We start from the raw sequence: 144,179 nt of genomic DNA on the forward strand, positions 1-144,179 counted from the left end.
AGGGAGGGTCAGAGAGAGAGGGAGTCACAGACTGAAACAGGCTCCAGGCTCTGAGCTGGCAGTCAGCACAGAGCCCGACGCGGGGCTCGAACCCGCGAACCGCGAGATCATGACCTAAGCGAAAGTCGGACGCCCAACCAACTAAGCCACCCAGGCGCCCCAGAACTTCTAATTCAATAGATTGTAGTGGGGCCTGGGGATCTGACTTTTTGGCAAATGTCACAGACGATGAAGCATATAGGAGACACAATTTTTAAAACACAACATGAAGCGTCTGGTACTCCTATAGGGTGTTATCAGGGTACTGGAAACAGAACTTTGCTGTGAGTCAAATTTCAGTTTCCCTCATTTAGGACTTTTTTTAACCTCTCCTTCAATGTCTATGTTAAAAGGTAATAATAGTATCTGTCTCTTAAATTTATTGAAAGTCTTAAATATGAAGTTTCCAGGCTCTTGCTCAGGCTCCAGGCTCTTTGGTCTGGGGATCAGCAGCTAGCAGTCACTAAGAACTCCTTAAAAATGCAGAATGTCAGGCCCTGCCCTAGACCTGCTGAATCTAAATATGCCTGTTAAGAGGATGTCTTGGATGATTGACATGCACATGAAGGTTGGTGAAGCTCTGACCTAGTCACTCAGTGAGTGTTCAGGAAATGCTAGATTCTTTCCCTCTCATTACAGTCCTTGAACGAAGAATTCAGTTGAGCTGGAGCTCTGCGACCGTCACCATTTCTTATTGTTGGTTAAAGCACAGCAGGGACACGTCCATCTCTCGCATGGTGGAAAAGCATCCATAAATAAACAAAGCAGGCTACTGCAAAAGGTTACTCTGAGGGTTTCGGCCTTTGCTCTCTCACACTGCCCCCGGCATGAAGCTGACAACAGCCATTTTACAGCCTTTCCTAAGGATTATATCAGAGTTACTTGTATGTGCCTCGCTGATAATTTCCTGCACAGCTTTTGCCTCCATTTAGCAATTGTTGGTAGCAGGGCAGGCCTACATATAATGATTAAATTCGTCACTGTTTGAATACAAATTTGGGGAAGGTTTCATAAAAAGGTTTTGGGGCTTCTTCTTCTTCTTCCTTTTTTTTTTTTTTTTTTTTTGACTTTCAGATTTTCATTGAACCCGGCAGAGTCAGAAGATGAGAATTAGGTAGAACCTGTCTTGCTCCATCAAAGACATTCTCAGTAATTGCCAGCATTAGATGTGCAGCAGCACATGTCAGTACATGACAAATGTAAATGAAGACTATATTTTAAACGTTGGGGGTGCATTCAGTGAACAATGGAAAAGGCCAGCTGCTACAGTTAACAGTTTAGCTGGAATGCTTTCATTAAAACTGCAGATAAAGTTAGTTTAATGTTTAAAAATAAATAGGCTAATTTTCAGATTTATAGATATTCTAGCCACAGAAAGAGTCTTCCTGGGGAGCCTGGGTGGCTTAGTCGGTTAAGCTTCTGACTTTGGCTCAGGTCACGATCTCACGGTTCGTGAGTTTGAGCCACACGTCGGGCTCTGTGCTGACAGCTCAGAGCCTGGAGCCTGCTTCAGATTCTGTGTCTCCCTCTCTCTCTGCCCCTTCCTCACTCATGCTCTGTCTCTCTCTCCTTCAAAAATAAATAAACATTTAAAAAAATTTTAAGGAAAAAAAGAGAGTCTTCTTTAATGCCTTCTGTTTCTTAACCAGTTTGCTCTCTAACAGAACACGTTGAAATCTGGGATTTGTTAATGTCCTATCACATATATATTTCTTATAAAAATAGTCTTTTTGATTTTCCCTTTGATACGGGTGAGCACCCATCCACGGAGGCTTCTGCTTACACTATACTGTACCTAAGCCAGCAGACTGACTCCAACCACAACCACACCTCTCATTTTTTCTATGCTGTGCAGAAGGTGGTAGATTTCATTCTCAACTATTGTTCCTAAGTTCTTGGGGAAAGATCAATATATTGAAAGGCTGAACACCAAGTTGGGTATGCCTGAATTCCACACGTAGGTCTTTGAGTTCACTACCATCCTTTGCAAATGTTGTGGAGGGCAAGCTTATCGACTCTTTGCCATTTTGGTTAGATAGATCCAGCAGTAAAAATGAGACATGCCTTGGGGCGCCTGGGTGGCTCAGTCAGTTAAACGTCCGACTTCAGCTCAGGTCACAATCTTGCGGTTTGTGAGTTCGAGCCCCGCATCGGGCTCTGTGCTGATAGCTCAGAGCCTGGAGCCTGCTTCAGATTCTGTGTCTCCCCTTCTCTCTGCTTCTCCCCTGCTCATGCTCTGTCTCTCTCTGTCAATAATAAATAAACGTCAAAAACTTTTTAAAAATGAGACATGCCTTGAAACTGAGAAAGTAATTGAGAACACCTTTCACTAAAATCAAAGAATTAGGTCTTCATAAAAAGGATTTTGTACCTAAATTCACAAAATAAACCATCCTTCATATTGTGGGTTGAATTGTGTCATCCCCGAATTTGTATGTTGAAGCGCTAACCTTCAGGACCTCAGAATGTGACCTTGCTTGGATATGCGGTTTTTACAGAGACAATCAAGTGAAAATGAGGTTGCTAGGGCGAATCCTAATCCAATATGACTGAAGTCTTTATAAGACGAGGGAATTTAGGCAGACACTCACAGAGGGAAGACTGAAGAGACATGGGAAAATGGCGATCTGTCAAGCCAAGGAGAGAGGCCTGAACACATTCTTCCCTCACAGAAAAAAAGTAACCCTGCTAACACTTATAATTTGGGGCTTCTAGCCTCAAGAACTATGAGACAATAAACTTCTGTTGTTGTTTTTTAAAAATGTTTAATGTTTTATTTATTTTTGAGAGACAGAGATAGAGACAGCATGAGCAGGGGAGGGTCAGAGAGAAGGAGACACAGAATCTGAAACAGGCTCCAGGCTCCGAGCTGGCTGTCAGCACAGAGCCCGACTTACCCTCAAACCCACGAACCGTGAGATCATGACCTGAGCTGAAGTGGGGCGCCTAACTGACTGAGCCACCCAGGTGCGCCTAAACTTCTGTTGTTTAAGCCACCTGGTTGGTGATACTTTGTTGCGACAGCCCTAGCAAATGAATTCATTTCATGACTCACTGGAAAGAGAAAATAGCAAGGGCTGTTGTATTTATCAGGGCTAAGGCGGCTAAACTGTCTATAATGTGCTTAATAGTGTTAAAAACAGCAACAACAACAACAAGACTACTGGTTTGATGATTTTTTTTTTTCAATCTAACCTTGGCTTGCTTTTAGCTGAATAATAATTATGTCTAGGATAACTGTAGTAACTATTATAGTCATATTCCTGCCACAAGAATATGTGGCATTCCTGCCACAGCTCAGGAATGCTTTCACTTGTATTATTTCATTATCATTACAAAGTGCTTTCTTATTGGGGCGCCTGGGTGGCTTAGTCGGTTAAGGGTCCGACTTTCGCTTAGGTCACGATCTCGCGGTTTGTGGGTTTGAGCCCCGCGTCGGGCTCTGTGCTGACTGCCAGCTCAGAGCCTGGAGCCTGTTTCAGTCTGTGACTCCCTCTCTCTCTGACCCTCCCCTGCTCTCACTGTTTCTCTCTCTCTCTCCTAGAAATAAATAAAACATTAAAAAAATTTTTTTAAATAAAAAAAAGTACTTTCTTATTTATTAATTATTTGATTTTCACAGAAACCTTGAGACACACAGGAGCTTAGCACATCACCTTCACGAATGGGGCCAAGTACCAGGAACATGGCTAATACTTTCAATGGGTAAGCTCTGCTGATCTCCTATATCCTTATGGACCCGGGTAGGAGTTTTCCCCCTGTCAGGAACAATTGTGTCAGATAGCAATAGAAAGCAAAACGTATCTATTCTGCTCTGTGCATAAATTGCTGTCTGGAGAATCAGGGGAGAGGTGGCGCTAAGGCTGACTTTATACAGAAAAGGTGAGATCTGAGGAGAACCACCTAAGGATATGACACTCTCTCAAGTCTCCACAGACTACCAACGTGCCTGAAATTCCCACCCTGGTAAAGAGTTCTGGTAGAACCCTTTCTACAGTGCAAATGTCCCTTGGGGGGACTTAGAGAGTTGACATTAGAAGTTCCTTTGGGTGCATGTAGGGGAAAAAGATTTGTGGGAAGGTGCAAAAATTAACTCTCCAATTACAACCAACTTCAAAAATTACACCTATGATGCAGGAATGAGTCAACATGGCTTATTGTCACCCCCTGATTGAATTAAAGGGCTTGCCCTGATTAGTGCAGCTGTCCTAAAAGGCCACATTCCTTTTCTTTCTTTTTTTGTTTGTTTATTTTTGAGAGTGAGAGTGAGAAAGAACATGAGAGGGGGAGGAGCAGATGGAGGGGGAGAGGCAGAATTCGAAGCAGGCTCCAGGCCCAGAGCTGTCAGCACAGAGTCCTGTGTAGGGCTCGAACCCATGAACACTAGATCACGACCTGAGCCAAAGTCGGCCACTCGACTGACTGAGCCTCCCAGGCACCCTCCACTTTCCTTTTCAAATGAATATCTACACAGAGTTTTCTGAAATTTATAATCTACACCAGTTTTTTATATAACACAGGAGTTGGCAAACTTTTCCTGTAAGAGCCAGATAGCAAATATCTAAGCTTTTCGGCATAAGCTATCACAACCTGTCAGCTCTGCCTGTGTGAGTGAAAGCAGCCACAGACAATATATAAACAAATGTGCATGGCTATATTCCAGACTTTATCTATGGACACCAAAATTTGAATTTCATAATATTTTGGTGAATCATAAAGTATTCTTTTTTCTCCCCAACCATTTTAAAATGTAAACACCCTTCTTTGTTCTGAATCCTACAAAATCCATCTGTAGGCTGGATTTGGCCCATGGGTCCTACTGTGTGAACCTCTGATGTAACACAGCTTCCCGTAAATAATTGAAGCCCATTAATTCATATTCGAAACCATTCCTTTTTTTTTTTTTTAATGGAGAGAGAGATAGAGCATGCATGTGAGCACTAGCTACGGAGGGAGAGGGAATCTTAAGCAGACTCCATATTCAGCACAGTCGACTAGGGATTACATGACCTTGAGCTGAAATCAAGAGTCAGCCACTTAACGGACTGATCAGAGTGGAAATCATTTTTAAAGATCATCTAGTTTGGTAGCTTTGGAAGAAAAAACATTGTGTTGAAGAAGGGTGAACCATACATCATGCCCTTAACCTCTTAATATTCCAGTGTGCGTTCCCTAAATCCTACCATTCATTTTAGCATATAATTTTATATTCATAAATCCTTTTTTTTTATTGCAATCTAGCCATTGAGCTCATATCCTTTCCAAATCTTAATTCTTTCCAACATGGTACACATTTTATGTTTTTCATATGCTTTTGCTTTTCAAATACTTTTAGTCTATGACTTTTCCCATTTTACTTAGCTACCCAGTGAAGGTTTTCCGATTCCTTGTCTTTGCTCATGGCTTTGTTCCCCCATTGCCCCTTGTACCTTATCTCTAGATTCCTGGTTAAGAGTGGCCATCACTGAATCATAACTTTGCTCCACAGTGCCACATCAGATTTACCCAACCAGAGCACACCTGTAATCTCTCAATCTTTTGTAATTACCCCGATAATCATATCACAGCAGGGCACTAGTGATTTTTTTTAGTTTAATTTCTGTTATTTACTTTTACTCTGAGTTTAGTATGGTTTTAGTAACTAAAGGCAGTATCAATAGTAGAAGTATTTCAGGCATATAATCAGTGATTCCAAATAGTTATGCCCTCTCTTATGCCTTTTTCTGGCCTACACAGAACCTTGAGGGGATAAGAAGACCTGAGTTCGTATTCCAGTCCTGCTATTTATCACATAGATAATCTCTTTTATTCACTTGAATAAAATCACCGAACTTCCCACAACCTTGGTTACCACATCTAAAATCATACCCACATCTCTCTCTATCCTCTAAAGACCTGCCTTGTCTACTTTAGGGATTCTTATGAGGATAAAACACTTTATCGTTTTATAAAGTGTATGTGAAAGGCTCTATAAGAAATGCCCAAATATTTAAAAAGAACTCTGTAGTTTATCCATTCAGAGTTGGGAGAGATCGTTGAAATTATCCAATTCAACTGGGTCATTTTATAGATACGGAAACTAAAAACCAGAAAGATAAAATAACTTGTTCACAGGCATTGAGCCGTTTAACAGAGCCAGGTTCCCTGGGTCCTAAACCACTGCTTTTTTTTTTTTTATTAAAAAAATTTTTTTAATGTTTTGTTTATTTCTGAGAGAGAGAGAAAGAGACAGTGCGAGCAGGGGAGGGTCAGAGAGAGAGGGAGACACAGAATCCGAAGCAGGCTCCAGGCTCTAAGCTAGCTGTCAGCACAGAGCCTGACGCAGGGCTTGAACCCATGAACGAGAGATCATGACCTGACCTGAAGTCCGGACGCTCAACCAGCTGAGCCTCCCAGGGGCCCTAAACCACTGCCTTTTTAATCTCAGCAACTCTTCCTAGACAGAGTGTTCTCAGGTTGCTCAAGTGTATGCTTTGATGTTGTGAAAAGCACAATCCCAAGAGCCAAATACTTTTAAGTCACCAATTCTGCAGAGAGTAAGGAAATATACAAGTGTACAAAGAGCAAGACCATTTAAAAATAAATGCACAAGGACTATCGGTGACTTAGAATTTTATTTCACATCATTTGAAATATCTGTCTGGAAATGATTCTCGTCCACTGAGACACAGGTTTTGTAAAAGCATCAACATCTAGGATCTATGTTAAGCTTAAGCAGCTTAGCCCTGGCTTCAGGGTTCATAAATGGACAACATAAGCTGTCAATGATCATTTTGAAATGATTGCATTACAAAAAAGCCCACATAGAATAACAAGCTAATAGTGGAGCAGTCCTGCCTGAAGTTTAATTCAAATTGATCTAAAAATTTAGACTTTGAATTATTGAAGAGGATACTGACATAATTTTTAGATGAAATAGGCAACAGATTAATTTGTTTACAGTGTTGAATTGAGTAAGAATACCCTCTTGAACATTGAGTTGAATCCATTCTTTGTCCATTCAAACAGAATTTCACTGGTAGAATTTAAGAAAGATAAAGGTGGCAAGGCTCAAAGTTCATATATTTAGGATCTTTGAACTGTTCGGATCACAGGTCTTCATTCTGTACCCTATTTAATGCAAACCTTTTATTTAAGTGAATAAGTAAGTATTACGAGCTGTCAAATCAGAGAAGACTGCAGAGTACAAAGTTCAAGACAATTGTCCTGGGATTTTAGAGCTCAGAAGGCCTCCAAAACTTTTGTCAGAATTGGGGTTTTGTCATCTCATGTACCAGAGTTATTCCATCGTCCTCACTTAAGTTTTAATGGCTAGATCTGGGATTTTATACATATTTTTATAGATAATACATTCATAGTAAAAATGAAAACTATTGAGTTCTCAAATGGCCTCATCCGAGTCTGTGCCTCTAGCTGGCTCACTAGTTTAAACTGAGAAAGATAAAGTCAGTTTTAAGTTGCTACTGATCTGTTCTTCTATATCTGAGGCAAATCTCAAGAAATAGGAGAATTTGAAAGCCCATGATTTTTGACCAGGGCAAAGTACTGCTACAATGTTCATTGCCAAAAATATACAGTGTGAGGAGAAAATGCATGTCATAAAAATATTACATATGTGCTCAACTCAATAAAGTAGAATACTTTAGCAACAAACCAGATTTGCTGGCATGAAATACCTGCTCTAGTAGGTCACCTTGCCCTGAGTCACGTTTAACCACTGTTCGGGAAAATTGCTAAGGTAGGTTCTCACATTAACATCAGGTCATCTCTATTTAAAGCTTTTGAATCAGCCCCTTCTTTCTACCTTGAAATTTACTGTTGCTTTTCCTTATACTTAATGTTTCTCTTACTCATGCTTTCCTTTGTTTTTTTGCAAGTCTTAGCAAAAGACTTGCTGTATAACACCCAGTCTTTTTACAAAGTATCTCAATACCGAGCAGCGTTGGTGGTATAGTGGTGAGCATAGCTGCCTTACAAAGTATCTCAATACTTTCCTATTAGCCCCCAAGAAGAGAGCCTAGTCTTGAAAGTATGCACATACAGATATTTTGGGACAAAAAACAACTCACTGTGAACCCCACATTATGTATGTGTCCTCTGAATCGGGCAATGCTTCCTTGAAGGGAACAGAATAGAGCCACATATTTTACATGTCATTTCAAGCTTTTTTTTTTTTTTTTTTTGAAGCTCACAGCCCATAGCTCAAATCCCCTCCAAATCTACTAATTCAGAAATAGAACCAAGGAGACAGAGGAGGTTTTCATTCTCAACTGTATTAGTGGTGAAACTAGGTTGAAGCAAGAAGCTTTCTCTGAAGGTCTCCCCTCTACCTCTTGCATCGCTGTACCCACAGTGAATTGAAGATAAATAGCCCCATGTGAACAGCCAACCTGATTTTTCCACCTAGTAGCAAGGTAAGAAGGTAGTTTGAGACGTAGGAGGCCTGTCGGGGCATGCGGGAGGCCCAGCGAACCTGCCAGTAGACTGATTAGCGTGTGGATGTGCAGGGAGCCAGCAATGCCTCAGGGGAGGTGATCCAGGAGGGATTCGAAAGGCTGAGCCACAGCACGTTAACCCACCTGGCCCTACAACTATCAGGCACTCCTCCTCACTAATGAAATAAATGCCTGTTCTGGCCTTAGGGAAGAGCAAAGAGAGGATGAATAAAGAAAAAGAGAGAAAGTAAATACATTGCCGCTGGGGCAGTAGAGCAGAGGTCTTTTTCATTACTAAAATATTGAGTAAATGTTAAAAAAAATTTTTTTTAATGTTTTATTTATTTCTGAGAGAGAGAGAGAGAGAGAGAGAGAGACAGCGTGAGCTGGGGAGGGTCAGAGAGAGAGGGAGACACAGAATCTGAAACAGACTCCAGGCCCTGAGCTAGCTGTCAGCACAGAGCCCGAAGCAGGGCTTGAACCCACGAACCGTGAGATCATGACCTGAGCCGAAGTCAGACGCTTAGCCAACTGAGCCACCCAGGCACCCCTTAAGAGTAAATGTTTAACACCACCCCCCAACCTGCAATACTTGGAAAAATAGATAATCATTATTATTTTGGGTGTGACTCCATTCTTTTATCTGTATTTTGTTTTATTAGGCAATATTGATTTCAAAGTCCAATTATGCACACAACTTAGCTTGGAAAGAGCTGTTCAAGCTTTAGAGGAAAGTGTTATCAGTCACTGTCTATAAAGTCCAAAATAACTACGCTGAGGATAGTATGAGCAAAGAGAGCTTAATTGTTTTTTAATCAACCTCTCTTGTTTTTAATAAATAATGCTAAGTCTAAGGGTAGATATGAGGCTGCCCTTAGATTTCTATTGGCAATATCTCATTTACTTATTTTTTGATACATTTAGAGAAAAGTTTTCAGCTTAAGTTGACATGCTCTCCCTGGAAGGATAATCCTAAAACAAGATAGAAAAACCCTTCTTCCATTAATTGTAAGGAGGTTTTCAATTGCTTCTGTACCAATTCTAGTGCTCATGTCTCCAATAATAATACTGACTACATGGTATGAAAGATATAAACATAGAAGTAAAGGATATCTAATGTACTACGCGATCAATTCAAGCAGGGCAGAACAGATTCTTATTATAAAGAGGAAAGTAGCAGTTGCCTCAAAGTTGATGGATGTCAAAATGGTTGACTTATCATTTCTGGAGCCAAAATGCTCAGCATATAGAAAAGGGTTATTTGAAGGCCAAGTCTTTTCCAGAGATATTTATTAAAAATACAGGGCCACATGGGTGGCTCAGTCAGTTAAGTGTCTGACTCTTGGTTTTGGCTCAGGTCATGATCTCACAGTTTGTGAGTTCCAGCCCCACATCAGGCTCCATGCTGACAGTGTGGAGCCTGCTTGAGATTCTCTCTCTCTCTCTCTCTCTCTTTCTCTCTCTCTCTTTTTCTCTGCTCCTCCCCTGCTCACTCTCTGTCTCTCTCTCTCTCATTCTCAAGAATTAATAAATAAACTTAAAATTTTTAAAAATACATAGGACAACCTAGCAAGAAAACGGGCAAAAGATTTGAACAAACACTTCACAAAGAAAGATGCTTAACATCATTAGTCACTGGGGAAATGTAACTTAAAACCATTGTATACCCATTGGAAAAACTCACGTTCTAAAAACTGACTCTGTCAAGTGCAGATGAGGATGTAGAGCAACTGAAACTCTCATACATCATTCATGGGAATGTAAAATAATGCAATGACTTTGGAAAGCATATGACAGTTTCTTAAAGAGTTAAACATAACACTGCCATATGTCATTCTGTTGCTAGCTATTTGCCTTAAATAAAGGAAAACATATGCCCACATAAAGACTTGTATGTGAAAGTTCTTATCAGGTTCATTTTAAATAGTTGAAAACTGGAAACAACCCAAGCCCATCTGTAATGAACAGATAAACAAACCGTGGATACATCCATACAGTGGAAAACTACTTATCAGTAAAAAGGAATGGATAATTGATATTTAGCACAACATGGATGAACCTTAAAATGAATGGTCGAGCAATTCAATGATAACACATATGTAAAAGTCCAGAAAATGTTAATCTATATTGACAGAAAGCAGATCAGTGGTTCTCTGTAGAAGGGTGTAAAGGCAAGGATGGATTACTAGGGTGCAAAGGAAACCTTTCAGGCCAATGGAAATGTTCATTATCTTGATTGTGGTATGTGCACACGTTAAGATGGATCAAATTGTACTCTCCAAATGTGTGTGGTTTGGTACACTTCAATTACACTTGAATAAGATTAGGGGGGAAAACACCTTGTGAAACCTAACACTTTAGGACATTTAGATTTAGGTCATTTCCTGGCCCTATTCCAGGAGAGGAAATCTTAGTCACTTAGGAGGCATATACCAAGGAATCTACTGGGTTTGGAGAATTGTTTCGTGGACTTTACACAGCCTACAGTTACTTAAAACTAAAGAGGACAGTTGAAAGAACAGGCCTTGTCTGATAAAATGCATATATAGTCAGATATTACTTATTCATCCAGATATAAGGCTTACTCACAGGCGCAAGTTGAGTGATTATACATCTCCATAGGAGAGCGTGAAGGGGGTCTTGCTCAGGTACAAGCCTTTGCTGGAGAAGGTGATGCCAGTAGTTCTGTTACCCTGGGTGGATGAACAAATGATCAAAATATATAGGAGCTCCATAAATCCCATTAAAGGAATAGTTGAATTAAACAATTACTTGATTAAGCTCTGAATTTCCTAGATTCATTAACTAGCTGTAGATCCAGCTTTCCCATTACTATTTTGTTCAAACACTTTTGTGGCTTTCGAACTTTCTTTTAAAGCAATACACTCTTTAATCAAGTAAAATCTCACCCCAAGCCCCCACCTCAATCACCACTCCTACCATAGATAAAAAGAGAAACTTATGACCCTATGTTTATTTTATAAGGTTACATTTTTTATTCTTATCAATAAGTACATTGTAACTAGAGAATAATAACAATAGATTTGCGATGTAGGTTTGTGGATGACTGCTGGTCATATATCAACCTCAGCATCTATTTCTTTATCTTGTTTGGATTACAGAGTTTTCAGAAATTCTAGAATCATACAGATAAGCAATTTCAAATGGCACATTTTAAAAAAACTCAGTGCCCATTGGAAACTGAGTATACTCTTCAGTTAAACTGATACAGAAGCTGGAAAGGATGTTAATAAATGTTTGCCTCTAAGTGGAATTGCTAAAAATATCTACAGACTAATTTCATTCCTTACCCCAAAAAGCAGTCGAGAAGCACCCAGAATTTACAGTAAGTGTTAACATGATTTAATATGAAAATATCACAACTCAATGTGCTATGCACTTACTTGTTACTGTACAACTTCTTTCCTGTGCTAAGCACACACAAAGCAGATGTATCCATGCCTCGTCTGATATTTCACAATGGTGCATACGTGTTGTAATAGTGTTTTCACTGGTATAGTTTTACATGTTCAGACATGTGAAACTCTAAATTAAAACTGAAAAAAAGAAAAGGCTGAGTCAGACCTGAGTGACAGACTCAATGGCCAGTGAAACAATACAAGAAATTCAAGTATCTAATCCAGTTGGCAAAGGTGAAGGGATTTTGTGGATGTAATGATTCGTTTCCTGATTAGTTTCCTCTGAGTTAATCAAGAGGGAGGTAATTGATAGGCCTGTAAGTGAACCCTTTAAAAGAGGGTCTAGCGATTCAGAAGAAGAAGCCAGAGACTTTCCCATCCGTCTTGAAGAAATAGGGCATTATGAGTTCAATAGCTACAAGGAATGAATACTGCTGACAATCATGTAAGTTTGGACGAAAACCTAAGCCTCAAATTGAGACCCTGGCCCCAGTAAACACCTTGATCCCTCCCAAGAGTTGGGGGGGGGGGGCGGACACCCAGCTAAATTGTATCCAGACCCCTGATCCATGGAAACTGTGTGATAATAAACAGTGTGTTGTTTTCAGATGCTAAATTTGTGGTAATTAGCTATCCCACAATAGATAACAAATGCAGATGCTTTATTCCCAGGCAGATAAATCCTGTGAACATTTCAGGGCTATCATTCAGTGCTAAAAATTCTTTAAGCTCAGAAGTATAACTGAGATTAATCTCAGGTCAGCTCAGAAAACTCAGACCAGCTAAAGAAAAAACAACATGAAGAGTCTTTCAAAATTATATAGTAAGAACCCGAGAGAGATCTTAAGCTCTATGTAAACATAAGTTAAGCCACAAATTTGAAATGGCCTCCAATGAATTAAAAGCTGATTTGTAATATAGTCAAATGTGTTTTTTAGTTTATATACTTAAATATGTACAAATTACTAAGGTTAAAAAGTATAACTTTACAGGGAAGGAGCTTTCCAGCTGCCACCGTAGTCAAGTGGTCAAAGTTAACATCAACCTGGGGCGCCTGGGTGGCTCAGTCAGTTGGGCGTCCAACTTCGGCTCAGGTCATGTTCTCACAGTTCGTGGTTTTGAGCTCCACGTTGGGCTCTGTGCTGACAGCTCAGAGCCTGGAGCTTGCTTTGGATTCTGTGTCCCCCTCTCTCTCTGACCCCCCATGGCTCACACTCTGTTTCTCTCTCAAAAATAAATAAACATTAAAAAAATCAAAGTGAATATCACCAGTAATGGGACAAAAAGAAATCCTGGGTCAGCTGATAGGATATAATGAGAAGAACACGGTGTTACTTCTGTGATGTTCCTGCCAAAGATGCATATTACCTAAATTTAATCATGAAGAAACAGTACACAAATTGAAGGACATTCTACAAAATAACCAACCTGGAATCTCCAAAAACTTCAAGGTCATGAAAGTCAGTGAAAGACTAAGAAAATGCTATACAATTAAAGAAGCAAAAAGACACGACAACAAAATGGGTTTTTATGATTCAGGACTAGATCCTTCTGCTATAAGACCTTGTTGAGCAACTGGTAGAACCCGAATCAAGTCTGAGGATCATGGTTGTATATTAATGTTAATTTCTCGATTTGATGGCTTCGTTGTGGCTGTTATAAAGGAGAATGTCTTTGTTTGTAAGAATTACGTGTTAAATTATTTGGAGTTTTAGAACATTATGTTAGCAGTTTACTTTCAAAGAGTGAGGGAAAAAATGTTCTTAACGTTTTCTGGAAGTTTGAGATTGTTTTATAGTAAAAGGTAGCTAGGAAACTATATACTTGGACTTTTAAGAAATTATGCATTTGAGGAATCCCTAAAGTGCTTCTCATGGAGTTCTGACTTTAAATATATTTTTTTAGGGCCCCAGTCAGTTAAGCATCCAACTTTGGCTCGGGTCTTGATCTCATGGTTCATGGGTTTAGCCCCACGTCAGTCTCTGTGCTCACAGCTCAGAGTCTGCAGCCTGCTTTGGATTCTGTGTGTGTCTCTCTCTCTGCCCCTCCCCCACTCAGCCTTTGTCTCTCTCTCTCTCTCTCTCTCAAAAAAATAAACTTAAAAAAACGGTTAAGTTTATCAAATTTCCTTTCTGTTGTTTCACCAGTTGCTTATTTTTTTTCCTTTTTAATAGATTATTATTTGCATAATAATAAGCTTTGAAATAATCTGAAAATTTTGCAGGAGATATTTGCTAAAATAAGAACAAATTTCTCTTATCATACTTTCATGCGTCCATTCATTTTCTACTTCTCTCTAAAATGTAGGTTAGTTTGGGATGTCTTCCTTATGCATCCTCCACTGCTATTTACTATTCAGGACCAGTTACTTAGTTATTTACAGTATTCTACAGGTTGTAGTGGCTTATATCAAACTATAAGATATTTGAGTATTATCTTAACGTAAACCACAAAAAATATATAGCTGGAAAATAATTTCTTTCTGACTTAAGTTTAGATGCTAAAAAAATCAACATATAAATTCTATCTTGTTTTTATTATATTTTTAAAGTTTATGTGTTTATTTTTGAGAGAGACAGAGACAGTGTGAACAGGGGAGTGGGGGAGAGAGGGAGAGAGAGAGAATCCCAAGCAGGCTCTTCAGTGTCAGTGCAGAGCCTGATGTGGGACTCAAACTCATAAGACTGTGAGATCATGACCTGAGCTGAAACCAAGAGTTGGATGCTTAACCAACTGAGCCACCCAGGTGCCCCTCTTCTCTTTATTATTAATAGATTCTAAGCAGTATCTTCTTCATATATAATTACCATAGACAAGTTACATGTTTAGAGAATTTTGAAAACATTTCTGTGTTTATATGTCCTTTAAGGAAAAATATTTCCCAACAAATTTTAAAACATTCCTTTAATATTTCCTTTATAAAAAAATTTTTAATGTTTACTTATTTAGAGAATGAGAGAGACACAGCATGAGTGAGGGAGTGGCAGAGGGAAAGGGGAGAGAGAATTCCAGGCAGTCTCTATACTGTCACCACAGAGCCCTATGTGGGGCTTAAACTCACAAAACTATGAGATCCTGACTTGAGCTGAGATCAAGAGTCAGGCACTTAACTCACTGAGCCACCCAGGAGCCCCTCTTTTTAAAAATATTTTTTAAATATTTATTTATTTTGAGAAAGAAAGAGACACAGCATGAGTGGAGAAGGTGCAGAAAGAGTAAACATTTTCTTAATATTTTCATAAATTCTTACTGTCATAATACCTCTATACTGGAATAATTACTCCCTGATTAATAGAGATGAGTAAGGGAAAGGAATGAGAGGTGCATACTTCTCATCAAGAGAGCAAGCCTCATGCTTTCTTTCTCCTGAGGCTGTCACTATAATATTTGATCCTTTAGACAGGGAGTCTACAGGAACTCCGATTTTTTTTAATGTTTATTTATTTATTTTGAGAGAGAGAGAGAGAGGGAGCATGTGCAAGCAGGGGAGGGTCAGAGAGAGAGGGAGGGAGAGAATCCCAAGCAGCCTCTGGGTGCACTGTCAGGGCGGAGCCCCATGTGTGGCTCAATCTCAAACCATGAGATCACGACCTGACCTGAAATCAAGAGTCCGTCACTGGTCGCTTAACTGACTGAACCACCGGCACCCCAGGAGCTCTGAATTTCTAGACACACCTCATGTTCTTCAACTAATACTCTTCCCCCTACACCTAACATCAGACTTATTTATGAACCAATACTGTGAACAGTTCGGGACTATCATTCTGTGCTAAAAATTTCCTTAAGCTCAGAGTTAGAGCTGAGAATGATCTCTGAAACTCCGATCAACTAACGAAGAAACAAGATGAAGAGTTATTCAAAATTATACACTAGGAACCCAAGGAAGATAAGAAAGCTTCATGCTGAGCATGTCAACTTAAGGAGTGACAGTATAATGGACAACACTGACCTACACACATGCATAAAGCCCTTACTGGGAATCATTAATCACCATGTGCAAAACTTAAAATTATATGTTAACAGAGGTAAAGCTGTAGTTTACCACAATGTGTAACTAAAAGAGCCAAGGTTTTAATGTATTATTTACCAGTTAGGTAAACTCTGATGCACAATTTATCCTTTTACTGCCTTAGTTTCCTCATTTATAAACTGTGGAGGAAAAAATGGTAAATTATCCAGGAAAAGAGTAGTAATTATCCTTACTATGAATGGAGTTGTGAGTGAAGTACCAAAAAGAAGCCATGTCATAATTTTTTACATGGTTGTATTCTTTTAAAAAAATGGCCATATTCTTACCAAAATCATACACGCCCGTCGTTCAAACAATTAAATACTAAGAAGTATAAAAAGAAAATATGCAGTACCACCCCCATCTCTTTCTGTCAGTCCCATTCCTCAGAGGCAACAATTTTCTGCTTTGTTAGCTCCTTCCTCTGGTGTAGAGTGACCTCCCCAATTTTGGTTAAATCAACAAAAAAGTTACTACGTATTACATAATATCACAATATTATGACCATGATGCTATTTCCTTTTTTTCTCTCCTGAAGTTAATGATTATCTCTTTGAAAATTCAGTGTTCTCTGTAATTGTCACTGTTCTTCTCCCCCCACCCCCCCCCCCCCCCCCCCCCCCCCCCCCCCCCCCCCCCCCCCCCCCCCCCCCCCCCCCCCCCCGCCCCGCCATCATCCTGGGCATCCTCTGACCTCTCTCCTGGGTTACAGAAATCCTTCCCTGGATCCATCAGCTTTCTCAGTCTTGTTTTTCTCCCTTGTTTGGGTAGAGCACATCCTTCAGTGGCTTTCTGGGAAAGACCCCTTGCGAAAGTGATGTTTAGAGACCTGTCTTGCAGTCCTGAAAAATAGTTTTTGACTATTCTAGTTTAAAAATGAATTTTTAAAAATTTAAAGGCATTTTTTTCCTTGTTGCTTTCAGTGTTGTTGAGAAGTTCAGTGGTATTCTTTTTTTTTTTTTTAATGTTTATTTTCGAGACAGATCCTGAGTGGGAAAGAGGCAGAGAGAGGAGGAGACCAGAATCAGAAGCAGGCTCCAAGCTCTGAGCTGTCAGCACAGAGCCCAACACAGGTCTTGAACCCATGAACTGTGAGATCATGACCTGAGTCAAAGTACGGTGCTTAACCGACTGATCCATTCAGGGGTCTCAAAGAAGTTCAGTGCTATTTTCCTTTAATTTTTTTAACGTTTATTTTTGAAAAAGACGGAGAGAGAGAGAGAGAGAGAAGGGGAAAGGCAGAGAGAGAGGGAGACACAGAGCCTGAAGCAGGCTCCAGGCTCTGAGCTGGCTGAAGTCAGACACTTAACCGACTGAGCCACCCAGGCGCCCCTTCTCCCCCTTTTTTTCTATGTTAAGGGCTTTCTCCAAATGCTTAAAGATTCTAGGCTGCCCACATTGAAGAATAAAACATGAGAAAGCTGTTTGGAAGCTCTGTGCTCATGGACAGGAAAGATTTTAAGACTGTCTTGAAAGAATAAATAAATAGTATGATGCACAGAAAGCAGGGCATTTACGTACCTAGAAGAAAACTTGAGGATAAATGCTGAATAGTTTAATAATATCTTTCTATTAAGAAGAAATAGGATAGGATCAACCTGATGAAACATTTGAAATGTAATCAGTTGAAATATTTTATCTGATTAAGATGCAGTGAGAAGAGACCATAATGACTTAAGAATGGGGGGGGGGGAAGGGTCTGGTCAAAATGATAGTGAGAGAAAACATTTGCAAATGAGTCAAGGACAGGCTGCTGTGCTGAGGAATCCAGGGATAATAGTCTAATGTTAGTGCAAGAAAGAAAATCAGTGGTTGGGGCCCTGGGCAGCTTCTAGGGGGTGGAAATGACATATGGCACTGTCTGCCTCTGGCTATGCAGGCAAGGCTAACACCAAAGTAGGAACATTTGGTATTCTAATTATCTCTCAGGGCTCCTGGGTGGCTCAGGGTTGGACTTCAGCTCAGGTCATGATCTCAGGGCTTGTTGAGTTTGAGCCCACATCAGGTTCTGTGCTGACAGCTTGGAGCCTGGAGCCTGCTTTGGATTCTGTGTCTCCCTCTCTCTCTCTGCCTCTCCCCTGCTTATGCTCTCTCTCTCTCTCCCTCTCTCTCTCTCTCTCTCTCTCAAAAATAAATAAACATTAACAAAATTTAATTATCTCTCTATATTCTATAATCCAATTATCTCAGCAAGGGACATGCAGAAAGTTCTATCTGCAACAGCCGCCTATTCCCCACCCCCATTCATGTACATCTTGAATGATTAAATCGCATATATTCTAAAGTGATATTTCTCTGGCAGAGAAAATCCACATTCTCAAGCTGGTCACAAACGGCTTCCATTTCAAAGTATGTTCAGAGATTATTCCCTTATCTCATCTGTTCCATGATAAAGCAAGATTAGGCAAAAACGAGACCTGACTACAATGACATTTCTTTCCTTGCATTCCCTCCCCTTCCTCCCCACTCCATGCCCCTTCCCTCTACGACATATACCCCAGAGAAATCTCAAAACTTGCTTCCCTTTACAGAAATATTATGGCAGTATTCTGTCCTCTCTTATCAGACCATTCAGATTCTGTCATCTAGTTATGATTCTTAAGTTTAGGGTTAACTCATTTGAATATTTTCCAAACTTCTCAGGAAAAAAAAAACACACAACACATATAAAATTTTGAAACATAACATTTAAAGGAACAATTTTCAGCACTTCAAAATGATACTGTTAGAAGGAAATGTCTCTTCTACTCTTGTTTTTAAACAGATAGATGTTTTTGTTTTGTTTTGTTTTTCCTAGACACTTTTGGTCTCTTGCTTCAATTCCCTGCAGAAACAGAATAAATGGAGAATTTGGTAAAGAACAGGATCTTTGCAGTTCAGTCCCTTCTTCTCTGTCTTCTGCTTGGCATTTTGCTGCCTGCCCTGCCCGTTTGTTCTCTATTGTTCTTAGACATGTTATAAAGAGGAAGAGAAAGACCGGCCCCTGAAGAGTGGAGGGAGACACTTTATATAGTCTGGTCCTCAGCTAGCAGGTTAATCTATTAAATTTGGGGTTCAGTAACAAGCCCATTCAGCTCTCACACTAAGATAAGTCCCTCTGGCCTAGACTTTCTCCATGAGAAAGGAGCTATTTTGGACATCATCTTTCTTATTCGGTTTCTTATTTATTGATTAGATTCTCTTTTCAGGAACGACCTGAGTTGAAGACAGCTGGGGTGCCAAGCTTTGGGCCCCTTAGCACCTCAAAAGTAGCCAAGAAGTGTGATTCTCTTTTTCATTTGGAGAACTGCTATAAGGTATTTATAGGAGGATGATCTTGCCAATGCTGCTGAAGTCATGCTAGCATCACGGGGCAAGGGCAATTCTTGTGGCTAAATCTGGTGAGCAGAGGCCATTGCCAAGGAAGAGTATATTGAATGAGAAGGCAAGAAAAATTAGAGCTGAATGAGAAGTGATCCCTTGGAGCACGTTTCCTTCCCTCAGAGTACAAAAGGGAGATTGTTCTCGATCTGCTACTGCTACTGGCACAGCCTACCAACTACTCTGCTTTGCTCTTTTGCTCTTTCCCATTCTCTCTGACTCTCTACCATTTGCCATTTCTTGCCCAGGGGTTTTAAAGTTGGGAGCTGCCTGGTTTTCAGTAAGATATACGCAACTCATTGAGGGGAGGAATTGTTTTATTTTAGCAAAGAATGCTTCCTGCTGTAGTAGTCTAAAAACCAACAGGGTCCTAATCCAAAAAAGGTCTAGTTGCCCATACAACACAGCAGCCTGGAGATAGTTGCATGACTTTGTTCAGTGGCTCGGGAGGGAAGTTCATTAAAGGTCTCCATCCTCTGGCTCTGCTATTCTTATGAGACTTGACTTTTATTTATTTATTCAGTTAGTTAGTTTTTTAAATATTTTATTTATTTTTGAGAGAGAGATAGAGACAGCATGAGCAGGGGAGGGTCAGAGAGAGAGGGGGACACAGAATCTGAAACAGGCTCCAGGCTCTTAGCTAGCCGTCAGCACAGAGCCCAATGCGGGTCACGAACTCACAAACTGTGAGATCATGACCAGAGCCAAAGTCGGGCGCTTAACTGACTGAGCCACCCAGGCAATCCTAAGCCTCACTTTTAATGAGTCAAATTTATTGTTAAGTATCTCTTGGGATATGGAAACCTAATCATATTTTCTGACTAGAACAGTTGTTAATACTCTGTACTGGGAATTTCGTAGTGAACATGAAGATCAGCTTTCTCGGCTGATGGGGAAAAACAACTCAAAAACTAGTTACAATGAATGGACGAGGGGAAACAACTGATAGTAGTGTGGCACACAGCATACAACCCAGGGGATGCAGGAATGACGGAGTTGGGGGAGGTCAGGAAAGGCTTTTTGGAGGAAAGTGATGTCTAAGTTAAGAGCTCAGAGATAAGCAGGAGTCAGTCAAAGAAAGGCACTGGGGTGGGGGTGGTGGAAACAAAAGGACAAATTCAAGAGTGAAGAAGCCAGATACAATAGAGCAGTTTGAAAGGAGCTAAGCAGACAAAACTCTGAACTTGGAGTCAGGAGACTTGGGCTCAAATCCTAGCTCTGGTACTTCTAGAAACATACGTGAAAGCCACTTAGGGTATAAAATCCGTGGCAAGGTGCGTTTTTCCATTTACTTCGTTGATGCTCCTCCACCACTCCTGAACATCAGACGTATTCAGCCCTTATTTCTCATGGATCATGTGCTTTGCACCAGAATTAAGGTTAAAAACCACTCTTTACCATGTCAAGTCATACCTCGGGGCTCTAAAACCTAAAGATCCTTTTCTTTCCAGTGGTAGTACTGGGTTTTCTATTTTTAGGAAGTTAAGTCATATAAGCATCTCTCCATCCCTTAATCCTGAACACTTAACACTGGCCTCTTACCTATGGCTAATGTAACAAGAAGAAGAAAACTTTTAAAGCACCAGATACTGTCTTATATAAATTTCTTTGGGTTCAAAAGCTACCTCTCCTTGTTTTCTCTTGCCTTTCAAGTAATTAACTCTTCTCTTTTTAGTTTGAACTATGCAGTGTAAGAGTCCTCTGTAGTCATTCCAAGTGGAAAGCAATTAAAAAAATCTTTATTTATACTGCATGTACTTGAAAGTGTCAATCTGCCCCCTGACACACCATGCCAGCAGCATTTCATTTTAGCTGGGAATTAGGTGAACAGTAGTCGGGCCAACTCAGTGAATCATAAAACCTGCTAATTGGTGCTCAAAAATTTTTTCTGGCTATGCCCTCACCCCTGTTTAATGTCTTGATAAATTCTGACCATGCCTCTTAGACTCTGTAAAAGAAGAAAGGGATGCCCCTGTCATCCCTTGATCCAAATACGCTTACTGGAAAAGTAAAGGTTTTCAATGTTTAAATCCTTTTTTTTTTTTTTTACTGAGTATATTATTAAACTCATGAATTCAAATGTAGGTTATATATTTGGCAATAAAATATACAGATCTTAAAATAGGCATTAACCTCCACTTCCCCCGCCCCTAAGCAGGTCTTTTTTGTTTCATTCACTGAGTTTGTTCTATTTTTCTTACTAAAAACGCAAAGTAATACCTATGGTGGTTTTTCTTGGGATCTACTTTTTTTTTTTTTTTAAAGGTTAACTTCAGTTTTTCCAGGTAAACAATAAAGGAGAAAACACCTTAAAGAATGGATAGATTTTCAGGGGTGACAGTTGGTGTTTGGGCACCTGCTTTTACACCTGGGAAACAGAGATCTCCAAGGTGGTTAAATTTCTATTGTTTGCTTAATGGACCAGATTTCACACATAATTCTCCCTTGGTTTTTTTCACTTTTGCCATAAAGTGAAGCTAGCAAGACCTATTCCACAGTAAGAGAGATGAAACTGAAAATTTGGTCACAGCTCTACTGCTTGAGAGAAACAGTGTTGCTGTTCATCAAGGAGTGATATAAAATGCATTTTCCCATAAGTATACATGCTGTATTATTTGCCCAATATTTTAAGGGAACAATATGATTTATCCCTTAGGTATTTAGCATCTAATCTCAATACTTTTAAGGTCTCAATCCAGACCTGGGAAGGATTTATTGCTTCCTTAATTAGATTTATTTCTTCTTTTAGTGGGAGAATAAAAAAATTTTGTATACTTTGCTTTATGGTATTACAGCAGAAAAATTCCAGTGCGACAAAAAATAGCTTTTGAAATACCTAAATGATATTTTTCTTAACAGAGGAAACATTAAACTATGATTTATTAAAGGGCATCTGGTAGTAGAAGTCAAAGCAATAACCTTGAATTCATAGTGATATATTCCTTTAAACATGCTTTTGGGGGTGCCTGGGTGGGTCAGTCAGTTGAGTGGTTGAGCGTCTGACTTCGGCTCTTGTCATGATCTCATGGTTTGTCAGTTTGAGTCCCTCATCTGGCTTGCTACTATCAGCCTGGGAGTGCACTTCAGATCCTCTATCTCCCCCTCTCTCCTTGCCCCTCCACCCTCTCTCTTTCTCTCAAAAATAAATAAACATTTAAAACAAACAAACATGCCTTTATACCCATTTTATTATTTGATCTCTATAGCCTTGTTTGACACAGCATGGAAAAATTAAAACTTCCAAAAGTATATATTTTCCCATTTCTTGTCTTAACCACCATTTTTACTCAGATTTTCTCATGTTTATCCTTTAGTTTTAATTAAAGGGTTAGTTTTAATAAAAGGAAAATCAAGGGGCAGTGGGTGATGGGCATTGAGGAGGGCAACTTGTTGGGAGGAGCGCTGCGTGTTGTACGGAAACCAATCTGACAACAAATTATATTAAAAAAACAAAAAACAAAGAAGCAAAAAAAAATAATAGCATATCAATATTGGTTAATTAATTGTGACAAATTGATTCATTAATTATAAGATGTTAAAAACAGGGAAAGTGAGTCCAGAATATTTGGGAAGTCTCTGTACTATCTTTGCGATTTTCAATAAATCTAAACTGTTCTAAAATAAAAATTTCATTAAAAGAAGAAAACCACTGCCTCTAAAAAAAATAAAGGAAAATCAGAGTCCTTTCTCTACAGTCTGTTATCCAAACTTTGATTGCATTGTTTTCTCTGACTTTAACTTCTTTACGTGAGCCTACATGTAGGTGTTCCTTAAGATTTAATTCTTGGTTCACTTTTTATTTATTTATTTACTTATTTATTTTTACCATGTATGTTCTTCCTTGGAGATCTTATTTGCTTGCAGAGTTTCCTTCAATGATCACTTTTACAAGATGACTTCTAAAAAGACAACCCGAAAACTGACCACTCTCCTGAGAATTTGACTTGAATTTCCAAGTCTTTGCCAGACACATTTCTATAATGTTTTCCTAGAGGAATCGGTAACTTAGTGTATCTCAATTCAAACACATCAAAAGAGATCTAAAGTTAAGCTCAGAGACAGACAAGTTTGTGTGTACAAGTTAGTGCTTCTTTGCATACATTGCAAAGGTTAAGTCAAATACATTTTGATTTACTATTATTTTACATTGACCTTTTTTTTTTCTATAAACTTGGCCTTCAACTTTTAGGTCCTCTGTGTACAAAATCTGAAATTGGTCATCAATCTGATAAAATGCGCATTACATGTTTCAGTCTTCCAAACAATTCATCACCTATCTTGAATTTTGATACTACATTTCTATAAATATTAAGCAACACATCGAAAATGTGCTTCGTTGGAATTTAAATCCGTTTTCTTAATCAATTTAGCACTATTCTTTTAAACCCAATCCTGAATGATGAGTTGGCAGATCCAAATGAATTCCACCCAGATTCCTGAAGGGTTGTCACAGTGGGTTAAGTTAGTCTTTCAACATAAGGGAGTATTTACCAAGCCAAAGGCCACTGATAATTGTCAAAGGCTATTACACAAGGAAGTTTAAATTATGAAAAAAATCCTCAGGAATATGGTAAATTCTAGATGGGTTCATGGATTCTGGTCATTTTAAGGAGACTTTAGAGGTAAATCCTGTAGAAGTAGAGGGATTATGTTCCAAGTTGTCATTTTTCTTCCTATAACTTTATAAAGTTGCAGGAGAATAATCACTCCGGGGACCTAAACTCAGATGCCAGCCTCTGGAGGGTAGTAATATCCATCTAATGGGGCACTTTGACTCACTTCTTCAATCTGAGCTTCCGGGCAAGTTTCGGTAGAGAGAGGGAAAGGGGGTATCGGGTATCTATTACCTCCTTAAATGAATTGTCGAGTAAGTGAATATAAAATGAGCTATTTTGTTATTCATTAATTGGGGAGCCAACGTAGGTAAAATCATACAGAGAGGGAGGTTAACCCTACAGGAAATGAAGTAACCGCAGTCCTTCTGACATTCCTCCACAAATGACTCCGGGCCCTACCCGCCTTCCGGGCTCTGCGCACCCAGGGCTGGCGGGGGCCGGAAGGGCGCGGCTGGGGGCGGAGCGGGTGGGGCCGGGGGCGTGTCCTCGAGAAGGCGGAGACAATATGGCCGCCCAGAGAGCTTGGAGGACCTAAGAGGCGGCGGCCGGGGCCACGCCCCGAGCGGGAGGGCCGCTCTGTGCGCGTCCGCTCTATGATGCTTGCGCGCGTCCCCCGCGCGCCGCGCTGCGGGCGGGGCGGGTCTCCGGGATTCCAAGGGCTCGGTTACGGAAGAAGCGCAGCGCCGGCTGGGGAGGGGGCTGGATGCGCGCGCACCCGGGGGGAGGCCGCTGCTGCCCGGAGCAGGAGGAGGGGGAGAGCGCGGCGGGCGGCAGCGGCGCTGGCGGCGACTCCGCCATAGAGCAGGGGGGCCAGGGCAGCGCGCTCGCCCCGTCCCCGGTGAGCGGCGTGCGCAGGGAAGGCGCTCGGGGCGGCGGCCGTGGCCGGGGGCGGTGGAAGCAGGCGGGCCGGGGCGGCGGCGTCTGTGGCCGTGGCCGGGGCCGGGGCCGTGGCCGGGGACGGGGCCGGGGCCGGGGCCGGGGCCGCGGCCGTCCCCCGAGTGGCGGCGGCGGCCTTGGCGGCGACGGCGGCGGCTGCGGCGGCGGCAGCGGTGGCGGCGGCGCCCCCCGGCGGGAGCCGGTCCCTTTCCCGTCGGGGAGCGCGGGGCCGGGGCCCAGGGGACCCCGGGCCACGGAGAGCGGGAAGAGGATGGACTGCCCGGCCCTCCCCCCCGGATGGAAGAAGGAGGAAGTGATCCGAAAATCTGGGCTCAGTGCCGGCAAGAGCGATGTCTACTACTTCAGGTACCGCCCTGGGGGCGGGGAGGGGGCAGCGGGGTCAAGCCGGGGTCAGGGGTCAACAGCTGACCTGGGCAGGGGATGTCAAGATGAGCGTAGGGCCCGAGGGAAGTGGCAGAGACAGGCTGGCCTGGTAGTGGAAGGTCCCTGAGCCCTTGGGTGAGAGTTGACCCCAGTACAGTGACAGGTCAGGCACAGTGTCTGAATGGTGAGAGGCCAGAGGAGGGCGCCTTAGGTTGACAGTGTTGGGGCAAATGGGGCGGGGGTGGGGTGGGGTGGTGAAGGTACTCTCGCAAGGACGGTCAGTCCATAGAAGGGTTAAAAGAAGGTGTAATTCATCGAAACTATAAAACCCAGTCACTGTTGGCTCCTGTCCCAGCCTTTCCCAGATTCATCATCACAAGAGTGTTTAATCATGCACATGTGGAAGAATTAGCTATCTACAGTAATAAGTCTTCAGTTACTTTGTGAGATCCAGGAAAGTTTGGTATAAAGTAGCCACTCGGAATGCCTGAAGTTTCTTGGAACTCTCATGGTGTTGCAGAGCTTACTCACTTTTGAAAACTGAAACACTGTGTATGTTGTTAGACTCCTAGACCAAAATTTGTCCTCCAGAGGATGTTTGGCAATGTCTGGGGACATTTTTGGTTGTGGTACCCTGGAAGGGTGTGCTCCTGGCATGTATGTAGTGGGTAAAGACCAGGGATGCTGCAAGATAATCTGTAATACGCAGAATGGCTCCCACAACAAAGAATTATCTGACCCAAAATGTCACCAGTTTGAGAAATCAGGTTGAGAAATCTTGGTCTAAATGATTCAGGTTTTCGCCCTCATGTGATCTTGCAATTCTGTGGTCCTGCTGTCCATGTCATTTCTTTGGATGATCCAGTGAGCTCAGGAAAGTGCCTGTGGCTATTGATGTCAGTGGAATTTTCTTATCAACAAATTTGCTTTTAAAAATAAATCATCCCATTTATAGAAGAGAATATAAACATACTGTATTCATTGGTGTGGAGGGCTGTTTTTGTGGGCTGCTTTTGACTCATTTTCCAGGGAATATATTTGGGTGTTGGAGCCAGTTATTGTCAGCCATTTAGCCATTGGAATAATGTCATGAAGAGTTTACTTTCATCATCAAGTAGGTTAATACATTGCCCCTGGTTGGGGAGGGAGGAATATACACCCGCGTGCGCAGTCTCTGTCTCTCTTTCTCTCTCACTCTGTTACTCTTTCTCTCCAATGTTTATGAATTGACAGTACTCTTAAATAGACTTGAAAGGTTAAAAAATATACAAACATTTGTGCGTATGTGTACATACACACAGGAATGTGATCACCAATGGTATAACATGTAAATAATGAACTTATTCCTGATGGCTGCTCAAATATATGGAACAATAGTTTATTTCACCCGTTCAAGTAAAAAAAAAAAAAAATGAAAGTGGTGTTGCATTAGAACTTGTCACTTGTGGGGCACCTGCGTGGTTCAGTTGGTTGAGCGTCCGACTTCGGCTCAGGTCATGATCTCACGGTTCGTGGGTTCGAGCCCCGCGTCGGGCTCTGTGCTGACAACTAGCTCAGAGCCTGGAGCCTGCTTCAGATTCTGTGTCTCCCTCTCTCTCTGACCCTCCACTGCTCACGCCGCCTTTCTCTCTCTCTCTCAGAAATAAGTAAGATATTAAAAAATTTAAAAAAAAACTTGTCATTTTATCTGAGACCATTTATTTTGGAATCTTAAATGATAAAATGGCAAGCTGATTTTTTAAACACTCAAAAGTGATAATCTTGTATTTCCCCATCGTTAAATTTACTTCAGTAATATTAAAAAGTTACTGTGGATCAATAATTCCTCTCAAGTTCACTTGTTTCATTTAGTGCTATTCACGGTTGTTCACTCTTGCATATTCTTTCATTAACGACTTCTGTTTTCTTTTTAAGCACGTAGTACGCTACCTTCTTGAGGTGAACTATGTATTGATGTTTTGTAGCCAGTTATATTTTACAAGTATGTTCTGTGTCTGGAATTGAACTCCTTGAGGGATAGGTGACGAGTCTATTCTCAGTAGAGCATCTTAAACTTTGAATTTCACTCTCTATGGCATTTCTCCTGGGATACGGTTTGTTTGCTTTTGGGATGACGTATTTGTTCAAACTAACTTTGGGTTATTGCAAGGAGTTTTTTTTATTGTTTTCCTTGCAGTAGCTGGAAAAGTTATTTCAAAAAGCCAGATTGCTGTAGTGCTTATTTTGATTTGCGGTCACTTAGTATTTTTTTTAAGTGTGCTGTAAAATTTTAAATGTTAACTTTTAAAAAAGATTTTTAATGTTTATTTATTTTTGAGAGAGAAAGAGAGACAGAGCATGAGCAGAGAAGGAGCAGAGAGAGAGGGAGACGCAGAATCCGAATCAGGATCTAGGCTCTAAGCTGTCAGCAATTCCCCCAGCTGCGAGGTCTTGACCTGAGCTGAAGTCGGATGCTTAACCAACTGAATCACCCAGGCGCCCCTAAATAATTAACTTTTTTATACAAACTCAATATTTTATGGTAGAAAAGCTGATATTAACAATTTAAAAGGAATTTTCCAAACAAGTTCATTTTTATTTTTTATTTTTTTAAGTTTATTTATTCTGAGAGAGAACTTGAGCGAGTGAGCCAGTTGGGGAGGGGGAGAGAGAGAGAGAAGGGGAGGGAGGGAGGACCTGAACCAGACATGGGGCTCGAACTCCCGAACCGTGAGATCATGACCTGAGACGAAGTCGGACATTCAACTGACTGAGCCACCCAGGTGCCCCCCAAACAAATCTTACAGCAAAGCATAAAAAACCAGTATAGTGACAACTACTTTCTAAAATTGAAGTCTTTATTTGACAGTGCAACATGATTTGGTTTTTTCTTGTTTATACAAAATAAAAAGACACATTGAACAGATTTGTGCCACAAATGTTTAGTTCAGGTTGGAAGGAATGTTGTCTAATTGTTTATTGACTACCTACAAAATGTTAGTTATTTTACGGGATTGTAACAGTCAGTCTTGATTCCCTGCCGAGAGGTTACATTCTGAGGCAGTAGGAAACAGGTAGCATGATGTGGTTTTTGTAACAGAGCAGTTTTTCTGTGACTTCCGCTTTCAGTCATGAATGGTGGAGGGCACCTGCTCATAGTGAAGGTGAACACATTCTTTTTCAATCAAAGTGTCACAGCTTTGCATATTAGCATCCCCATATATACCCCACCTGTTAAAAACCAGTAGCTCACAAAACACCAGCCATCTGGGTTAATAGGTGGGTTAAGAGTTAACTCTCCCATTGGTAATGTGAACACCTGCACCCATTTGTTCACGTAGATTCTAATAATGCTAACTCCCGAATTAGCTTGCCTCTGGGGAGATTAATTTAAACAAATCTGTGCCTGTTAACGTAGGGTGTGGCTTATACTTATTAATTGGGCTGAAATTAAGCTCATTGAGAAAGCCTCAAATTTTGGTAGAATGGTGTTTTGGCCGGTTCCTGAGACTGCCAAGTTCTAAGAGGAAGGCGTGCCTTGAGTTGCCAGTTAAGCAATATAATTATGCTTTCTGTCAGGATTACTGATAGTGTGTGGCAGTTCATATATTATCATACAAAGCATGTTTTTAAAAAAGGCGTGGTGAGATAAAGAGCTGGATCTATTGGTAATAGTTGCTGAAAAGTTTGTTGCCATCATATGAACCCATTATGTGAATGATAATTTTCTCACTGGTCTACTTGGCGCCTGTCATTTCTAGTTTTTGGCTCCTTGCACTTGCTGACTGATATTTTTAAAATATTATTTTCCTTATATAGGACCCTTTAGTAGCCAACTCATGCCATTTTTATCTAGCCTAAACTTGTTAGTTTCTAGAATTTTGGTTATGATTAGGGTTAAAGACTTGGGAGTGGAGGTAAACTGTTACAGCTGCTGCCATAAATATCATGTGGTTGGATATTGGAAACAAAATAGTAAATATTTTTTGATTCTTGTATCAAAGTGATGTTGCATTCGTACCTGATCACTTCTCTGAAAAAAGGATACAGTGGAGCCAGAGAACAATTAAAATAATAATAGGGAGCAGGTGCATGAAGAGAGACTGAATTTATTTCACTTTGATCTGGAAAGAAGAGGACTCAGGCAATATAATTGAGGTCTATAAAATCATGAGTGATAGGATAAAAGTAGAAGTCTCTAGGGAAGTCAGCAGAGCACAAGGGTAAAGAGGTCTGGAGTTGGTATTCTAAGTCTGCACTTTTAACCATTTGGTGCAACCTTGAGCCTGTCACTTACACTTCCTGGTCCTGTGGTTTGTCTGTTTGTAAAGTGCATATATGATTTTACTTGTACTCCTAGCGATACAAGGATTTAATTTCAGTACACTAAAAATAAATAGATATGTTTAAGAACTAATTAAGAAAAAAATAGTTCATTAACTCCAGTTATATGGACTGAAGATAAAAATAGATTTTAAAAAATGTATCGGCATATCTGATTTGTTACCAAAGGCTGGTATGATGCTTTGAGGGCATGATTTCTGAATCATTGAGCATGTCAGAGTTCAATCAGGTCTTTCCTTCTCCCTCCCTCCCTCTCTCTCTCTCTCTCTCTCTCTCTCTCTCTCNCTCTCTCTCTCTCTCTCTCTCTCTCTCTCTCTCTCTCGTCTTAAAAAAAAAAAAAAGCAAACAAAAAACAACTCTGCCATGTAGTGTGTTGGAAAAAACTTGCTGAATGGACCAGGGGAGAGATCCATTGTTTTATAGTTCTTAAATATTTAAGTCTCTTTGGCTTTCAGTAAATTGTCTTTTCCCATAATAACTTCTTTCTGGCCCCTCCCCATGTAGTTAAACCTGGTGTCCCCTGTGTTACTCTCATGTTCATTTCCATAGAACCTGTGGCTTTCTCACATAACTGACTTCTTTTCCCTAGGTACACTTAGATGCTGAATAGGTGTTTACCAGTTGGTGTGATGCTTAAAGTTTTGTGAAACAAGTCTTAAATGACCTCCTTGCCATTGCCACAGCTGGTGGTGTGCTGGGATGAAATTGGTTGGGATATTTTATTAAGTCCAAACAGTTTCCAGTTTCTTATTTTCATCATTAATGTTGAGTATATTATAGAAGGGTAGAAAGTAGTTTAGAGATATAGAGATATAGATTTAGAGATATAGAGTAAAATGCTCATAGTGCAGAGACACAAGTGAGAAATCAACATTTGAATTTCATGGAGTCCGTAGGGTTTTTTGCTTTTTTTTTTTTGTTTTTTAGTAGAGGGTCTTGTGTGTCTTAATTCTGTGTGTGTTCTAGGTCACAGCTTTCAAAGCTTTGTCCACTATTATTATTAATTTGCTAAATGCATTTCATGTATTATCTTATTGGCTCCTTATAACCCTGTTTGCTATAGGTACAATTATCTGCACTTTACAGATGGGGACTTGGGCCAGGCAAGTTAAGTAATATGCTCAAGGTTGTACTGCTGGTAAGGACAGAGTTAGAATCCTGATGCAGGGGATTTAACCCCAGAACTTTTAACCACCCTGCTCTGGGGCCTCCCATAGAAAATCCCTACTTGTAATTCTCAAATATTGCAACATCTCATACCTAATTTGCTTTATGGAGCATGGTGGCTGCTAAAGCGATGTAATTAGTTGCTATTATATTTGCACCTTTAAGTCGACAAAGGGTAAATTTTATTTTTTTGACAAAGGGTAAATTTTAAATCCTATTTGGTAGTGAAATCATTGTATCAAAAGATGATCTTCCAGCTGTATGTAATATTGGAGAGAAAAAAATTGAAAAATTGTGGTAAGTTAACATAATTAAAGCGGTTTTATACTGGATAATAGAAGTGATCATTTTGTTCAGAAACGTTTCCCCTTTCTTGCTCATTCTCTTGGTATATGTTTAATTTAGGATTGACCCTGTTGTTTCTCAGATCTTCAGATAGGCAGCATGTTTCCTACGGAGCAAGCTATAGGTCATCTTCATTTTTAAAACTTTCACTTAAATTAGAAGAAATCAGGGGCACCTGGGTGGCTCAGTAAGTTAAGCCACCCAGGTCATGATTTTTTTCTTGGGTCTGGTCATGATCTCATGGTTCATGGGATTGGTGCCACATCAGGGCTCTGTTCTGACAGCACGGAGCCTTCCTGGTAGTCTCTGTCTGTCTCTCAAAATAAATAAATAAACACTGAAAAAAACTAGAAGAAATCAAATTGTAACTAGCAGTCTAAATGTAGCTTATGAGATAGTTTTATGTGTTTCCTGCAAAAAGCTCGTGTGCTTCTTTGAGTTGAGGTACAATTGAAATGTGTCCTACAGACTAATTAGGAAAAAATGAAAAAAACCCTTTAGGGGCGCCTGGGTGGCTTAGTTGGTTAAGCATCCGACTTTCGCTTGGGTCATGATCTTGCGGTTCGTGGGTTCGAGCCCCGCGTCGGGCTCTGTGCTGACTGCCAGCTCAGAGCCTGGAGCCTGTTTCAGAGTCTGTATCTCCCTCTCTCTCTGACCCTCCCCTGCTCATGCTGTCTCTCTCTCTCCTAAAAATAAATAAAACATTAAAAAAAATAAACCCTTTAGTTGGAGAAAGGAATGAAATTCAAGGTTTGTTACTAAGTGCTTATTGCATAATTGCAAGTTTGACTTGCTTTTAGTCTTTTCTCTTGAAAGAGCCAGATTGAAGCCTGGATCTGGAAATAAAAGACACATAGCTGTGGTGGAAAATGTGCTCCAATAATTCTCTCTCACTTGTACCATCCCAGCTTTGTGATGTGCTAGGGGAATTTTTGTCAGGGTGCAATATTGCCATCTGTCCTACATCTGATTTTTTAAATCTGACGTGCAGACTCTCACCTGCCAGAGCACCCACAAGACCTGTAGCAGAGGAGACACAGAGCTCGAAAGGGACCAGTGCACATGCCTTCTAAAAATACTCTCCAACAGAGGTTGAGAAATTTTTTCAAATTGCGTTTAGAATTTCATTTGTGAGGTGTAGAGTCATAATTTTCATAGTGCAGTTTTAGTTAAGCAGAAGCTGGTGATTTGCAAAAGAAGCGATACTTGTGTGGGGGGGTGTGTGTGCGCGTGTGTGTTTTGTTAGATTTCATAGTGGGACTAATAGAAATTCGTAACTTTTTAACCTGTGTTTGAGATCTTTTCAGACCTGCATAATGAATTAGAAATAAATCACCAGCTCTTATTTCATGATTGGCTTTAGGGCTTGGAGTATGAATACCCTTTGCAGTCCTGGTTTAGTGGTCCTTTACGGCTATTTGCTACCCACTAAAGAATGACTAGGCAAATTGTAAAATGAAGTTTTGCCTAACTTTATCAGCTTCTAGAAACTAAAACTTCGCGAAGAAGAATAAAAGTATGGAGTAGAATGAAGTTTGAGTAATATCTGTGGATCTTATGATTTTGCCTTGTCTTATAAATTCAAACTCATTTGTTTGGGAACTTGATTACATAAGCTGTATGAGAATGTAAATAATGGTAAATCTACCTTAAATTTAAAATTTTGAAATTGAACACTATGTGTCAGGAGCAATAATGAGTCATTTACAAATATGTGGAAGAAGAACATTCTCCTTTTCTCAAGATTTTTGAAATCTCTCCTGGTGTTCTTATACTGGAAGAATTCATAGATTAAAACAAGTATGAATGTTATAAAATTATTTTTAACACGACGCAGTGATGTATGCATCTCTTTAAAAAAAAAGCCTTCCCTGGAGGCCTGTAGCAGAAATGGGCAAATCCTATGGCAGTTTGAGCCTAATTCTGCTAACCTTGACCACATCTGCTGTAATAGTTGGCAGTCTTGTTGAACACCAGATTCTGAACCTCCTCAAGGTGAGTGGCTGAGTCTGATTCATTTCTGAATCTCCAGTATCCACCACAGTCCCTGGCTGTACAGAAAGCTCTTAAGAATTGCTTGTTGAATGAAGCAAATAGTTAATACATTTCTATTAAATGATTCAAAAAACTAGTTAATGCTGGCCGTAAAGAGGCTTGCACTATAGAGGCGGTCTTGTGTCTCCTGCTGTAGCCAGCATCCCGTCTTGTACGATACCAGCTATGCAAATATCAAATAGCTGAAGTAAATGTTCTTATTTTTCTTTAGAATTGTGTGTGTTTAGTGTTTGTATATGTATTGTATACAGATTTTTAGACCTGAAGAAGTCTGTAGTAGGACTTCTGATTTGCCTTTTCATATTAAAAAATGCTTTTATCCTTTGCTTTTTAAACATCTACCATCAAAAGTTGCTTTTGATAATACATTTCGACCTACTTTTAACTAATATATTACTTCTTTGTGCCATAACTGCAAAGTTGTTTGTTTTAGTATCTGGTAGGAAGTAGTTTATGATAAAAAAAATAAACATAATGTAAAAGTGGATACACAAAATACATGTTGCAACTTTTACTCTTAGGTCCCACAGTCATAAACTTGTCAGATTACTATAGCAGTTCCCAAATGCTTTCTCTCCCCTTCTTTACTTATTTGAAGACCAGTAAGTCTGTCAGTGGACCACACTTGTGTTACACTGGGTTAGAATAAGAATGGAGACTTTTGAGTCAGAAAATTGAGACTTGAGTCTTGAGTCTTGCTTTACTGTTTTAACTTGGACAGATTTATAAGCTTCCATAATATAAACCTCTGATTCCTCAACTGTAAATCAAAGATAAGAAGTTTACCTCATGGAATTTTTTGAGGTTAAATGAAAGTACACATAAGGCATTTGGCATGTAGTAGATGGTCAGCAGATCAATAAAATGGTAGTTTGTTTCCCTTCACTTAATTAGCAAATATAAAGTTATTGTTAATTATTTGGAGATTCACAATATTTTAATTCTAAAATGTGATTAGTGCAGATCTTAGGTGTACGTGTTCTTCAAGGTTTTTAGAAATATTTTTCCCCTGATTAGAAAAGTAACCCATGCTCAGCGTGGAAAATTGGGAAAATATAGAAGAGTGTAGAGAGTGCAGTGATGATCAGCATTATAGTCCTAAAGAGCATCAGTGTTAATATTTTGACATATTGCCGTCCATTCTGTGTGTGTGTATGTGTGTGTGTTCTTTTTTAAATTTTTTTAATGTTTACTTATTTTTGTGTGTGAGAGAGAGAGAGAGAGAGAGAAAGGCAGCGCATGAGCAGGGAAGGGGCAGAGAGAGAGGGAGACACAGGATCTGAAGCAGGCTTCAGGCTCCAAGCTGTCAGCACAATGCTCGACTCAGGACTCAAATCTATGAACCATGAGATCATGACCTGAGCTGAAGTCAGTTGCTCAAACGACTGAGCCATCCAAGTGCCCGTGTGTATGTTCTTTTATTGTTCTTTTTATACTGGAAGAATCCATAGATTAAAGCAAGGGTGAATGTCTTAAAATTATTTTTAACATGAATGCAGTGATGTATGCATCTCTCTAAAAAGACCTATTCTAAGGGCCCCTATCTCTTTTCAAAATATAGTCTGTTTTTGGGGTATACTTACCTAATTTTTTTTATTATGGGAAAATTCAAACATGCAAGAGCAAAAATCGTTAGGAAAGTGTAACGAATCTCCTATGTGCTCATCAACCAGTTTAAATAATTATCAACTCCTGGTCAGGCTTGTTTCATCAATATTCAGCTCCCTTTTCCCATTATATTTTGAAATAATTCCCAGATATATTTAATTTCTTACATTTCTGTAACAGTGTCCAGCCCCCATTCAACCAAAATAACCAGTGTTTTCCTTTTTTCTTTCTCAAAAAGTGAGTGCCTTTAGGCAGTGGGATGAGATAGATAGAATTCTACATTCATTCATTTTTTATTTTTTTAGTGGATCACCCTGGCTTTTATTTATCTTAACTTTGATATAGAGATAATAGAATTTGTTATCAGTAACATACTGTTTGCATGTTGTTTGTTATATAAATGCTAGTTTATGGAATGAGAATGATTGGTACAGAAATTGAATTATATATAAGGTCTTATATACCATTTAAAATTATGTTGGTGATTCCTGAAATATTTATGCCAAGGGGAAAGGTGCAGTGTTGGCACATTTTACCGACAGCCAAACTGTTAAAAAAAAAAAAAATTTTTTTTTCCCTAATGGTACTCTAAAAATAGTTCTCTACCTCTCCCCTAACTACTAAGGAAGTTCTTTAATGCTCACATTTACTTACCCAAACTTCATATTTTTAAAAACTTAGTTTGTAATTTTCAGGGGATATATTCAGCTTGTATACTTTAATGTTTCTTTTAAGCATTTTATTATAAAAACTTTCTAATATATGTAAAAGTAGAGATAATTTTATAAAAAAATTACCAAGTACCCAATTCAGCAGTTGTAATCTTTTTTTTTTTTTAATGTTTTATTTATTTCTAGGAGAGAGAGAGAGACAGCGTGAGCAGGGAAGGGTCAGAGAGAGGGAGTGACAGACTCTGAAACAGGCTTCAGGCTCTGAGCTGGCAGTCAGCACAGAGCCCGACGCGGGGCTCGAACCCACGAACCGTGAGATCATGACCTAAGTGAAAGTCGGATGCTTAACCGACTAAGCCACCCAGGCGCCCCTCAGCAGTTGTAATCTTATTTCTTCCATACCTCAATCCACTACCCCTGACTCAACTTTCATTATTTGGAAGCAAATCTGACATCGTATCATTTCATTCATAAATAACTACTTGAGTATGATGCTTGTGAAGATAAGATTTAAACTTGTAGAAGTTTTATAACCATGTAGAACTCAGTATTTCAAAGTTAGAATACAAGAGATGCCAACAGGCAGTTCATGATTATTTACCTGATACTGGAAGTAACGGCTATATGGCTCAGAGGAAGGAAACCTTCTATTGCTTCATTCTGGAAAGGCTTTTTATGGAAGAAATATAATGTGGATTGGTATTTCTGGGTCATGGGGGATTGGGGTTGGAATCCTACATTATGGATTGAGTAACAGGTATGATTTGCAAAAGGCCTAAGAGGGAAACCATTCAGCCTGTTCAGAATAGTGAATAAACTAATATGGTTGGAGCAGACGTCATTGATTAAGAGGAGTGGAAAGTAGGGTTGAAAGGTTCAGAGCAGGTTAGATGAGAAAGGATCTTAAATACAGAGCTAAGATATTTGGGTCCCTTTTGCTTCAGTGGTTTAAAGTCATTGAAGTCTTTTCAGCTGGAACTGTGGTCAGAGAGGTGTTTAGGAAGAGTAATTTGGATAGTTTAGAATGCAAAGACCAGCAAGTAGAAAGTCAGTTACTCTGTCCTGGTGATTTAGACTTCATTTGGGCGTCTGGGTGGGTCAGTTGGTTAAGCATCCGACTTCGGTTCAGGTCATGATCTCAGGGCTTGTGAGTTCGAGTCGCGTGTCAGGCTCCGTGCTGACAGCTTGGAGCCTGGAGTCTGCCTCAGATTGTGTTTCCCTCTCTCTCTGTCCCTCCCTTGCTCATGCTGTCTCTATCTCTCATGAATAAATAAACATTAAAAAAAAAAAAAAAAGATTTGGGCAGTGCCAATGGAAAGGAAGGAACTGGATTTAGTAGTACCTGATGGGAGATATAAGTAAGACAAGAGAAGGTAAAATCTCCTGGGGACAAACTGCAGACAAGGGCTGAAGATGGTTCACTCTAGGAAAGGCCCACATGTAAAGGTGGGAGGAAAGGAATTAAAGAAGGGGGATTGGGAGCTGACTTCTAGGTAGATTTCTCCATGTGTATGTCATATAGCTTTGAAGCAATCGTATTTACTATTTGATTAATTGATTTGGCAGTTTTCTGATTATATATTTTGTGCCAAAGTACAACAAGATAATTTTAATTTCAGATCTTAGCCTCAGCTGAAACTTGACTTGTGGAGACAATTGTTAAAGTCAGAGGAGTCTTTCTCTTTCAGTACTTACTCTGTAACTAACAAATAGCTTTAACATTTAAAGAGGTAGAAAACGATAGAAAGTTGATGTTTCTTTGATCTCAGGCTTTTCCAGGGCCATAGCTTAGAGATTTTTTAGTGTGGAGCTTTTTATTAGGCCTCACACAGTACTGTTGGAGAGTGATGCCCCCATGAACGTGCTCTTCAGCCTTGTAGTTGACCATCTGTCGACGGTGCTCCTTGTCACTCATAGGCCAGCTCCCCTTATTGCGCTCTGATTACTGCCCCCTCCTTCATCCTGTTAGAAACTGGTTTGAGGGTATACTGATGTTTGCTCAGACTCTGGTCTTCTCATACTGTTCGACTAACCATCATGATGATCCATGTTACCGAAGTAACGTGAATGAAAAAAAAATGTTCTGCTCTATAAAAAGGAGTGTTTCTACGGTGCAGTTGCGCAGGCGAGCAGCAGGTCTTCAGAAGAGGCCATCTTTATATGGAGACGGGCAGGGTGTGTTACAGCTCAGGGAATGATGCTCCCAGGGGGGTGTATGAGTGATAAACAAAATGTGAATACCACTAAACTAAGGTGACCAGAATTAAAGTAGTTTCTAGTATCTCAGTGAAACTTGTTTAGAGTGGAAAGTCATACACCAAATAAAATTTCTCTCTTTTTGATAATCTGTAGTGAGAAACGTCTAAGGCAGAGTTATGCTTAAGTGCTTTAATCAGTTTAATTAAAATGAAAGCTAGCAAAGACATAGATGAAATGTTCTATGAAATTAAAACTCATATCTTTGATTTTTATTTAACCATTACTTTAGGGCATTTGGAGGGTAGGAGAAGTTAAAGGTGAGACCACAAGTTGGTTCCGGGTTGGCATATGTAGGGGGCAGTTGGTAGGGAATTTTTTTGTGTGGTTGAAAGTGAAATACTAGTATTTCATTACTGGGATTAGAAGTAATCACTTTGGTTAGAGAAAGCTGAAAATGAGTAATATCCTTCGCTTAGTGTACTAGAATTTTCCTCGGTTATAGTTTGCTGTTTTTAGAATAAAAGCTTAGTCATGCTAATCCCTGGTGTGTGTGAGATTGCGACCTACTGCAGCCATCTTAGAGGGCAGACTGGTGATGACTTAGTCATTCGGGGTAGTCTTTTTGTTCATCCAGCATTATTTCTTCCACCACTTTCAGGGGCATGTCGGTGCTATCCACATATTCTGTATCAGATGGGCAGAATTCCTACTTAACCATTCCCTTGGGTTTTGCCTTTCTTTATGCTTGCCTTCATCTTGTGCAGAGGAAGGTGTCTGGTTCAGAATCTCCTGGGGCAGTCAGGTTGACTTCCTTAAAGCACTAAGCACAAGCGACAGCAGTTACAAAGAAGAGAACGGCTCGTACCACTGTTCTGAAGGCAGCCGTGATGACCAGTACTTGTAGCTATCCCGATAAATCCTGCATAGAATTCCATCGTTGTGACCAGGGACAGTAATTTATATGAATAACTGACTGGGTACCAGTTGATAGTCCACCTTTTTTGGGATATGTGAATAGTTAAAACTTGACTTTCCTTTCTGCGTTGCTAATTTAGTTTGTCGGAAGAATATGTCAGGCCTTTCTCACAGTTCCCATTTGATTTTTAAAATCCATAGACGTAGGAACCTATTTAAACCATGTTAAATTGCTAATCTAGATTATAAACTATGCAGTCACATTAATTGAGTTCTTAAGTAGTTAAATTTCCTTAATTTGGGGAGGAATGTCTAAAACTAATCTCTAGGGGCGCCTGGGTGGTTCAGTCGGTTAAGCGTCCTACTTCGGCTCAGGTCATGATCTCCTGGCTCGTGGGTTTGAGACCCACGTCGGGCTCTGTGCTGACAGCTAGCTCAGAGCCTGGAGCCTACTTCAGATTCTGTATCTCCCTCTCTCTCTGACCCTCCCCTGCTCACACTGTCTCTCTCTCTCTCAGAAATCAATAAAGCATTAAAAAAAAATTTTTTTTAAATAAAACTAATATCTAATGAGTGTTGTTCTATAGAGTGATGTTATAGTGAGGTTCTAGTATACGTTCACCTGCAGTAGGTAGCTGGCATTTCAACTTCCATAAGAAACTACTCATTGCAGGGCTAATTTGTGAACTTAGTCAATTGATTTCTTAAAAAATGACTTTCTAGTTGTCTGTAAGCTGTATCCTTAAAAATAATAGTGCTTCTTTCTGGTAGAAGTTGTTACCTTAGTATTTTCATCTTCTGGAACATTAGTCTGTTGAAACTAAATCCACTCTTAAGATCGGCTTTTATTGTACTAATGAGATGTCTTATCAGAGGGATATCTGAGAATTGTCATTTTATTTTGTGGAGAGGTTTTTATTCATATTCACAGTATGTCACATAGGTTATCAGAATCTTGTTGACCAGTAACTGGAATATCTGATTATAAGGACTACATGGCTATTACAGCTTACTAAAAATTAATTGTAATTATATAAGTGCCATAATGGAATAATCTTTACCAATTTTTCAGATTAATTTGGGTCTTTAAGTCATTCTTTATTTTCTTATGGAATGTAATAGATTAATCATGAAAAGATTTTCTGGTTCAATTTTAAAAGTCTCTGCTATATAACTTAAATAAACATAGAACTTACCATTTTATTGTGTCTACAAATGAAACTTTTATTCTTTACTGTTAAACTAATAAAGTATTTTGTTCTGAGAAAGTTACTTTGTTCAGTATTTGTATATGTTAATTCATGTTTGAGGGTTTTATTTTTTTTTACAATATATTTTTATTTGTTTATTTTTTAAATGTTTTATTTATTTCTAGGAGAGAGAGAGAGAGAGACAGCGTGAGCAGGGGAGGGTCAGAGAGAGAGGGAGTCACAGACTGAAACAGGCTCCAGGCTCTGAGCTGGCAGTCAGCACAGAGCNGAGCAGGGGAGGGTCAGAGAGAGAGGGAGACACAGAATCTGAAGCAGGCTCCAGGCTCTGAGCTGGCAGTCAGCACAGAGCCCGACGCGGGGCTCGAACCCACGAACCGCGAGGTCATGACCTAAGCGAAAGTCGGACGCTTAACCGACTAAGCCACCCAGGCGCCCCATCATGTTTGAGGGTTTTAAAAAGTGGCATTGCAATTTCAGGTTGTTCGAATCATCGAGGAGATACATAGAAATTTTTGTAATGAATTAGAATTGCAAATATAGTAGATTTATTTCTAACTGGGTTTGGAGAATCACAGCTTCACAGAAGAGGTGACATTTTACTTGGGCTTGGAGTATTTAATAATCTTATGACAGGCAGGATATTGCATATGGTCTTCCTTCCATCTGGAAAGATATGGCTAAAAGTCAAAGGTACATGGCATATTTTTGGTGACATTGAGTTTGGAACATGGGGTACCAAGACTGGTGGAGAAACAGGTTTGAAAAAAAATGATAAACAAATTGAAGATTTTTGATTGTTACTGGGGAGGTGAAGCTATTTTCGTCAGCATTGAGGAATCTGAACATTTAGCACTTGGTGTCGGATGTGTGGCTCAGGGGTGGGGCGCTGAAGCATTGTGAAGTGGCTTTCTAGTTTGGTGGATTAGGTGCTAGGTGGACAGCAGTGGTGCCACAACAGAGGGCAATATGTGATCGGGTTTGAGGGTGGAAGTTGTGGTGGGCAGAGATGGTTCAAGTTTTGAACGATGTTGAGGGTTATGTACGATTTTTTTTGTGATACTGAGCATATTTGGTAATCTCGTTAGAATGGGAGTTGAGGTTTACTTCTGCCTAATCCTGTATCCCTTCCTCTCACATGTTCTAGCAGTTGTCTGCTTTGTTCTATTCTGTTATGTCCTGGTTGTTACTGGGTGTTACTTTCATCTGTAGACTGAATTTTATAACTTGAACTGTGTTTCAAGAATACTTACATTCTATGATTGTCAAAAAAAAAAAAAATGCTGATATGATCTTCATTTGTCTTGAAGTCAGTGATGGCTGAATACCACAGAGTTTGTGACAAAGTGTGGTGTGTTGCTTTGGATTTGACCCAGAGAGAAGTTTTGCTCTTCCAGGGCAGTTTTTTATCGCTTGGTTTCCCATGCAAAATTCTCTTTTGTCTTCCTTTTCAATTATTTTTCTTTAGTTGTAGTCAGTTGGTGCGAGGTTTAGTTCTAAATAGGCCATATTGGCTTTTTTTTTTTTTTTTTTTGAGAAATATTTTAGAATTCTTAACAGTTCTCTTCTGGTAACCTATCTATGCTGACTTTAATAGTTGATTTTAGCACATTTGGTTCAGAAAATTTATTAGGTAAGACTGGGGCATTCTTCCTATAAAAATTTTCTTGTAGACCATTGCCACATAGCAAAAAACTTTTTTAGGGAAGATTAGCTTAGCTTTTTATATAATTCTGGCACTTTTATAATTTTCCAGCTTTGACAGTATTTCTTATGAGAAATTATCCTTTTTTTTTTAAAGTTTATTTATTTTGAGAGAGAGAAAGAATGAGAGGGAGAGAGGTAGGGATAGAGGGAGAAGAAGAGAGAGAATCCTGATATGGGACTTGAACTCCCCAACTGTGAGATCATGGCCTGAGCTAAAATCAAGAGTTGGATGCTTAACCAACTAAGCCACCCAGGAACTCTGAGAAGCTATTCTTGATAAGCTTCCCCAAGGTAGGAGTTTGGCTAAAAAAAGCTCATGTCAGCAATGTTCAAACACATTTGCAAATGTTTGCCTCAGTTTCCTCCTTTTAGGGAGAATTTAAATATTGTCAGAATTTAATAATTTTTTTTTCTATTGTGATGTTGTGAGTTCAGATTGATAGCTCAAAGAGTATAAGGATTCCGTGTGGGTTTTTTTTTTGTTTTTGGGGTTTTTTTGGTATGTGTTTTTAACAAGGATGTTGACTTCAGAAGAATGTGTTCTCAAGTTCTGATTACTGCTGACATCGTGTATATGTAATACTTACAAGAGAAAGCATTTCAAAAGTCATTTTTGAAGTCAGCTTGTAACCTGGAAGATGTTTGCAACATGTGTACAGTGCTCTGCATGCATTTTGTACCCAGATTCTGTCAGTGGCTGCTGAGTGACTAGTGGGATAATCTGCAGTAACATCTGTTACGTACTCCAGTGGTGTACCCAGCGGAGCATAATACTAGGTGAAACATTATCTTTTCTTACAGGGAAGTTACGAAGTTCCTTTAGAACCTTACCATTTATTTGAAAAAAATAAACATATGTAAAATTGTTATGGAGTAACAATTGGGAAAGAAAAGACGTGTAGAGATCTAAATATTGTTATCTTTTGTACAATTGATGTTATGTTTCTTCTAGTCCAAGTGGTAAGAAGTTCAGAAGCAAACCTCAGTTGGCAAGGTACCTGGGAAATACTGTTGACCTCAGCAGTTTTGACTTCAGAACTGGAAAGATGATGCCTAGTAAATTACAGAAGAACAAACAGAGACTGCGGAATGATCCTCTCAATCAAAATAAGGTTGGTTCATTTACTTAGAGCATAGGTATACTATCTCAAAAGCTCTCCACAAAATATCTTACATTGTAATTATGTCACTAGAATTTTGGCTGTGTCTGAATGTCCTAGTCTACCCCGCCCCAGCAAAGCATTTTGACTTATAAATCTGATTAATTTATGGTAGTTGGCAGTACTTTGCATAAGTAATATGTGCACCGTTGAAAGCAGTATTTTAATATCTCTCAAAATCACATTTTTGGCCCATTGGGACTTTTTACAAAAGATTTCTGTGTTGGTTAGTGGTCTCATTTTTTTCCCCATAAAATTGTTACTGTTGCCCAAAAAGAGGCAAAATATTAATGTGGCAAGTATTCTTACCACATAGTTGATGCTTACCTACCAATTTTCAGGATTAGGATTTGAGAAAGGGCAGTTTTTATTTTGACTTTTGATGATGTTGAGGATAATGACTTTTAGCAATAATATTCTCATCCTAATTCTGTGATTGGGGGTTTTTCCATTAACTCTTATTTTTATTGAGCTGCCTTGTTCATGGCTTATTGTGTAGGAATTTAAACATGTAGCATTTGAATTATTATGCTAATTTAATTGTGTTAGAGCACCCAATATCTTTACTAAGAACGCTTCCCTCCCCGCCCCCACCCCAGGGGCAACTAATCTCATGTAACCATTTTGTCTCAGTTTTTCTTCCTCTAAATCTCAGAGATATATGCGTATTGCCACCACTATCGTCTTGCACTGACTGTGTGGAAATAGTGGAGGGGAAAATGAGGGCTTTTCTTCCCGGGTATATATAACCTTGACACAAGCTCGCTTGGGAGTCTGGCGTTCACTGTACGAACCCTGGGGCCCTTTGTAGAATGGGACGGGCCTTGGAAGCAGGCAGGCTCTGCCACTTACTAGCTCAGGCCGTCACCAGTAACTCTTTTAACCTCGCACGGCCTCAGATTTCTCATTTGTAAAACTAAGCATTCCTGGGAGGAGTAAGTAGGAATTAATATGAAAACATCTACTAAAGTGTTTGACCTATGTGAGTTCCTTTCTTTTTCCCACTGCACCTTCCTGAGCTCCAAGCTTCCTTGGCGAGCAGTGTTGCTTGGTGGCCAGTGTGGGAAACTGACCGAAGATCTCGTCCTCTGTATCTCTTTACTTTTCCTGAAGGCTATGGGTCTCTGCTTCATAGCTCTCTTTATTCAGAATTCGGCCTAATAATTTGTTTACAATAGTTTAATTTCCAAAAATTGGTATGGGGGTCAGAGTGCATTGTTTCCTCATCTGTTGCATTGCTCGCCATGCATTGATTTCCATAGGGGCACTGTCAGGTACCTTGTTTAGATAGACGGGATGGGAAGGGAAAGCTGACATTGCTCTCCCTGTTGCTTAATTGTGGGGTTACTTTGGGTTGATAGTTATGAAAGTGTTAAGGGTACAAAAGATAGTGGTAGTACAGGGAGCTCAAATGACCAGAAGTGAGGACCTGTAATGTGTATAGGTGACACTCTGTGATTCAGTTTAAGAAAACCTTTATTCTGCATTTATTTTGCTTCTTAAATGTACAGAGGAATATTAAGATTTATTTTTCTAGAACAGCTTAAGAAAAACTCTCTAGCCACATTGCTGGATTGCTGGGTACCTATCAAAAGGGTTCAAATATTTATGAAATGAATGGAATGTTTTCAGACTGCCCTCTTGTTATCAGAATCACAGTTAAGCTACACTAAGTATGATCTGAAGATTTATTCCTGATAGTTATGACTCACTAAAAACCAAAAACTAATTCATCTCTTTAGTTTGTGTGTACCTTTATGCTCTAGCTGCGCTGGACTGCTCATCCTCCTGCACCACGCACGGCAGGTGCTTTCGAGACTGTGCTTGCGCATGTGCTGTCTCCTCTGCTTGGAATGTGCTTCCCCCCTACCCCTCCATCTGGTGAACTCCTGCTCATCCAAGGCCCAGCTCCATTGTCTCCACCTCTGTGAAGCCCACCCTGCATTCATCAGGCAGAACCGGTCCCTTCTTCCATAGTGCCTCCCCGGTGCCTTGCCATTGTATTTGTGACGGTTTGTCTGCTTCCGCTAGACTGTGAGCTCCATGAGGGCAGGGACTGTCTCTCTCTTTTTCTTCCTTCTCTCTCTCTCTCTTTCTTTCTTTCTTTCCTTCTTTCTTTCTTTCTTTTTCTCTCCTTCCTTCTTTTTCTTTCTTTTTTCTCTTTCTTTCTTCTTCTTTTTTTTTGTGTGTGTGTGTGTGTGTGTGTAGGTGGTCCAAAGCCTAGCACATGGTAAGTACTTAATAAATGTTTGCTTCATGTTTATTTAATATCCACCTCATTCCAGAAGTTTATAGTGGTCATAAATATTGAATAAATTAATATACCATACATTATTTTGGAAGTGCCTTTCATTGTCATTGTTTTCTGAAGTTTCTGTTTGAATGGGGGCGGGGCATAGTCTTAGTTTTGCACCTGATTTTCTCTTAATTAAGCAGACAGAAAATGGGACTTTTGCACTTTTAAAATAAGCTTTATTTTGGAGTCATGCCAACACTGAATGTCTCTATAAAGCAGAAAACATATTTGTGGCTAATTATGTATTATGTCTTTTTAAAAAATAATATAGTATAGAGAATGCTGGGAAACTTAAATGAGCAAACAGGAATGTATATAGTTTTGCTATCTAGTTGTAAACTTGGCTGAAGTACATTATTCATTGTTTTGTTTTGAGGCTTTTAAAAACCCTTGAAAGAATTTAAAATGTTATTAACAAAATTTTGAAACAGGTTAAATTGTAGTTCATAGTGACTAATTATATACTGAGATCTTACCATATTTTCCATATCAAAAGTGTGTTTACTGGGTGCATAATACTTCAGGTATGGTTGAGAAGATATCTTTTGAAGATCTTTGCAAAGCGGTGATCATTTTGGGATGAGTGGGTACATTGGAGTGGGCATTGTCTTTTGATTCATATTTACTGCTGTTTTTACAGTACCTATTCTTACTTTTCTATGTCACAATCTTAACTTTACCCTGAAAATCTTTCCCATTCTTGATTACATTGTATGTTCCTTACTGATTTGCTACTACCATAATTATTTCCAGTCACTACCTCTATCTTTCTAGCTGATAGAGTAGAGCTACCATTAAGTTAATAGAAAAAGACTAGATGAAGATTTGGAAGTCCTCAATGTAGACTTTGAAGTGATGAACAGCTTTCTCAACACTTACTCAAAGGAGAAGTTACAGTTAGGTAATGATGAAAATGTTGTAGCCACCAGCCACATGTGGGTGGCTAGTGTGTAGATGGAATATGGCTAGTGAGACTGAATAACTGATTTTTGTCTAATTTAAGATTAAATAGCCACGTTTTTCTGGTGGCTACCATATTGGACAGCATAGCATGTGTAATACGTGAATAAGACAACAAAACCTTTGCTTTGAAAGCTAAATATTTAGGCATTCAGGTAGGCTTTGGTCTTTTAAAGAGGGGAGACATTTTAAAGTTTCAGAGAGATGACCCATAACATTTTAAAATGGAAGCTAGTTTCTTGAAAAGGTAAGTTTCTTTAAAAAAGTAATTGGAAAAACTAGGATTGAATAAAAAAAGTATAGTGATTCTGGGTGCAATATATGTTATGGGAACTCCAATAATTTGGTTTCGTTGATAGAAATTCCTTTTATTTCAGTGTTTCAGTTGTGTAAACATTCAACTGAATTCCTTGTGTTTCTAGTGACAAAACTAATAAAATCCGAGTTCCCCAACATTAATGCAACATGATATATTTTGTAAAATGTTCACAATGTGAATGTGGTATGGAACAAGTTACTTTTTAGGTTGGCCAGTCAGTGCTACGAATACCTCGGAAAAATTCCGTTCTTTCATCACATTACTCTAAGTCACACAAATTTGATAATTTGGAAATAAACAACATTATATTGTCTTGGGTGGAATCAATCGTGTGTAAGCCTGCCATTGTTCATTTTTCATGACTTATGTTGGTTTATGGTAGTGTGCTAGTGTGATTTTATCAACATGTCTTGGATTCTGTATGACTGTGTCCTAGGTACATCACCAGATGATCTAGAATGTGCTTGTTTTACTTATCCTCAACAAAATAATAAAAATTTTTGTAGAGAGCTAATACATCTTGGGGGGTGCAATTTGAGAAACACTAGTGAACAGGTGGTGATGGCAGGAATCAGATTGGGTACTGGATAGAAAGGGTGCAGTGGGAGAATGGATTTGGGAAAAGGTGAAGCTGGAAGTAGGGATAGTGGTTTTGGGCTGTTGTAGGCTAGAAAAGTAATGATGGCTGGAAACGCTGTAGCAGGAGGTATGGAAAGGCTTAGAGTCAATCAAGAGAAATAAGTACATGTAAGTACTGATGACAATAGAGAGAACTGTTGGTGCATCCTGCAGTCCTGGCTTGGAGGTCGATAAAGAATAGGGGAAGAAGAGCAAGTCTGGGGATGGGATGAGGAAGACTGAGTTGCAATAGTTTTGTTCTTTGGACTTCTGGAAGGATCTGGTGCGCCCCAGGAACTCCCGGGTCATGCATGTGAATGCAAAATGTATCCTGCTATTTTAAAAGTTTAAAATTTTTGATTTATTATTATTTGATGGGCAATTTGTATACAGGGTGACAGGATAGTCAGTAAAAAAGCCTCCTTCTCCTCCACCTCTCGTGTGCAGTCCTCTTCCTGAGAGGACACTACTGGTTTTGTGTGTGTGTCCTTCCAGAGCTTCTGTGCATTTACAAACGTGTATGTACAGTATATGTGTGTTTTTACCCCTCTCCCCATAAAAACGATTAGACTACTTTTCTGGAGATTGAATGAGAGGTAGAGGAGAGAGAAAAATATTCAGAAGAGAATGCATGACCAAAGAACATTATCATCATTGTTCTTTTTCCTTTGGTGGATAGAAGAGGCCAAGAGAGAACCAACGGAGTCAGGCAGGTGTCCAGTCTGAGAGTCCATGCTTCAGGCCTCCAGGAACCTTTGAACTAAGTGCAGTATATTCTGTTATGCATTTTTGCGAGGAGAGAGTCTATCAAGTTCTAAAGGAAAATGTAGCCAATAAAGCTAATAACCACTGTTTTAGAAGCAGGAGAGGAAGCAGGGCCTTGGCAAAAGATATGAGGGACCAGCTCACTTGCTGTATCTCAAGTTAGACCTTTGTTGAACAGATTGGGGATTTTCAGTTATTGAAATTGGTACCTTTGTGGACTGAATTATGTCCTCAATCCCCCCGTGGTAGGATCATTCTGATTACCAGCTCCTGATAGAGCATACTGTGTAGTAAGAACTGCCTCTTGGATTCTTTCTAGAGTCTTTCTATCCACACTGAAAACAGAGACCTCATTCTTGCCACCAATATTCCTGACCTTATAGAGAAAGTGACTAAAATCTTTTCCAAAGATGCTGGTGTCCTCTTTGTCAATGTATTAAACGCTTGTTGAATGGAGTGTCTTCTGGTATCTCGCTAGTGAGAGTGGAGAGGGGAAGTGAGCAGCTCACAGGTGATAAATGAGCATTTCTAGACCTTGAAGTCCTTAAGGGATTACTGGCATCTCCTTTAAGTGTGGGCCACCGTTGGGTCTAGTTTCTGTTAATTTGAAATGAAATGGATAAAAGTGGAAGTGGGGAGCAAGTAGTTCTAGTAGCCTGTTGATAAATGATGATGGCATAGACACGTGGTAGTAAAGAGAAGTAGACAGTTTCTAGATCTGTTTTTAATGTAAAGTTTACAGGATTTGCCAATTATTTGGTATGGAAGATGACAGAAAGAGAAGACTCAAGTGTGAGACCTCAGTTTTTAGATGAGTTTTTAGAGTGGATTGGGTTACCATTCACTGAGATCACCTTAGGAAAAAATTATATGGGTCAATAAAATAAATTTTGAACATGCAGTTTGAGGTGCTTATTAAACATCCAAATGGAGATGGATGTTGGTATGTCACATATGCAGTTGGTATGTCAAATTGTGAGGTCTCACCTTGGAAAGTCATTAGCATTTAGGTAGTATTCCAGGTAATGGGACTAAAAGAGATTACCAAGACACAAAGATCCAGAACCAAGCTCTGAGCAAAGCCAGTAACTAGAACTTGGTTAGAGCAGAAGGAATCAGCAAAGTGGGTTGAGAAAGAATGGCTAGTAAGATAGGAGAGACATGGGAGAGGAGAATGTTTCAAAAAGAAGAGTGAGTGGTCAGTTATACTGATGTCGCTGAAGATTGAGTGGAGGGAAACTGAGAAGTTTCCATTGAACTTGGCAACATGAAGGTAAATTAATAACCTTGATTTTCAGTGGCAACAGAAGCCAGATTGGATGGACTTAAAAGTGAGTGAGAGATAAAATGGGCAGATCTTTAAGTAATTTTTTTTGGGTCGAGAATCACTAGATGGTAGATGAAAGAGATGCTGATTTGGTTAAACTCCCAACTGAAAGACTTTGAAAAGCTTAAGAATAGGGTCTGAAGCACAAGTGGAAAAACCACAGAGGTCAGGCAGTGGTGATGCGGTGGTGGTGGTGATGATGATGATGGAGGACCATGAAACCTGTACTGGGTGGGGAGGAATATGAGAGGGGTTAAGGAACAATGAGAAAACAAGACAGTCAGTGGGTAGGGGATATTGATGGGGTAAAAGAAAGCAGAGGGCAGTTCTGAGAAAGGAAGCTACAAGGATAGGAAGTAGGAATTGGGAGACTTGGGTGCTTGATTGAGATACTGGAGATGGTGTAGTTACTAGTGTTGATAAGCCTGTGGTTATAATATTAGGGGAGTGAGATTGGGCAGCGGAATAGGTCAAAGGACTCAGGATATTGGGGAGTTACCCACATGGGTATTGAGGTCTCCCAGAATGAGGACAAGAGTTGGGATGGAGAAGACTGAAATGGAAACTAGTCTAGTGAATGAAGGAGAAAGGGAGGCAGGATAGTATAGCCAGATCTATGAGCTTCAAAGGAACTGGTGTTTTTGAAAGATCAACAATGGAGAAATTATTTGAGAAAAATGGGGGAAAAGAAATGCACCTCTTGGCCCTTGGATATGTAGTAGAGGGAAGAGGTCGGAAGGGTGGGAAGAGAGGGAGGGAAAGAGAAAAGCTTCATTTGAGAGGACTTGAAGCCATCAAAGGATGATCAGGTCACTGAGTGCAGGGACTGGAGAAAACATTTGGAGAAAATATTGAGGATATAGGAAAGCCTGGTCCATCATTCAAGAGTGTATGGTGTGAAGATTGGGTGTGGGATGGATCAAAAAAGTTTGAAAGCCACTGAACAGTGGGGTAGATGAGTGGCTGTACAGAATATTACAGGGATGAGTGGTGGGTGATAATGTATGATCTGAGAGACTTGACTCTTTGGTGACTACTGAGGAATGATATGTGGTGGTATTAATTTGGGTAATTGTTAGAGCAGAGTACACAGTTGAAATGTGGTCCGGACTGAGGGCTGACTTTGTGACTCAGAGGAAGACACTGGCCACATCCCACATAGAAGCATAACTTAAATGGTAATAGATGGAAGCTTAGTCGACTGAGCCACCCAGGCACCCCAGGTGACTTTATTCTTTGAAAAATAATTTGAGATGGACATTGTAGACAGCAATGAATTATAGTCTTTTCCACCTGTTTGGCACCTGTGAGTTTTAAGCAGAAAATGAAACTATTGAAGGGTAAGGTCTGCATAACCTAAGATTTTACATGTAGTAGACATTTTATGCATCCATTTATTCCACAGAAAACTTTTAGCACGTTATATGCTTCGGCATTATCGCAGACTCTGAAAATATGGTAAAGGAAGTTTTTGTGCTCATGGAGCTTTAACTCTATTGGTATGACAGACTAATACAGTTTAAATGTCACATGCCGTACTGTGAATTAAGTAAGAGTGCATGAGACTGGGTGGCTGTTCAGGCTTAGCAGTCAGGGAAGTTTTCTCCAAGGGGATTATTTTTCAGATGAGACCCGAATGATGAGCGTGAGCTATACAAAAACCACAAGGAAAAGCATACCATGTAAAGGGAATAGCCAGTGCAAAATCCCGAAGGCAGGATACCTTTAGCCTTTGAGGCGAGTGGGCCACAGTGGCTCGAGTTGAGGGAGAGGAAGACGGGTTCTAGGTGAGGTCAAGGCAGTGGACCACCTAGTCACGGCTTGTCAAGCTGGCATCAGGGATGGTAGGGGTGCTATCTTCAGACTGCAGGTAGGGGGGCAACAGGATTGCTGTGGCTGCTGTGTGGAAAATGTAGAGGTGCGGCAGTGGCAGTCGGGGCCCCCTGCTCATTCAGGCAGGAAGGGCGGTGACATGGACAGTGCTTGTGTAATGAGTGAATAAAGGAGGAAAGGATCAGAGCAAAGGGCCCTTTAGTCCTAGAACTATTTTGTATTCTCGTGTCCAAAGCACTTCTCATTTTCTCATTGCAGGAACATCCTTAAATAAAAGATACCTATTTATTATTTGCTAATAAATAATCTTTAGCTAATAAATGAAGACAAGTTATCAGCTAACAACATTGTTCCATTCTTTTGGCTAATTTGAGCAGATACAATTGATCCTTGAACACAGGTTGAACTGTACAGGTCCACATATATGCAGACTTTTCTTTGATAAATACAGTGCAGTACTGTACATATATTATCCTTTCCTTATGATTTTCTTAATATTTTCTTTTCTCTAGCCTACTTTGGTGTAAGAATACAGTATACAGTACATACAACATGAAGATATGTATTAATCAACTGTTTATGTTATCCGTAAGGCTTCTGGTCACAGTAGGCTATAAGTAGTAAAGTTTTGGGGGAGTCAGAATTATATGTGGATTTTTGACGGTGTGGCAGTTAGGTGCCCCTAATCCCCACATTGTTCAAGGGTCATCTGTATTTAGATATTGATTGGATAAGAATTTCTATGGAGCAAAAAGTGAACAGAAGAACTTTACATGTTAGCAAATAGGCTTGCTGAGGAGAATATCCTCTTCACTATGATAATTAGGTTTATATTGTAAGTTAATGCTTCAAATCTATCCAAGAATGATAGTTAGAACCTTTTGAGAGGGCTGGGCTTGGCTTTCATGCTAATAGCGAGGGTAGATTTGGAGTCATAGTAGCCCTGCTATGGCTTTGGCAAGATTTTTTTTGAATATCCAGGGTTTTTTTGTTGTTGTTGTTGTCGGCAATTGAGGTCTGTTTCACTGAGTTTTATATGTCCCGAAGAGTTCTCTGACATTGTAGACTATAAGTCAGCAAGAGAACGAAGCCCTACAGAAAATGATTTATGTGACTATCTCCACAATTCTCCCAAGGATGTGTACACAGCTAGTGCCAACCGAGATGTAAAGGAGATTCCACACGGTAGATGCACTAGTTTAAGTAGAGCTGCTTTTCAGTATTTGGTTGAAACTCATTTCCATCTTTTGCTGTAAGTCCTTTAATGACATCATATTAACTAAAGCTGCAAGAAGTTATTTTTCACGTAGAACTCCTCGAAACTTGTTTTGTTTTCAGTGATGAATTTCACCCCTCCCCACCTCTTCAGTTAACTACAAGTGTAAGTCCCTTGTAGTGAGCTCAAAATGTAGTCCGTCTACTCTTTTTTTGTGGTGAATTCTATGGTGTGTGAATCATATCCCAGTTAAAAAAAAAATCAGATTGTAAAGCGCTTTGCATTATTGGCTTTTGATTTTGTGGAAAGGCATTAACTATAGGCTACTGTACATATTCTGGAACAAATCTGAAATTATTTTTTTGATGATAATCTTGGTTTAATCTAAAGATACCACTCAAGCTCTCCTCTTTGTGAACCAGGGGATGGCTTTTCTCCTGAAAAAACTTAATAGGTTTAAATTCCTAGATTTCAGTAGCATGCTCAAAAACACGTTAATGCTGATAATAGAAAGAGCAGCTATTTACTCAGAATTTACATGCCAACCTGACCATAAAATATACACCTATTTTTCTTGACTTCTCTAGAACGTAAGCTCTGAGGCAGGGATTTTTGTGTTTTGATGACGACTGTATACCCAACATACAATCAGTGCCTGGGACATGGTGGCACTCAGTATTTGTTCAGTGACTGAATGACAGCTGCGTTAGGCAGCAGCATTATACATGCATTATCTTGTGTGATCTTTGTAATAATCTTAGGAATGTTATTGTTGTTATCATCATTTACAGATGAGGAAAGTGATCCCCAAAAAACAAAGTCTTTGCTTCTCAAATTGGGGCCTGAATATCCCTTGGGGGTATGTACTACATGGAAAGCCATCGAATTAAAATGGTGATTGAATGATGCTTGGAAGTATCAGTTTTGTTTGAGCATTTTGAGTAGGTAGAGCGACATTTTTTTACATTAAAACAAACATGGCTAATTTCTAAAAATGGAAAATTTGCAAGAATTTTAAAGATGAAATGAGTCCTTTTGGTTCTAGAATATGTCTAGAATGTGGCCATAGAATATGTACAATTCTGAAATGTTTTCCAGTTTTATTTCAAAGCGAGGCTGGGAAAAGTGGTATTTAGAGTATGTAATTTAAGTTCCTGCTGTTTAAACTTTGCTATATAAAGACTTCCATAGTGTACACAACATGCATGGTTTTAAAGGAGTGTTTCTATATTCTTAATTTCTAGAAGTATACTCTTTCCTGCAATTGGTCTGAGCATGCTCCGAGATGGAGATACAAACTCTTTTTTTCCCCAGTTCCCCGTTTGTAGTCCCTCTTCTCCCGTTTTATAGATGAGTGTACTTTTTACTAGCCTGCTGTATTACCGTGGTGCGAAATGTTTGATCTTCAGTAAAGGAATAATTTGAAATACTGGTGTTGATGCCGAGAAGATGAATTACTTGGTAACAGTCAAGACCTTCTGCCAGTTAAGTTCTTTTTCTAAAATTTACAGAGCACTTCAGTAGACTTCGATTATTAAAAATTTTTGGTGGTTCACTGTGATATTTTGACATGTAACTCAAAAGAAGTTCAAAGAATTGACTGACAATAAAACTCATTCTATTTACTCATTTATGCAAATAGGGTTTCTTGCTGTTACATCTACAAAAAATGAAGGATAGGAATGGAATTGGTACTAACCTTTGGGCTTATTCTAGCATACATCCCAGCCCATGAGGTTATTAAAAATTTTTTTTAACGTTTACTTATCTTTGAGAGGCAGAGAGAGCATGAGGAGGGGAGGGGCAGAGAAAGAGCAAGACACTGAATCTGAAGCAGGCTTCAGGCTCTTAGCTGCCAGCGCAGAGCCCAATGCAGGGCTCGAACCCACAAACCATGAGATCATGACCTGAGCTGAAGTCAGACACTTAACCAACTGAGCCACCCAGATGCCCTGAGGTTATTTTTAAATAAAAAATTATCTTTCTTAATACATCTAATTTTTATCTCATTCATTAACATGTAACTTATTATTTAGGGGTAGTTATATACTAGTAATGTAGTAAAGCAAAAGACCTTTTTAAATCACTACTTTATGGTCACAAAAAGTTAAAAAAAATAATCTCATGACATGTGATCAACTAAAGGTTTTCAGGTTTAAAAGAGGAATAACTTTGGAAATGGAATTATTAGTTCAAAGAGAAAAAGGAGTAAAACCAAATGTGTAATTATTGAAAAGTTCATGTATAAGTGGTTGATGGTGGGTATATTTAGATTGTTAGATACATTTTAAAGTGATGGGATTATTAAAATGTCAGTACTTAAAATGTGTAGTTAAGTGCATTCTTTGCAATTATTTACATTACAGTTTGAAATAGTCTTGATGTCAGCTTTGAAATGTAGATGAGATATTTTCAAAAATTTTTAACTGGTAGGAATGCAAAACTTTGAAAATCACTGGTTTATGACACATGCTCTTCCTCCACCTCTTTAATTATCCTCTTTTCTAGCCTCAGGTTAGACCTGTCGACAGGCTACATGGTAATTAGACCACACAGGTGTTTAGTCCCTTTAAGAATCACCTTCATCAAGTTTCCTTTAAATTTTATATTCTTGGCTTTTATGGAAGGTCACTGATAAAGAAAAAGTGTTTGGAATTTGCTTAGTTTTGTTGTGATGCTACTGTTTCTAATTTTTTCCTAGATTTAATACTAGGACAGCTTTGTTTCCCTTATTAATTGCTATACTTCGTTCTCTCTATATAATTTAATGTTTTTCTTTTCACCCAGGATCCTAAGAATTTCAGATCCACTTTTGATGCTTAGCTCTAGTATTGGTCACTATTAATCTTTTCTTTTCTTTTTTTTTTTAAATGTTTTATTTCTAGGAGAGAGAGAGAGACAGCGTGAGCAGGGAAGGGTCAGAGAGAGAGGGAGTCACAGACTGAAACAGGCTCCAGGCTCTGAGCTGGCTGGCAGCACAGAGCCCGACGTGGGGCTCGAACACACGAACCGCGAGATCATGACCTAAGCGAAAGTCGGACGCTTAACTGACTAAGCCACCCAGGCGCCCCACTATTAATCTTTTCAAAGGAAATTTGTTTTCTCCCTGTCGCTGATTTTCTGTTTTTAAAAATTAATTTTTATTGTGTGTTCTTTCTGAATGTACAGAGATCCTTTTCAGAGGTATTTATTGGAAAGGGATAAAGTAAAAAAAGTTTTTAAGTTTTAAAAAGATTTGTTTCTGTATTCCAGCACCTCAGAGGAAAGAATAGTCTCAAAAATTATTTGAGTACTTCCAGCCTAATGTACACATTATTATAAAATACATTAAATTTTGATTTGAGGACTAACCTGTATACTGAGAAGATTAATCAAGGTTGGAAACTCTTCTTTCTAATACTAGAATGTGTGTTTGCAAGTTTACTTTTGTGATGTAAGAAACTTCTGCTTTACTTTTCCTTATGCTGAAAGGGAAAGAATACAACTATAAGAATAGCCTTAATCTTGTCCCATTAAAAAAGTGTTTGCTTGGGGCAGGCACCTGGGTGACCAGTCTGTTAAGTGTCAGACTCTTGATTTCGGCTTATGTCTTGATCCCAGGGTCCTGGGATTGAGCTTCCTGTCGTGCTGAGGTGCTGAGCGTTGAGCATGGAGCTTGTTTAGGGTTCCCTCCCTCCCTTCATCCCTTTCTCTCTCTCTCCCTCCCTCTCCCCCCTTCTCTCTCCCTTTTTCTCCCTTCCTCTCCCTCCCCGTCTTCCCTTATCCCCAGCTTATGCTGTCTCTCTCTCAAAAACAGTGTTTGCTTTATAATTCTTAAATTTATGGCAGATTGGTAGTTATTTAGCAGGATTCAGACACACAACTGGGCATAAACAGTGACTCTCTGGCACTCTTCAGGTGAGAATGGTAATAAAGTTTACTATTTTTGTAACAGTTTCTGAGAAAACCAGTTAGTCCAGTTTTTCAGATTACATGTTACTGTTTTGGAATACAAAATTAATTGGTGAAAAATTCTGTCTTCTGAGCTTTCAAGCCAGATAAAAGGAGAAAACATAATAAAAACCAAAATAAGATCAAGAGAAAAGTAACACAGGATTCTCTTGAATAATTTCTTACTCCCACTGAGGAATACACTGTCTTGTCAGTCAGTGGGAATTGTGTATTTTGAATATTTTTAGCTAGCCTTTTCTTCTAATTTTTATTTATTATACCAAAAACATAATGAAAAAAATAACCTTACCATTGTAGAACCAGTTGTTTTATGTTTCATTAATAGTCTATGCGGATTCAGGATTCATTTAGAAATAGTCACTGCTGTCTCTTGAATCCTTTGTAACAATGAGAATCTTTAAGAGGCACTACTGTGCGTACAAACAATTGCAATGTATTTCTGTGTCCATTGATGCCGTCTTGTTCTAATACCGGCCGAGTATCATTCTTTATTAAAGAATGAAAACATCAAAAACCAAACAACGTATTGTTTAATGATCTATACGAATTATAACTAGTGGCAAGAAAAGTTCTCTGTAAGCTTCTAGAGGATAAAATATTGACTACTTTATAGTTTGAGTGGCTTCACCTAGGGCCTCAGAATGCTCTAGATGTCATAAATCAGAGATGTCCAAACCTGTGCATCTCAGAATTACTAGGAGAGCTTTTAAAACTGTACGTTCCTAGGCTTCACACTTTTAAAGTAGGCATCCTAAGTGGTAATTTTGCAGCCTATCCGTCAAATTTTCTCCTTTTAAATCAGAGTTTTTGAAAATATATCTATAAGGATAAGAAAGCTAAATACCTAAGAGATAGTCTTATTTAAGATGAGTATGTCTCAGGGTGCCTGGCTCTCTCAGTTGGAAGAGCAGGCGACTCTTCATCTTAGGGTTGTGGGTTAGAGCCCCATGTTGAGGGTAGGGATTGCTAAAAAAAGTGAGTGAATGAATGAATGAAAGACTATATCTCCTAAAGGTAAGCACATACATTGGGAGAAAATTGAATGAGATAAAGGAATGACAAGCATGGGTAGTACATACGAGAAGGGGGGGAGGGAAGGTGGGTGGAGAAGGTGGTGATGGAGACATATTTACTAATGGATCCAAATAATACTGTAATTGTCAGTTTAATTTATTTTGATGCTTACCTTTCTAGGCATTGATAACATTCCTTAAGCAGGGGTCACAAACTCAACACTTATAGGGGACAGACAGGTAATGCAATATGAGTTGTTGAGGAATTTTGCTAAAGGAAAACCTTGACACCTCTTGTGAACAGCTATTACTAATTAATTATGGCCTCTTGTGGCCAAATTAAATCTGGTATTTCTAGATATTTGAGTTTTAAAGAGAAGTAGATTCTGGATTTCATGTGATATCTCCATATTTGTAGATGTTGGCTCATTTATTAGACACTAAAAACTGAAACAAAATACATTTATGGGTCAAACTTCATCCTGCAACCAATTTGCAATCTTTATTTTAGAGTAGTAGCATCAACATCATCTGAGACCTTAATAGAAATGCAAATTCCTAGGGACCACCTAAGTTCTCCACTGAATCAGACTCTAGGAGTGAAGCCCAGGAATGTGTGGTTCTGATGTGTGCTGAAGTTTGAGAACCAGTGTTTTGGAGTCTGGAAGTTGATAACAGTTTTTATCTGGTGACATTTGTAAAGACAGAATTTCATTGACTATCCTGTAGGTTTATCAAGTATATTTCCACATCAGAAATATCAGGTATGTTTTCAGGTACAGATGACCTTATATATTTATTTTTTTTTTGCGAGAATCAGAACATATGATTAAATCACATTTTGTTCTTTTTTTTTTTTCTCCTCTCCTTCCTTGCCCTTGCATTCCACATGGTTAGAACCTGGCAAATGAACTTAAAAGGAATTCTGTGCCACATTTTCACTTCACTAAAAACACATCTTAGGTTTTATTTACTGATTGATTGAAAGTAGAGGGATGGGTTAAGAGTAGAGGGATGGGCTATATAGGTGAGGGGGATTAAGGAGTACCCTTGTGACAGAGCACCAGGTGTATGGAATTGTTGAATTGCTAATTTTATATCTGAAACTAATATTACACTGTATGTTAACTAACTGGAATTTAAATAAAAACTTAAAATAATGGATAATGAATTAATAATTCATCAAATTATATTTATATGTAACATTTATTAATGAAAACATGCTTATATCCACAGGGTAAACCAGACTTGAATACAACATTGCCAATTAGACAAACTGCATCAATTTTCAAACAACCAGTAACCAAAGTCACAAATCATCCTAGTAATAAAGTGAAATCAGACCCACAACGAATGAATGAGCAGCCACGTCAGGTAAGGATCTACTTGGTTCTCCAATCTTCTTTGTCAGATAAGTCTGGTATTTTTACCAGACATAGTTCAAGTATGGTTAAAATGGAAGATATTTGGAAAGAAAATTGTTTTATGTTCCTAGGCTATTACATGAATGCTGGAGAATAACAATATTGAGGTAAAATATTTTAACAAAGTTAATTACAAATGAATCTAAATTAATATTATGGACTGCATTTTTGTGCTTTTGTGTGGTAATGTATATCATATTTGCTTTTGCTAATCTTAGTTTTTTGAGAGATTATCTTTCCAGGGATAATATTTCCTACGAGGCTGAAGCATGCAGTTTGTGTTGCTTAGTTTAAAAATATTTTAGATTTTATGGAAATTACTTTTTGTTCTGATTTCTTATTATATGACAGCCGTCCCTCCCCTTTTGAAAATCAATTAAATAAACTTTGTCAATATGGTATATTGTCCTGTGACTTCCATTTTTGCAGAAATTCAATTTATATTTCTCTCTCTTTATTGCTTCAAACTGTATTGCACCAGAATCTGTTCTTAGGAAAAAAGTATTATCTGAAAGGCCTCCCTGCTGCTTAATAATGCCATAGAGCCAGGGGAGGGAGACTTGACAAAATGCTTACCTTTCCATGTAATCTTGCTTATTCATTCCCTAATTGTGGTCAGAAAGTTTAGGTACTTCGGAAATTTTTAGTAGCATTTGGGGTGAGGGAGTGGAGGGAGAAACATCTGTGCATATTTTTTCTCTCCTTTCTCTGCCTCCTCCCACTTACAGATTAGAAATGCTGAGTTACCTACGACGATTATCTTTTGCTCTCATATTCCCCGTTTAGATGCCTCACTCCACATTTTCATTTGAATTTTGTTTTTCACTAGTCCCTCAAGTGTCTCATCTCCAGACTTCATAAAGGATTGGGCCAAAACTTTCAGACAGTTGCTCTAGAAGAAACTACATAAAGAAATTCAGTTCCCACATCCTCTGTAGTGTTTTTTCCTCTTCAGGTGAGCCAGGAAAACAGAAGATATTTGGAGCCACATTGGATCAGCATCTTGCTATAGATGTCTCAAGATTTGAAGTTCTAAACTTGCTTTACTGTTGGTCCCCAAGAGATTCAACAGGGGCCATGTAAGTGTATCACATCCAATATAAAAGATGCGTACCTGCATGTGCCTTTAGGCTCTTGTCACCACCTAGGTTTTCTTTGGGCCATTCAGCTTTCTGTGCCAGGCTTTCCCCTTCTGTTTTACTACTGCACCCAGTGATAGTCACCAAACCGCCGGTAGTTTTAGTATATTCATTACAGCAAGGAAGGAATTCTGCCATTCTGAACTTTGCCCACCTTGATAAAGCCATTCCCCAGTTGTATTCTTTCTTAGATACTGTCTAAAGTCTTGAACATCTTGTCCTTTGGCTTTTTGGTGATTTTTAAATCATTTCCTTGTAAAGATTTTTATCGATTGAAATTTTTCAAAGTATATGAGTGGGTAAGACAGTTTGCTTCAAAAAGCCCGAAAGATAAAGAAAGTGGAAAAACCAATAATAATAGTTTCATTCTGGAAATTTGAGTTGCCTTATTAAGATTAGGTAGTAGATGAATTTTATCCTCATCTTTTCTTTGCCAAGTCATTCTCAGTACAGTCACCAAACCCAAATATTTTAAAGACCAATTGACTAGCAAATTATGATGATTTAAACAGTAATTGTTTTCTGTACCTAAGTTCAGTTACAGATTTTAACAACTGTAGTAATTGTATTTACTGGGTGTTTACCTGGCTGTAGGGACACTGGTAATGGTGATTTTTTAAAGCTGAAATAATAAGGTTAGTGGTTAGTTGTTCCTTATTCACTGAGACGTTGAATAGTTTTACATTTTCCTTCTTTTATTAAAGTTTATGAGATTGCTGTCAAATGAAAAGAATATATCAAAAAAGTTGAATCCCACCTCCTCTTCCCCCACTCCGCCACATCTTATATCATTTTTAACCCAGATCTTTTGAGGATATTATCTTCCTTTTAGCTTGCATAGATGGGAAGTGTTAAAATTATTTAGGAGGTTACTTCCTCAGCAGTTTGAACTGTTTTTCACTTTATCCTTGCGTCACCTGATGGTTTTTGCTGGGTGTTTTGATTATACCAAGACATTAGTTGTCTTTTCCCTGCTTACGCATCAACGTAAGAATTGAAGGAGTATTTGACTGCTGTCTCCCTAATAGGATTTCAAAATAAAGGATGGGGGATTAGGCAACTATAGGAAAATAGAGACAACTTTTATATTAATGTTTGAGAAATCATAATCTGTCATTCTGTTTCAGTTTAAACTCAGGCTTTTTAGTAAAGGAAATATGTTGATTTAACTTATATTTTGATGTACATATGTCAGATATCTGCTAATCAACTACTACTGTTGAGGAAGTAGCTGGAAAATAAAACACATGAGTAAAAATAATTCTTCCACTGTGCTTTCACACTGCCTTGTTGAATTAGAACAGCATATGAATTGCCAGATACTCCATTATTTTGATCATCCAGTAAATAAACTAGACAGAGTGGTTTCTGTTTTTGAGGTAGATATGAATGTTTTTATTCCTTAACCATGTCACAGTCTTCATAAAATATTCAAGCTAGTGAGTTTGTAATTCTTAGAGATCTAGGACTGGGATTGAATTTTTGGATCTTAACTAGGTTCTACCTTGGATAGTTTGAAGTGATTAGCTTAGATGTGATGCAATCATAGAAATGAATAATTCTGTCTTATATAATAAACATCCTATGTCTGGATCTTTGTGTGGCTGTCTGATTTGATTTCTGTAAAATATATGAATTATAAATTTGTAATGTACCGATTCCTTGAAAATGCCTTAGCTTTAAAATTGCAAATTAGGGTATGTAAGCAAAAGTACATTAAACGGAATTCATCAGTGATATTTGTCTGTAATTAAAACCTAGTTATTATAGGGTAGACATTTATATATATACTATCAGCATATTTGATAAGTGCTTGTCTTTCCCTTAAATAGAACTATTGCAAATAGTAAAATCATTGAAATGTTCTTGTTTAGTCAGGTATATAAAATATTCAAAAATCTTTTTAATCTGACATAATTATGATTTTGCTGTTAAGGCTGTCTTTCCTAGCTGTCACCTCTCAGTTAATGAAGAACTCACATTTCTGTTTCTTTGTCATTTCTTTGATCCTGTCATCTTTGATATTTTCTGGTGTCTCACTTTTTCTTTTATCCTCAACTCAACGAAACTTCATTTTTGAGCCATTACTTTTTCTTTTTAATTATTACATTTTAGGGTGCTCATAGGCTGGAGGTGTTTTTGATAGTCTTTGAATATTAATTACATTTCCTACAGAATATTCACTTTTTTTACCAAAAAATAAATATTTAAGAATTAGTGAGGAAGTGGATTTGAATGTTCTATTTGATCTTAGATTTTTCCTTTTATTTGTTAATTCTTCTTTCAAAGAGGAAATTTTCCTTTACTCCCTTTTAAAAGTCAGCCTTTTTTTTTTTTTTTTTTAGAATGGTTTTCTTCCCAGCTTTATTGAGATATAATTGACACACAACATTGTCTAAGCTTAAGGTCTACAGTGTGATGATGATTTGATACACATATACATTGCAAAAGGATAACCACAGTAAGGTTAGTTAACACATCTGTCACTTCACATAATTACCATTTTCTGTTGCTGTGTTGTGGTGGTGGTGAGAACATTTAAGATCTCTCTTAGCAACTTTCAAGAATACAGTACAATATTGTTAACTGTGGTCACCGTGCTGTACATTAGGTCCCGAGAACTTACTCATCTTATAACTGGAAGTTTATGCCCTGTGACCAACACTGCCCCATCCACCCCCACCCCTGGCCACCACCAATCTACTCTTTGTTTCTATGAGTTCAGCATTTTTGATTCCACAATAAGTAAGATCATATATGTCTTCCTGACTTATTTTAGTCAGCATAATGCCCTTGAGATTCATCCATGTTGTCACAAATGGCAGGATTTCCTTCTTTTTCATGGCTGATAATATATCTTTATCCATTCTTCTATTGATGGACACTTAGATTGTTTCATGTCTTGGCTATTATGAATAATATTGCAGTGAACATGGGGGTGCAGATATCTCTTCAAGAGAGTGGCTATATACTAAAGCGGGATTGCTGTAACAAATGGGAGTTATTTTTAATTTTTTGAGAAATCTTCACTGTTTTCCATAGTAGCTGCACCAGTTTACATTCCCAAAAGTGTACAAGCGTTCCCTTCCCTCCACATCCTTGCTGGCATTTAATCTCTTGTCTTTTTGATAATAACCAAGAATGAATATTTTAAAATATGTTAGAACAAACTTTCAAGTTGAAGTTAAAATTTAAAAGCATGCACACTTTAAAGACATTGTGTATGAAAAGTTTGTGAATATTTCAGTATTCAGTTATTATAACCCAGGAAAGTATTCTTCATTCTAGGCATTCTAAGAGCATTTACTTTTTCCTAACCTTGGAAGGTTATTTCTAGTATAGTCTTGTTTTAGTGTTTTAGAAACTAGTTTTGTTCAGTGATTGGGAAATAGAGAAGCTAAAGCACAGAGTTCCATGGAGGATATTATATTCCTTTTATCTAGACAGAAAAATCAGCTTCCTTGGCAGAGGAAATGGATGACGTGTTGTCCTGAAATACTTAAAAAAGCATTATTCTGGGTGATGAGGGGGAGATGGCCATGTACAAAGGGTCAGATAAATAGTACAGACACGCTGTAGGTGTTCCAGAAGGGTGATTTTACTGTGGCGAGGGTGGTTGGGGAAATAAATCTTTAGGAAAGATACAGGACGTATGCTGGATGTCGCAGATTGAGTGGGATTTAGAAGAGCAGGTAGGAGGGCGAGGACCCTCCAATTAGGGAGAGTAGTGTTAGCAAAGCTGTTGTAGTGGAAACTGACAAGGAATGGAAAGACAAGTTGTTTGGAGATCAGAGTTTTCCTGGGAAGTACTAGGAGCTCAGAATGCTGTAACAGGTTTCCTTAGGCGTCAGTCTTTACGAGTTTCAAAAATGTTATCATTTGCAATATTTATAAGAGAAAGAGATTTGGGATAGAAAATAAAAGAAAAAGTGCTCATCATTCCTTTTTTATAATTCACCTACAACAATTAGCATTTTTATACTTTTTTAATCTTTTAATGTGTCTTTTGATGACATAATGATCATAGTGTATACTTAATATGTATACATACCATTATATTATATATGTGTTAGCCATGTTTTATATAGTTTATGTGCTGTAATTTTATAATTATATTATTCCAACAACGGTGTATTATGCTAGCATATGATTTACTTATTTCCATATTGTTATTTCTATTTTTCACTATTACAGGTAGTATTCCAGTGAGTATTTTGATATACATAAGATCTTTCCTATATCTTACATTGTTTCATCAGAGTAGATTCCCAGAAATACAATTAGTTGAATGTTTATGACTTTTGACACATACTGGCAAGTTGATTGCCAGAAGGTTGCACCAATTTAAAAGTCTGTGGACAAGTTAAGTGCATTCCAGCTTTAGCTTTTTTCATTGTCACTGCATATTATCAGTGCTTTTTCTTGTTGGTTGCTCGGTATATAAAAATGGTATTTCATTTTAAATTTGCATTTATCTGAATACTTGTAAAGTTGAACAAACTAAAGCATTTGTGTTTAACTTTGCAAACAAAAAAATGTGTAGAGGATTTTGAACAAGGGAGTAGCTTTTTATTACCCCTCTGAACTGAATGTGAGCATTATCTCCCTGTGGCCTAAAGCTAATGCCAATATCTGTGCTCCCCAGATGCATCCCCCCTACCCTCAGACATCTCACACAGTGGATTATGTCACCTGTGTATGTTTCACTGTCATCTTCTCTCACTAACCTGGCTTCTTCCCAAAAGCTTTTAAATATACACAGATCTTTCCCATTTTAAAAAGGTATCCATTTTACTCTGTCCCCCTTTTGGGATTTGTTTTCTCTCCTTTCCTTTTACAGTACAACTTCTTGGAATTGTGTCTATTTAATATCTACCTTACCTCTCAGTTTTGATATCTGTAACACCTCTTTTGTTCCCACTGCCACGTGGATGTCTCTCATCGAGACTGCTGATGATCCCTGTTAAATTGGATGGACAACTTTCCACCCTTCAGTCGCAGGACTTAATCTCCTCAGCCTTAGGCACTGTGACTGCCCTGCCTTCTGAAATACTCTTTAATACTATAATGCTGGGTTTTCCTCCCTTTTGTTTTTTCTCATTCCCCTTCTTAGGTTTCTTTTTCTCTTCCCATCTTTTAAAATTGTGGGGCTTCCCAGGGAATACTGTACATTCTTCTCTGTATGTAAAGCCTGTGCAGATGATTTCATTCATTCTCATGGCTTCCATTGTCATTTATATGTTAATGACTTCCAAATCTATGTCTTCATCCTGAGCTTCAGTTGTTTGTATCTATTCATCTATGAACAGTATTTGCTTGCAAGTCTTACCAGCACTTGTAATTCATTTTACAGTCTCCTCCGTCATCCTGTTCACCCGGCCCTTTCTTCTATGTGCTTAGTTTATCTTAGTGAAAGTACCACTGTCCACCCAGCTGCCTAAGCCAGAGCCCTGAGCATCATCCTAGACTCTTCCCGTCATTTACCCTAAATCTCTAATTAGCCGGCACGTCCCTGACTCTGTCTCCTGAATATTCACTTGCTCTGTCCCTATATCCGTAAATATCATTTCATCTCATTTCTTTGCTTCTCGTCTTATTGTCTTCAGTTTATTCCTCATATTGCATCCAGAAACTCCACCTGACACAAAGATCTGATAGTGTTATTCTTCCGAAAACCTTTCAGTGATTCCTGTAAATTTTTAGGGCAAAAACCCTAAATATGATGTACAAAGTCAAACACCTAACATGACTTACAAAGTCCTTCATGATTTGGCTTTTGCTTCTCTTTTTGGCTTCACTTTCTTTTCTTGTTCTACATATGAGTCACATGAAACTTTTTGCAGATTTTTGAACATGCTATTCATTCACTCCACTCCATGCCTGCCCCTAGCCCTTGTGTTCCCTGGTCATATTTCATCCTGTTTTCTTTTCTCCATTTAATTACCTATATTCTACTCCTCCCTCAAGTCTGAACTTAGATACCACTTCACCTATTAAGAAAGCCTCTGACTGATCAAGTGTGGGTTTAGAGATCCTCCTTAGCGTCTCTCCCTTCTCCTTTTCTGATCTAACCGTATTAATTACTCATCACTTTATCTGCAGTATCTCCATTATATCAGTATTTAATATGCATTTGTTGGGTGAATGAATGAATGAATGAATTTTTTTAATTTAAAAAATCTTTCATTGAGCCTTCAACCTGTGCCAGGCCCTTACTAAGTAGTGGGGATACTATAGTGAACAAAGTAACAGCTCCCAATCTCCCGGATGTCACCTTCTACTGTAATAGGAAGAGACAGACGGATACATACATAATGTATCATGGTATGATAAGTGCAGTGAAAAAAAGGCAAAGATTATATGGTCTTCAAAAGCAGAGAATTTTGGGGGAGAACGTTCTAGACAGAGGTCTTAATCTGGTTATTGTATGTAATATAAAGAATGACTTAAAGGTAGGAAAACACCAAAGAAACTAGGAAATTAGGGCACAAATGATAAGATTTGCTTCATGCTGGTCATAAAGTAGTTGATGAAATTTCTTGGCTGATCAGCTGTGCTTATGTGAAGAGTCTCAGAATGTAGGTAACTGGGAGAACGATGTCATTGACAGAAATATGGAAATAATCGAAGGGTAGCTCACAGTGGTGGATGAGTACATAGTTCCGTCTCTCTGCTCTCGTGTTCCCAACATAGTTGTAACATGCTTTTGGTTAAATAGTCAGGGTTTACATTATTATGACTGAAAATATTCATGGGTAGGGCAAATAATACCCAATCATCATCAGACTGGCTTTCATAATTTGTTGTTATTAATCTTAAGAATTGTATGCTAGGTTCCTTTATAATTATAGTTAATCTCTCCTAATGTTTTAATATTTCTGACACATGCCCATCAATCCTGTTTTTCTTATGCTGAAATCCATGACACCCCTCCTTGTGTTCTCCCTGGAGTCCCCTCCACCCCGCTTAGACTGAAGTCATCCTCTGGTCCTGCTGTGTAGTTTCAGCTCCAGGGATTTTCTTTGCTGCATTTCTGCATTGGAATTTTCTGGATTTATGTCTTCCTCTGTCTTAATATACACCCTCCATTGTAACTAATTCTCCAGTACCTTTCTCATAAAATACAGTGGGAGGTAAAGTTTTTGAGAATCTGCATGTTATAAGTAACTTTATTCTGCTTGGACACAATCTGGTTTGACTCAGCAGCATTGACTGAAAAGACCATTAGTTTTCATTGCTCTGCAGTGTCACTTCTGTCATAAATGAAATGCAAATAAAAGTCTTTTGAAAGATTTTGGACCCCCAGTTCTATTTTTGGTCTGTGTACACATAATCGATTTCTACACTCAGTTTTTTTTCATTGGTCTGTTTATCTTTTCCACTACCTCCCTGTCATCATTACTATAGTTTCATAAGAATTCTTGATACCTGGTCGTATACATTTCCAACTTTGTTAGTCTTGGTTCAAGATTATCTTGGTTAGTTTAGGCTCATTGCATTTCAACATACATTTTAGACTTGTCCAGTCTTTTCCAAAAACTGCTCGGACTGAAATCTATATAGGTCAGTTTGGGGGAGAGTTAATCATTTTTAAAATATTAAGTCTTAGAATTAACAGGTCTTATATATCCCTCTATTAAAATACAAAATTATATTAAAATTATCATTTTTAGTCTACAGATCTTCTATATCTTTAAAAGATTGCTAGATATTTGGTGTATTTTGATAGTACTCTAAGTGATTACATTAATGTCTTAATTTTCTAGTCGTCTTTTGCTAATAGAAATAAGTTGATTTTGTAAATTGTACTGATTTATGTTTCTAAGTTCACTTATTAAGTGATCGAGTCTCTTCAGCTTTTTACATGAACAAACAAATGTGTCATCTGCAAATGAGAGTTTTACTTATTCCCTGCTACTGACCTTTAAGCTTTTTAATTTTTTTTTAATTTTTGGTCTTATTTCACTGGCTAGGACTTCCAGTACAGTCTTGAATAGAAATGATAACACGTATCCCTGTCCCATTGTGTTACCAGGGAATGGTTTTAATGCTTCTCCATTAAATATACTTGCTGTAGGGTTTTTTTTTTTTTTTTGGTAAATACCTTTTGTCAGATTAAAGACATTCATTTCTATCCCTAGTTTACTGAGGCTATTTTTCATAAACGGGTATTACATTTTGTCAAATTCTTTTTCTCTACCTAGTAAAGCGCTGAAATGGTTTTTATTCTTTTCTGTTAATATCATGAATTATAGTAATTAGTTTATGTGGTGGCTTGTATTGGTTGATGTTTTTGAATGTTACACAAGCCTTGAATTCTTGTATGAAGCCAAATGTGGTCATGATGTACTATCATTGTTATTGCTGTTTAGATTTGCTGTTATGTGGTTTCGAATTTTTTGCATTTATATTCACTAAAGAGATTGGTTTGCATTTTTCTTTTCTAGTAATTTTCTTCTCAATCTTTAGTATCAGGGTTTTGCTGGCTTTATAAATTAAGCTGGGAGGTGATCCTTCTTTTAATGTTCTTTTAATGGAAGAGTTTGTGTAAAATTGGTACTTTTCTTTATATGTTTGGAAGAATTGTGAGGCATCTTCAGCCTTTTATTTTCTTTTTTTAATGGGAAAGCTTGAAATTACAGAGTCAATTTATTTGATAGGTACACGGTTGAATATTCACATTTTCTATTTTCTTGTATCAGTTTTAAGAATATGTTTTTCTAGGAATTTATGCTTTTCATAATTTTCAAATTTAGTAGTCTAAGACTGTTCATAAAATTTTGACAAGCCCTACATCCCACCTTGTGTAAGTTAGATAGCATTCCTGACAAAATTTAGACTAGGTGGCTACAGCAGATGGTACCACACCTCTGTCCCCCTCAAACTCTGAGTTTTGCTGTTTGCTTCATTCTTCCAGCCTCTTGAGCCCAGATTGTTATCTTCTGCCTTAATGAGATCTCACTGAATTGAGCTTTTCCTTGATTTACATAGTAATTTTCTTGTCATGGTCTTACCCTTTCTTCCTGGTCCACTCTGACAAAATAAGGAGGTAGCTTGGATTTGACTTTTGATGTTTGCAGGCCATGGTATTTAACTTAAGTTGTTTTTGCTAACCAGAACTAGACAACTCAGATATCAAATGGGGTTGGTTTGAAATAGAGCACTTTATAAACTGGCCAGTGAATTCTTTCTGGGCAGGAAACATCATTCCTCTGGATAGCCCTAACCCAGTGTCTTGCAATTTAGCTTTTCATGAGTAAGGGAATATAAAGTGCACATTTTCTGGCTTTTGCTTTAGTCTACAAATATACGACAAGGTCCTTTGTTCTTTGATTAGATTTAGCAAAAGCCTTAGAAAAGAGAATCAAATTCATTGAATTTATGAAATCCTAACATTAGAAAATGAGAAATTCAACAAAAATTATTTAGTTTCAAAGAATTTTCTCATTTATTATCAGTGTTTTTTTTTGTTTTTTTGTTTTTTTTTTAAACTTTTTTTATGTTTTATTTATTTCTAGTAGAGAGAGAGAGACAGCGTGAGCAGGGGAGGGTCAGAGAGAGAGGGAGTCACAGACTGAAACAGGCTCCAGGCTCTGAGCTGGCAGTCAGCACAGAGCCCGACGCGGGGCTCGAACCCACGAACCGCGAGATCATGACCTAAGCGAAAGTCGGACGCTTAACCGACTAAGCCACCCAGGCGCCCCTATTATCAGTGTTTTGATGACCTTCTGAGATGGTTAAGACTGTTGTTAGTATTTCTATTTTACTAGGGAAAATGCATCCAAGGACGTTAAGTGACTTGCCCAAGACAGCACATCTATATAATAGTTGAGTCAGGACTAAAACATTTCAACTCCCAACCAGTGTCTTTCTGTGACCATGTACTCCTACTTAGCCACAAATTCATCCCTAAAACATTTGAGTGCCAACTCTATGTCTAACATCATGCTCTTGATAGAGGTAAAGATTCTGTAGACTAATGCTCTTAAAATGGTGAGATGTTAAAGGTAACTTTTGGTTCTTCTGTTTTACAAAAAAGTGTTTTGTCCTCAGACACTTTATTTTTTAATGTTTGTTTATTTCTGAGAGAGAAAGACGCACACACCACACACACACACACACACACACACACACACACACACACACACACACAGAGTGTGAGTGGGGGAGGGGCAGAGAGAGAGGGAGACACAGAATCAGAAGCAGGCTCCAGGCTCTGAGCTGTCAGCACAGAGCCGGATGCAGAGCTCTAACTCACGAACAGTGAGATCATGCATGACCCGAGCCGAAGTCGGATACTTAACCGACTGAGCCACTCAGGTGCCACTTGTCCTCAGACACTTTAAAAGGTGTATCACATTATGCATTTTATTATATATTTTTTATATTTTTATTTTTATTTACATTTATGCATTTTAAAGAATCACATGCATTTTATTATATATTTTTTATATTTTTATTTTTTATTTACATTTATGCACTTTAAAGATTTGCTTTAGGAAAAAAATGCTCATAGCCTTATTTCTTTGACTGTTACCATTAGAAATTTTAATTTGTTGCCTAATAGTAATAGAAAATACAGAAATGTAAAGAGAACCGTCATGAAAGGCAGACTTTCTTAAGTCTTCTGCAGCAAGTGATTCAACAGTGAAGCATAGCAAAAAAGGCTTGAATTAGGAGTTGGGTTTGGTAATTACAGGTTCCTGAGACCTCGGGCAGGTCAGTGTTACTAATAGAGTCTAGGAGGATGAGAATGCATGGAAGGTGGAGAGATGAGAGGGAAAGTTTCTCTCCTTGTAGAAGGAGGAAGGTTTAGCTAGTTTGAGGGAGAAGAAGTGTGCACAAGGATGTTTTTTAGGTTATCAGTGTTGGAGTGTATCTGTCTCTTCAGGGGAAGAAGCCCAAGGAGAGAAAGAGGGAAAATGGAAAATGTGGGAGAAGTTGGGCAAATTGTCGGGGTAAAATCAGGAGGAGGCAGTATTACCAAGAGCCCTGTGTAGAGGTAATCTTAGAAGGGCAGCAGGGTGCTTACTCCTCTGAGACAGGAGATAAGTCAAGGAAGGCTAAGTGGCCCAGAGGGGATGTACTGTGGAAGAGATACTGTGGAAGGGCCCTTAAGCTGGAGCTCCTGGCTTTTCTGGTGGCACAGAGTCTGTTGTTACCGTTTCTCGGCATAGGAACTAACATTCAGCTTGTGGTACATATTTAAAATAAACAGTGAGAAATAGGACTTCAGCTATACGGGGGTTTTAGTAGAACTTTGCTTAGTTTCATGATTGAAATTTCAGTGTGTTTCTATATAATCAGTTTTTTTTATTGGAGATTATAATTTCAAGAGGTAAGGGAGGATGCATTTTAAAACAATATATGAGCGCTAAATTCAGTTATAAGTTGTTGTGTGGTTCAGTGTGATGAGATGCTTTCAATTTAGAATTGTCCAGGCCCTACCTATAGGTACATATAAAGATCTTATGGAAATTAACATGTTCAAGATCAACCTTTCATTCTGTTTTGTTGCTCTACCTTGAATACTTGGGAGGCCTAAAATCGTTCTGAACAGAGATGTGCCTTTCTCTGTAATCAGTGGCAGATTTGCACGTGCAATATGGTCTCTCATCCTTTGGTAATAACAGAAAACTCCTAAAATCTGTTGTACAGAATCTTTCCAACTTATGAGTTGGGATATAAAGTGTCATGCTTCAGTTGTTTGGAACTCTACATCTTCCAGCAGAGATCATATATTCTAAATGGTTCTAACGTCCCAGACCAGTCTGTAAAGACCACTTATTCTTAGTTGTGTCTGAATTATTAAAAATAATTGCTGTTTATAACCATGTTTCTATCTTGAAGTGCCTTAAATTTCAACTCTTAAGAAATGTTTCTCCCACCTCTGCTTTATCTTACTCACACCCTCGTCTGGCCGTGACAAAAGAGGCACCAAGCTAGCTCCAGGCCACTTAGGGTGGTTCTTACAAGGTCCAGGAGTTAGAAGCTGGGACTCTTGAAAGTTGAGAAAGGGGCCAGCTACAGTCGTGGCGTGTGCCAGTGAAGGGCTCTTCTTTCCATCCAGCTGTGAGGTTTGGGCCGCTTGCGTTGTAAACCTCCCATCCTGCCCTCTGTCTTTCTCTGGACCAGAGGTTCTCAGCCAGACCTGATTTTGTACCGCCTCCCCACCCCCACCCCCCCAATACTCAGGGAAATTTGACAATGTCTGGAGACACCTTTGGTTGTCACAGCTGGGGGGGTGCTGCTGGTATAGCAGATACAGGCCAGGGATGCCGCTGAGCACCCACAAGGGAGAATTTTCCAACCCAAAATGTTAATAAGGCCAAGACTGAGAAGCTACTTTACACCCATTGTTCCTGGTTCAAGTCGTCATCTCTCCCGCCCCGTTCTCTTCTTGCTTAATGGCGGGACAGAAATGTAGTCTGTGTTGCCTGTGTTCTCCTACCTTCTATTCTTGAAATAAGCTGAGAGACTTTTTGAGGTTTTTCTAAGGGCTTTACTATCATCACAACAATAGATGGAGTAAAAATAACACAAGAAAATTACAGTTTCAGGAAATCGTAATTAAAAGCTACTCATGTTATTCACTGGACTTTAAATAGAACAAAATTCTGATCCTTCTCGAGGCTCTGTCCGTTCTTCCCCAATGTGGTTTCTTCACTGCCTGGGCTTCCCTCCTTCCTCACCCCTACTGCTCAACTGAGAAGAGCCTTGGCAGTGATCCTTTCATGGACTTCCGGATGAGAACTGGCAGGAGGGATGAAAGATCCTTTTTTACAGGGGGTTAAGGGAAGGCTCTTCTGTATTGCATGGGTTCAGCCTGGTTGAATGCTAACTTGCTGTTGTGAAATTCTTAATACTTTTTGAACAAGGGACCTCACCTTTTCATTTGGTACTGGGTCCTGCAAATGTGGCTGGTCCTGCTCACCAGTGTTCTCCCGACCAGCTTTGGTCTAGGTGAGAGGCACTGGCTTAGATGAGAAGAGGAAAAAGATTCTTGTAGCAAGAAAACTCCAGCTGAAAATCTGGGAAGGAAGAGCAGATTTGTATCCATATGCTCAGTCTTCATGTATGAATACTCACCTTTGAGAGCTGATTAATTTCTGATTTGTTTATATTTGCTAATTGTAATAAGGTGACCAGCTGCTTGTTGAATGCTATTGTCTGTATGATCAGTGTGCTGAAAGACTTGTGGAAAAAGTGCGGGAAAATGATATTTGCTCTGTAGTAGACATGTTCAGGTTGTTTGTAAAACCTCCTCATTTAGGTTCTGTAATCCTTTGAGATTGTTTTAATTGTCCTTTTCCATAGAATTGGAACTGATATCGAGACAGGTTGAGTTGTTTAACTTTGTAAAGCTAGTAAGTGACAAAGCAAGTGGCTTTGAACATAAGCCCACTAACATTTACTCTGCTACTCAGAAGTTAAATCTCTGTCCTCTGAGTTGACTGTCAAGTTGTCAGCTTGATGTTATGAGTATAAATAGAAGGTCAATTTCTTTTCATTAGTGAATGTTTTATAAACATGACACAGACACATGAGTGCTTTTCAAATTAAATATAATGGATGAAAATAATACTGGTATATTTGATCTACATACTTTTCAATGTTTCATGAGAAATAGATATTATTATAATTAACCTAAAACAGTGTTCTTACAGAAAAATTTTTTCTATACGAAAAAAAGCCTTCAGTTACATATGCTTAGTAAATCACAGCCTCTCTCCTGTTTTATGAAATACCTGTTACCGCTATGTTGTTAGTGGGATTTATCTGAAAAAGATTTTCTTGGAGTAGGGGTTCTTAGACTTTAATTTCCATCTACCAGATAAAAATTTGATATTCAGTGGGATTGATATTTGCAATTAGTTCTAAGAAAGTTCATTTGCAGAGAATATATATTAACAACAATTCTTCGGTTTTTATCATGGATAGTACAAGACTAGGTCTCTCAATTCTGCCTGGCGGGGGGCAGGTGTCAGCACAGATTGCCTGCAATTGGCAACTTACACAGTATTACATAACAGGCAGATGAACTAAGAGTCACTTGATACTTTTCTTCATATTTATTGAACTTCTGTCAGCCTGTGACTTCACGAACGGAATGAGCTGAGGCCCGTTACCTTACGATCTAACACAGAGCCAAGTGTGGAAATGCCCTTCCAGAGCTTTTATTGTTAAGATCAGGGCTGTTTAATCAGACTGACCTGAGTTGCAATTCGAGTTGCACCACTGACTAGTTACATAACCTTTGGTAAGTGACTGTACGTGGGACTAGTAATGTCTTCTTCAAAATGCTGTAGGAAAGATTAATAGGACTTCTGTACACAATGCACTGAGCACAGGGCCAGGCCTGTGGAAGGGCTTGGGGGTAAGTGGTAGTTGTCCTCTTCTCCTTTTCTTAACTCCACCTAGAGAATGTGCGCGGGCACCCACAGAACTTGAGGCCAGCCCTTTCTCTATTTACACCCAAACAATTTGGTATACTCTTAAATATATTTTGACACACGTCTTCCTATAATGAAAAAGAGAAAGGCAAATATCTTCCTCCAGTGCTCTGTAAGAACAGAACAGAATAATATATTTTACTTTCTGATATACTCGGGAATAAAACTCGGAGATCTTGGTGATAAGTATATAACAGCCCTATGTGTGCACCACCATTCTTTCAACACCAACCACACCAGTCTTTCTTAAACTGAGATCCCTGGGTCTGTGTCAGAATCACCTAAGACACTTGTAAATAAAAATGAATCTAGCCTCATACCCCCAGACCTACCGAACAGAATCTCTAGGACTGAGACCCTAGAGAATGTACATTTAAAATATGCTACTCTGGTTATTCCTCTGTATAAGAACACTTAGAAATACCGACCTATACTCTCTGTCTCACTTCCTTGCCTTTGCTTAAGTGATTTCTTTGGCTTAATGTAGTCTTTCCTCCTCTGTAGAATTCTTACACTTTTTGTTTGTTTGTTTGTTTGTTTGAGCTACCTCTTCCTAAAAGCCTTCCGAGATTCTTCAGAATTGATCATTTTGTAGCTTCTTTGTTGGGGATATCACAGTCTGTCTTGTAGAGTTTTGCTAGTTTCCCAACAAGTAGTTAAGCTCCTGGCGGGCAGTGATACCAGCTATCCTGATAACTATCCTCAGTGCCTGGCAAATTACTTTGTGTATAATGGGTGCTAAAAGAATATTTGTTGAATCTGGAGTGATCCTCTAATTACTTTTTTCCAGTAAACCATCTTGTTCTGATTTCCCCAGAAGAGCACAGATTCCTTCATGGTACACATGATCAAGCTCAGGGTGAGATAGGACAGTACTAATAAACATGACTAGCCCGAGTTCCTAGTGCATCAGAACAGGGATGGTGTGTGTGTTTGCGTATGGTTGTGAGGAATTGCTTTGCGGTCCCTGTTTCTTCCTCCTCCTCTTTTTTGGATATCTTCTGTAAGGCAAGTTGAACAAATCTCCCAAAGTCCCAGTCAAATCCACAGCAGTTAAGAAAAGAAAATGCTACAGTTGTATTCTGGGTTGGTTTACTTTTCAAAAAACAGATTTGATCATTTTACTAAAGAAACAGCTTTCATAACATAATCCTGTTTGTCCCCTGGGACTCCAAGATAGAAGTACATGCATTTTCATGGACATGAACTCCATTTTCCGAGGAAGGGATTCCTCCAAAGCTGTACTGACCCCTGTCACTGGTATTTTCAAAACTTTTGTGGTTTTAGATGACTTTTAATCCCCAGCCTCTGCTTCTCAATCATCCAGTCTACTGGATCGGCCATTGCCCAGACTGTTGGCAATGTCGTGTACACATGGGCTCTCTCTCCAGTTTTCTTTCTTTTTTTTTTTAATTCTTTTTTTAATGTTTTATTTATTTTTTATTTATTTTGAGAGAGAGAGACAGCATGAGCAGGGGAGGGTCAGAGAGAGAGGAAAATACAGAATCTGAAACAGCCTCAGGCCCTGAACAAGCTGTCAGCACAGAGCCCGATGCGGGGCTTGAACCCATGAAGCGTGAGATCATGACCTGAGCCGAAGTCGGACGCTTAACTGACTGAGCCACCCAGGCACCTCTCCAGTTTTCTTATATACTGGAGGGTGATAAGGAAAACAAGGTATTAGAGGCACCTGGAGGGTCTAATTAGTGGGGACTTGGAATATAATAGCTGAGGGAGATAGCACATTTTGGGAGTTTCTCCAAATATTAAATCACTGCTCCTTAAAAGTATTATATTGATTATTTGGCCTCACATCCAGGCAACAAGGTTACATTGAGACTATCATTGGATTTGGCAGGTGAAATCAGATTTTCAGTGGGTAAGTTAGGATTTATGAAAGCAGTAGTGCTTTACGAAGTTGCGGTGGAAGAGATGAGATAGCTGTCACAGAGGGAAACTCCTTACACAGTTAATGTAGTAAGTCCAGATGGCCACAATTTGTCACCTAATGAAAACATAGAATTCGTAAATGAGCAGATCAGAAAATTGTAAAGTTAGGCAGAGGAAGACTTCTCCGTTCGCTGTACCTCTCCACAGGATGTGGGGGTTATAAAATGTCCAGAGAGAAAGAGAAAAGGTTATTGAGTTTGGTGACAGGAGCTGACTGCCTCCAAGAGTAAATTTGGTGAAAATTCATGGAGTATGGGACAGAGTGAGTGCATATCCGTCATTTCTTGAGGAACTGGCTTGGAAAGTAAAGAAAATGATAATTCTAGCAGCTGGATAACCACAGTACAATTCCAGTACCCAGAGAATTCCCTTGTGCTGACCCTTTCAGAACCCACCCCCCACCCCTAATCCCTGGCAGCCACCCCAGTAGGTTTTCTTTCTCAGAATGTCCTGTAAATTGAATCATATAGCCTGTAAATGACTAGCTTCTTTCACTTAGCATAATGCATACATCAATTTTAAAAATATTTCAGAATGTAAAGAAAACAGGTGGGAGCCTGAGAAGATCAACGTAGGGAACATGAGTTAGGAACATATGGATTTGTAAACAGATACTTATGAAAACTGTTGGAGTTCTCACAAAAATTAGGTGAGCTGATAGTGTTGCATGAGTGGTGGAAAGGGTGGAGAGCGGGGCAGTGGTGACCTGCACTCACTGTATGTTTTCTTCTATCAAACCAGCCTTTTTTCCTTCTCCCCCACCCCCCACCTCCGCTGGGGCGCACGAGTGGTAGCAGAAACACACACTCACCTACACACATCTACCTACATAAATCCATGTGTCTCCATTCTCATGATGTAAGCATTTCGTTTATACAGAGGTCATCGGTGCACATCATATTCACCTTCAGGCGTAGCTGAGGGCTGTTAGATGGCATGTGGTGATACCAGGACTTGTAATCTGGAGCCATACATTTGTTTCTCAGTCCAGGGTTTATTTTGCAAAATTTTCCTTTCTAAATTTTGTATCGTTTTCCTTTCAGTTAATAGGAATTTAAAAATTAGGAATTAAAAATTATAGAATGTAAAAAATTGATGTCTAGCATTGGAATTTTATGTAAAATATCAGTGTATAAAATATTAGTAATCACATATGTACGTAATCTCTATACTTTGTTTTTTGGTAGTGTTGATTTATTTTGCAAATTAAGTTATAATTTTATTTTAAAGGCACTTCCTAATCTCATACTCACTGATTCCTCTGACTACTTTTCCTTGTTCATTAGGAGTTAACTGGTTTGTTTTCCTTGTTTTTTTCCCCCACAGTTGTGATAATCAATGCACAGATGATATTATACCCCACAAAAAGAAAATAGCAGGTGGGGTTTCTTGGGACATTTATCACATTTATCAATTATTACCTTCACCTGTTTTTCACCCATGATAATTAATGCATTCATGTCCTCATATACCATGACCACATATTCTGCTGATGATGTAACTTATAGGGCGGTGTAAGGAGTTGTTACCATATACCAAAGGTCTTCAGAGGAGAGTGAAGCATTCTATTGCAGGTTACTCTTGGTGCTAGCAATGAGTTTATTAAAGATTCAGCATGTAACTCTTCTGCCGTAAAGAGATTTTATTGTATCTTGCATTTGTCTGGAGGGCAGTTACCTGATTCTTCTCATATATCTAAAAGTCAGAATATATGCCCTCAGAGTGGTCAAAATTTGCTAAAAGTAAATATGATAAACCTTGTGCCTAACTCCCCATGCCAGGTGCTTTACATACATTGCCTTATTTAATCCCCACATTAATCTTATGTGGTCCTCATTACTGTCAGATTTTACAGAAAAGGCATTTGAAAGGTTTAGACCTCTAGAACTGGAGTTTCAGGGTTTATGTGCCCCTCAGGATCATTCTGAGTCCTTTATTCCCATATTCAGGCGTTCAATATTTTTTTCAGTACCAGTGTTTTTTTTAGTATCTACTTTTGACAAGACTCAGGTATCTGGGATTAAAGACAAATATTCAGAGTCCTAAGGAATTCCTTTATCTGTTTCTTATTTTGTTTTGTTTTGTTTTGTTTGTTTATTTGGCTACAGTGAATAAGAAACAGACTAGAAAAGAGATAAGTATTGAGCACAGAGACACAGTATATCTCATCTACTGACACATTCACGGGGCAGCATGTAGTTGGAGCTCAGTAAATACATGTTGAACAGATGAATGACATTATTGAGAAGTAATAGCTAACTAAGAGAGGAAATAGAGTATAGAAAGGATATAAAGATCAAACAGAACTGTCTTGGACCGTTTAGTGTTTGAATAAGCAATTGCATACCTCAGTGGCCCCAGAGAGTATGAGACCCTTCAGTGTGCTGGCGGACTCATGTCCAGAATGATGACATGGGGCCACTAAGTGACTAAGTGATCTGGGCTGTGTGCAACAGGGAGAAAGTCACCCATGTACGTGACCCCCTGTTCAAAAAGCAAGGAAGTATGCAAAACATTTTAGAAAAGTTTTCGTAAAAACTGGCTCTTTTCGTCAAGCCTTAAGTACTAAACTTCAGTTTTGGGGAAGAATCACGCAGGTGGAGGAGCTCTTTACCTAATGATATTGGAGAAAGGGGTATTTATAATATAATTTGTTTTCTTTCCCTGATAAATTATAACATTAAATTTTCATACCAAATGAATCTGTAATAATTCACGTTATAGTCTTTGGAAGATACCTTATGAAGTACTATACATAATATACAGCATATAAAAATCTATCGTACTGTATGTAACAAGTGAATAGATTGCATGAATAAGAAAACATTTTTTGACTAATATCATTTGAAAGAATTATGACATGTTGCAATAATTCATATTTGGAGTATCATTTAGTATACATAAGGACAAAAGTGGGGAAATTAGGAAAGTCTTGAAATGATTTCAATTTCATCATTCAGCAGCATCGATGCGCTACTTTCTTGTTCCAAGAATGTCTATTAACAGTGATATTTTGCCTTACAGCTTTTCTGGGAGAAGAGGCTACAAGGACTTAGTGCATCAGATGTAACAGAACAAATTATAAAAACCATGGAACTACCTAAAGGTCTTCAAGGTATTATCCAAATTCAGTTGAGCAGTACCTACTATGTGCCAGGCTCTGTGTTAGATGCTGTAGGAGTCAGAAATGATTGAGACAGGGTCTTTACTTTGGGGGATTGTGTGCCTTTCTGGAAGATGTACCTCTTGTGTTGTTGTAAACCCAGGGAGAATGTACTTGAAGAGCTTGTGTGTTGCAGGGACATTTCAGATTTTTTTTTTTCTGTGTAAAAGTTGTGGCTTAAGGTCAGGTTCATTGTAGAAATCAACCATGTGCTGCCTTAAGAACCAGATGCAGCCGAGTGACAGAATTTCTCTAGCTTCCTGCTCAAAGCAGCATCTGGCCGCAATGCGTGCTCTTTCACTCTTCCTTTTGTCAGAGGAACAGCTTTGCCTCTAACAACTCTTTGCCTCTTCCTGCACAGACTGCTGCTGCATGTAGTAGTGGGAGCAGATGCACTTTGTTCCAGTAAGAGCAGCAAGTGGGGTCTTGGGGGTGTAGAAATCAGTTAAATAGTGTGCCTGTCATATCACGTGTTAATTCCAATTCTAGAGAATCGTTACTTTTCAAGTATTAGAAGTTTAGCTTCTAAATGTTGGTATTCAAAAATTCTCATAATCAAATCAATGGTTAGAACCTTATACGTCCCTCTGTTTTCTTGGAAGTTATTGCTTTCACTGGTTTAAGAAGTTTAGGACTTTAAGCAGTGCACTTAAATGCGGTCCTAGTGCCAGTCTCCTACAGGTAGTAAGATGTGCAATTATTAATTTATTAACTTGGATATTTTGTTAGGTATTTGAAAAAGATGTGAAAGCTGCAGGTACAGCATGCTTGCTTTGGCTTTTCCTTCGCAGTCCCAATCAAAAGAAAAGTGTTGACGTATTGCCAGAAATGAATGTTGGAACCTACAGGAGAAACTATTCTAGGACTAGAGGGATGCATTTATAGGGAAACTCAAATAGCATGTGACTTTAGAAGGTATTTGGATCATGAAAATAATTGACCCTGCTCAAGGAAATGTAGCCAACTTTAAACAGTTTAGTACCTTGGAAAATGCATTTTGAAGTTATGTTAAAGTTTTATTAAAATGCCCAGCCATTTTGATACTATTTTTTTTTTTAATCTTTATTTTATTTTTGAGAGAGAGAGACAGAGTGGGAATGGGGGAGGTGCAGAGAGAGAGGGAGACACAGAATCTGAAGCAGGCTCCAGGCTCTGAGCTGTCAGCACAGAGCCCGATGTGGGGCTCAGACTCACGGACCATGAGATCATGACCTGAGCCAAAGTTGGATGCTCAACCCACTGAGCCACCCAGGTGCCCCTGTTACTATTTTCTTTTAGTGTTAATTTTTTCGTATATGATAACTGTTCAGTAGATACGATACTATCCTTTTAAATATATGATCCCAAACAAACATAAAAATATCAATTGGTTTAGGTTATATAAGATTTGCTGATTAGCAGATCTAGAAATTTCCTTTAACTAGTGTGTATTTCTAATCGCAGGAGTTGGTCCAGGTAGTAATGACGAGACCCTCTTATCTGCTGTTGCCAGTGCTTTGCACACAAGCTCTGCACCAATCACAGGGCAAGTCTCCCCTGCTGTGGAAAAGAACCCCGCTGTTTGGCTGAACACATCTCAACCCCTCTGCAAGGCTTTCATTGTCACAGATGAAGACATTAGGTAAGGCGGTTTAATGTGACTTCTAAAACTCGTTTTTTTATATTTGATAAACTTTATACTGCTTTTTCGTTTCTGTGGCACATCTGGTAAGTGATGAATCCATCAGAAAATTACACTTTTTTTTTTTTTAAACAGCTCTTTTGTGAAATTATTGGAAGGTGATATAGGACATTTAAAACAAATACATGCTGGAAAATAGGTGGAAGTATCATCATAGTCATGTCCGAAGGACACATCACCTGTACTCTGCGCATTGGTACTGCAGTGTCTTTTGCACTTTGGTGTTCTGCCTTTCTGCTCGAAAGAACCCCTTTCATTCAGTGATGCCTTTTGTGATTGCTTTCTGCATTGGTTTGCCTGGAGACCAAGCTCTTCTTTAAAGTAGATTGTAACCATGTTGCTTTAAGCTGAGTTGCGCTTTCAAAGGTCACTTTGCTTATCTTGATTATGTTTACTCTCTTAAGCTCAGTTTAGAGATTTATTTATTTGTACTTCATCTTGTTTCAAGTAAAGATTTAAGGTGGCCACACACACACACACACACACACACACAAGCAAGATGAGAAGCAAATACCAAACAAAGGGTAAAGCATAAAGTGGTAAAACAGAGCCAGGAGTAAGGAGAGGATATAAAGACTTCATTTCCTAACATCTTTTACTTTAAGACTGCACTGCAAATTAGGGTTTTAGCAGCAAATAGTGAAAAAGTGTACAATTCAGATTGATAATACCCAGAAAGTATGAGCAAACCATTGCTCAAAAGAAGCAAACTATTCCAGATATTCAAACCAGAAAGAAATTCTTATATGGGATTTATGAACTGGAGTATCATTGCCTTATAATGAGATTGTAGTGTATTGTATTTTCTTTAAAAATAGGACAATGCGTATCCTTCACTATTTCTATCCTCTGAATGTTAAATCAGAAAGTTTTATTGGAGTATTATTTCTAGACAAAACCAGCAGGTGGCAGTTTTGAATCATAAAATTTTAAAATATGTTTTATATTTGTATTTTTTCCTAAGCCCATGAAAAGTTGGCATGAAAATGTTTTTAATGCATGACTCAATCTAGGTTTGTAATTGGAAAGCTCTTGCTAGGTTTTAAAGTAGTTCCTTTTGCAAAGATGTAAAATGACTCAAAGTTGCATTCATGTGCATTGATTGCATTGAATTTAATTGATCAGCTTTAAAAAAAAATTTTTTTAATGTTTTACTTATTTCTGAGCGAGAGAGAGAAAGAGAGAGACAACGTGAGCAGGGGAGGGTCAGAGAGAGGGAGACAGAATCTGAAGCAGGCTCCAGGCTCTGAGCTGTCAGCACAGAGCCCGACGCGGGGCTTGAACCCACGAACCATGAGATCATGACCTGAGCCAAAGTCAGACGCTTAACCGACAGAGCCACCCAGGCATCCCAATCAGCTTATTTTTTTAAAAAGAAAGACAAAATGTAAAATCAAGAGGAAGAATCAACTTACCCCTTGGATTATTCTTACCCGTGAGGAAGCAAATTACTCTGGAGACAAGCTCTTACCTGTCTAATGAGCACCTGGGACAGGAGGGCTTCTGCCAGTGCGCTGTGGGCGTCCCGAGGGCCTCTGGGGGGTGTCCCGGGAACGGGAATGCCAGTGGCTTCAGCAGCAGGTGTTTGGATCGTAGAGGAGACTATCTCAAAGCAAATCTCCATGATTTCCTTGTGGGGTAAACTTGTTTAACAAATTACCCATTTGATTTAATTGTCATAACAGAAATTATTATGCAGACATTTCTTGTTGAATTAGTACAGGTTCAAAATAAATTACTGCAAATGGAATTGTTACCCTTTTTCTTTCTTTTTTTTTTTTAATGTTTTATTATTTCTAGGAGAGAGAGAGAGAGAGAGAGAGACAGCGTGAACAGGGGAGGGTCAGAGAGAGAGGGAGTCACAGACTGAAACAGGCTCCAGGCTCTGAGCTGGCAGTCAGCACAGAGCCCGCCCGACGCAGGGCTCGAACCCACAAACCACGAGATCATGACCTAAGCGAAAGTTGGACGCTTAACCAACTAGGCCACCCAGGCACCCCACCCTTTTTCTAATTGTGCAGCCAATATTCTGTTTAATTAATTAATTATTTAGTTAGTTGAGAGAGAGGATGAGGGGGCAGAGAGAGAGGGGGACAGAGGATCTGAAGCAGGCTTCGCACTGACAGAAGTGAGCCCAACGCAGGGCTCGAACTGACAAACCGTGAGATCATAACCTGAGCCAAAGTCAGACACTCAACTGACTGAGCTACCCAGGCTCCCTGCCAATATTCTGTTTATATTAAACTTCAGCTAAAGATCTAAACATTATATATATTTTTTCCAGCATATTCATGAACATTTTAATCCTTGGATGTTTTTTAATAGGAGTAACAGGTCCTCACAAACTCAGCAACCTAAAACACCTACCCATACATATACAGCTCCCAGTTCTGTAGGCCAGAAGCGTGGGCTGGACGCAGTGGATTCTCTGTGCAGAATCTTTAAAGGCTGAAACCAAAGTGTTGGTTGGACTGCATTCCCTTCTAAGATCCTCTTTCAAGCTCCTATGATTATTGCAGAATCCATTTCCTTGCATTGTAGGACTGGGGCCTCTGGTGTCTTGTTGGATGCGGATTCCCAGCCGTTAGAGGCTGATGGCAGTTCCTTGCCCTGAGGGTCCCTCCACATTTTCAGCCAGCTTCTTTCAGGAAGGGCATAGCCCCTTGTAAGAGTTGTTTTTATGAGGTCAGGCCCTCAGGAATAATCTCTCTTGATTAACTCAAGGTCCTGTTGATTAGTTGCCTAATCATGGAGGGACATCCCAGCCCATTCACAAATTCTGCCGGCTTTGAAGGGGAGAGAATTGCACAAGGGGGCAATCCCAGGGGAGGGACTTGTTGGGATTCTGCCTACCACAATGGCCAGATGCTTTATTTCACCTTGCATAAGCATGGGAAGGAATGCTCAAGACAAAAGAGAATCAGTGCAAACGTTAGATTTGCTCTCTTTTCTTCCTAATGAGATTACTCTAGGGCCCTTGTGCAGATTCTCATACTCTGTTACTAGGAGTGAGAGATTGCCAATGAGACAGATATTCCATTTGTCATAAACCTTGAGTCACGGAGCCCGAGGCGAGACTGACTCTGTAAGAAATAAACAATGTGTTCTTCTTGACCCTGCTCCAACTATATGAAAATCTCTTCAACTCCAGTTTCTTTTAACATGACAGAGACTGTGGAGCTCAGACTGACTCAGTGACAGCCTCCCTCTATGTGAAAATTCATGTATAAAGTGGAAGCCTATACTTTTTAACTCTTTGTGCTGTTTTTGGACTTTAGTAAAGAGGACATCCAAAGTTTTTGTGTATAGTTTTTGTGTTAGCTTCTCACTTTGGATCTAGTCTCATGGGATAAGGAAACATGCAGGCTGGAATACAGCACAGCACATGTAGCTTTACAACTGGTCGAGTACACAAGAAGTGCATACTCACCGTATCTTCACGTGGTCTTCCAGAACATCGCCCTCCCGCCCTGCCACTACCCCGGGTTTGAGGCAGTGGTGCACTTTGTTTTCCTCAGTATCCATAGAGAAAAATCACTCTTTCTCCCTCTAGAGCCCTCAGTATTGCTTGTTGTGTCTCTTGTCACTGGGCTGTCTACATCCGTCCTAACCACCATTCTTCTGGCCTCAAGATGCGATTTGTCCTGCTCTGGAGTCAAGGCTAACGCTCTGCTTGTGGCTTTACTTCTTCCCCTGTCTTGGTTTTCCTTAACCTCTTCCTTCCCAGGGTTCCCGCTTCTCTCATGTGTCTTCAACCGTGGCTTGTCTGCTTGGTTCTGGATGTGAATTTCTATTTACCTCCAGTGCTCATTAGAGCTGTTTTAGGAGTCCCTCTCTTGCACTGTCAGGGAGCTGCTCTGACTTTTAGATATAAAGTACATACCAGTAGACTTTCTTCCTGTGCTTTGTTTCCCACCAAATGGTTCAGAACCTCTTTTTATGACTTGGCGTTGCTAACTTTCACTTTTGAGGGTCCACTGCAATCCCCAAGGCACAGAGAAACTTGGGGCATGTTCTTAACTCCTCAGCTCATCTCAGTGGGATGCTGTTCAGTTTCTCTCCTTGGTGCGTGGGATCACGTGGTCTCGACTTCTTCGTGCTGGCCTGCTGCCTGCGGGACTGGGAACGTGGACGAGAGTGCCGACCGCTTTCCCGGACAGAGACATAGAATGCCACACTCCATCGTGCCCCCGTTCCCTCAGTCTTTCTCTGTGCTGTGTTGAACAAATCTCTTCCCCTTCTTTATTTTCCATATAACTTCTCTTTTATCCCAGCTTTCAAGTTATTTCTAATCTCCCTTATAGCAACAGCCCCAAATCTTCACATGAACTTTTGAAGTTGAAGAAAAAGTCACCACAATAAATCTACTCCTGCCAGAATTCTCTGTGAGGTGTGGGCTACCTGCCTATCTGAATCCTCTTCTTTTTGGCAAGGCTCGCCTCATGTGCAGTTTGGTTTAGTGGGTGTCGGAGAGAGTTTTATAAAGTTAAAGAGAAGGAAATGTGCTCCCCGGAATTTTTGTGATTTTGAACTAAAGATAAACTGTAGTGGCAGCTGCAGTACGTTTCCAGTACTTGCCAGATCATCAGTGCATTTTTACTGTTTTTTAAAAGGAAACAGGAAGAGCGAGTACAACAAGTACGCAAAAAATTGGAAGAAGCACTGATGGCGGACATCTTGTCACGAGCTGCTGATACGGAAGAAATGGATATTGAAATGGACAGTGGAGATGAAGCCTAAGAATATGATCAGGTAAACTGAGAGCAGAGAGGGAGAGACTTGTACCTGAAGGTGGTTGATTTTCTTGCTTTTGCCTCTTGTGGCCACCTCAGCAAAGTAGAGAAAACAGCTGCTCCCCGGCAGAGGTGCGCAGGCGCTGTTAGGCCTCATCTGTGTTTAAGAATCACCCTTTTGTCCTAATGATGGGAAGGCGTTCACAGCCCTGAAGCCACTTGTAAGGAATCTGACCTCCTTCTGTGATGCTGCGTGGGGTACCTACCCGGTTTTCTTAGAGGAAACGAGGGGACAGGAAGCGGAGTCTGCCCAGTAGAGGAGAGTGGTCGCAGGTGGTGAAGGTGACTGTCATCCCCACCACAACAGACGTTGTCCCCTCTTGAAAATTATGGCCGTAAAGTAGGTTTTCTTTAGCACAGGCTTGATCAAGAGAGCACGAGAAGGGCATTTTAAAGGATAATAAATAATTTACCTTACAACATACAAACTTTGACCCTGTCGTGAGCTCACATGGGTGTCATAGGCTCTGTCCTGGTGGGTATGTACTCTCTTTCAGTGGCTGCCGTTCAGGCTCCAGAGGTTAATGTGGCATTTTGCTTCCCTGCGGCCGTCCTGCTTGGCTTTGGCAGGCCGTGTCTTACTCTCAGTCCCCCATAAGCCAGTTACTTACTCGTGTCCTTGGAAGCCAAAACTGAGGCATCGTGGGGAGAGAGACAGACAGAACCACCAGAGTGAGTTAGAGTTCTGACTCCTAGTTGTTTTTGAACTTGTTCTTCCCGTCCCCTTCGGTCTTGGGGCCCACACCTGGCCCCGCTTAGTCATTCTCGCCTTCCGCGCTGGTCCCGGAGGCACAGTTGTGGCCACGGTCGTGCAGTCCCTCTGCTCACGGCACTTACCATACAGCTGTATTAACCAAATGCTCACCGCAGTCCATAATTACCAACTGTGATAAGAGCTACAGAGGAGAAGCAAAGGTACTGGGGGAGCTGATGTGGTGTGAAGGGTCAGCAAAGCCTCTGTGAGAAGGTGACATTTACGTTGGGCCTCAAGGGCAAGCAGCAGTAGGCCGGAGTTCAGGTTAAAAGTGTTCCCATCGGAAGAAACAGCAAGGAGAAGTTGGTGCCTTTAGGGAACAAAGAAGAGCCCTCCGCGGCTGTCGTGCTGTAGGTCTGGGGCCCTGGGAGAATGTGTGGACGGGAGGCTAAGCCCGCTGGTGGCTCATTGTTGTGGGTTTCCAGCTTTAACATGAAAGCTAGTGGGAATCCACTGAGGCTGAGGAACATGGCCAGCTGTGCTTATTTACAGGATCCTTTCGGCCGCCCTGTGAAAGAGAGGACTAGAGCAGGGGAAGCCGGGAAGCAGGGTGGCCAGTGAGGAGGCTGTTGGAGCCCGGCAGCGAGACGCCGGCCTCACAGGAGTGTTGGCAGTGGGCACAGAGAAAGAGAGGAAAAGCAGAGGTCGGTTTGAGATGTGTTTGGAGATAGAATCAGCTTGACCAGGTCACTGATTGGAAGTGATGGGGATGACTCGGTGCTTTTCACTTGAGCCGTGGGGCGGGGGGGGGGGGGGGGGGGGGGGCAGGGGCCTGTTAGTTGCAGGCACAGGCAGGGTATTGTGTGCAGGGACACTGAGTTAATGGTTCACACAGCCACCCCTTCCCATCAATGCCTTTGTTGTAACCCAGGGAGCGGCTCATGCCACAGTGATACAGAAATCAGGTAATAATTACAGCGCCTCACGTTATGTGTTCAGTGATAGCATCACCATTTGGTCACAGCTTCCTGAACACGCAGAACCACTGGAATCCAGTTCAGTGCTATTTTAAGTCTTTTTTTTTTTTTCCTCCCTTATTGAGGACAGGAAGACGCTGTGTTGGTATTGAATCTTGTTTTCCACTCTGGCCAGGATGTGTTTTATGGGCTTTGATGAGTGTGCTTGGTCTGTGTCAGTCTTTCAGAGTCGGAGCATGTTTCTGGTCTGAAGGCTTCAGCCACACCGTCTCTGGAGTGCGACGCAGGCATTGGGATGGTTGTGCCTGGGCCGCATCAAAACGGACTCCAGGAGAGCCCTCCTCTTCAGCGACTTTTAACATTTGGTGTTTTTCAGACTTTTCTCCTAAAGACAGTTTAATCAGGGGTCTAATAACTGAGGTTTCACTAGACCCTTGCTTACTTCGCAGATTGCTTTGCAGATGGATATCAAGGCAGTGCCCTCATTTATGTAAGCAAGCATGGGCTTTAGGGACTAGGCACTTTGCTCATATAAAAGCCAGCATGGGAGTCCTCGGTAGCTCAGTTGGTTAAGTGTCTAACTTCAGCTCAGGTCATGATCTTGTGGTTCATGGGTTCAAGCTCTGCGTCAGGCACTGTGCTGACAGCTCAGAGCCTGGAGCCTGCTTCAGATTCTGGGTCTCCCTCTCTCTCTGCCCACCCCCCCACCCAATGAATAAATGTTATAAATGAATGAATGAATGAATGCCAGCATTTCCCATTGTCTGTCACAAATGTGGTTAATGGTGAGAGCAAACTAATTAATATTGAGTGATTAGAGTTTTAATATATACTTAAAGTAGCCATTATTTTGGCACATTGGGTAGAGAGAGATTCAAAATATGGATATCACATCCTAAACTGGGGAATGGTATTATTAAACCAAGCCAGTAGACTTGAAGGTTGTGGAAGAATTCGAAGTACTTAGTTATCAGAATTAAATGTACCTCACTCATGTAGCCCACTGTGCACCGGAAGTGTTTGATAAACCAGAGCACTGCTACATGACCTAATCAGGTATTCATAATAATCTGTAGAAAAGGTAGGGCTTAGCTAGATCAGAGGCGTAGGTCATGGGTGACTTCACATGACTGGTAAGAGATGGAGTCTGTCACGCAAAGTTCCATGTCAGTCTGTCACCTCATCATGCCACAGTGCTTTCTGATGTTCCTTATTAGCAAGGTGGGCCTTTAGTTATTTTATTTTTATTTAAAAAAATTTTTTAATGCTTATTCAGTTTTGAGAGACAGGAGAGAGAGTGTGTGAGCGGGTGATGGGGGGAGAGAGACACAGAATCCAAAACAGGTTCCAGGCTCTGAGCTGTCAGCACATAGCTGGACGCGGGGCTCAAACCCATTACCTGTGAGATCATGATCTGAGCCAAAGTCAGATGCTTAACTGATTGAGCCACCCAGGCTCCCCTATTTGATATATATCCATAACAGGTTGAGACTGTTAAAATTTTACAGTAATAGAGGAGTACCTGGATTATCAAAATCTTCGGAGTGAACACAAGATGAAAACTATAAAAACAAAAGTTTTAAAATATGTAGCTTCAAGTGGGGTGCCTGGGTGGCTCAGTCAGTTAAGCATCTGACTTCGGCTCAGGTTATGATCTCACGGTTCGTGCGTTTGAGCCCCGCTCGGGCTCTGTGCTGACAGCTCAGAGCCTGGAGCCTGCTTCACATTCTGTATCTTCCTCTCAATCTGACCCTCCCCTGCTCACGTTGCCTCTCTGTCTCTCTCAGAAATAAATAAAACATTAAGAAAAATTTTTTTTAAATATGTAGCTACAACTGAGATACAGGATCACATATAGTTCCCTCTGCTGTTGCACAGTACTGTTTCGCCCAGGTAAAATAATAAAACTTCAGTGCATATCGACTGTCATCTGTAAATGCTCTGAATTAAATCAGTTGAAATTTTTCTAAATTTTCTCAGAAATGTTTGGATTTGGCTTGTATCTATGACATTCCTTTTTTTCATATGTATGCCCTTTGATTTCTCTTTTTATACAGATTCAATTAATTATAGATAGTATTTGTGTTAGCATACAAAGCTATACGTGTGACTCTTTTGAAAATGAACCGAGTATAAAGTTATTATGAAAGCACTTGAGGGGCGCCTGGGTGGCTCAGTCACTTAAGCGTCCGACTTCAGCTCAGGTCATGATCTCTCGGTTCGTGGGTCCGAGTCCTGTGTTGGGCTCTGTGCTGACAGCTAGCTCAGAGCCTGGAGCTGCTTCAGGTTCTGTGTGTGTCTCTCTCTGTGATCCTCCCCTGCTCATGCTGCCTCTCTCTCTTAGAAATAAATTAAAAAATATTAAAAAAAATAAAGCACTTGAAATAATGAGAGTATGTTGAACATTTTTTATGTACAAGGTGCTGTAATGAAATGTTAAGACTTAAAAGTGTGGTTCTAAGTGAAGTTTAGCCTCCAGCCACTTTTTCAAGTTCTGTTGACCTCGCCTGAGACATCATTGAATTACTTAAATTTGCTTGTTTTTTCTTACAGGTAACTTTCGACCAGCTTTCCCCAAGAGCAAATTTCTAGAATTGAACAAAAGCGTTTCCACTGGGTGTCGCCTGTAAGAAAAAAAACATACCCGAGCACATACAGCTTTTTAATAGCACTAACCAATGCCTTTTTAGATGTATTTTTGATGTATATATCTATTATTCAAAAAATGATGTTTATTTTGAGTCCTAGGACTTAAAATTAGACTTTTGTAATATCAAGGAGGACGTTGAAGCTGAGCTTTTGATGCCAGGTGCAATCTACTGGAAATGTAGCACTTACATGAAATATTTGTTTGCCCCCATTTTAATATGAACCGATCAGTAGTACCAAATAAATCTCCCAATTGAAGATTATTGTGACTTCACTGTATATAAACAGATTTTTATACTTTATTGAAAGAGGACACCTGTACATTCTTCCATCATCACTGTAAAGACAAATAAATGATTATATTCACAGACTGATTGGAATTCTTTCTGTTAAAGAGCCCACATAATAAATAGCTTCCCTCTCCCTCCCCTCCCCCCTCCCCCTTGGGATTCCTGATTTACTGTCAGCTGTGATCCCTGGGCCTCAGGTTTTAAATGGAGGTGGTGGAGAATAGTTCCTACATTTGCAGTATGCCTCCGGATAGCGTGAGAACTGTGCCGCTTCCCCTGAATTCTGAATTGCCATCTAGCATGTGTCAGGGTTTGTTGTTGTTGTTTTTCTTCCTGCCTGTGACTAGTCCTTTTGTTAGTTCTATAAAAGTAAAGCATTTCCTTCCCTTGGGCATGAGTTAGGTATACAGGTACCCTTTGGATGGTACTGGAAGTCCATGTCTGTTGTTTTTTCTAAACACTTAGCGTTTTCTCGTGTCCGCTGCCTGACTGAGTTAACAGGTGCAGGTTAGACCCTTTGCTCCAGAGACAGGCAACTCTCCAGGCAGAGTTGCTTAATGAGCCAGATTGTGATACTTTCCTAATCAGTCCCCGGCCTCCACAGTATTATTTTGTTATTGTTGTTGAAACTCTCAAGTCAAGTGTAACTTCATCACCACTTAAATTCCTCGATACCTATTTACTACAACTGGCACAGCATCGTTAAATGAGTTTTAAAAGCAAAAACATCCTTAAGTTAATCTGATGCCAAGGAAAAGGAGGGAGTGGTTATAAGCAAATTTGAACACATCTTGGGAAATAATAGCTTCCTATGGGAAGGGTTTCTGTACGTCTTCACTCACTTCTTTTAAAATTAGGCCGAGGAATGATGTGGTCCATGGTGTGACCAGTTCCATGTAAGTGTCTGTCACCTGGTCCTTTATTGCCACTACCTCCGGCACCCTTCCAGTTCCTGAGGAAGGGACGAGCAATAGTCAAAGCAATACAACTGGCCAGGTTTGGGCTGCTGTCGCTCTGGATCTGATGCCAAACTACATAAATAACACCTTCTTGGAATTCCTGATTTACAGTCACTTTGATCTCGGGCCTTACACCACCAGGTTCCTCAGAGCAGTCTCACTGGCAAATGAGCCTGGGTACTTGCAGACTCTGGGCAAACTACTGGCCGAGGATGCCTGCTCTGGGCCCGTCCAACTGCCCCAAACAGGGTGGCCGTGGGAAGTCAGTAATGAGTTTTTTTAAAGAACTGGTGTGGCTACTTAGAATGGATGTCCAAAGGCTTTTCTTAGATTCCCCCCAAGTCCATACTTTCTCTTCTGTAGTCAAGCTTGGGGTAACTTCACCTTGGTGATCATACCTTCTTTTTACAAAGCTATCCAACCACGATACTTGTGCTTTTATAAACAGCCTTGGTAAAGGCAAAAACACAGTGTACACACATATACAACTTTGATTTTTGTTCTCATATACTTTGCTCAGGTAGAGAACAAGGTATGAAAGCCATTACATGATGTCCAACTGGCAAGCATCCCATTAAGTCCAGGTCTTCCCAAGATACCCGCAGGATGACATGTCCAGAATTACATTCATGTTCTTCCTCCCTGATCTGCCACCGTCCTGCATCCCGTGATGAAGGTAGCAGTAAATCATCCCATTCAGTTGCTCAAGGCAGGTGCCCATGAGTGATCCCCGTTCCCTTGCTGCCAATGTCCTGTCAGTCCTGTTAGAATGATCAGATGCCCTTGTCACACCCACACCTCTTCTCCATTCCCGCATCCACCGCCTTCATGCAACTCTTTCCTCTCCTCTGGACTTTGAGTGGCTTCTTTCCTCCCTCCCCCCTTCCTTCCTTCCCATTACCCTCTCTCTCCATTCCCCCTCCTCCTCCTCCATATTGTCATCAGAATGGTCCTCAAATGTGACTGTATCGTTTCCCTACTCGAAATTCCTCACTTCTCCATGTAATTTTTAAGAATTACTTTCAGAATTTTTAAGAGTGAGCACTTTGAAATGAAGAGAACCTGTGTCTGAACCTTGATTTTTGCCATTTGTGTGACTTGTCAGGTTAATCTCCTTGAGCCTGTTCCTCCTCCGTGAAATAGGAATAATACTACCTCATAGAGTCGTCGTGAGGACTAAATGAGCTACTGTTTATAAAGCGTTGAGCACAGTGCCTGGTGCATAGGGAGCGCTCCCGTCGGAGCACGCCTTTGTTGTGACCCCTGCAGGTGTCCGTTCTATGTCACTTCCAAGAGGCATTTTCTAACAACTGTAACTACTCTCCGCCCCCGTAATACTCGTTTTCTGCCTCAGCGCTCTGTTTATTTCCTTTGTGGAGATCTCCTCAGTCTGTATTTATTTGTTGACTTTTGTCTATCTCTCTACTAGAATGTAAGCTCCATGAGAGCGAGGATGTGTCTGTCTTGTTCCCTGGTACAGCCCCAGCAGTTAGCCTAGTGCCTGGTACATAGTAAGCACTTAATAAATGTTTGTTGACTAAATGGGTGAATGATCAAAAGGCTCTTCATGATCTGATCCCCACCTATTTGTCTAGCTCATCCTGCCCCTCTCCCCATGGCACCTTCAGCTCAAGAAAAACCACATTACTTGGCCCTTCAGAGCACCCCTGGGGCCTCTGTGTCTTTGCCCCTGTCATTCCCTCTGCCTGCCTGTCTACATGGCAAATTCCTGGTTACTGGTCAAGTCTCAGCTCAGTGGCTACCTCCTCTGTGAAGCTGTGCCTGATTTCTCCAGCCAGATGTTCTTCCCTCTTCCAAGTTCCCACTGCACTTTGTAAATACCTCCGTGGAAGCACTTTACTGTATTGTAAATTTGTTTGCATGTCTGTTTCTACGTTTAGACTGTAAGCACCGTGAAAGCAGAGATTGCATCTTTTCATCTTAATGTCCCCAAAGCCTAGCACAGTGCCCAGCACATAGCAGTTTTGTCAATAAATATTTATTGGAATGAATCTGTAAATGAACAGAGCCTTGCAGTTGCAAAAGTGTTGCAAGACGTATGTGTTATCAAGGAAAAGAATGCCCCTGGTGGCTTCCAGTGTATTTCTTTGTTCTAGAAGAGAGATCTAGAAAGCATTATGTAATCTCGCTGCATATAAGAGTACTTGTTTGAATTTTAAAGATAAGTTGAATAATACAGATCTTCGTAAATGGTTGCAAAAGATATCAAAAAGCTTTGTGATCTCAAATGCTACAAAGTCCAAAATAAATATTTGCACTACTAGTATTTCCATAGTCGATGCTATGCGAAAGTGTACAGCAATAAATTTTGAAGCTTTAAAAATGTTTGTGTAAGTCATCGTCAATGACTTAGTCCGTGAAAGACATCTCTGGCCTGTGTTTCCTGGATGCAAGGGGCTTTGGATTGGGGTTTAGGGCCCCAAAGCTTTCAGTTTATTCAGTGGCACTACTTTCATTTGCGAACCGTTGCTCAGTCGTGTGCGGGTATGTCTACTGAGCAGAAGGGGCTGAAAGCTGCTCTGCAGAATCAGAGGGAGGCCTCACTCGACATTGTGAGGCCATAGCCTCCAAGCATCTGCCAAAGCCGGCCTCGCTCCGTGCTCCTGCCTGCTTTCACTCCTGGGATCAGATGTGACCTCTCTACAAAATCTACTCCAGGGAATGGCCTCTACTGATACCTAGTTCCATGATGGCAGCTCCATCAGGCACGTACACAGGATTAGCTAGGAGTCGCCGGGGGGGTTGGGAATTGGCAATGAGCTACCAATCTGCAGGTCTCAAAGGGTCTGCGGTGGGCTTTGAGAATTTAACTTACACGCCGATTTCTCTAGAAGGGCATATATTACTTTGTCAGTTACTCAGCTTTTGTTTTGATAGCAAGAGGACAAACGTTTTTATTTCATTTACACAGCATTTCATAATTTATAGAACTTTCACCCCCATTAATGTCATGTTTGAATTTTAACTTACCTTTAAGCTATGTACTATGCACATGTTATCCCCATTTAAGAACTGGGGAGCCTAAGAAGCAGGTTAAATGATTTACTCAAGCCAGAAAGGTGCAGAGGAGGGAATTTGAACGCAGAAGCAGGTTTCCTATAGAGGTCTTCTGTTTCTAGAACGCTGTGCAACCTTCCAGTGCTCTTCCCCACTTGGGTTTCAAGCTGCACTTCTTTCTGTGACAGAGAACAGCACAGTGTGGTTTAAGTACAGCATGACTGTGGCCTGAAAGCTTATATAGGGCAGCGTGGTTTTTTTATTTTTATAGGAAACCCACTTCTTTTATGTGGGAATAGTTAAAGCTTTTCCAGTGATCTCTTCTGCTGAGCAGTCTTGACTAGCATTACTTCTCTTTTGTAAGAGGTGGGAACAGATGCACCTTCCCAGTCGCAGAAGGTTGGGAGTTGTTTTCATCGGCGGGGGGCTGTTGGTGTTTTCTTCCGGCTGTACGACTTTCAGCTTTTTGGTTCCTGAGCTTGAAGCTGGGAGACATCCAGCAGCAAGATGCAACTGGACGTAGGCCCTGGGGAAAGGGGTTTGAAGTGGGGTGTATTTACACGTGCATCTCGGGCATTCACCAGCTGTGGGAAAAACTCTGACCTTTTGATACGTGTTCACATCTCATCCTTTTGAGATCTAAACTTTTGACTGTTTTATTATACACATATTAGTAGAGCAGTACATGTATGTAATTTATAAGTAAATTCCTTAAGTAATTGGGATATATGCTTTTGTTTTTGAAAGGGTTTCTAAATCAAAAGAGTTTTGAGACCACTACCCCGGTGCCAGACTCCTTATCTGGGGGTTCACGTACCCCCGGAGTCAAGGAACCTCCTCTTGGCATTGGACGCAAAAGTGTGTGATAATATGCCCTTCTCCGGGGCTATCTATAGCTTCCATAAAATTCTCAATAGACAATATATATCACAGGGCCTGGTATATGGTATGTATTTCACAAATGGTAGCAGCCCCTTCTCTCAAAAAAAAAAAAAACCTAGAGACTTTTTGGGGGATTAGAACCTGCTTTTGAAGAGTTAGCCTGGATTATGTTGACTAGACAGATACTCCTGGGACCAAGAGAGAAGCAAAGCGGGGAGCTTTGTGTGTGAGGGTGGGAGAGGTTGATGGTGAGCCGTCACAGTGCCTTGTTGGTCACAGTATGATTTACTGAAGGGCCTGGGACCCAACCATAGCTAGTTGTGTTAGAAATAGAAACATTAGGAAACTTAATTAAAACAGCAACGTGGTGGAAAACACTGTTTACGGTGGGAATGAATGCCTTCTTTGAAAACCATTCTTGGGGTGCCTGGGTGGCTCAATTCATTAAGCGTCCAACTTCGGCTCAGGTCATGATCACGTGGTTTGTGAGTTCAAGCCCCCCATTGGGTTCTGTGCTGACAGCTCAGAGCCTGGAGCCTGTTTCAGATTCTGTGTCTCCCTCTCTCTCTCTCTCTCTCTCTCTCTGCCCCTCTCCCACTCAAGCTCTGTCTCCCTCTGTCTCAAAAATAAATAAAACCAAAAAACAATTTTTTTGAAAACGTTTCTCTTCCCCACCCCTGTGTCCCCCAAAACATAGAGTCACTCAGTAGAATGTTATAAATGAGAAAATCACAACCATGTAGCTACAACAGTTATTTTTAAAACCTGCGGTGCCACCTTGGAGCAAATCAGATTTTAGTTTTCCCCACGCTGCTGCGAGAAGGGATGGATTAGTCACCTAACACGAAAAACACTTAGCACGGGGAAACTCAGTGACCCTGTGAGTCAAAGCACAGTCAGCTTTCCTGGAACTTTAAATTCATTCAGGGAACAGTTGCAGTCTTTGTTCTTTTAATTTTTTTTTTCTTTAATGAAATCCCATAGCCTCCACTGCCATATCCTTAAAGACCAGTAGAGAGGCAAAAGGAAATAAAGGGAGAGCGCTAAAGAATGGAGATCATTCAGACCACTCAAGGAGATTCCTACCTGAATACAGAGGAATTTGGGGAAGACATAAATGTGACAATGAGGAAATTTATACTCTCACAAACATGTCTTCTTGGAGCTCTCCTGTAAGTTCAGATGTCTACTCCCAAACTTAGATCATATCCTCAAATGCAAAGGCGAACCTCTTCTCTTTTCCATTTCCTTATTTAACCATCTGTGGCAGGTACACAAGGCTGGCTAACCTGGTAGCCATTCGCAGCTGTACCGATGCCGCCCTCACGCTCGTAATTAAGAGCTGGTGCTTAGATCTTCAGCAGCCGTCATGTGACCTTGAAGAGACAAATATGAAGATGAAAAGGCAACACGGTAAGGGGGGTGGATTGGAAAATCAGGAAGAGCCCAGATTCTCAAGGTCACTGTGAAAGTCTTGGACCAGCTTTGATAAGACCTCCCCTCGGCTGTTTTTTAAATCAACAATACTGACATTCAGTGAATGTCTCTCTGTCTCTCTTTCTCAGCTATTGCTAATGGATCTATGCCCAAATTTAGACTTCGCTTTGAGTATTAATAGTCATCAGGAGCTTTGTCAAGTTTTTCTCATTATCATTTTTCTTAACACTACTCATGCGCAGGCTTTTGTGAACCCTGTCTGGGTTACAATAGTGACTTCGTCTGCTCTCCCTGCCACCAGCTTCTCCAGCTCCGTGCCGTTTTAAGTAGTGCTGCCAGATCTTTCTCAAATGCCTCTTAGGTTATCCGGTGTTCTGAGTCATATTTATAGTGGGTTTCTATCCTTTTGGACCAGGTCTGAATTCCTCAGATGACATTCTTGTCCTTGATCTACACAGCTTACCTCTGGACACTCTAGGCTAAAGCCCTTAGTTAAGATAGAGACACTCCTATCAAATATGACATACGGTATTACCTCCTACAAGGTGAAGGCCATGGTTAGTGTTTTCTGGTCAAGGCCAAATTCTTTGCCACACACTCTGTGGTAAGTATTTTGGTAGCAGATTCTTAGTTATTACCAGGACCTTCAGCAAAGTTTGGTTGATAATCAAAAGAATAGTTAGGCGTTCTAGAATGATCATACTTAAAGGGCAATTAGCATATAATGCCATTCCACTAAAGCCTTGTTTTTCTTTTCTTTTTTTTAAGTTTATTTATTTTGAGAGAGACAGAGACCGGGTGAGTTGGGGACGGGGCAGAGAGATAGAGAGAGAGAGGGAGAGAGAGAGGGAGAGAGAGAGAGAGAGAGAGAGAGAGAGAATCCCAAGCAGGCTCCACACTGCCAAAGCCCACGACGTGGGGCTCGAAACCATGAAACTGAGGGCAAGACCTGAGCTGAAATCGAGTCAGACGCTTAACCGACTGAGCCTCCCCGGTGCCCCCAGCCTTAATTTTCAACTCTCCTCTTCCCACTACTCAGGAATATTTCTTCACATTCATCCCATAAAATAGCAAGAGACTCTCTCTGCTGCTCTTTTTTGCAAATTATATAAGATAATTAAGACATAATTGCTTTCTTTTTTCTTAATCTAGAGCAAAAAAAATGGCATAAGAATAAACAACAAGGCCACAGACTGAGTAATCTTGCAAACATTTTACCTCCTAGAAAGGAAAAGCAATCATCTCCATTAAACTTTAGCAAGAATAATTATTGCAGCACTTACAGAGTCATAGGTCTTTCCTACCATTAATTTAATACTTTTTAGACCTTTAAAAAATCTATCCTTGTATCTATATCATATTAGAATTTTTTGGTTCTAAGCTTATGACTCTCGTAAAATGGATAAACCAGCTCCATGAGTCTATAGGGCAGGAGAACAGAAGTGAGTTGTCAGTCTTGACAAGTATTATTTCTACAACAGAGTTATCTTTTCTGGGGGTCCTGGGGTTCCAAAGTCATCAGAGAAGGTGAAAGCATATATAGTCAAAATTACCCTCAAGAACTCTCAATCTCCTATCAGCTATACCATACATAGTGTGAGGTATACAATTCTAGAAAGTAATTCTAAACGGTCTAAATCAGTGGTTCTCAGTCTGGGGTAATTTTGCCGGCCTCCCCCACTCCCTCTCCTGACACATGTGGCCGTGTTGAGCTATGTTTGGTTCTCACAAAGAAGGGAGAGGCTGCACTTCCTGTTGACATCCAGTGAGTAGAGAAGAGGGATGCTGCTTCAAGTCCTACAGTGCATGGGACAGCACCCCCCATGTGCATGGTGCCAAAACCTTGGTGTGAAGAGAGGGACTTTTAAAAAACTGCTTTATGGCATTTTATTTTGCCCTTCAGGCAAATGTCACTCACCAGAGGTGAATGGGGGTGGGGTGGGTTGAGAATTCTAAGGTCCTCCTTCATGCCTGAAGGATTCCATACCATTCTGGGATTTTTTTTAAACATGCACTAAATTCAGTCTTTTTGACGTATAGGCCTATGAGTATTGACAGATGAATAGCTCTGTGTCCACCACCATAATCGATAGGGGAAAGTTCTATCATTTCCATCCTCCCAAATTCCCCTGTGCTACCCCCTTGGTTATCACCCCCCCTTCCCTACCATAAACCCTTGTCAGCCACTGATCTGTTTTCCATCTTTCATAGTCTTTTTGTCTTTCCAGAAGGTTGTATGAATGGAATCCTATAGTATATGGCTTTGTGGGATTGGCTTCCTTCACTTAGCATAATGCATTTGAGAATAAGTCATGTATTGGAGGGTCATTCAATTGTTGCTCTGGATGTTACCCATTCCTCTGTCAAAGGGTATTATTACTCCACTCTTTCAGTATCAAAACTTGATAGTCTTAACACATGTTAAAGGATTTGTTTATTGTTGAGAAGGTCACACAAAAGGGTAGCCTCACATTGTGTGCATAGTGAAGTTCTAAATTCAACGGAAGTCAGATACACATATGAGGCAATTGCTCTGTTTTTAATCTTTCTGTATTTTGCTTCAGAGAGTTGCATTCATTCACCTTAATATATGCTCAGGGTTGTGCTGGATACGATAATGAAAATACCAACTACTCTCCAAATGCAACACAGGAGTTAGACATCATCTTTGTCCTCTAGCCTAATCCAATATGATGCGGAAATGCTGTTTGCATGGCAATCATAGTCTTTGTGGAAGAGGAAAACTCTATCATGTAATCTTAATGATCTTTTTTTTTTTAATGTTTTATTTATTTCTAGGAGAGAGAGAGAGACAGCATGAGCAGGGGAGGGTCAGAGAGAGAGGGAGTCACAGACTGAAACAGGCTCCAGGCTCTGAGCTGGCAGTCAGTACAGAGCCCGACGCGGGGCTCGAACACACGAACCGCGAGATCATGACCTAAGCGAAAGTCGGACGCTTAACCGACTAAGCCACCCAGGCGCCCCTTAATGATCTTTCTAAAAAATTTTTTTATTGTTTATTTTTGAGAGGGAGAGAGCGCACACAAGTGGGGAAGGGGCAGAGAGCGAGGGAGACAGAATCCAAAGCAGGCTCCAGGCTCTGAGCTGTCAGCAGAGAGCCCCACGCAGGGTTCGAACTGGCAAACCGTGAGATCATAACCTGAGCCAAAGTTGGACACTCAACCGACTGAGCCACCCAGGTGCCCCAATCTTACTCTTCTTCTTATGGATTCATCACTTGATATTCATTTTAACATCTTTTTTTTTAAAGTTTATTTATTTATTTCGAGAAAGAGAGTGTGCACGTCAATGGGGAGGGGCAGAGAGAGAGGGAAAGACAGGGTCCCAAGCAGGCTCCCTGCTGTCAACACAGAGCCCAACATGGGGCTCCAACTCATGAGCCATGAGATCCTGACCTGAGTCGAAATCAAGAGTTGAAGGCCTAACTAACTTGAGCCACCCAATATCTCTTTATCAAGCACTTTGAATGATCCTTTTCTTGTCTTTCAAGAAAGACATTATGCTATTTCACCCTTAGTGATCACAATTTCTTTGGCTATCCTAGCATTAAATAAATATGGATCGAAGGGCTCTCTGGCTGTAACATCTGCCATACTGCTGATGCACAGAACGGATCCAGCCAATATGTCTGGAAAATGCTATGTTGCCTTTCTTTTGTTTTCTTTTTCTTTTCTTTCTTTCTTTCGTTTTGGTTGTTTGTTTGCCCCTCTCACGTATCAGTGTGTGAGCCTTCCGAAGCTTTGTGAAGAGACAGACGTTCCGGGCAGATCTTGGTCAGTGTTGCTTAAATGTGGACCTTATGTTATCGTAGCATCTTCCTTATTGCACATTCCAGTTTTCAGTTTCTTTCCTTCCTTGGTGGCTAATTTCTTTGTTTTGTTGGATGGTACTGGTGAAAGATTTTGGTTGATTCCTGAAGAAAAAAAATGCTGACACCTGACCTCGTCTTCTCTGGTGATGTTACAGAATAGCACCTGAGTGGCTCAGTTGGTTAAGCCTCTGACTCTTGGTTTTGGTTTAAGTCAGGGCAGTGAGTTCGAGCCCCCATGTTGGGCTCTGTGCTGATGGTGTGGAGCCTGCTTGGGATCCTCTCTCTGCCCCTCCCCTACTCGCTCGCTCTCTCTCTCTCTCTCAAAATAAATAAATGAATAAATAACAAAACGAAAATCAGCAGAGTGGACTAGCAAACTTAGTAAGTAGCGAGCAGTCTGTTGTGCTTTCAAGCGATCCAACTACTATCAGATCTGTGTGCAAACATACAGATGACAAGAGGGAAGGATCCATGGGGCATAAGCCCAGGGTCACTCTTGTGGTCACTGCATTAAAGTGCCACATAAGAAAAGGGATTTGATCTCGGCAATGACTGGCCCTCTGCCTCAACTTCCTGCTAGTGCAGAGAGAAGAGACACAGATCAAACACTTCCAGGATAGGTATTCCTGTCTCTCCTACCACAGTTCATTTTTATTTCCATGGGAAAAGCATAGCAGTTCTTACTGGGTTGGAGAATCTCCAGAGGATAGCTCATTATAAATAATAATGCCAGGGGCGCCTGGGTGGCTCAGTCAGTTAAGCCTCCAGCTTCAGCTCAGGTCATGATCTCACAGGTCGTTGGCTCGAGCCCCACATAGAGCTCTGTGCTGACAGCTCAGAGCCTGGAGGCTGCTTCGGATTCTGTGTCTCCCGCTCTCTCTGCCCCTCCCCTGCTCACACTCTGTCTCTCTCTCTCTCAAAAATGAATAAACATTTTTAAAAGGTGGGGGGGCACTGGGATGCTCAGTTGGTTAAGCATCTGACTTTGGCACCAGTCATGATCTCACAGTTCACAAGTTCGAACCCTTGTGGTTAGTCTCTGTGCTGACAGCTTAGAACCTGGAGCCTGCTTCAGATTCTGTGTCTCCCTCTCTCTCTGCCCCTCCCCCACTAGTGTTTTTTTTTTCTCTTTCTCTTTCAAAAATAAATAAACATAAATTTTTTTTAATTTTTAAAGAGATATTTTTAATTAAACAGTAATGCCAGACATATGCCTCATTACGTTCTAAACTCACAATACCCCTGCAAGACAGATACTACTCTCCCCATTTTGCAGATGAGAAAACTGAGTCGTAGACCACCTTCAGCTGGACACTCAACTAGTGGCCATCAGAGCCAGGGCAGAAGCCAGGCCCCAACGGGCATGTGGGACGCCATCTTCACCATCTCCATCATGGCTGTTTGGACGAAAAGAACATTCACAGAAAGCACAGCATGAAGGACCACCACGGTTCTAGAACATGGGAAAGCAATCTTTTTGGCGACATTCTTGTGAAAACCCAAGAACTGAGAGACGTAACATGGCCTCTAATAAGTGGAACGTGGGGAGTCTGAGGGGAGCAGAGGAACTGGGAATGAGAAAAGAACAAGAAAGGAAAGAAAATATATCTGGTAAGAGAAATATATATATTTTGAAACACGGAATGATAAAAGTGGAAAGAAAATGCTTGCGTGAAAGCCTAAAGGGAAACAGGGGCGCTAGTCCCATGTTGAAAGAAGCCACATTTAGATATTTTAGAAAATATTGCTTCTTCAGCATGTTGCATCTTCACTTAAATGGCCTCCTTTATTTCTTTAATGCTTCACTTTCCCTAGCCTTTGGTTGGACAAGCAACCTCATTACCTTCAAGATAGCTGCAGTTTGGATGGGCCAGGCGGAGGTAATGACCCAGGCAGGGTAAATGGAAACTTTCTGTACTCTTGGGAATAAGTCATCAATTTAATATATTTCCTGAACGCCACGTTCTTCCTAAAAATAGTACAAAAAATGTTTGCAAGCCATCTGAATTGTTTTTATTCGCGAAAATTTAAGACGAGCCTTGCCAGCTCATTCATCAATGTCCACGAAATACTTAACAGTGACATGCGCTCCACAAAGCAGGTGTTGAAAGTCAGCGCGGAGTTTCTAAAATAAGCCTTCCGAGGGGCTGTTTCCCGTACACTCAGAATCTTGTTTCGATTCGGTTCCAGAGCCGGGATGGGATTCTCGCCGAGGCTCGAGCAAAGGAACGCTTTGCACCCTGAAGCCTCTTACCCTCTGCTTTCTCCTCTTCCTTCTCATCAGTCATTACGGCAGCGTGCAGAGCTGCATTTCAGGACCTGTTGTGAGACAGAGGAGAGCAAGCAGGGTTGGCTCACAGAATGGGGCTGTTATTTTCCCAGAACCAACATTTGGTGTTAGCATTCACTCCCTGGTCGCCTGCGGTGGCGGCCCGGCCATTACTCTCGGTGATGAATGGCAACGGCTTGTGTACTGTCCAGGGAGGTACAGTCTCTGCTCTCCAGCCAAAGCCGACTGGTGTTTTTGAGGCGGGACAGCCACAGCCCTCCACCCCCCGCCCCTGCCCCACCCCAACACCTACATCTATGTCCTTCGGGCTTGTAAGCACTTGCCTCAGAGGTCTTTCTCTCTCTCCCTCTAATTCAATTCATCTGGATCCGAAAGCTCTGTCTTTCTTGCCGGCTCATTTGGACACTCTCCGAGGGTCTCACATTGTGACAGTTGAAGAATTGCAAAAGAGGTGGTGCTTTGAAATAAGGCCTCAGTAGAGTTCATAATGGTGACTTTTTTGTCACTTCTGTTCAATACCCACGCATCGAAGTGTAAGGAAATAAGTGCCCTTCCCTCTTTTTTTTTTTTTTTTTTTTTTTTTTTTTTGCGACCCTTTCAGGTCTCATGGAGCCTGGTCCATTGTTCTCACAGTTTCTATCACCCTGGGTGTTGCTTTGCCAGGGCTGCCAGAGCCAAGGGCCACAGACTGGGGGCCTACGGTTTACTTTCCCACAGTGGTGGAGGCTGGAAGTCCAAGATCAAGCAGTTGGCAGGTCTGATTCCTCCTGAGTCCTTTCTCCTTGACTTCTACAGGCCCGTCTTCCCTCTCTACGTGGCTGAGGCGAAATGTCTTCTTTTTACAAGGACACCAGTCAGATTGGGCTAGGGTTTGCCCCAATGACCTCACTCACTTTAATTACCTTTTAAAAACCCTATCTTTATTTTTTTAAGTTTATTTATTTATTTTTATTTGGCGGAAGGGAAGGGGCAGAGAGAGAAGGAGAGAGAATCCCAGGCGGGCTCTGCACTGCCAACACGCAGCCTGACACGGGGCTTGATCTCATGAACCCGTGAGCCAAAATCAAGAGTGGGACACTCAGCTGACTGAGCCACCCACCCGCCCCTAAAAAATCCCTATCTTTAAATAAGCCTCATTCTGAGGTACTTGAGGTTAAGACTCATCACAGGAACTTGGGGGTGGGGGATGCAACCCAGTTCTTAACACCCTAAATACCCGATACTGCATCTTAGGTGTTGACGTTTGTTAGAATTTATATTAATGTTTGTTGTGCCACCGTATTTTCACTGTAAACTGGATTCCAGTTTAACGCAAGGCTTCTTATCTAGAGCCTGTGGACTCCTTTGGGCCCAGAAACGTGCTGAAGTCGTAAGCCAAGCTTACCGTCATGCATCATGAGCATGCTTCCATCAGACTCTTGAAGCGTTTGTGGTGCAGAAAAATGTTGGGATCGAATGGCTGATGTAAATGGTGTTGTTCATCTCAGAATGTTTTCCCAGGAAATAACACGCAGTCTTCGTCACGGCCTTTGTACTCAGCACACACATCTATAGCCTTGCACGGCTCTTTGAACGTACCACTCTTAAGGGCTCTGCAAACATGAACCCGGTTCGTCCACGCAGGGACACTACGGGGAAGGCAGTGACCCTGGATGAGGAAATGAGGGTGCACAAAGGAACTTACATTGTAAAATGGGCAACTGCAGAGCCCGGTTCAAATCTGAGTAGGGTAAGAGGGCTAACTACGGGGCGCCTGGGTGGCTTAGTTGGTTAAGTGTCCGACTTTGGCTCAGGCCATGATCTCACGGTTTGTGGGTTCGAGCTCAGAGCCTGGAGCCTGCTTCAGCCCTCTCTGTCCCTACCCCACTTAAGTTCGCTCTGTCTTTCCCTCAAAAATAAATAAACATTAGAAAAATTTAAGAGGGCTAACTACTACTTTCTGCTAACTCTCGCTTGTCTTCTGACAAGTGAGTGTTGTGCCCGAATCGTGAGTCCCCTGAGACCCCTAAGGAGCTGTCACCAATGCAAGTACACAAGGGTCTTTATTACAAGCTCAAGCAGGGGCTCACCCGTCTACCAGCGCAGCGGCAGCAAGGAGAAGCCTCGAACAATGGCGAGCAGGGTTTTTATGGGGTAAGGGACAGGTGTGTTCCAGTGCACACGTTGTACGTTTTGCATCATCACATAAGCACCAATCATAATTGTACAAACACCCATGGTTATAGTTTTGACCATTCAGTATCCGTGAGGCGTCCGTTACTTTTGGTGGGACCCAATCATGACCTTTGAGAAACCTTTGAAAATGACCAATTATGAGGTGAGCTCAGAGGGCCCACCTGGGGTTTAGGCAAGCGGTGAGTGATTGGCTAGTTGGTACAGAGTAACTACCTGCAGCTTCCAGCCCTGACTCAGACCACAGAATGTCACACATTGCTTTTGATTGGCTGATCCAAGGGGGTCCGAGGGTGGCTTCAGCTGAGGCTTTTCCTGGAACTGGGGCCACGTGCAGCCCGAGGTTGCTCTTAATGGAGGCCTTAATTTCAGGCTCTTCATGAGGATTCTGCGTCATGGTATTTCCATCTGGAGAATTAATTATCTTCACAACCCTTGACATAACTTATGTTTTTACCCCAAAACTCTGTTGGAAGGAATTTCAAAGTGATCACACATTCAAGCAGCTACTAATACCTCATTTTAAGTTAAATTGTTTGACTCGATGCATGGGCAGTGGTAATTGCTCCTAATTGAATAACAATCGGTTATCCCTCTAATAACACAAATAGTAATCTTTAAAACCCTTCCTGGCTTTCTACCACATCATCATCATTCTACATGGACGCAGCCTTATGAGGGAAAAGGAAGACATTCTCAACAGAAGTTTTACTCTTCCGTAGGCTTTGGAAGAACAATAGTGTTGCTTAATGAAACTGTTGAGCTTCCTTAAATGAAACTGTTGGCAAAGGTCATCGAGAGGACGTAACCTCAGGTTGACCCTACAGCTGGCCCCGGGCAATGGGAGGCACCTGTCCCTCACCCCTGCCCTTGGGGCCTACATTCCCAGAGCAGTCGTTTCCTGGATGCAGCCTTGAGAAAGTAAGGTGTTGCTGAGACCTTCTGAATGCCCTACTTGGTGACGGAACCCAAGGGGAGGCCTCTGTGTGAACTTTCACGATTCTAAGAGGCAGTGCCGGGATCTGCTGGCCTTGGGGCGCCCAAGACACACCTTGTCCGTAAGTTCTCCCGATTGGGAGTGGCTTGCCTGAGGTCCCCCTCCCTCACCCCCTGTCCTCTGCACGTGGGTCCGATTTCAGATTTCACCCAGGAAACTCCGAGGCTGAAAACCAACAAGAACATTCTTTCATTCTATCATTTCCAGGTTAAAAGATTCAACGAAAGGAGAAGTCAAGTTCTTGGGCCGAGTTGGGAACAGGAGTTAGCCGCCAGTACTTGCTTTTACGCCTGTATTTGGCTGCCTTATTTCTACTTTCTTCTACCCTCCAACCCCATGGGACAGTAAGACATGCATGTCTCATTCCCTTGGACAAAAGGTGCTTAATGAGCAAAATGAAACGGAAAAAAAAGTAAGTCTAAATCGCGTCTTGCGTCATTTGGGCAGATTTGTATTCACCCAGTTTTTCGGAGGTTACAGATGTTGCTATGAAGCCTCACTACTTGGTAGCACTGTTTGCTCTGATACTTTTTTGAAACTCAAATATGTGGGGCGGGGGGCGGGGGGGAAGAGATACACCTGAAGCTACAAGGTAGTTCTGTGTGCCTTAGGAAGGACTGAGTCAGGATTCCTTGTAAATGAAAGTGGAAGCCTCAGACTGAAGGTTGCCAATTGTAAGGTGGACACATGTGTGATAAGGTTGCATATTTATGTATTTCTGCTGCTTTGCTTCTTGGCATACTTTCAGAGTGACAACCACAGTGGGAAGCTGGAAACTTTTGTGAATAATTATGATGCTCTTGAATCGACTGCATGAGATCCTAATGGGTGAAAGATGCTTAGGGCCTTCCTGATTTGTGGAAATTGTCAATCCAATTATTTCAGCCAAGTCACCCATCAAATCAGATCACTGCCCAATCAATTACTGAATTAGCAGTAGTAAAGACAGCCCGAAATGCCAAATGGATAACGTCTGGGACAGTGTTGAAGGCGCAACTGTAATTTTCATGAAACAACTGGTTTAGCCACAGGACATGGGTTGTTTCCTGACATTCTGTGTTTTTGTTTTAAAGTGTATATATATATATATATATATATATATATATATACATACAGGTTTAAAATCCTTCTTCAAGAGTTCACAGGGATAAAGAGATTTATCTGAGATTATATTTCTCAGCTCACCACTTTTCAATAAAGTCAGCCTCTTTCCAGGTATGTGCCCTGGAGAGGCTGGTTTTGTTTGAGACGTTAACGATTATCCCTGCTGAGGAAAGGAGCTTTGGGGTAGAGTCTTGTGGGTGAGTACTGCCCAGAGTAATATTGCTTGGGTGTCTCATCTGAACTCTTGCATGCTCAGACCACACAATCAGGGGGCGAAGAACTGGACACAGGGTCACTTCTCCCACTAACCCCAGTGACCGCTCCAGTGGCACTCCCACTGAGGGGCACAGTATAGTTTCAATCAGGTGGCCCTGAGCCCAAGTGTATGGCTAGGTGCAAACAAAACCGCTTTAAAACAACAGACGTCCGGGGGGCGCCTGGGCGGCTCAGTCGGTTGGCCATCTGAGTCGTGGTTTTGGCTCAGGTCATGATCTCCCAGTTGTGTGGGCTTGAGCTCTGCACCAGGCTCTGTGCTGACAGCGTGGAGCCTGCTTGGGATTCCCTCTCTACCTTTTTCTCTGCCCCTCATCCACTCACGTTGTTTCTGTCCCTTTCAAAATAAATAAGTAAACAAACAAACAAAAGAAATAAAATCACAGATGTCCTGGAAGGGCAGGTTCCCTTAGGTAGATTTGAGCCACTTCAAGATAAAAAGTCGTTACACGGTTTTATAGAGGGATTGAGCCCTTGTTTTAGAGGTATTGTTTCTAAAGGTCCTTGTGTTTCTCCTTTGTCCCTATTTGTGACACTGTATAGGTTTCCTGACCTCAACTGTGGATCATTTGAATTTTAGAGCACATGCCCCGTTTTAGGCCAATCAACTTGGACCGTCTTGCCCTCAAGGGTTAATCGCTTACAGCAGCCTTGGAATGTACCCTCAGAATCAGCCTTGTCCCCCAAAGTCAGGCTTGCAGACTGGGAATCTCAGCTCGCCCGCTGTGCTGTGTGTTTGATTTCCTTTCTTCTCCCTCTGTATGGGGGTCTGCGGGCACAGATCCCCGTGTGGCCTGCATCTCGAAAACAAAACTTCAGTTCCCAGAAGTAGGTCCGTAAGACTCCTGGGAGAGCTTGACACACCACCGTTTCCCCTCACCCTGCGGCAATGATGCGGCCTGGGTCCCCATGACAGCTCTGGTGGTTAAGGAGCGTGACTCAACTTCCTCTTTCAGATAGAAGGAGGCGAAGTGAGAAGCAATGCGAGCGGTTCAGCAGTCCAGGCCTCTGCGGTCCTCCAAGCAGGAACTCCATTTCCCGCCGCCTCCCAGCCCCATACTGGGAGGGGACTAGACTGGTTGGCAGCTGGCCTGGGGTCTCAGCTGCCACACGCGGCAGGAAATCAGAGATGCACGTTTAAAATGCAAGCGCTTGTTTCCAATCTGTCTGAGTAATAGCGTAGCAAGCTTAACTGCCGGTGCTTGGGGCGTGAGAAGCGCACTGACAAAGTTTGCTTCTATTAAGGCGATTTTAATTGATGGCACTTGGCAGCGAGATACTGTTTTTCTCTTTCCCCCTACTCTCCCACGCCGCTTTTGATTTTAAGAAGGCAAAGCAACATTGCCCCTTATTTTACATGTTTATTTTCCCCTGGGCCAAGTGCCTGGCACATTCTGAACGAAAGAGAACCTCTAGGGGTCAGTGCAGCGTAGAAAATGGCTCAAGCTCGGCCGGAGGGGGAGGGGGGGAGGAGGAGGGGGGGGGGGGGGGGGGGGGGGGGGGGGGGGGGGGGGGGAGGAGCAGCAGCAGCAGCAGCGGAGTCTTTGAGGTTTCAATCGCAGCTCCATCCCTTTTTCATTCTAATGAGGGAACAGTCCCATTACTTCCTGCTGAGCCGGGCTCCTGAAGCAATCCCCTTGATGGCCATTTTCCTTTAATATAAGTTTAAACATTTGCAATCAAAGGCAGGTCTAATTTGAAATCCAGGACTGTCTTCACAGTGGTGGCATTTCACCTGTTCTGGAACCTAGAGGGCTGCCCCGCCCTCTGTCCTTTCCAAGCGTCATCCCGGGTGGTCAGAGGCCGAGGCTCTTTCACCTCCCTTGCCTTCCCTTTTATTTATTTACTTTCTTTTTTCTTATTAATTTTTTTAATGCTTATTTATTTTGGGGGGAAGGAGGAGGAGAGAGACGGAGGGAGACACACAGAATCGGAAGCAGGCTCCAAGCTCTGAGCTGTCAGCACGGAGTCCGACGCGGGGCTCAAACTCAATGGACCCTCAAGATCATGATCAGAGCCGAAGTAGGACGCTAAACCGACTGAGCCCCCCAGGCGCCCCCATGTATTTATTTTCTTAATTGTGTGCCTTCCTGTGTCCTGGATACATACGTCCTTTCGGCCTTTGTCTTTCCAATCTGAAAATCTGAATTTCTTTCATTGTGTCATCTAAGGGTAGTTAAGCTTTAGGGCACAGTGTGTGCGGGTGTGTGTTATAGAGAGAGGGTGAGAAAAGACACAACACTCTCTGAAATGATGGGTGGCGATGGAGATGATGGAGATGATGGAGATTGATGGAGATTGAGACGCCTGGGCTGACATTGCAGGAGTGTGAAGAAGGACTGGGGATTTCTGGAGGTAGTTTCTTCTTGTTGCGGTGATTTCAACTCCTCCTGTATATTCCCCCCACCTCCTACATCACTGAGACAGTCCAAAGTCCACCTCCCTTGTTCAGCCCTTGAGTCCATCTGTCCGCCTGAGGCACTTGACCCTGTTGAACATTTCTTTCCCATGTGCTTTCTTGCTGTTCTTTTGCACTGTTGTGTCTCACAACTTCCTAAATCTGGGATGGTATCGGTGCACTAAATCTAGAGCTTCTCCTCCGCCTCTAACAACCTCGCGAGTCCATCCTGGCACCCCGAATGGGGCCCTAGAATCTTCCTTGGTGGCTCCAAACAGACACTGCCAACGGATGAACTGACACGATGGGTGTTCTCCAGTCCAGCTTGCCTTAATTATGCCTCTCCTCCGATGAGAAGAATTCTACTTTCGTATCCATCCTCTTTCCCACAGTTCCGGTGAGTACTATATGCTGAAAACACCTCAATCTTTAGCTCCGGAACCAATCTTCCCCTGATTTCTAACACTGATAGGTCTATAACCTATTAGGCTCTGCCATCTGGGACTCCTACCCACGCTTCTCATGCAGCATGTCCAAAACCAAGCGCATCATTATGCCTCCCCAAATCTGGGTCTCCCGTATTCTCCAGCTTTGTTAGTGGCTATCCACCCAGTAGCCCAAGCTAGAAGCTTCTCTTCCTTTCTGGAAATCTCTTTCTGCCCCCTGCTGCTTTTGCATCACCACTGCTTTCCCCTCAGCCTCCAGCCAGTAATAGAAAGTGGGAGTCAAGTGTACCATGTGAGTAGAACAAATACTTGTTTGGTGGAGAAGACTTTGACTTCTTCATAATCTCCATTGAACCACCGCTTATATCCAGTCATCCCTGTAAACAGGCACTAAGTATCAGTGATCTATTTACTCTGCAAACCCAGCTTTGGGATCCAAACTGTCCTTACAGGAAAGAGGCCCAGAACCTCATACAGTGAATTTGGGAGCTCTCTGCAAGGACACGTTCTCTAAAGCATAAGTCTAGCCACACCATTCTCCAGCTTCCTAAACCTTTGCCGGTTTCTCTTTGCCCAAGAGACAAAGCCCCAAACTCCAAGCGTGTTATCTGCTGCTCCGGCTCCACTCTATGTCTCCAGCCGTATTTACTGTCCTTTCCCCTCCACACTCCGCTCCCTGGCATACTTACAGCATACTTAATTACTTCTTGTTTCCAGGACATGTTTCTTGCAATCATCTTCCGGGTGTACCTTTTCTTCCGAATTCTTTATTTGGTCACGCAGCTCAAATGTCACTTTTGTGAAATCTTCCCCAACTCATGCACATAGACCAAACAGAATTGGGCGCTCTCTGCTGTGTGTTCTTCTAGCTCATGATACATTTCTTAACAGCAGGTGTTAACGCAGTGTCCCAATTGAGTGCCTTTCGTTATCACTAAATTCTAAGTTTTTACAGGGAAGAACCATCTGCTTGCTTTTTTGAGTCCATAGCACCTTGCAGGGTGTCGGGGACATAGCAAATACACATTAAAATTCTTTTGTGAATGAAGGAGGTAGTGGATGTGCTACAAGCAGAAATGGATATCATTGATGACAAACTGTTACAATTTTGCTTCAGAGCAGCCCCTCGTCAGAGCACTTACATGCAGTTCTGGGCTCCACAAAGCACAAGGGAACCTTGCTCCTGACCCCGCCCACCTGGAATGAAGAGCAGGATAAAGATGGGTGTTCCTGGAAGGAGTTTGGACAGTACTCTGGCCAGGCCGTGTGTGTATGTGTGTGTGTGTGTGTGTGTGTGTGTGTGTGTAGGGGACAGTGGTGGGTAGTAGGATAGGTAATTCCCCAAAGAATTATCTGTTGGGTAGCCTGTTTATAAGCAAGATAAGCATATTCAGCCCATTGTCAAAGGTAATAAGAGCAGTTGATTTTGAAATGCTTATTTGAGCTGCCTCTGTGGGCAAGTGTGCAGCGTGGTCAGGTGGGTACAGAGGAGTGTGGAAAGTTCTCATCATTGAGGCGTTTACTGTCGGCTAAGGAGATTTTTGCAAAGATGGGTTTGAGAAGTAGAGTGATCTCATTTTATCATCCAGACTGGGATGTTTTTGGGTGGGGAAAAGGGACACAGTCAGGGTGGGTATTCCACCCGGAATACAAGTGCACGCCAGGACAGTTTCGCGGAAACCCAGACAGACAGTCACACTAATGAAGATTGTCGGGTGTGTCATGGGGTCTTACAAATGTCCTAGTTTCAGGAGACAAAGTCGTCACTATGAAGTTGGGGTTCACAGAGAGAGAGTCCCTGAAGAGGGGCACCTCGTGCAGGCTTAGAGGAAGAGGAGGCTGTGGTGGGTGGGAGGGGGAAAAGTGAGGAGAAGGGAGTGGGCACCAGTGTGGCGGTGGCACATCTAACATTTTGCATACAGGACCGAACAGCCCCATCAGTGTGGTGACGAGCAAAACCCAAACGAAACTGGAGACTGTTTGCATTTGGGAGGCAAGAAACGGGGACAGGGATAATCCAGGAAAATTTGAGGCATTGACACTGGGTGGCTGGGAGGGTGGTGGCCCTAAAAAAGTAGATGGAAGTGGTTTGAGGAAATATATTTAAGGTGAGAAAATTTGAAAAAAAAAATTTTTTTTTAAATAAAGGTTATTTTTTAAAAAAGAGCAAGCAAGCAGAGGGAGGGGCAGAGAGAGAAACCCAAACAAGCTCCACTCTCAGCATGGAGCCCAACTCAGGCTCCGTCTCACCAACCGTGAGATCATGACCTGAGCTGAAATCAAGAGTCGGATGCTCAACCGACTGAGCCACCCAGGCACCTATTGCTTTTTTGCCTTTGATGTCATAAGTGGCACTTGGATTATTTTAGAAAACTTGGATGATGCGGGAACTATGGGTGAGAATTTGGACGTCTTGGGATTTTGATGCGTCCCATTCCTGGGATATTCCCGATGTCGTATTCATTCCGAAGGAAGGAATGCGAACAACAGGAGAAGCGAAGGTGAAGTCTGATTTCTGTGTGAGTTTTTCAAGTGTTTTGCCCTCTGTGCTTTAGAAATTATTCCACTCATAAAAATAGTTTGTTTAAAACTTATTGGTCTCTTACTCAGTGCAGGGTCCTGTGGAAGAAATAGCACTAAAAGTGGCATGAAAAGATTCAAAGGTGAAAATTTACGCAACAAGTATCACCTGAATGGTGATGAAGAGTTTGGAGAAGGGATTGATCAGACACCTGAAGGAAGAGCCCTCCTGAAATATACTCACATGTGAATTTCAGCAGGGGGAGGAGTGAAAAGCACTGAGGTGCTGGCTTGTATATTTGATGCTAAAGACACTGAAGATCCTCTAGGGTTTAATCTCCGTGGAGTCTGGGCTGTTCCATTCTTAAGCAAAATAGTTTTTCCAGTATTCTTTTGTTTCCTAAGCTCTTGATCTATCTTCATTCATCAGGACTGTTGGTGTTTTAACAGCACCAGTATTTACATGGCTTAATTCTATGACATTGCCTAAAGGTTCCCGATTGTGTACAAGACTGATGTAACTTTCCTTATCAGGTCACATCTGCTTGAGCTTAAAAAGATACTCTTTCTTCGGCCTCCTTCCTGGTCTCTAATTTCAGGCTCTCCAAAGGCCATTTTTTTCTAGGGTCTTCCGAGAATATCTCATAAAAGGAGTGCTTTCAGACCCTGCAAGGAAAGCATTCTCCTTTCTCTTTCCTTTGACAACATATCCTGACATTTTTCTGCCAACGCTCCCCTGGAGTTGTGCTGGGCTGACCCCTAAACAGGCCCTGCAGCCTTGTGCTAAAGCTCTGATACTGCTGAAGCCATGTGATGCCTGGCTCCCTTCATGTGACAGCGCCATGCTGTGTTGGCATATAAAGTGAGGCGACATCTTTTCCCCAGGTTTGTGTCGCCCCTCTTGGTACCAAGGCAGGGCTACCTTCTGCTTCTAAAATAACAATGACAATGGATCTTTCAGTTTTTTAAGTGGCTCTTGGCTTTATAAAACCCTCACATGAAACTTGAGCTCCTTGGGCCAGAGGATGTCTGAGTGAAGGATACCTTGGTCAGGGACCCAGGGTATGTGCCTGTCAGCTTCCTGTAGGGTGACTGCTTACCCAGGGCTTCTCCATTTCTCATGGCACTATCTCTGCAGAACGGACTCAACTGCTTTGCAAGGCATCCTCAGCTGTGTCTTTTTAACATTGCCAGGATGGATTCATGCTCTTCTTCTAGTTCATTAACGTTAAGACATTCCTCTAGTTGCAAGCTGATTTCTGTACCAGGAAGCAGAACAGTTAAGGCCTGAAATACTAATTCCATCCTTCCACCAGAGGGCAGATATGTCATATCTATTGAAACACAGGTTACATTTTACAATAAAGATCACATTAATAAAAAAAGGTGACATAAAAATTATGTTCCCGATCCTTCTCTGTATATCTTCGATATTTACAAGCATCTACAGGGTGTATTAGTAAATATAATATTGATATCTATCCTAAGTGAATAGTCATATTTTATAGTGGTTTATACATTCACTAATAGTGGTTTTATGGACATGGAAAAGGTAGTTAGCAATAGGAATTGTTTCATGTGATGCCGGATTTCCTTTGAAGCATAAGACATACATCACATTGGAGATTTAAGAACAAATGAACGTAGAATTAATTGGTGCTCCATGCCATTTTGTAAGAGCCATTGCTGTCATATTCTACTTTTGTCTGATGTATCTTTGAAACAACAGTTCTGATCTACTAATTTATTTCTATTTCAAGATTTGCTTTTCAGCTCAGAGAAGAGCTGTCTGCAAATTCTAGGTGGAACTATTTTGATTTTGTGTATCATTTTGCTGATTCGCTTCTAATGAACAGGAAGTTAAATCCGGGCGAATGTTGTGGCTGATTTCTGGTTTTAGGGAGTTCCCTGAACCATGTAGAAATGGAGACCTTATAATGGCAACGCAAGGTACAGCGTATTATGGAAATTGTATTATGGATTTCTCTTTGGCTGTTGAGAAAACTGAAGTATAGAAATTTTGGTTTTCTGAGGCTCTGGTATGAAGTTCTTTATATATCTTTCTGTGGGCCATGGCTTTTAAAAAATGGTGCAACGTCATTTTTCAGTAAGTATGTGCTTCTAAAAATATCAAACTATTGTCTCTCAGTTAGTTTCAAAGTTGATCCAGCGCTTAGAGCCCAAAGGTGTTCTGGGGCTTATGTACTCCCTTTGCCGTGGTTCACAGGAAAACTTTTACATTTCCCGGGACATCTCCAGAGAGGAAGAGAGCCAGGGTAAAAGGCATCACATTAACTGTGTTGAAAGAGTACATGTAGGGTGGCTCAGTGGAACGATACTGCCTGAAATCAGAGCTAAAAACCTTGACCATCCCCAGGATGTCCTGACTTTTCATCGCTCTTAGGAAATACAAAGACTCTGCTGAAAACGTTAGGGTAGCTGACTCCTTGTGCCAGAGGGAACCCCTCCGCCTCCTCCCCCCAGGCGAAAGTGAAAGTGAGTGTGGATGGGAGGCCCCAATGCAAGGAGGCCCAGGCACAGGAAATAGTGTCTCGGGGAGTTTTCTTTTTCCACTCATGCTTTTCCACCTCACCTCTATGGTTTGGGCACCGCGGAGACCAAGGTGCCTGGATGTTCGAGTTGCTGATAAACTACATACTACAAGACATGCTTCTAACCATCTGTTTTAGGAACTTGGCTTAGATTGTTGCTACTTAAAAGTGGTCTATGGACCAGCAGGCTTTCCTCACCTGGGAACTTGTTAGAAACCCAGAACTTGTGCCTCACCCCAGATGTCCTGAATCAGAATCTGCATTAAAAAAAAAAAAAATCCAGGTGACTCACGTGTGCATTAAACTTTGCGAAGTGCTTAGATCTTTCTCTCTCCCTCCCTCCCTCCCTCCTCTCACGCCCCCCCCTTTTAACCTGGGTCTTAAAATTTTTTTTAATGTTTTATTTATTTCAGAGAGAGAGAGACAGCGAGTGCAGGGGAGGGTCAGAGAGAGAGAGGGAGATACAGAATCTGAAACAGGCTCCAGGCTCTGAGCTGGCTGTCAGCACAGAGCCTGATGCAGGGCTCGAACCCACGGACCGTGAGAGAACTGTGAGATCACCGTGAGATCATGACCTGAGCTGAAGTCAGGACGCTTAACTGACTGAGCCACCCAGGGGTCCCTAACTTGGGTGTTTTAGAGCCTATTTGCTGGGACACTGGTCTACCCAGTAACACGTTATCCAAAAGTAGAACAACTGGTCTCATGAATCTAACAACTAGAATGCATCTGGACATAGAGTCTGCCAGTGTACTGCCCATTTCCTTTATAGTTCTTAAAAAATTTTTTTTTGATATTTATTTAGTTTTGAGAGAGAGAGCACAAGCAGGGGAGGGACAGGGTGAGAGGGAGACACAGAATCTAAAGCAGGCTCCAAGCTGTCAACACAGAGCCCAACACAGGGTTTGAACCCACGAACCACAAGATCATGACCTGAGCCAAAGTCGGTCGCTTGACCGACTGAGACACCCAGATGCCCCTATACTTCTTTTAACATAAAGCATAAGGTGCAGTTTGCCTTGTATTAAGCAAACTTTGACAAAACGCCAACTTACAAGACATAAAAAAGGCAGTGATTATTCACATTGTAAAAATAGTATCTGCTTTACAAGGAAATTTACCGAATTATTTCTCTAAATTGCCCTGGGATATATTTGAAATAGAATTTGGCTCAAATGTTGATTCACAGTCCAGATTTTGAGATGGTATATGATGCATAAATGGAGACATGATTGCACAGATAGTGGTTTTGGGCATGTTATTAATATATTTCTGAAAGAGCTCTTGACCACCCTCCTCATTCCTTTTTCCCATTTTATTATATCTCTAAGTCTACAATGTGGAATGACTTATTTTTATTCATCTACCAACTCATATATAACTCAATTGCTTCACATGCTTCTGAAGCCAAAGACTCCACCGTGCTTGAATTAGCAGAGAAGACACCTAAAGATGAATCCAAGAAAAATGACCCTTTAGCCTGATGAATAGTAATGGTGGTATTATGCTTGATTTGAGCCTGTAAAACCCTCTCTGGTAGTAAAACCCTGATGACAGAAAGTGGATATATTCCTGCAGAACACTGAGCAATGGCATAGAGATATTTCTCAGGCCCCAGAATATTATCGACAACTGATAAACCACATTGGAAAAGCCACCTAAATGGGCAAGACTTTTGTGTTCTCGCGGCCTTTGTTCATATCTCTATCGTGGTACTTATGTTTCTATAGCACAATCTGTGTCTTTGATTTTTCCTCTAGGAGTTTTTGGAGGGCGGGAGCTTTGCTTTGTTTCGTCATTATGCATCCAGTGCCTAGCACATCATAGTATTTCACAAAAGCTCACTGGGTGAAAGATTTAGTAATCTACTGCATAATTACTGATACCTTTAGCAAGGGCAAGAATTTGACCTCTAAGTAAAGCATCTACAAAAAATGGGGGAAATGCTGATTGGTTACCTCTTTTCAGAAAGGCAAGAGTAACATGGTTCGTCTAAAATAGCAGATAATAAAAATTAGTATTTGGCTTAGAAATTGTGGCTATATTTGAATAATAATAACTGCAAAGCATTGGAAACACTAAAAGACAACAAGAAGCATGAGGAGGAGGAGGGGGAGGAGGAAATTAAAGAGGGAGGGGGAGGGAGAGGGAAAACTATGTCTATTTCATTGAAAAGTTTTGACTATCTTGTTACACCTCAGGCTGTTGTTCATCTCAGTGGCTAATCCTGCCTGTGAACCGAATCGTTTCTTAGGTCACTACAAAGAATTCAAGTCTGCTGGAAACCTTTCTTGTTAACAAATATAAGCAGAAAAAGCTTTAAAAATGAGTCTCTTTTTTTCTAGGCCTTGCTTAGAAGAATCCCATCTTTGTCATCGAAGTACCAAACTAAATGCAAAGAGTCCCAGGCACATCAGAAACCTGCTAAGGTGACATATTAGGAGGTAGGCGATATTCCCGGGTACCACTCTTTACACAATTGATGCCTTCCCAGCCAGGCACTTGAATCCTGCCTGCTGTGGTCGTTTGGGTCCACCATATTCAGATGTCTCCTTCCCATGCTATCTGGAGGCAGTCTTTAATTCAGAAATTTGTGAAGATATATTCGTTCATAATGATGGAACTCATACTTTGGGATGAAAGCCATACATGTTTCCTATACGCTTAAAAGAATTATGTACAACACATTAAAAGTATCATAATAGGGTTCTGGTATAATTCTTCCTCTTAAGAAAGTGAGTGGAGGTAAACAGAAGGAGCCCTGTTCCTGTCTAGTATGGACATCTCTTCTACCGTTACATAAATCGTGGCTATCATCTGAAGTATTTTTTTATAGGGTTAGTTTTCCATATTGGTGTATTCAGAGATTTCACTTACTTTTATCATGGCCCTAGTTGGCTGAAAATACTGTTTTTGTTTTTAAGAAGAGGCAGGGAATTATTTTACTTTTAGTATTTACCCACTGTAGTCATCAAGAAGCCAATTACTTCCAGCAAAACTGGCTTTTTTGCTTACTGTTACTATCCTAAGAATGGGATAATAGTTTTTGCTCCTGTAGCTTTCTCATCCTCTCTTCCAATTGTTCTCAAGGCTTTGGTCATCTGCCTTTATGTTTTCCAGGATCTACTCTTTAGTGCTTGGGGAAGATGATTTCCCACTGTTGACAGGAAAAATAATTTCTTTTTTGTTTTTAAAGTTTATTTATCTGGGTGCCTGGGTGGTTAAGTGCCCAACTTTGATCCAGGTCATGATCTCAAAGTTCTTGAGTTCAAGCCATGTGTCGGGCTCTGTGCTGACGGATTGGATCCTGGAGCCTGCTTCAGACTCTGTGTCTCCCTCTTTCTGTCCCTGCCCCACTCATGCACTGTCTCTGTCTCTCAAAAATAAATAAACATTAAAAAAAAGCTTATTAATTTATTTTTAGAGAGACAGAGACAGCAACAGCAGGGTAGGGGCACAGAAAGGGATAGAGAGAGAATCCCAAGCAGGCTCCACACTGTCAGTGCAGAGCCTGATGTAGGGCTTGAACTCATGAACGGTGAGATCATGTCCTGAGTCGAAACCAAGAATTGGAAGCTTAACTGACTGAGCCACCCTGGGTGTGTGTGTGTGGGGGGGGGAGTCCCAGGAAAATAATTTTCTGATCAGAGTGAGAGCTGAAAATGGGTCCCCAGTGGCCACCCACAGGTGCTTCCTTGTGACATTAAATACCTCCCTCTCCTAATTGCAGCAGCTAAGTAGTGATTCTTTTTAACAATAGCATACCTAGGGGTGCCTGGTTGGTGAGTTGAGCCCTATATCGGGCTCTACACTGAGAGCATGGAGTCTGCTTGGGATTCTCCTTCTTCCTCTCTTTGTCCCTCCCCTCCGCCCCCCATCTCAAAGATAAATCAACTTAAAAAAAATTTTTTTTAAATGACCATACCCAATATCCCACAGGCTTTCAAAAATGCAGTTGGGGACAAGAATGTGGAAGGACCAAATACAGAAAAAGAGAAAATATAATGGGGTCAAATATTTGAAGATAATTGAGCCAGCAGTAGCAATAGTCAAAAGGCACCAGATTTCTCATGCAAGGGACAGAATAGAAAGTTAAGGTTTCTTCATTAGTGATTCATGGAATTGCATGGCAAGCAACCCTCTTCCTCCTCCTTGGGACATCGCTAACACGGGGAGATGTGACTCCTATTGGAATTATTCACTTTGCCCAAGCCTGTTTGTTCTCCTTGTTGGTGGTGTTTTTCATTTTAAGGACTAACGGACACATTTCACTGAGCATTTCAGAAGTGAAACTTCATATACACTTGATTGATTTCCTGGAACGTCAATCTCCTTTTGGCTTGGGTGATGCATGGATAGTTTATGAGAGTGCGTGCTGTAGCCTGGGCCCTGGGAGGGAAGGGGAGTTTTTGAGGCATGACTGGGTCCTCAGCATTCTCACCCTGGGGCTTTATCAGCTGCTTGATCCTGTGGACTTCTGCATAATGTACTGTGTCTAGGGAACTTCTTTTTGTGGCTATCCGAGATGTGACCACAATTGTTATGAAATGTGGCTAAGCAGTTGACAAGTGATAAAACAGTTGATTTCTCATCTTTAATGCTCTAAGCATTCTCTTGAAGGAGATGGGAAGCAAAGCTATTGACTTTTGCTCCATTTTGGGTGGGATAGATTTACATTGTGTTGACAGATGCCTGTCCCCAGAGAACTTGTTGGAAGGAATAAATACATCTGTGGGTCAGACAGGTCCTTTCTCCAGAGGGTTCTAACTAAGAGTGAATATGGAAGGATTCCATAAGTTTTATATTACAAAGGATTACCAATTATTAGTTGGGAATGTTGGCTGTTATTGTTTCTTTTTCATAAGAGGATTTAGAAATTTTGGGGATTATCCAGTAACTCAGGGTTATCAATCCTAATTATCCAATGATTGGAAACTCTTGCCATTGGCTAGAGTAATTGGAAGAAGCTGTCTAATGATGCATCCAGGCTTCTCAATATCTGTCAGCTCATCTAGAATTGTTATATTAGCCTATAATTGTCATTTCCTATGTCCACGTTGTTTCTGGTCAGGAAACTGTTTGGAGTGCATGATGTATTTCTTGGAAATATTTATAAGAGAAAAATCAAACTTAAGCATATGGAAGGAAATATACAGCCAGGTCTGACCTATGAAAAAGCAGAGAGGAACACAAAATTTAGCTTTAGCACTATGGTATTCACATTGGGTGTTAATTTCCCTTTTCTGTGTTCCCCCTCCAACCTAGGGGGTGCCTACTTTCTTTTTTACCTTAATAATAAATTGTCCCTGTCTTTCCCTGTCAATAAAATACATGTACCTGTCAACAACTTTAATGGCTGCTTATTTCATTGTGTATGTTTTTACCAACCTCTAACTGATGGACATCTATATATTTATATAAATTTATATATTGATACTTCAGTTTTCTGTTCTTTGCAATGCTTTGAAGATAATTTTTGTACATACAACTGTGTATCCTTAGCAGATTTCTTAAAGGATAACTTTCTTTGGGTGGAATTACTGAGTCAAACTGTATGTAACGTTCTAATACTGATTCATGTTACCAAACTTCTTTCCAGATAATTTACATAATCATCAAAATGCATCAGGGTACCGTTTCCTCCAAACTGAGCCTATACTGGTCTTCAGAATATCTTTTGTCAATTAGGGAGATGAAAAACAGTTTCCAGTTATTTCAATTTTTATTTTTTGATTATTAGTAATTTTAAATATCTTTTCATGATTTCTAAGAGTTCTGTAGTTTTAGTTTTTATATTTAAGACTGATCCAGTTTGGGGCATGTGGGTGGCTCAGTTGGTTGAGTGTCTGACTCTTGATTTCAGCTCAGGTCATGATCCAGAGTCATGGGATTGAGCTCAATTGGGTTCCACACTGAGCATGGAGCCTCCTTAAGATTCTCTCTCTCTCTCTCTCTCTCTCTCTCTCTCTCTCAAATTAAAAAAAAAAAAAAAGACTGATCCAGTTTGAGTTAATTTTTATATGTGGTGTGGGGTAGGGGTATGACTTCATTCTTTGGTGTGTAAAAATCTAGTCATCTCCGCACTATTTATTGGGAAGACTATTCTTTCCTCACTGAGTTTTCTTAGCACCCTTGTTGAAAGTCAATGGACTATAAATATATGGGTTTGTTTCTGGACACACAATCCTATTCTATTCATACATATATCTATTTTATGCCAGTACCATACTGTCTTTTTTTTTTTTTTTTTTTAATAATCTCTACACCTAATGTAGGGCTCAAGCTCATGACCCCAAGAATAAGAGTCACATGCTGTACAACTGAGTCAGCCAGGAGCCCCTAGTGTCTAGATTATTGTAGATTTGTAGTACATTTGGCAGCTGGAAAATATGAGTCCTTCAACTTTGTCCTTTATCAAGATTGTTTTAGCTACTCTTTTCATGATTTGATGGACTATTTCTATTTCTTTTTGAATTGTCTATTATATCTGCAGTTAATTACTTATTTATTCGATTTGTGAAACAGAAGTTTCTTAATCTCTTCTGACTTTTGGGACTGGCATGAAATGAGATTGTGATGTGACACCCTGCATAGCATTTTGAGTATTATCTGTCTTTTATTGACTGTGGTGTAAAGAAAAATCTAGATTAGCAAAATTGTGAACAGGAAAAAAATAAACTTCAATTACTATCATGAGCAAGGCTACCTGAAGAAAAAGATGACTTGAATCACAAAGAAGGCACAATAGTTAAAAACATCTACTGCTTTAGTCAACCTACCAAATAAGAGAGTGAAGTTTGTCCAGGATGTGTGATGATCCATGGAAGTGTGGAAAAAGAATATTAACATTTATTTTTCAGTTAATTTTACCTCATTAAAAAACCTCTTGGGGTGCCTGGGTGGCTCAGTCGATTAAGCATCCAACTTCAGCTCTGGTCATGATCTCACAGTTCATGGGTTCGAGTCCCGTGTCGGGCTCTGTGCTGACAGCTAGCTCAGAGCCTGGAGCCTGCTTCAGATTCTGTGTCTCCCTCTCTCTCTGACCCTCCCCTGCTCATGCTGCCTCTCTCTCTCTCAGAAATAAATAAAAAATATTTTAAAAAAATTTAAAAACCTCTTTTTTTGCATATGGCTTATAATATTTGTAATTTATGACTACAGTGACACGTGTATGTGTTATAACTAAAGTGCCTATATTAGAAGACTATGCTTGAATTCCCTGATAGTGGTGAAAAATAAAAAACATTAGAGGCCACGGGTCTGAGTCTGTCCCAGGCCATCTCGTGTTGAGCATTCGCGTGCATTTCCTTTATTTCAGTGCCTATCTCTGTAATGATTCAACTTCCCTGTAACTTGAACCCAGTTATGTGGCCAGCCAATGTTAGTTCCTCTTGGTTAGGCAGGTCATGGAAGGTTGAACATCTTGGGTGGGTGCTAATCTCTGCCTTTGGAAGTTGCCCTTAGCTTCCCACTCATTGGTGAAGCATCTTCAGGTCTCCTCTTAGGGCAGTTGGCACTTGGAGCAATGTGCTTCTCCCATCCTTCCTGCTTCCTCATTATCCCAGCCAGCCCCAGGCCTTTGCCATGTTTGCTGGTCACTGTAATCTCGAAGCTCTAGGCCTAATTTTTGACTCTTTGATATCCATCGAAATGTACCTGGGCCTCTTTCCCAAGTGCCCTAACCTGTATACTAATGAATCCTATATGAAAATAAACCAACACAGTGGGAAGAATATTGGTTCTGGAGTCAGGAGGGTGGACTCTAGTGTCAGCAGATATATCAGATCTTTCCAGAGTTTTTAGGCAAGATCCTGGAAAAGCATTTCCACATTATTTAAATTTATTAATAAAGTTTCCCTGTTACAAATAATCTTAAAAAACAGCTTCTACACATGAATGGTTGTTGAGAGAGTGAGTTCTGGAATATAAGGGAGGGTAACTTTACTTTTATAAGACAGAACATATTATAACATTGTAACATTATGTTGTTATATACTTATCATATCTTGTTATAATAGTATAACAAATGTGTATTTAGGAAATTATTGGCAACTACACACTTTCTCCATCATCACTGGGCAGGGCTATTCCCTCCTTCTTTTATGTGGGCAGAATCCTCTGTCATATCAATTCCAAGTCCAGACTGCATATTTTTGAGGTCATATCCTTTCATCTAGTAATTACATTCATAGAAATTTATTGTAGATCTTAAAACACTGCAAAATGTTAACAGTGATTATCCGTCAATTAGTGGGATGCAATTTTTAATCTTCTGCTATGTCTTCAGAATTTAGAACATTTTCAGTGAAGAGAACTCTTAAATTAGAAAAACCCAAATATTATTAAAAATGATGTTCTGAAAAACATGACATGTAGAAGTAACTGGTAGAATGTCACCAGTGAGTAGCACTGTAAGCCATTACATATGTACTGTAGACTCATTTTACAGCATCTAGGCCTTGTCTCTTCCCACCTGTTTGACCTTGGACAAAAGACCTTTCTATGTCTTACTTTTCACAAACTATTTAAAGTAGTGGAGATAAAGCCCTGAACCCCAAAGAGACAAAAATATTTGCCTTCTTTGGGGGCGCCTAGGTGGCTAAGTTGGTTAAGTGTTCCCCTTCAGCTCAGGTCATGATCTCATGGTTTGTGAGTTCAAGCCCTGTATCAGGCTCTCTGGTGTCAGCACAGTAATCCTCTTCAGATCCTCTGTCACCTGCCAGCCCCCCCTCCCCCCGCTTGTTCTTTCTCTCTAAAATAAATAAACACTAAAAAAATAAAAAAAAAATCTTTGCCTTCTTAGAACTTACATATATCTACTTTATCAGTTAGGACAATGATATGGGCACAAAGAAAGCATTTGATAGATATTAATTATAAGTACAATGATTATTATTATGAATACTGCACTTTTTAAAAGTTTATTTATTTGAGAGAAAGCAACAGTGGGGGTGGTGCAGAGAGAGAGTGAGAGAGAGAATCCCAAGCAAGCCCTGTGCTGCCAGTGCAGAGCCCCGCACAGGGCTTGAACTCACAAAACCATGAGATCAGGACCTGAGCCAAAAACAAGAGTTGGACACTTAACCTACAGAGCTACCCAGGTGGCCTACCTACCGAATGTTTTTTTGTTTTTTTGTTTTTTTAATGTGAAAATGAGATACTAGTAGCAAGTAACTGAGTTAAAAAGCAAGCACGTGAGAGATGTATGTTGGTAAATCAGGCCCTGCCTTTCTTGAGCTGTGTCAGGGTCTAACGAATGATTTATACAAAGTCATTCTGTCCTATTAGTTAAACCAGTTCCTCAGTGGGCCCACAAGTCAGGTACAGGAGAGATACTTAAGTGGACGTTTCTTCCTCTGGACATACTATGAACTCAGAGGACTAGGGCATTTCAGTGGAAAGTCTCCCCATCACTCAAGCCAGGACCATGGGATCCTCTAACACATCTATTCTGTCCACATTCTCTCTTACATACCTTGCAAATTACATCTGTTTCATTTTAATATTACAGCATATATGTGGAACACCTCAGGGGAATAGTCTTTCAAGAGAAATGATAGCTCCCAAAGTCATCCTGGGGGAAATAACAAAACAAAAATAAAAGTTGTCTTTGAAACAGCTATCAGCATGTATTTTCCTATGTGCCAGCTAGTGTTCTAGAGAATTCTCAACAGAAACATGAGCATAAATTAGTTCTTTGCAGGCTCAGAGTTTAAGTAGCTTGAAGTCTTGTATAGTTATACGTAAACGATCAAAAGAAGAAGAAAAAGATACAAAAACAAGGAAGATCCACATCCATTTTATTCCTCTTTACCAACTTTTGCCAGTATGTAGTTTAATTGAAAATTCTATGTTTTCCGGCTTTTTTTTTTCTTCCTGATCCAAATCCCTGGAAAGAGTGCTGTGCAATTTAAAGGCCATTATAAACCTTGAGGATCACATTGTGATTATTTATAACAAGCTCTCATTGGTTGGGGGATAAGGTCACAATTGCAGTTGAAGTCATCTTTTTCTTCTTGAGGAAAAAATACCTAAGCTCTGCTGACAAGAAAATTAGATCATAAAGGAGAAAATGGGACAGTATGGTTTATTTTGTAAGCAGTACCTATTTAAGAGATACATTGTTTAATAGGAATTTTACAGTGCTTCTGGCTATATTCCCTTCTGTCATATTTAGTGAGGAAGTTTACAAGGTAAAAAATTAAACACCTTCAGGTTTTGCCTCGGGCTCCCTTTCTGTCTGGCATAGATCTCAGCAAAGGGCAACATTACTGTTTTGTTTAGAGTCCTGTTTAAGACAATGAACAGAGAGTTAAATTGAAAATACATCTTTAAACAAGTCTTCTGGTCAGGAATGTGTTGTTTTCGAACGGAATTAGATGGCTCCGTGCCAAGAACACTGAATATAGATTCAGAGTTGCTAGAGTCTAAGTATAGTTTTGGCACTAACTAGCTGTGTGTCTTTGGGGAAGTTGCTGCACTTTTCTGGGCTTCAGTAGACTCATGCATGCAATGGAGGCATAAGACTGTATCACTAGCTTTTAAATATTTCCCGTAAGGCATGTATGTTATGTTATTACCCCGTATACATATATACATGTATTAATAGATACATAAACATAAACATTTTGCAAAAAAAAATTACTCTTGCTCTAGCTGATGTCTGATCTTTTCTAATCTATTCTATTCCATTCTATCTCATTTAGAGAAAAGTATTGGTTAAAACCGACTGAGTTGATTTCACTCATAGTGGTTGCAGTCAAGGTTTCACAAACACTGGGCTAAGTAGTGTTTAAGGTCTTTGTTATGTAGAAAAATTCTTAAGAAAAATGGGTGATCATGAAATTGCTCTTATGTAAGAAAATACCTCTTCCCAGTGAATGAATAGCTCTTTCCTTTTATGAGACTCATCAGCATATTTGCAGTAATCAACTAGAGTTTTTCCAGATGAAAAAGTTATTTTCTGTATCTTAGGTGTGGTGGGAGGTATGTCAGCTTCTAAAATCCTGTGAGTTAGTGGCTGCCTCCCTGGCCACCAGGCCAGGTATAGGTGAAACCATGAAATAGGTGACATTTGTTTGCAGAATCTTCCCCACTCCTCCCTGGCAAGCCTCCTTCTTCAGATTCCTGCTTCATGGTAGGTGCAAGAGATAGCCATGGTCACTCTGCAGTACAGGTGAATGTGGGTTAAGCATGTCCTTGAAGAACCAGCTAAGTTCCAAGCTTGTCTGTATTGGAATAGTTAGTAGACCCGAGACTAAACCTCATCTTCAACGCTTAAGGGCAAACTTGTCTGAGAACAAGAACCCGCTTCTCCAGGCAAGCCTTATTTCCTCTAAGCCTTTCTGATTGTTAACATCTTTACTGCTCTCTTGTTTCCCTGAGTTCTTGGTGCTATTTTAATCTATATCACTGCTTCTCAGGGTTCTAGAAGAATTAATAGGTATAATAAAAGTATCCGACGAGTTTGAGCCACAATGGTAAAGGAGAATGAATGCATTTATTTATTCCCGTTGAGCACTGTGACACTCTAGTAGGGGATTAGCGTACAATGTTTACCGTACTTACTTGGCCATGAAACCCTTCAGCCCCCTTCAGGCAGGAAGCCCAGTGAGGGTTGGGAGCTTACTGGTTTTCTTCCACAGTGCCCTCAGCAATGGCCGTGTATTCACAATCATTGTGGAACGGACGTTGCTGAATGTAAACTATTTGACTACATTAACATATCATTAAAAAGAATGAATCTGAAGGTAGTGGTCTGTGAAAATACAGGGAAAGTGGAGTCTTACCAGCACACCTTGGCATTGTCCAGCTGGAAGGACTTTTAGCCCTTTGAGCATTTCTAGTCCCAAGGCTGGGCTACCTTCCTATTGATGCTTGCATTGTATGAGATGGATGTGTTAAGCCAGCCTGGTATGGTAAATATTGAATTCATATAATTCAATATTTCCACTCCTTCCCCTCACCTTCAATTTGGTGCTGAGCCTCACTTGATTCTAGTGTATCTACATAAAGCGTAAGTGGGATAATCACGCTTATAAGTATGACTAGCCACATGATGGGAATTTCTTCTTGCAATTGAATTCCTTACCATTTTAGAGTCCACCTCTGGCTATGCCTGCTTGTAGCTATTTTGAGTCTTTCTCCCAGGACCTGGGAATGCCGGAGGGCATTGATGGAAACTATTTACTGTTTTTTCAAAATGGAGGCTCAGATTCCTCCAGTGTCTCCAAGATTCATCCCTGCCAAATGAACTCAAGGTCTTCCAGAATCATACAGGCCAGACACATGTACATACCTCTAAAGTCACCAGTGTTTCACAAAGTGCTGGCCCTGCGCTGGCTGCATTGGCATCACCTGGGACCTTCTTGGAGACATCTTGGAAGAGACCCGACTTATGTCACATTGACTATGTGATTTTTTTTTTTTCTAATGGGAAACAATATCCTAGTCCTTCACAGTGTATTCCATCAGGACCGGATATGAGTCCTTGCTGACTGGGGAGCTAGGAATGAAAAGGACAAGGTACTGGTCCCTACCCATCCAGTACACAGTGGTGGAGCATCTAGACCTTCTAGAAATATAAAACTGCCTTCCCAGTTTTCCTTCATCTAGCACCCTGCTTGCTTCCCTGAGAAGTAGCTGGAAAAGTTAGTAATTTAAGAAAAGGGGTTAATGGCTGAGAATAGTCAACTGGATTGTCTCTTCCAAATAATTGCACTGTGGACAGTATTCTCTATCGTCAATCAAAGGCATAACTCACTTTTGGATGTTAGTTCAAAGCTTGAGGAAAAGGTCTGGCTGTGTCCTGTGCACGGGGCTGCTAACTCATCCAGGAAGAAGGCTGGCCCTGCCTGGGAATTTCATGGACAGTGGGATGTCAGGATTCGTCAACAACAGCAAAGTTGTGTTATCTAATTAGCTTAACCCTCTTACTACTACGTGGATAACCCAAACAGGAATTAAAAGTCCTGTTTGGGGGGCACATGGGGTGCTCAGTCAGTCGAGCTTCTGACTTCAGCTCAGGTCATGATCTTGCAGTTCATTAGTTTGAGCTCCGCATCGGGCTCTGTGCTGACAACTCAAAGCCTGGAGTCTGTTTCAGATTCCATGTCTCCCTCTCTCTCTGCCCCTCCCCTGCTCACTCTTTGTGTGCCTCTCTCTCTCAAAAATAAATGAACATTAAAAAAAAAAAAGTCTTGTTTGGAAGAGTGGTGTTTAGGTTTTGTCAGAAGAGTGGAGTGAATCATTGTTGGATGTAAGGGTTGTGTAATAATTATAATACTAGTAATGATGCTTAATTTGCATAGCAAGTTACAAACTGACCAATGTGTATATATACATTATTTATGTATGTAAATATATATACATTTTTAAATATGTAGTGATTATTTAACTCAACTATGAGATAGGTATTATTCTTATTTTATGAGTGAGCAAATCAAGCCTCATTAAATGTGATTTGCTTATCAAATGTACTTGGGAAGTGGAAGAGTTGGGATAGTATCATTTTTTAGTTAAACCTCTGGCTGGGGACTGGGGTGCCTCAGTCAGTTACGAATCCCGCTTTGGCTCAGGCCATGATCTTGCTGTTCATGGGTTCGAGCCCCCATTCATGGGTTCTGAGCTGTCAGCACAGAGCCTGGAGCCTGCTTTGGATTCTGTGTCTTCCTCTCTCTCTGCCCCTCCCCTGCTCGCACTCTGTCTCTGTCTCTCTCAAAAAACAAAAATCCTCTGGCTGATGTTGCTGCCCAGATATGAATTACTCCTTTTTCCCCCTAATGTTTGGCAATTTTTGGTGAGATAGATCATGTTCAAATAAAGTACTCACGTGATAGATTTTCACAAAGTGACTCTAGGCATGAAACCAGCACCTAGAACGTGCCCAGTTCCTCCGAAGCCTTCTCGTGCTCCGTCCCAGGTATTGGGTGTCCCCACCTTGGCCACTAAAGAAAACCATTGTCCTGTCTTTTGACATCAAAGATTAGGTTTTTGCCTTTTCAAATCTTATATAACTGAAGTCATAAAATATGTACTTCCTTGTGTGTATTTTTTATAAAAAAGGAAATATTAGGAACTCAAAAAATCTCTTTAGTGGAACATACGGATTATTTCAGATGATTTTAATTGATTCCCTTTGATGAGCTGTTTTGTTCTCCCCTGATGAGTTGAGAAGGCTGGCTTTGAGATGAAGATGAATACACTTCTGTCAAAGGGAAGTCACGCTTGATTTGGAGCTCTGTTTGAACAGGTCAATTAATCAGATCGTAGTGTTAAAATATTGCCACTTTCAGGAATCATTGCAGGTGGTATTAAATTATAGAGTCTAGTCTTGATGTTTATGAATAACTCATAATAAATAAATAGACTTAGCATTTTTACAGAGTGACTAATAGAGTCTGACTTATTTCTGCGGGCTGATTTAATGTGTTCAATCAGCTGCCAGGAATGAGTGCCAGGGAGTATTGCCAGCGAGCAAAGTCAAGAGGAGGCATCTCTGTGAAGGCAGGAAAGGGCCTTGCTTTTAATGGATAAAACCCTCATACCTTTTATATAAACCGCATGGGTCTCAACTTGGGAAAATTTCTCGTCTGCTGGTCGGTTGGCTCTAGCAACTAGACAATTTGGTTTTCTAATATACCTAGAGAGTTACCATTAATGTTTCAGAGGAAGCTACAGTAGACTGGCTCTCAGCACCTTAGTTTTTACACCTGTGAAACAAGGGTGATGATTAGATCTGCTTCATCATATTGTTGAGAGGACTAATGTATGAGTATGTGGCTGCCTACACGGTGTTTTTTGAGGGGCTCCAAGAGATTTCCATCTATAGAAAGAGTTTGTGGTTTTGTTAGATCAAAATCTGACTCAATGTCTTCCGATATATCTACTACTTCCTCCTAGGCTGTCTCATTATTCTGTTCCCTTGTAGAGGCTGCTAATACAGATGGTCTATTTGCGGTCTAGATCCATGCTCTTGAACTCCACAACCTGTATCCAATTGCCAATGAGATAGTTTCAATTGAATATCCTACAGGCACCTCAAACTAGACAGGTTCAAATGTGGCTCCACAGGGCGCCTGGGTGGCTCAGTCGGTTGAGTGTCCGACGTGGGCTCAGGTCATGTTCTTGCTGCTTGTGAGTTGGAGACCCACGACATGCTCTGTGCTGGCAGCTCGGAGCCTGGAGCCTGCTTCAGATCCTGTCTCTGTCTCTCTGCCCCTCCCCCTGCTTGCACTCTGTTTTTCTCTCTGTCGAATATAAAATAATAATAATAATAATAGAATGAATCAAGTGAAAAAAAAATGTGACTCCACTATCTTTTCCCCTTCATCTGGATTAATTAATTAATGAAAAGACTCATTCACACACTTATCTTGATTACACTAAATGCTGGTACTAGTCAGGCACCCGGAATGCCATGATACACAGCATGGAGCTGGTGCCTGTCTTCATGGAGCTGATAATCCAGCGGAGCATTCAGACAGGGGAAGAGCCATTACAGCACCCCGTGGTCAGTGCTGTGACAGGTGGTGCGTGGTGCTGGCAGAGTACATCAGAGGATTCAGTCCAGACCTGAGCAGTCAGGAGGACTTGTGAGAGGAAGTCACGTCTGAGAAAAGACCTGAATGAAGTGAGCTTCAAAGCGAAGTAGGGCAGGCAAACACCCGTGCCTACGCTGAAGCTTAGCCTCACATTAGTGTATACCCATTTCCCATGTATGTCACAAAAGCCCGTTGACTCATACGCATATCGGGTGTGTGTGAAGAAAGACATTTACAGATATGTAATACATGCCATACAATTTCTTAGCATTAGACACGTCTAGTACTCATCACAACACAATGGGTAAATCTTATATGGTTCTCATTTTATAGATGAACACACCGAGGCACAAAGAGGTTAAAGAACTTGGCTCAGTTTATTGCAGCAAGTTAGTAGCAGGACTAGAATTCACACCTGTGCTCCGGCACTTGCCTTTCTCAACTGCTGTGTTTGGGCAGCTTCTCCAGCTCACCCCCACCCCCCATCCCTAGTGTGTCTCACAGGCCTTCCTCACTCCCGCCATCCGATGAGTCCATCTGTCCCCACCATTGCTCTTGGCAAACAACTTGCCACACCGTTCCCAGGGTAATCTTCCTAAACTGGGACTCTGATCATATAACCCTTCCCTGCTAGTCTTCTGTACTGTTTCCTCCTAGCGTGCAGAGTCAAGTTCAAGCTCTTACCTTGCCATCTCAGACCATCTGTGGACCATGGGCCCCTGGCTCCACTCGCCATTGCCCAGTTGAGCCCCAAGGTCTCCAAAGTTCTGAATCAGCACAACACTGCTTCTTCCTTTGTTTCAAAGTCCTCTCCCCTTTTTGTTGGACTGGTTCTTACCTGTGCTTCAACATTAGGCTCCTTCCCGAGTCCCCACTCCCTCCTAAGTCCGGGTGAGGGGGCTTTAATCCGTGTTCTCACTGCACACATCTCCCCTGACTCCTGCAAGCCTCCTCGTAGTGTGGCAATACCTACACTCCAACGACCTTTCCATTTCTTGTCTTTCCGCTCGAGACTGTGAACTGTGTGGGCAAGGGTGGTTCTTATTTATTTTTACATCTTCTTTCTGTTGCCAGGCCCAGAGTAATGTTCAATAAATGATTGACGAATGAATAAATAAGAGAATGTCATACACAGAGCAAGGCCCAGGGGCAATGGATCTGAGAACGGATAGGGCTTACTTGATGGAGGTACAGGGTATGAAATTAGCAGATCAGGGGGCACCTGGGTAGCAGTTGGAGGAATTTAATAGAGGCTAAGACACAATTATGTATCAGCGGATGGAGTGACTGAGGGACACAAAGAGAGGGACTGTGTTGCTATCATTGCAGTATTCCTGTGAAGAGCCATCACTTTTCTCATTCTTTTATTCAATATGCCACATAGCGTCATCCAAGGTGATTCACTAACAATTACAGAAATCAGTCCCGCCATCTTCCTTCCTTCCTTCCTTCCTTCCTTCCTTCCTTCCTTCCTTCCTTCCTCTTTCCATTCCTTCTTTCTTCTATTAAAATGACCTTTAGGGGCGCCTGGGTGGCTTGGTCGGTTAAGCGTCCGACTTTCGCTTAGGTCATGATCTCGCGGTTCGTGGGTTTGAGCCCCGCGTCGGGCTCTGTGCTGACTGCCAGCTCGGAGCCTGGAGCCTGTTTCAGTCTGTGACTCCCTCTCTCTCTGACCCTCCCCTGCTTACCCTGTCTCTCTCTCTCTCTCCTAGAAATAAATAACAAAAATATATATTAAAAAATGACCTTTAAAAATTATAAAATTTATATATGTGCTTTGTTGAAAGTAAGGATAAGCAAGAGTTGGAGAAGTATAATTATGTTGGTTTCCTAGGGTAGCCACACATTGGGTGGCTTAAAACAGTAGAACTTTATTTTCGTACAGTTCTGGAGGCCACAAGTCCCAAATCCAGGTGGGGGCAAGCCGTTCCTCTGAAACCTGTATGGGAGAACCTTCCTTTGCTTCTTCCAGCTTCTGGTGGCTGTCACTGATCTGTGGCACTGGCTGGCTTGCAGCGACCCCCTCTGATCTCTGCTTCCATCATTATATGACGTTTCTCCTACGTGTCTGGGTCTTCACATGTGCCTCTTCTTAGATAGACAGCTTTATATTGGATTAGGACCCATCCTGCTGTACAGGATTAACTAATTACATCTTCAATGACCCCATTTCCAAATATGATCACATTCCTATGTATTTGGGGGTTAAGACTTCAACATATTTCTTTGGGGACACTATGATTCAGTTATAACAACCATATTGCTACCACTCAGAGATAACCGCCATAACATTTTATACTTTCTTGCATCTTTTAAAAAAATGCAAATGTATATAAATGGAGCTTTTGACCCAAAAGAGATGATGCTATATATGTGCTGTTTTATACCCACTTTTTCTTTTTAAGTTAATGATCTAAAGTGAGGAGCTGATTAACTTTTATTATGTGATTTCTTTTGTTTCACTTTGCATCTTTTGTTTTCGGGCTTATTTTCAGTGATTTTTAGCCATGGTATCTGAAATGTGATCCTATAATGCTTTTTTGGGATTCTCAGCATATCTTCTGATTATTAGGGAAACTTACTGTGTTCCATGTAGGGGTAAAAAAGAAAAAAAGAGAACGATTTAAAGGCCCCATTTTGTTATGCATAACCCAGGTAAGCATAGCTTCTGGATGTTTCTGCTCTAATTGACATTCAGAAATTGAAGGCCAGGCTGAGCTCCGGCCCTCCACCCCAGTGGAGGAGGGCTGAGGTCAAGTGTGACCCTCGTGTGAAGCTCTCCGATTAGATTCAATGAGCTGTCTGCCTAATGAAAAGTTTCATCTGAAGGCTCATTTGTTCAGAGGAAATTTTTCTTAACCCTTCTTCCCTCTACATAATGCAATAGTCTGCAAGGAAAATGCAAAAGAAGGAAGCTTTGCTGCTCAAGCATAATCTAGATAATCATGCCTGTGGACTAAAATAAAATGAGGCATATTAGGAAAGAGGATAGTATCTAATCCTTATTTTCCCTCTCTGTCTCTGTTTTCCTTTTTCCCTTTCACAGCTGACCCTGGTGCTTTTCAGAAATAAGAACTTGTTTTTTGCCTAAATAAAAAGTAAGAATATATAATGTTAGTGTTGGTGGCGACCACTGAATGGGAGCGGCTCAGCAGGGTTAATAGGAAATTGATCCCCCAGTGATCAGGTGCGGAGTCCCTCTGAGACAAGGGTTCAGCTCTGCCTGTTTTACAGAGAGAAGGTGGCAGTCACCAAGGTGGAAGATCTATGGGATCCTGGGAGTAAACTTGCTGTGCACAAATATTTTTTCCTACTGACCCACCAAGATGCCTGAAATTAGGACATTTTGCGCTTCTTGTGGCAATGTCATTGAAGGATAAGCTTAAAGCCGGGAGGTCATCTGAGCTTGTATGTACATTGAGCCATTGTCTTCAGTCATATAGCAGCTGCGAGCTTGGACTGTCAGAGTCAGCCAATGCAGAACCGAGTGCAAGAGTGTTGGAGGATGGTGACCAGGAGCATGTGGGTGCTGCAGATGTGGGGGAGTCCTAAGGGAGGCGGAAGTAGAGGGGCTTAGGATGGAAGTGAGAGGGAAGATGTGGCCACCAGAAAGCAGACGTATAGCTACTGATGACAAAGGGCAGCCCACCTTTGGGGGTCATCCTACATGGGTTCAAATCTGAGGTCTGCCATTTATAGAATGGAGACTTGGGTCAAATCCTGGTCTCAGTTTCTTTACCTGTAAAGTAGGGGTAAGAGCAGAATTATTTCAGAGGGTTGATGTGAGGATGAAATAATGAATGTAATATGCTAACCACAGAACTTGGAACATAGTAAATGTCCAATACATATTAGCTCCTGTTATTACTTATGGTAGCATATTAGAGGAAATGTGTCAAACACTAGCCAAAGAACTTTAAAATTGTTCTTTTATTTTTACTTTTCAGAGAGAAACAGGGTGTGGGCAGGGGGAGCAGCAGAGAGAGAGAGGGAGACCCAGAATCTGAAGCAGGCTTTCAGCATGGAGCCTGATGCGGGGCTCGAACTCACAAACCATGAGACCATGGTCTGAGCCAAAGTTAGATGCTTAACTGACCGAGCCACCCAGACACCCCTAGCCAAGGAGCTTATAGTTAACATGATGACTTTAGAAACATTATAACTTTTATTTGTTTATATTTTTTCTGCGACATTATAACTTTTAATTCTCACAACAGTTCTTTACTAGTATCCCCTTCTGGAGAGGAAGAAATTGACGCTTACAAAGGTTAAATGATTTGGCTGCTTTTAGGTAACTTGTACATTCCAGAATGGATTTGAATCTGAACCCCCTCCCAGGCTCACCGCGTGAGGTGTGGGCCCTGCCAACAGCTAGCCTGCAGGCCAGTTACCGTCAGCTGCGTTCCACAGGTGCAGGGTTCAAGGTGGGATTTGGAAACAAGTGATTTGATGAGGAAGAGCCCTTCATGAAGGAACCTGGTGGGGAGGGAGAAGAGCAGGCTAGGAAGGAAAGGGACCCCAGTGAAGATGTGGTCTAAGGCAAAGTCTAGTCTTGGCATGGTCATGATAGGGGAGAGGGCCAAGAGAATAAATTGAGTCACACACCACAATCGTCCCTCCTCGGGGTAGATGGGGTGGCCTTATCCACCCACTGAATCAGTCAGTCACTGGCTTTGGATTGCCCTCTCCTCTCCTTCCCCTTTTACCTGTTAGGTGAAGGGGCTTTTATTTCTGGTAAATCATTCAAAGAAAGGAACAGCTGTGAGCTAAGTGTCTAATACCATCAGCAGCTAGGATGGGCATATCAGCCCTATACAGTTATATCAGGTGATATCAGGTATATCTGGGTATACCCAGGTGACCTGGGTGCAGTGCCAAGGAAAATCAGGTAGATAAGCCCAGGTGAGTCTGGGGAAAGTAATAACTTGAGATGACTTGGAGAAACCCACTGTCCTGTGGAATGAGAGCCTAATCAGGGACAGTGTTCATATTCATTGAATCCAAGAGTCAAGATGAAGTATAGCAAAAGAAAAATTTGTGAAGGTATTGCTACATCATAAATTGTGAAAAATCTGGTGAGGCCAGATTAGGAATGAGGGCTGGAATCCAGCATGCACCTTCATCTCTCAGTGTATAGGCACCAATCTACAGTCTTAAGGAAATGTGACTATGGGACATGGAAGGAGAGGGTGGCCCTATAGTGTGACTTTTAGGATATGCCTCAGGGCAGGGTGAAGTTGAAGTTGCTTAAGAGACTGACATCCTAAGCAACAAGTGGTTGATCTAACCTGTGAACAGGCGGGGCCAGCCTGAGATGGTAGCGGGGATGTAGGGGTGAGTGGTACATAAAGCAGATTTCCAGTTCCACCTCTGCAGCAACACCAGGGCTGATCCTCTACCCCTGTGGGACGTGAGCTTCTCACCCATAAACATGAGGATGTCCTCTCCAGCTCTAGAGCTTGATTCCATTTTTTTGGTGCTCAAGTCAATTACCACTGATGTGTGGCTATCACCCAAATTAGATGTGACACTCTCTATATGCCTCACTCTTCTTGAACGACGGGTTTATTGCTTTTTTGTGTGTGTGTTTCACTTTGAAAAGACAATGAGGAGCTTTGGAAAATTGGTTTTATTACTTTTTTTAAGTTGACTTGAATTTTTTAAAAAGTTAACTCCATACAATATGGGGCTTAGACTCATCACCCTGAGATCAAGAATCCCACGCTCTACAGACTGAGCCAGTCAGGCACCCCTGGAAGACTGTTTTTTTCACACTCAGAGAGCACATGTTTTGGTAGCGATGGGTGGTCGTGGCATGGAAGCATTCTACGTTGGGAAGTGAGAAGACTATGAGGCCGACTTGTCCATTGTCATCTGAGGCAGTTATTATGTGGAAAGAATCACATCTCCCAAAGTTTCGGTAGAGGGCCACCTGATGGGGTTCCTGCAGATTCAAAGCCAAAGGGTGACCCCAAGTGGTGACTGCTGGTCTAGCAGCACAGTCTGGAAGCAGGTGTCTGGAACATTAAAGGATCTCTGGTGTTGCCTTGCTCATTTATAATTTTACTTTCAAGGTGATGGTGTCCGCTTGGTTTTCTCTGTGTTCACAGTGTCCTTTTTTCCTGCTTCTCTGTCCACCTGACTCCAGTCAGCTTAACCTTACCTATTGTAATTGAAAAGTAGCACCTGGGTACCACGATCTAAATGATATGCAAATACTTCTGCATATTTATTGAGAGTGACCCAGGGAGACTCAGAAAGAGACATTCAACTTTGAGCTGACACCCTCTTGTACTCCGGGGTGAAAACATACTCTTTACGCTCATAACAGTAAAGGGTAAGTCACATATAGGTTAGAATACTTTCTTTTTTTTTTTTAATTTTTTAATGTTTTATTTATTTCTAGGAGAGAGAGAGACAGCGTGAGCAGGGGAGGGTCAGAGAGAGAGGGAGTCACAGACTGAAACAGGCTCCAGGCTCTGAGCTGGCAGTGAGCACAGAGCCCGACGCGGGGCTCGAACCCACGAACGGCGAGATCATGACCCAAGCGAAAGTCGGACGCTTAACCGACTAAGCCACCCAGGCGCCCCTGGAATACTTTCTTAAAAAAAATTTTTTTTTAAATTTACTTATTTTGAGAGAGGGAGAGAACACCAGCAGGGGAGGGGCAGAGAGAGGGGAGCAGAGGATCCAAAGTGGGCTCTGTGTTGACAGCAGACAGCCCAATTCCAGGTTTAAACTCACAGACTGTGAGGTCAACCTCAGGTGCCCCAGGTTGGAGTATTTTCTTAACCCCCTACTATACCTGAACTCTTCTTCAGAAATGGGCTTCGTACCATGCATAGGTCTTTTTTTTGGGGGGGGGGGTATTTTATCTATCATAGCTATATGTGTGGAAAATGTTTGACCTCAGCGAGCTGTATGGATTTCTTGATTGAGTTGACCTTTGAGGGTTAAGAGAGTTCTTCCCTGAGAGTGCTGGGGGTAAGCACATGTGAGTCTGGCCCTCACTAGCTCTCGTAGGCCAGAAACAGATCTTTTCTTTCCCAATTACTATTGCAAAGTTTCTGGGCCCAGGTCCTAGGGCTGGGTGAGCTGTTCATTCAATAAAAATGTCCTGAGAGGCTTTCTATTATCACTTGCTTAAATGGTAGGAAGTAAATCAAGGTCCACTTATATAAAAAGTATAAATTAAGTTAGATTTTTAAGGAAATCGCTGTACAGATTGGGTGGTTTTACACTACACAATATATAGTCTGCCTATAACTGAGTGAAAAAAAATGGCCTATTTATCCCCAGGCTCTCTGAGTTCCTCCACGCAGCACCTTGTGTAATGCTACGACACTTACTCTTATGTGAGCCTGATCTATTAAATGACTTTTTCTATCTCATTAAGGCCACGGCCTTCAATTCATTTTTGCTCCAAGGCTGACCTTCAAAAGGCCTCTGTTTTCCAAACTACCATGAACTTCTCAGCTCTTAGGCTTCAGCTTTGGGAAAGCAAACACAATTCAAGCTTCTCCTTCCAGTGAGCTTTGTTTCATGCACCGTGGAGCCTGGAGGTGGGGGGGACCCCCTGCTTCCAGAACAACTTCCTTCACAGTTGAGGTACTGGCGCTTCTTAGCTCAATCAATAATAGAGCATTAAAAAAATCAGCTGAACTTAATTCCCTAATGAATGGGAAGTAGAGTTTATAGAAAAGGAGATAAGCTAGGGATGGTTTTCTGTATAAAGTAATTTAATATGGGATTCGTTTTAATCACAACCATGAATGTATGTACTTGAGTTATTGTTAATTAGCTAGACTTTTACCATAAAAACCTGTCCACTGTCAGCAGTAAAGGGATCCCATTAGAACCCAGAACAAAATCTGTTGCTGCTGTTTAATAAAGGCAGAAACAGTCACAAATGAAATCATCAAGTGATTTGTTAATTAATAATGGGAGACCGATGGCTTATTATTGCCTCCTATGGAAAGCTGAAAACACCCCCAAAAGGAAAACTCAACACAGGAAGCATTATTAGCTACTTAAACAGAATATTGTAAACTGTCACTGTACCTGTTAAGCGATGTCAGAAGAAGCCTAACTACATATGTTGACTTGAATTGAGGAAAAAAGAAACTAAGAAACTTAATTTTATTCTAAGGCAGGACCAAAGTTAATCGTGTTTTGACATCTGGGTTAGTGCCTCACACTCCAGACGGGTATGTGGTCCATGATGATGATGTAAACATTGCTGAATGTTCATTACTCATTTCTGATGGTTTTGAATATTAATTTTGGTGGTTTTGTTGACTCCAGCAGAACCTGAATTGGAAGATGGAACGTGACCATTTTACCCATTGCATAAAGAATTAGAATATCCTGTTTCACATGAAAATTTGCTCATGTAGAGAGAGCCTGGCTCTTAGAGAAAGTTAGAACTGGAAAGATTCCAATATTCAGAAGAGAAAATTGAGACCCAGATAAAAGTAACCAGTTTATTGAAAAGTCTGATTTAGGAAGGGAATGGGGATGAAATTGTTCTATTTTTCTCTAATCACTGCCTTCAGCCATACTCAGCTCAATCTCCTTTTCCCATCCTTCTGTGGCATGTCAGGCTTATCCCATAGCTTTCCGGCCACTTTCAGTTGTTAGCAACTTTAGTCCAGTCTAGGCCAATTTAAAGTGATCTGAGTAGGGGCACCTGGGTGGCTTAGTCGGTTAAGCGTCCAATGTTCGCGTAGGTCATGATCTCGTGGTTCGTGGGTTCGAGCCCCGCGTCAGGCTCTGTGCTGACTGCCAGCTCAGAGCCTGGAGCCTGTTTCAGAGTCTGTATCTCCCTCTCTCTCTGACCCTCCCCTGCTCACGCTGTCTCTCTCTCTCTCCTAAGAATAAATAAATAAATAAATAAATAAATAAAGTGATCTGAATACAATTTAACTGCTGGTCTCTTCCCCTCCGGCATGGACCAGGCGTGGTTCTGAAGGGCTTGAGAAGGGGAGACGGAGCCTGGTCAACTCTTGCATACTTTGCCCCCCTTCCGTCTACTGTGGGTCTAGTGCCTCTGGGGTTGGAGATGACAGGGAGAAATAGGAAAAAAAAAAAAAAGATTTTGTTGTTGTTACTTAACCAGTTAGGGGACTGCAGTCTTGTATTGGGTATCAGTTTAATACTGTCTGTGGCAGATGTCAAAATGCAGTCTCCCTCGGGGCAGATGTTCTTTGGGGGATTCAGTGAGATTTTGTGAGTCTGGCTGTGGATTGTCCAGCTCCCAAGGCTGGCGGTCTCCTCTGCAGGTGCTTTCCTGGAGTTTCTGCCAATGCCCAGTGCTATGTGGTGGAGTACTGACCAGACTGTCTAAGCTGACACCCCTGAGGTCCCCACTTTGCCCCGGGACACTCTTCATCCTTGTCCAGCTAAACCTTGGGAGCGCTGGTTGCTCTGTAGCAGATCTGTCCCTGTCCTGTTATCTAACACGCTCAGCTTATCACCCAGTCTGCTGCCTCAGCAGATGTGCAACCAGGGAAGCAGTGCCAGACTCCCTTTCTGGAAAGTCCCGGCTGCCCCTCCCTGACTCCAGCACCCCTTACGAGCCCAGTAATTCATGACTCTTTGGATTTTCTTCTTCCCCCCCTCCCAGCCTGTTGGTGGGTAGCCTGGAAGACTAAGCACAAGCCCGGGTGATACAATCACAGTTAGGAGCTGTGAGGAGCAAAGGGATGGAAAGGAAACCGAAGTGTACTGTTGCCAAAGTGAGTTACAGTTCCTGAGCTGCGGGGACGGCCTTGATCAAAGCTTGAGCTGAATCCTGTCGCTGCATCTGTTTCACAGGCCAGACTTGCCTGTGCTTCTCAATGATTTATTACTCTTGGTAATAAACGCACTGCAGTAATGAACAAAATGTAATGGACTGTGTTGGCAAATGGCATGGTTTGTGACTGTCCCACTCATGGTTTTCTAAATTCAGTGCGATGGCATTCTAATCACTGTGAAGCTTTAGTCTTGCTTAGCAAGAGAAATCGTAATATCTTGTTGAACTCCTACATGTAAAACCATACCAGATAGCACATTTTCTCAAGCGCTTTCTAATCATTTTCCAAGAACATAAAATTTAAACTAGTCTCTAGCTTCCAGGCAAAAGGAAACAAACAAACAAAAAGAACTGATATTTATGTCAGCTTTACCATTGTTTTCGTGAATCCTCAATAAGAATTTTGCAAATAAGATGATGTATTTACATCCAACAGAAATATTCAATGGCTTGATCTATTGATTAAATTTTTTTAAAGAACAGCTGTGAAACATCTTTTTGAAATGTAGAGCTTATGATTGAAATTTATGCAAAATTTCATTTTCTTTCAAACCTATTTAAAATAATGTTTTTAAATGTTTATTTTTGAGAGAGAGAGAGCGAGTGAGCGAGCAAGCACACAAGCAGGGGAATGCATAGAGGGAGAGAGGGAGACACAGAATCCGAAGCAGTCTCCAGGCTCTGAGCTGTCAACACAGAGCCCAATGTGGGGCTTGAACACACGAACTGCAAGATCATGACCTGAATCGAAGTTGGACGCTTAACTGCCTGAACCACCCAGGCACTCCTCAAACCCATTTTTAATTTTAAAGTGGCCTTTTATTGTTCTTTTAAATACTTTTTGCTAAAACCCAATGGGAAAAAAAATGTACTGGAGTCAGGTATATCAGCATTTAAGTTAGGGTCTGCCATTTACTGCTACATAATTAACGTGGCCACATAAATTAACCTCTCCAAGCCTCGGTTTCCTCATCTATAAAATGGGGCAGCAATCCCTAACCCAGAATAGCCTCAATGATGATTTGAGACTGTGTGAGATGCTTACAATAGAGCCCTGCACACTGAAAATGTTTGGACATTCCATTATAGGTATCACCGACTCTTGTGCTAGATTGGTTGCATAACCAGCTTCCGTTCTTCGCCCACCTTGTATCTGTGCCCTTTGCTAAAACACTTTGCACAGCTTTCATGGCAGAGCTGAAGTCCATTTCTCCACCTTCCTTCTAAGCTCAGTCGTGTGACTGGCTCTTGCAGATGGGATGTTCCCAGAGGCTTGAAAAAGCACGTAATGTGTTTTTGCGGTCTCCCTTGATTCTCTGTCCCCCGCCCCCTGCAGCCTTCGTGAGAATTGCTGGAGGACAGTACGTGAATGGGGTTCTGGTGGCCCTGGTCATCCCAGAGGAGACATCCTGGAATGGCTGAACAATAGCTGTCAGCCCAGCCCAGTGGGGACCAACCAGTATACCTGTGCACTATCTAAATACTGATCATCTGGGTCATTGTGTGTTGGTGTGGTTCGTGCAGCATCAGTGTTGTGACGGGTAATGGATGCAGTCACTAATAATTATTGGTTTGAATTTTTGGAGCAATCTTCTTATGGGTGTATGGCTTATTTCCCCAAGGAGACTTATACTGTTTCCTCTACAAGGCAAACTTTCTTTGAACAATACTTTGTGATAGTAAGTACTCAGCCTATGCATCTTGGCATATTATTGTCCAGGAAAAAATTAGGGACACCATGTGCTTGTCCATTAATAGATTGGATTAAGGGTTTGTAACAAACATTTGGGCTTTATTCTCAGCTCTGTTATTTTCTAACTGGGTGATTTCAGACTCACCGAACCTGTCTGATCTTGTTTCCTTGCCAAAAAGTGGATATAATAATATATCTTCTTTTATTAAGTGAGGTAAGGGGCATAAAACACAGATTAGGCATTCATGAAAGCAAACTGTCAATGGCTTTTATAGAGTTCAATACATGGGCTGAAAGGCTTCTTTGAAAGTCTTAGCAATGGATTATACTTCTCAGGCCTTACATTGTCAAATTAGTTTAGATAGCCTTGATAGGGACATGCACAAAGACGAGTGAAGAAGGACTTCAGGCAGGTAAACGGAATCAACCTTGTGGGTCAATAGAGTGATTGGTAGAGACCTCACCCCATTCGCCATTAGTCTTTTAGCTACTTCATCTTCCCTTTCATTCTTTCCATTTTCTCATGCCCCCCACACCCGGTGCTCTTCTGTGGTTTGCTGGATGCCCAGAACTCTCTTAGCTGGTCTAAGGGTTGTGGGTTATCGTTAAGCTGGATGCCCAGAACTCTCCACGGAGCTTTCCTTCTGGGTAGAAAATGACCCATGCTTTCACCTCTCTGCCTCTCACTCTTACTTAATCTTCTTCATATCAGATTCAGGCTTCATACTCTGCTTTCTCTGGAACATGCCAAAGGAAGCTGTGTATTAACCTTGAAGAAATGTTTCTAATGATGAGCAGGAATTCAGTTCATAATGACAGGGTCCTGGGCTCATCTGGTTGGTTGGGGCCTTTTCTTCCCCTCCTCTCAGCTTGTACTTTACAGATGGCTACTGACTACGACGTTATAGTCAGCATGCTCTGCTTAGAAAAGGCAGAGAATTCATGAACTATACTTTCCTCAACCACCTGAAAAATAACTCATGCCTCAGCCTTTGCTTTGAATAAGAAGCTTTCAAGACTGAAGTTGCTCATATGGAAGGTAATTTGGTAAAGTGGTTTTGAATCAGGCAGGGAACAGGATTGAGTGCTTTGCTTTTCCCTTTCTATTCTTCTTGTATGTAGTCCTCTATGTTTTTTTGTCTTTCACGTATGTGGGTATTCTCTGTACCTTTTTAGTTGCTCAGATGTTACTTTCTCACTTGGAGTTCAGTTTTCTGCCCTCCTTAGCATCAGGAAAAGTAAAAATAGCTAACATTTATCAAAGACTGAATGAGTGCCAAGTATTGTGCCTGGCATGTATTAGTGCATTTAATGAGCTGGTATAACTATTATTCAATTAAGATTTTTTTAAACATGTATTTATTTTTGAGAGACAGAGAGAGACAGAGCATGAGCAGGGGAGGGGTAGAGAGAGAGGGAGACACAGAATCCGAAGTAGGCTCTAGGCTCTGAGCTGTCAGCACAGAGCCTGATGCGGGGCTCAAACTCACTGACTGTGAGATCATGAACTGTAGGACTCACCCAGTCCTCTGAGATGCTCTGTGAAGGGTCAGATCATCAACAGAGCATGCCAAGCATTTAGAAATATGCACATGTGTGCATATAAAAGACCAGGAAGGTAACTCCAGGACAAAGACTTTCTTTAACTCATTATTTCCTAAACTAATAAGCCACAGAAACATTTTGTCCAACCAACATCAGTGGACCTTATGTTCTACAGTGGACATGTTGGAGAAAGGTAATGTGACTGATTTTTAAGCAAACACAATGAGATGTGTCCCATTTGGAAGAAGTCACCTTAGGAGACTGTTCATTCTGTAATGTGGTTCTAAATCATAAAATGCTTCAGTGATTTTGGAAACCATTCTTTTGGTATTCCCCTTAGAGCCAAAGCCACAGAGGAAAACCAGTCTCATGACTTTGTAATCACAACTTCTTTCTGACCCCAAAGAGCATCTCTGAACTTGGTCATCCAACTCCTTCACCAGACATGGTACTGGATAAAATTGTTCTAAAAAATTATAAATAAAACTTTAAAGGATGAAGAGTTTCCAAGGGTGAAGATGCTCATATTGAAGGTAATTTAGTGTCCCTAGCTACACGGAGGTGAAGGGTTTTTGAGCCAAGATGTTGGGAGGGATTGATTGCTCTGAGCCACCACCTCAAAAGAAGTCTTTATCCTTAGGTTCTCTGTCCCCTCAGGTGCCCCCGGACAACTTCCATCAGTTCCTGGTTCTTAGCTATGAATAGTTCTTAGCTTG

The 144,179-nt window shown here is 40.9% G+C and overlaps 1 protein-coding gene across 2 annotated transcripts; it reads left to right on the forward strand.

The window, feature by feature from the left end:
• Nucleotides 1-24,480: 24,480 nt before the first annotated feature.
• MBD2 (methyl-CpG binding domain protein 2) lies at nucleotides 24,481-90,087 on the forward strand. 2 transcript variants are annotated; one of them, XM_039255245.1, is made up of 7 exons: nucleotides 24,488-25,120; nucleotides 42,289-42,448; nucleotides 58,031-58,168; nucleotides 78,785-78,875; nucleotides 80,367-80,544; nucleotides 85,218-85,356; nucleotides 89,622-90,085. In XM_039255245.1, exons 1-6 carry the CDS (start codon nucleotides 24,582-24,584, stop codon nucleotides 85,342-85,344), a joined length of 1,233 nt encoding a protein of 410 aa, XP_039111176.1. In that variant the 5' UTR covers nucleotides 24,488-24,581; the 3' UTR covers nucleotides 85,345-85,356; nucleotides 89,622-90,085. The 2 variants fall into 2 exon arrangements, with proteins under 2 accessions (XP_039111177.1, XP_039111176.1); XM_039255246.1 differs by lacking the exon at nucleotides 85,218-85,356 and having other exon boundaries at nucleotides 24,481-25,120; nucleotides 89,622-90,087.
• The last annotated feature ends 54,092 nt before the right edge of the window (nucleotides 90,088-144,179 follow it).

This window comes from Hyaena hyaena, unplaced genomic scaffold (genome assembly GCF_003009895.1).
Source record: "Hyaena hyaena isolate Hyena2069 unplaced genomic scaffold, ASM300989v1 scaffold_523, whole genome shotgun sequence".
NCBI classification, from domain to species: domain Eukaryota; kingdom Metazoa; phylum Chordata; class Mammalia; order Carnivora; family Hyaenidae; genus Hyaena; species Hyaena hyaena.

What these genes read in the sequence shown, in the direction of transcription:
- MBD2 (XM_039255245.1), top strand. Translation starts at nt 24,582, where the DNA reads ATGCGCGCGCACCCGGGGGGAGGCCGCTGCTGCCCGGAGCAGGAGGAG. An exon ending in ATCCTCTCAATCAAAATAAG is followed by an intron (nt 42,449 to 58,030) that starts GTTGGTTCATTT and finishes TTATATCCACAG; the next exon opens with GGTAAACCAGACTTGAATAC. An exon ending in ACTACCTAAAGGTCTTCAAG is followed by an intron (nt 78,876 to 80,366) that starts GTATTATCCAAA and finishes TTCTAATCGCAG; the next exon opens with GAGTTGGTCCAGGTAGTAAT.